Genomic DNA, 144,179 nt, shown 5'->3' on the forward strand with positions numbered 1-144,179 from the left:
AGACAAGCGGTGAAAAAAAAGGAAAGAAAAACTCATTACCTTGGCACTAAGACTTAACGCTGCTTCCTTGAACTGGCTTTGATCTCCAGCTAATGTGGATATATGGGAGAACTGATGCTTTTACTGTGATGAAAGCTAACATTTAACTGCTCAGGTTAAATTAGCAGAGAAAAGGCATCAGGCATGTTTGCGTTTTGGGGATATCGGGGGGTGGAGGAGGGTTGCGTTACAAATTTCTGCACCAGTTATGAAAAATATCAACTGCGTTTGGATGGTACGGAAACTATTTCAGCAGCAAATACAGATGAATACCTCTAAGGCCTTTTAATTTCTGTCTTTTTTATCACCTGTGTTTACAAATAAAAACACATGACACTCCACATATTGTCCTCTTTTACATGTATATAAAATCATACTTATTCTACTGTGCTGTCTATCAGTTTCTGTCCCTTGCATGGCTTTGTATTGTTGAACTGGTTCATTGTTTAGTTCATTTTATGCCATGACAAGTTAAAACTAATTCAACAAAATTTTTTTACAACAATAATCACTATTTTTGGTTATAAGAAATGTTAAACATTGGTACTATGATATTTCATTTGTCAGTGTCAGTAAAATTTCATATTGCAGATAGATAGATAGATAGATAGATAGATAGATAGATAGATAGATAAGTCCAAACTGTATGAGGATGAGCAGAAGGAACAATAAAGACAATAAAGTTGAACCTAATTCAATATAATTTTACTACTATAATCACAAAATTTGACTATTAGAAATGTTTAATCATTGATACTATCATATTTCATACGTCATTATCAGTAGAATGACCTATTTTTATGGAGATTTGTGGTACAAAATAGAGGAAATTTATGACAGACTAGAGGATATTTATGTTTAAGATAGATAGATAGATAGATAGATAGATAGATAGATAGATAGATAGATAGATAGATAGATAGATAGATAGATAGATAGATAGATAGATAGATAGATTATTTTGCAATCTTAGCTGCGTTGATTGCACAAAACAGAAAAATCTAATAATTATAAGAACTAATCAAAGACAGACTAAACACATTTCAGGCGACAGGGTAATTTACTATAATTTTGTATTTCAAAAATACAAAAATGTCAACTGTTTTCACTTAAAATAACTATAATAAGGACTGATATTTTGATATAAATACAACAAAGTCACAGTCCCATCAAAATGTTATCATGACACATTCACACTATAATTGGTTAAGCTGACACACGTCTGGTGACATTTTTGGAATATTATGCACACAGTTTAGGGTTTTAGTGGCTTGTGATGATGCCTGCTGTGTGTAATATTGAGCTGAGAGCTGCTGTGGCTGTGATTCCTGTTATAACCAGAGGTAGGAGGACACTGGTGCGTGGTGTCCGCCCCTCTCTGAGAAGTAAAGAGTTAACGGAGCGGTGGGTTTGCCTATTCTCCTGCTGTGAGTGACGCGATCATCTCTCTTATCCCTCAACTTTGCCTGTTGCCAGACCAGGCAGCCGAGGTGGACGCTGGCTATCACCGCTGACATTCTCACCGCGATCAATCCACCAGAAAAAAAAACAAAAAAAAAACCAAAAGAAACAAATCCACGTTTCCCCTTCTAACCTTATTTATTCCATCCTGCCGCCGACTTTTCACCGCAGGCTGCGATTCCGTAACGATGATTCTGAGTTTTTCCTTCCATCGGACTCCCCGATGTTGTGCAGTCTACTACACGAAAGCGTGAATCTTTTTTTTTTTTTTTTTTTTTTTTGAGTGAAGAGGTGGATCTTCCCGGATACGGCGAGGGGGTTCCTTATATGAAATAATCAAAAAGAAAGAAGACATCCACGGAAATCCCCACAAATACAAAATGCCAAGGAGGAAACAAGAAGCGCCCAAACGCGCTGCAGGTACGTAACTAGAATGTGCGTAAAAATAAGCGTTACCGTGTCCAAGCTGCGGATGTTACATTTGTTTGTAAAGCTCCACTTTACAGTCACCGCATTTCCGTTTCCACTTAAGTGTTTTTTTTTCGCTCTCTTGGCTACTCTTCTCCTAGAAAATGTTACCTTTTGTCTTTTTTAAAGCGGGTTTGTGTACAGGGCTCGTGTGTTTCTGCGTTTCCACGCTGTAGCAGCCATCGGGATGAGTTCAACTTCCCTATTGTTCCAAACTCCCTCCCGATCCCAACTGCCAGCCGAATTCGATCTGTTAGAGTAAAAGCCTTTTTGGAAAAATAAGCAGTGTTTTCTTGGTGGTGAGTGCCCGAGGCGTGCCATGAGTGGAGCAGAAGGGCTTTGTGCGCATTTGATCCGAGCGCATAACTTCTTTGCACAAGCGAGAGAGAGAGAGAGAGAGAGAGAGCTCTACCTCCGAGTTTTTCTTTCTTTCTTTTCTTGGGATAAGATAAACAGTTTTGGAGTAGACAATGGGGTTCCGTGGGCTGGAAGGAGCCATAATCGACAGTTGCCATGTCTGATTTGACGGTTGATTGATTGGCTGTCATGCGGCTTTGATCTGATCCTTCCCGATTTGCATCAGAAAATCACTTCCCACCATGTGTTGCAGGCCCCTGACGTCACGTTTAAACCACTTTGAAAGGCCCTGTGTACTTTTTTTTTTTTTGCTCACACACGCATACACACACTTTCTATCACTCTGATGGTCAAGTGACTCACGAAAAAAGTGAAAGAAAAAAGTATGGAGGGGGACAAAGTGGTTTCACAGTGAGACATCACACACACAAACAGACACTTCCAGCAGAGAACATCACACTCCCATGTGCACATGCTCACTTGTTCACTTTGAACACACACACACACACACACACACAGTGGCACTCATACAGTGGGGTGGAGGAGGCGGGAGGAGTGGGTTAGGGGTTGTAAAAGGAGCCGTGTGCTATGTAATGGAGGGGAGGAATGGGTTTGCTCTGTCAGACCGGGCCGTCACAACGGCTTTGTTTCATGTTTGATTTAATTGTCTCTCCCCTGACAGGCCCATTCATCAATGGCTTTAATGGTCAATCAGAGACAGGCTGAGTGAGTGCTCCCATTCTGTTTAGCCATAAGCTGGCCTGGGCTTTTATTTCATCAAAATGCCCCAGCCTAATGTACATGCTCACTGGCTCAGAGTGGCCGCGGGGAGCACATAAAGAATGACTGAAAGCTTTCTGATTTCAGATCAGTGAGAAGGATGTTTTTTTTCTTTCTTTCTTTCTCCTCCTCATCTCCTCCTCTACTCTCTCCTCCCTGCTACACTGCCTGCTCCTCTGTTGACGAAAGGGAATAAAAGGCTGTAATGTAGATCGTTTTGTGTTTTTAGAAAACAACTTTTTCTCCCTGAAAACCACGCTTCTTTGTTCATTCATTCATCTATTCATTTCTTCATTTTTTTCATGCTCCCCTTCCACCCCTGTCAGTCAGCCCGTGCAGCTGCAAGTTATAAAGTTGTCAACTGTTCAGTGGCACACAAAGGGTGATGATGAATTGATTGCAGCACAGAGCATGGTGATAGAGAGAGCAAAGAAAAGGATGACAGATGATGGGCCTTGATTAGGGACTTAGGGGGAGAGTCAGCCCACTGCAACCTTGAGACTTGCATGAAAAATCTACCCCCCCACTACACACACACACACACACACACACATACACAACACTTACCCACCCTGCTTTGCTCTCTCATTGTCTCTCCAACACTCTCTCTCAGCTTCTCCCTCTCTTTCTTTCCTGTCTGAGAGGGTTTCTCTCTCCTCAGTAGAAAACTTGTTTTGCCTGCTTCATTAGCGTTGGTCCAATTAGCCGTGAGGCTGATGGAGTCCTGACAGGCCCTGTGATTGGAGATGACAAGCTCGGGGTGCCCGGCCCAATGAGGTTTGCCACCACTTTGATGTAATCAACTTGATATTACACAGAGCCGCTCGCCTTTGGTTGTGCTGTAACTCAATTTTCTGCTGCAGGTGACAAATGGGCCTGCGTACCTGGGTCAGGTCTGAGTGCTCTTAACAACCAAGGGCAGCTGGCCACGTAAACAGCCGAAGCAAACATGAGCTAGAGAGGGAGAGGGAGACTTTCCCGGCTCTGGACCTCCCTCCTGTGTGGCTAGCCATTTGCTTTGCCACGAGCTTTGGACCCGAAGCGGTTGAAATGGCTTCAGAAAGTTGAAGCACTCCGTCGACTTAACAGGAAGTCAACGTCAGCTTAGCAACATGCAGGCAAAGACGTGGCTATTTCCTTGGAATCTCTAAGCTGTTCAGTATGTCTGCAGAAAGGATGCAGTGTATTTACAGTATTTAGAGTGTAGCATGTGTCAGTGTCACCACGGAGAAATCCACCCTGGCTTCTTCTCCGTCAAAAACTGGGGCCATTTGCGTAAGAGTGAGTATGAGAGAGAGTCGGATATAGAAGGAGAAGGGAGGGGAGTTAGTCTGATTTGGACACGACTCCACAGCAACAGTTTCTTCTTTCTGCAGGGTCAGGATTATAGCTGCCAGACTGGCAGCCATCACTCATGTCTGTCTGTGAGTGTGTGTGTGTGTGTTTGTGTGTGTGTGTGCGTACACTCAAATCAGTGAACATGCACTTTCAGATTTTTTGTGTTTGATGTGTTTGTGGTTTGGCTCGTGATACCAATGAAAGGAATGGTAACTGTAGACCACCTGCTGAGGTCAGGCCATAATTCTCTGAACCCTGCAGGCCTAAAGCTTCTTCTTCTCCTCCCATCTCTCTGTCTTTTGCACATCACCTATGTAGCCTGTGCCAATTTTGGAAACTCAAGACATAGACAAACATGGAGTGTTGACTCCAGTAAAGACACAAGCATTTACAGCACACATTGCAGACACATGCACACGTGTTGTGACTGGGTTGTAAAAGCGTCAAGTCGAATGAAGTAAGCTGCTTTTATATCTGTCTGCCTTCCTGTTGTTTATGTGTGAAAAGCATGCCCTTACGGAAGCAGCAGGAGAGCTCACAATTGTTCGGCCGACATACGCACTGACAGCACCAGCGAGCTTTAACAACAATACGCCTCCACCGGCGTTGTTTGCAGGTGCGAGCGAGGTAAATGTTTTGGCCTTGCAGGCCTCGTTGCTAATGAAAGTCCTGTGGCTGGATTCCGGCGAGGTTGAGTCACGTCTGTGATCTATGTGTCTGATAAGTGCATACCTAATGAGGCTGTGAGCACCAGTGGAAGGAGGAGGAGGACGGCTGACAGAGTGTTTCCCACAGGTATTGACAGACGCCTTTTTGTTTTTGCCATAGGCCTTGACTCCATAAATCCTGCCTGTGTAATGATAACAGTGCCACCCTGCCAGCAAGTGACTGAAAGAGAGAGTGTAAGAGAAGAGAGAAAGAGGGCAGGGGGGGAGGAAGAGGAGGAGGTCCTGGTGGTGGGGAAGATGAGGAGAAGAAGAGCGGGGGCGGTGTAATGGGCTTTCTCTCCTTTTTAACACACACTTGGCAGATGTCAAGCCATAGGGTTGGGCTCTAGGAGAGAAAAAGGAGTGTAAGTGCTGTAGTAGTGTCACAAATAGAAAACCGTTAGCCATCCACTCTTCCCTTTCAGCTTTCAGTGTGCTTTCAGCCGAGGTTTTTCAGACAAGACTGCTGTCTGGGCACTGAGTCGGAGGCTTTGTAAAAATAGTCCCACTGCTGTTGTGATAGATGCAGCTGCATTGTGGCGACAATTGGGACAGGCTGGATCCCTCCAACCCCACAAACCCTCCCGCCACCCCCTCCCAGAGGTAGACAGCGTTAGAGCCTGGTGGGATGTGTGCTCTTTTTCGGGGAAACTGAGCCGCTCCGTTCTTCAGGGGTCCTGAAACCCAATCCAGGAGGAGAATAGCCTGGCCATGCCAGAGAGCCGATTTCCTTTTCAACAGAGTCATTTATCACTGACCCACCCTTCGCTTCTGACACGGTGACATGTGTCATTTATCAAACAGGCTTTACCAGACACACAGAGGAGGGAGGTGGAGAGGGGGCAGAGAGGAAGAGAAAGAGAGAGTGAAAGAGGGGAAAACAAGACACAGAGTGGACTGAGAGAAACAAAGAGGAGAGGAATGGAGAATGAGGTGTAGAATGGGTTCGCGAGAGACACACAAACAGTCGCCTGTATGTGTGTGTGTGTGTGTGTGTGTGAGAGAGTTTTTCCAGGGAAGAGTGAGTTTTCCTGAAACCCTTGAGGAGAAGCGTTTGGGAGGGGAGATTTTTGCGAGATGACAGGGAGGATTGAGTTACACTGAGTTGTGTTTTGATGAGTGACAGAATGTTCTTCCATGACACGTCTCTGGATGTCTGAATGAAAGGGAGAAATATGCTTTGTGAGTACACAAGTCCGACAAGTGTGTTAGTGTTGTTTACTCATAATATATGCACAAGGAGCACGCGCAGAGGCAATGTGGAGGTGTGTGTGTGTGTGTGTGTGCGTACTCGCGGCCATATGGCGTCAATGTTTAATGCTGTATGAGTGTGTGTGTGTGTGTATGTGTGTGTGTGTGCTGCTCCCTGATGAACAGGGCTGACAGGTATCACTCATGCAGCAGCCTGGCCTTTAAATGAACCCGAGCTGCTCTGCTCTCCCGTGGCCCTAACAGGCTCTCTCCAAGATGGATGCTTCTTTAAAAATCAGATTAATGATGGATACCAGGCTTATAGTGCCATTTATCATGAAGAATATTATTTAGGCCGGCCGTGTATGGCTGTAACTGGAGAGCCAGGACGAGAAGAAGCAGGGTGGAAAGCCTTAGACAGACACTCACTGTGTGATGGATGGCTGAGCGCTCTCTCTGAGTGTTACGAGACACCAGTGCCGCAGCAGTAAGCCATAATCAGATAGCCCAGGGATGTTTATCCCGCAACTACACTACCCAGATTGCCTTGCCTGGAGGGTTGCTTTATGAAAGGTATAGTCCGTCATTATTATCATCTTTTAAAAGTTAGCACAATCCTGAAAAAAAAAACAACTCCAGACACTGAAGGGCACGTGGAAGCTTTTATGGAGTTTATTGCAATTATGCTTTATAAAATGATCCATTGGATTCACTATGACTGACTGTAATGGTTACCGCAAAGTTTCCATTTTGTTTTGCCCAGAAGAGTCCCCAGACCAGCGTCATTCCCCAACATTCATGAATAAAAGTGCAGTGAGAGGTCAAGGCAAGGCCAGCTCTGCTGCTGTTACAGAAAAGTGAGGAGAAAAAAAACTGTTGTTTTGTTTTTTTTGTCGTCTTCATGTTCCCTACCTCCTCCTCCCTCCTACACACTACTGTGATTTATGGTGGCCATCCATCTTCAAGCTGCGTCCATCACCTCCTCGTTGCTAGGCGATCATGGCAGCAGCTGTGTGTTGAGAGAGGGGTTTGGTCGTCCCACTCCCCAGGCCCGGTTTTATTCCCCTCGCCCTGTACCCTAAATTTCGATTTTAAACACGCTCCCGTTTTAGTTCCAGCAGTAAAACTGAAACTTCATCCCAGAGCCCAACGCTCAGTCTAGTCAGAACTTTAACCCCAGCATCACCTCTTACTTTGCAAATTAAAATCTGCAATTGAATTTTCAAGTGTAGCTCTGTATGATTTTTATTATTATTTACACTTCAGCTTTAATGTCAGATTTACAGTAATGCAGGTCCCAAAACTTAAAGAAAAAACAGCATTTCACTTCTGATTTTCTGTCATATTTGCCAGTCATGTCAATATTTTACATAATTTCCTCAGCCTGCTTGTCAAAACTAGATACCTGTAAGTCCTGCTGTGTCACTCCCATGATATCACTTATGCAGCTTTATAACTCATTTCATACAGCAAAGAAAACAGGAACTGATAGAACAATAGAAGCACTCTGTTTACTGTGTAAAGAAACAAAAACATCTCACTTGTTATCTAAGGTATACAAAATTGTTTGACTTTGTTTCTACTGTGCTTGCTGCAGGTTTATTCCATGCAGACAAGTTTAACAAGCAGTTCAGGTATTCTACATGTCCAGGTAGTTTAGATTACTGGGTTAAAATTGACACGTTTATCACCACTGTTGGCTTCAGGCATCAAGCTCAGGCGTAAATCTGTGCTGTCTCGCTCCAAAACTGCAGGCTAGCAAAATGTTATAAGGCTTTAGCAATATATTTTAAAAAAAGACTCCAAAATGTCAAAAAGTCAGACTTACAGTACTCCTACTTTTGGACCTGTATTATCTACAATATCCTCAGCTTAGTTTTAAAAGTCAAGAGATTTCAGCCTCCTGCGTTACTGTTTTGTGCCCCATTCACACAGCCCAGTGACCTTTTAACAACATTGTGATATGAGGCCTAAACAGTTGAAAGAATGGGGGAATAAGCAGCAGTTCTGCTTCATGGAGCTTTTCTTGAGTGCTGCTCAAGTATTGCGTATATAAAGAGTGATGGAAAGAATGAGGCAGAGACGTAGGATAGTTGAAAGAAGTTTGACTGACTACGTATCATCAGACGAGACAGGCTTGATGTGCACGTCGGCCCGGAACACCGCCTTCCTGCCGAGCCTCAATCCTTGTTACTGCCCTTGGTTTTGCACCTGTGGAAGTAGTTTGTGTTGATTTTTTTCTTTTTGTTTGTTTTCATTTTGTTTATCGCTTATTGTGGCTGTTTCACACTGAGACGTTATGAGTTCAGTCGGCTCGTTCTCCTCTGTGTTAGAGTAAGTAATAGGAAGCCTTTATGTGTTTGCGACTCATCTCGCGTCAGATAAACCTGATGAATTTTCAGGTTTCGAAGGTCTGTATGTGCAGCTGGCAGCTTTGAGGTCCAGTCATAACACAGCAGCAACCAGCTGAGGGTTGAATCTATTCACTTTCTTTCTCTCTCTCTTCTCTTACTATGTGCATTGACAAGGTTCAGCCCTAAGCTTTGCCTGGGGCCAGAATGATCTCTCTGTTTTTCCCATCTCCCATATCACACATCCTGCACTACAATCGGCGGACACAATGTATTCACAGTGCCATCAGGGGGTAGAGAACACACACAAATAAAAACTGACAAAGACATCCATGATCGCCTGTAACGCGATAGCCTGTGTAAGCACAACGTTATGCATTAAAAAACCTAGAAAGTGAGCTGCGCTCAGGTCATGTCTAGAAAAGAAAAAAAAGCGACTTATGTCAGGACTTGTTAATTTTTCAAATGGCCACAGATCACCTGTTACATTTTTTCTCGTGGGACTTTCAGCCAGCTTGTCGGGATCAAAGGGAAAAGAGGGAGAGAACTAAGTTTGATTGAGTGTGTTACTTTGACAAATGTGTACAAGAGAAAGGCATTTTAGGTATGGTACTGATCTGCCGCTATTTTGACAGAATGGGGCTGTTTTGGACTAAATTATTCTAATCTATTTAAAGAGTTTTAGACTGCTGGGAAACTTGAAAGAGAGTAAAAGGCGGTGGTTTTTTGTGTGGTATTTGTTTTTTTTTTATTGAGACTGAGGTGACTTCCTGTCCTGTAGTGTTCTGGAGCTGTTTCCTGTCAGTAAGAGCCCCCCGCTGAGGGGGCCGTGTTGGTTTAAGGGCGTCAAGGTCCAGTTAAAATACTGTACACATGTCAAGACACACACGTCATGTTGTGATACAGTTTAACTCTCTCCTCTCAGAGTCCTGCTGTCTGATCCTCTGAATATCCCAACCAACATGGGATCAAAGGTCTTGGAGGCTGCTGTTAACATCCGTTTCTATTATCTTCAATTAAGTAATAATCTTGTCTATTGAAGAAATCGCATTATCGTCCATGGTTGCAGAATTCCTGCTTTGATTTTCTTGCTGCTTTTGAACAACGCCATTTTCCTTTATAGTAAGCTATAAGAGAACACGTTTGTGGATGTCCTAATTGTGTCATTGTGCGCTGTGCATGTGCTTTATGTATAAAGAGGTAATCAAGATATAAAACCCATACTAGTAATGCTTCTACAACAGCATTCATTTCTGTTTTAGTTTCTTAAAAATCCCTTTAAGATGTTAATGAAGCATTCTCTTTTCTATCTGCATAATATAATTTATTGTGCATGCTGTATTTATATTACAGATTATTTCATGTAAGAGGTGTATGCACTTGAAACTGATCTTTCTCTCACCGTGTTTTTCCACAATAATTTCAGGAAAATCACCTGAGATACGGTGCAATTTTTTTTCTCTACAATACACAGACATCTGTTGTCCATGCAGCACCTTTTTAGAGCAAAAAAAATAATAATAAAACACAGATGAAATATTGTACTGATGTTGACCACACAAAGGACTCCCCTTTTTAAAATCACGATGCCTCTGGCAAGGTTGCGTTTTTGACCAAGCAGTCATTTGAGTATGTGGTTCAGACACAGGTAGGATTTTTAATGACACATCCTGTTTACCCTGCTTCTGTTGGGTGTGATCTGGCTCGCAGACTGTTTCCCCAGCTGTGGAGGCCAAATCAGGAATATTCCCTTTGGTCATCAAGGGGCCCAATTTGAAAGAAAAAGGGGGACTGGATTTAGTTGTAGCTTGATGAGGAGATGTTGGTGTTTTTGCGAATTTATATATGCAAATGTGTATGCAGATTGAGTTTCTTTTTTTTTCAGCGGTAATTGCATACAGTAGAAGATTTCTTCTTCGGGAAACGTGCAGGATTCTCGGTTTAAAACGAAGCATCAGTGCTTTCAGCAGGAGAAATAACACATAGGACAGAGGGAAGGAGACGGAGACAGTGAAAGCCTCTGCTTCAGAAGCAGCCACAGTCCCTTCCTGCTTAATCACCCCCTGTCCCTGCCCTCTCTGTTGTTCCTGATCGTCAGAGCAGCACTGCAGTATTTCTATCAGATGATCTCTCCCTCCTCGTCTGCGGCCCTTATGTTTATGAAAATGATACTCCACAGGAATGCCTCCTGCATGCCAAGATGTCACTGTCTTTCCTCATCGCTCGCATCTACGTGCGTGTACGAATGTATTTGTGTGCGGGGAGGGTGTCATAACTGACTGACTAGCTTTATTTATATTTATAATTGTGTGGGGGTGTATTTGAGGTTGTGTACATTGAGGTGATATGTGTGTGTGTGTGTTTTTTGCATGTGAGACTTATATTCTCCACAGCTTGTGTGTTTTGTGTGAATTTGTTATTGCTATTTCTGTGTGAGCTGTGACTGAGATGTTGATTGTGTGAAAGTGCATCTCCTACCCTCCTTATCCAAGCTCCCCGCCCCTTCTTCTTCCCAAAAGGAATCATTCATGGAACCTAATGATTCTTGTCTTTCCTCCACATGGCATCAGCTCAGTTTATCATTACAAGAACACACACACTCGCCTTTTTTCCCCCCTCGTTCTCACACCCACACACTAGGAAAATTCATACATTGGCCCTACACCATATGTTTAGATATTAGTTAAGACTGCATCCAAGAGTACTGTTGTATTCATAATATTCATAATTTATTCTAAGGGAGCCTCTATACTCCCATCACCTTTTATTAGCTTGATAAATCACCTCTGTTGTCAGTCAAGGCAGGGAGAATAATTGGATGTGGTTGTCGCCCTGTGTGATGGATTATCAGTCATTGGGGATTAAATTAACAGATAGTGCTCAGACATAATGGTTTTTGTTTTGCATTTTAAATTGCCTGGGAGCACGGTTTGACTCTATAGGTTGTTATAGACGGACTATTGGACTTTTCTCCCCCTTTCTGTGCCATCTAAATGAGGAATATTTTCTTTTGGAGGAAGCAAAAGGTGACCTGAGAACTTGGTCAAGTGGTGCGCCATTTTCCCCTGATGCAAGCTGAGCATGGAAGTCAAGTAACAAACACGTTAGCTACCTCGTTCTGTCTGAGATTTTCTCTTTTAAATCCGAATCTGCTACAAATGTCACACAAAAAAGAAGCAGAAAGAGAAAGGAAAGTGAAAGGAAAGAGGGTGAAGGAAGTCACTTGGTAGCAGTGAGATATCTCCCTCGTATGTTTGCCCGAGCGTGAGCGATTTACCTCCTCGCCCCCTTCTCCTTCCTCCCAGACCCTCCCTCCCCTCCACATCCACATTATCATAATTGTGTCCAGAACATGAGGGGCCGGGGAAGTGATCATGTCATTTTATTTACACCCTGCTTGGCCCTTTTTACAAACGACATGCCACTGACTGCCAAGCGGACTGGGGCCCGACGACATCTTTTGATCAGGGCTGTCGGGGCCTATCAGTGGAGAATGGCAGGTAATGGATACCCAGTGACAAACCAAATCTCCGGGAGGACGGAGAGTGGGCCGCACCTGCCAGGTCTCCATTAGGCTGGCCTCTCAGTGGGGCTGCCTGCTGACTGTGCCCCCAGGGCCCAAATCAGACCAGCGCCAGCCGCATGGCTGCTTAGAGATTGGCTGTTAGCACTGGAAATGAGAGTTATTTCAGCTATGACATTTTTGTTTAGACTGGATGTGTGTGCGGGGGGCGGTGGAGGGGGGATGAAGGATTTAGTCACAGCATGTGTGTGTGTGTATGTGTGTGTGTGTGTGTGTGTGTGTGTGCGCCTGTTTGTGTCCGCTCACACAATCCTGACTGTGTGAGCGCTCAAACCATTAAAGCCTATACCTACAGGTTCTTCCTGTGGCATTTGTCTTAGTTTACAATATTGTCCAAATGGCCTCAGACCTGTCCACAGGCCATCCACTATTTTCAGAGATTATTTGTTTTTCCTTAAGTTGAGCGGTTTCGTGAGTGAGGTGGTCAGGAAATGAGGGGAGCAGGGGCCTGGTGACACGACGGAAGAAGGGGGTGAGTTGGTGGGTGAGTTGGCGTTTGGTGGGTGAACTCGTCGCCACAGGAGACACAGGCGTTTGTGTGTGTTGGCATGTGGGAGGGGGGAAGGTTAGTGGTGCACGCACACACAAATACATGTGCACACCCACACTTATCATCTCCCTCCATGAGAGCAGTGGGCGCCAACATGCAAAGTGACAGGCCACTTATGTATTGCCATCATGTTGGCGATCCTCGCTCTCACCTCGTCCTCTTTATCCCGCTCTTCTCTTCATCTCATTTTATTCTTCCCTTTATTTTGTTCATTATTTTCTCCTTTTCAGTTTTTTATGATGTATTATGTTTGACATTTAAGACCTGTTTGGACTGAGATCTGCTTTTAAGATTACAGTTTGAACCAGCAGTATTGACTGCCTCCTACATATTAAGAAACTAATGAACTCACTTCAGTCCAGATGACACCGTGGGATGTCTATTCAACATATCAAAATGTCATCAATGGAATTCTGACATCCCTTTCTTGAAATTCGTCAAGATCTGCTCTTTGCCTGTGTGTGTGCGAGTGTGTCAGTATGTATGTGTGTGTAATCAGAGAAGAGGCAGATGAAGAGGCGTCAGACATATTAACTGACAGATGGAGGTTGATCCAACTCATTTATTACCCCAGAGGAGAATGCCACAGTGAGATTGGGCTTCATTAATTTCAGATTTAGTTTTCATTTCAAGCTGTTGCGCCCTGAGATAAATAAAATGGTGCATTATGTTTTTGCCAAGATATTTCTTTTTTGTTTTCCTCCAATAGAAGGAGTGAAAAGAGGGGAGGCATAAGTTCCGTGTGGCTGGGGTAGTATATAAATACAGGCTCGCCTAGAGGAAAATAACACCTCAACGGTTGATGAGGTGAAATGGGATGACTGTAATTTCTCAGCTCAGCTTTAAAGGCTCCCACACAGATGGCTCATTTATCCCTGGGAGTCCTCGGGCACACATAGCAGGGAAACTTTTTCTCCAGTTATTCTAACATAGCGTGTTCACTCCCTGCAATTTAACTCATCTATTTCCTTCTCTCTTTGTCTCCATTCTCCTTGCAGCCTATTCTCCCGAGGAGCTGACAGAGCGAGCTGTGGAGGATGAGGAAGCAGAAGCAGACGACCTGCCCTCAGCCCCGCAGGATGACCTTCCCATGAAAGATGAGTTTGTGGAGCAAAGTGTAGGGACTGCCAAGGAGCAGGCATGTGACCAGGAATCAGCTGAGGCCACAGAGCTCTCGGGACAAGAGATGGACAGTGAGTCACACGTGAGTGAGACCAGTGATCGCCTCTCAGACTTCGAGAGTCCCTCCAGAAAAGTTGAGGGAAACTTGGTCACAGCATCTCTGAATGCTGGCACTAAGACACCTCCTATAGCCATGGACACCTTAGAGCAAATGAAGGCTATCTACTCCAGCTTCCTGACCAGCCCCTTGTGGTCACCACTGAATTTTAATTCCACACCGCCGCCAACACAGTCTTCAGCTTCTACAGAGAAGCCAACTCGCAGCAACAGCACTAGTAGCAGCAGTAGCTGCAGCAGTGGTAGCTATGACTGGCACCAATCTGCAGTGGCAAAGACACTACAACAACATCCTCCTCAGAGCCGTCACCCTCCTCAGTCTGAGCCCAGCCTCTTTAGTACAGTCCAACTCCACAGGCAAAACCCAAAGCTGTTTGGCTCAATCTTCACTGGGGCCAGTAAATTCCGCTGTAAGGGCTGCAGCGCTGCTTATGACACTCTGGTGGAGCTGACTGTTCACATGAATGATACAGGCCACTACCGTGATGACAACCAGGACAAGGCAGGCAGTGGCGCAAAGCGCTGGTCTAAACCACGAAAGCGGTCCCTGTTGGAGATGGAGGGGAAGGAAGATGCCCAGAAGGTTTTAAAGTGCATGTATTGCGGCCACTCTTTTGAATCCCTTCAGGACCTCAGTGTCCACATGATCAAGACCAAACACTACCAGAAAGTGCCTCTGAAGGAGCCCATGGCCCCTGTGGCAGCCAAAATCTTGTCTTCAAAGAAAAGGGGACTTGTGGGGTTGGACCTCACTGCCACACCACGCTCTAGAGAAGGAACCCCCAAAACTAAGCACTCGCAGCCAGACCTGAGCGAACCGTCACAGAAATCTTCCTCTGGCCCCTACACTACCCCTAATAACCGCTACGGCCACCAGAATGGTGCGAGCTACGCCTGGCAGTTTGAATCCAACAAATTCCAGATCCTTAAGTGTATGGAGTGTGGGAGTTCCCATAATACACTTCAAGAGCTGAGGACCCACATGATGGTGACAGGACACTTCCTGAGGGTGACCAGCTCTGTGGCAAAGAGAATTAAAACACTTCCAGAGGCCACTTCCCCAAATCCTGGGAGAGTTACCACACCTACTGAACAGAGGGTCCAGTCTGTACCACTCGCACCCTCCACCTTCTCTCCTTCACCTCTTCAAACTACCATAACTCCCCCTGCCACCTCTCCTCCTCTCAAGGAGATCAAGAAAGAGGAGATTGAGGAGGAGTGCACTAAGGAAGAGGCTGAACATGAGAAGCAGGTTGCAGTTACTGTTGGTAAGGAGGAGGATGCTGAGAGGGAGGAAAAATACGACATTTCAAAGTATAGCTATCTTACTGAAGAAGACCTGAAGGAGAGCCCTAAAGGGGGATTTGATATTCTCAAATCACTGGAAAACACTGTGACATCAGCCATCAATAAGGCGCAGAGTGGGAATCCAAGCTGGGGGGGCTACCCCAGCATCCATGCAGCGTATCAGTTCCCCAGTGCCCTCAAGCTCCAACAGGGCAGCATGGAAAAGAACTCACAGATGAAGTTCTTGTTCAATGGCGCTGACGGATCACTGTCCTCCCTCGCCAAGAACCAGCCCCTCATTTCCCCACCACTTAGTCAGTCCTCCCCCTTTCCCAGCAACAACTTCCAGGCAATGGAGGATCTAGTGAAAAAAGTGACTGAGAAAGTAGCAAAAGTAGAGCAAAGGGTTAAGCAGTTGTCTCCAAAGAGGGAGAACCAACTCTCCCCCTGCAGTAGCGATGCTGGAGAATCACACAACGGAGGAGAGGCTGACTCACCTCGGGAATGGAGGGAAGTTACTCCAGCCAATAGCGACAGGGGAAGCCATAGCGACAGAACATCCCCAGCTACAGAACCCAAGAGAGAATCAGCAGTCAAATCCCCACTTGCCTCCACGCTGAGATGCAGCACTGCTATTATCACTGGTCATACTCCTCCTGAGCAGCCCTTTGTCAACCCTCTAAGTGCTCTTCAGTCAGTAATGAACATTCATTTGGGGAAAGCAGCCAAGCCCTCTTTGCCAAACCAAGATCCCCTGAGCCTGCTCTCTAGGCTCAGCCAGAGCATGGCTGAGAAGGCCGCTGTGGCCACTCCACCGTCACAGACCAAAAAGACAGAAAGTGTAGTCAATAATAGTTTTTGCCAGCCCAGTGATGACCAGCCTATGGACCTCACAAAAGGGAAAAGTGACAGAGGAGGCTCTGTAGGCTCAGCCCCTCTCACACCCTCATCCACAGCCTCCTCCATCTCCCCCATCTCTGTTGTTACTCCTGCTAAACTAACTGTAGTCTCCCCCTACACGTCCACCAGTCCTCTACACGAAAACGCATTGTCTGATATATCAGACATGCTGAGAAACCTGACGCAGTCCCACCACGTCACAAAACCTCCTACACGGTCCCGGGTTACAGATAAAACTGAAGTTGTGGGCTCCACCCATGATGATGATGACGCATCCCTGCACGGTCACAAACGCAAAGGCCGCCACTCCAACTGGAACCCACAGCACCTCCTTCTTCTGCAGGCTCAGTTTGCCTCGAGCCTGAGGCAGACGTCGGAGGGGAAGTATATCATTAACGACCTCAGCCCACAGGAACGAATGCACGTATCACGTTTCACAGGTCTCTCCATGACCACCATCAGCCACTGGCTGGCTAACGTCAAGTATCAGCTAAGGAGAACGGGCAGGACCAAGTTCCTCAAGAACCTGGACTCTGGTCAGCCGATATTCTTCTGTAGCGACTGTGCCTCACAGATCCGAACCCCGGCAGCTTACGTATGCCACCTGGAAGCCCACCTGGGGTTCAGAGTCAGGGACCTAGCAAAGCTGTCCCCCAAACAGACTGTCAGGGAGTCCCACTCTCTCACTGAGAAACTGGTGCCCCTGGAGTCCTTCCTTTCTCCACAATCACAAGATGACTGCAGTAGTAACGGGGCAGTATACCGCTGCCAGCTCTGTGTCCGTAAGTTTGCCACTAAGCACGCCATCAAGCTTCACCTCAGCAAGAGCCATGGGAAGTCTCCAGAGGACCATCTGCTCTATGTGTGTGAACTAGAGAAACATTAATTTACTCGTAGCAGAAGACATACTGGAAAACATGTGTAGAATGACTGTTAAACAAAAAATTTAAACAGAATATCTGAAATGTGTCGTAATGCACAAAGATGCCATGAACTACTATTAAAATGTCAGCACAAGGTGTTTACATCTATTCGGCCTATACACATTTCTGATTTCTCTGTATTTCAAAAGACATTTATTTCACATCAGAATATACTGTAGGTCAAAGATATTCAGCTCCCTCAGTTCATGTGAGACGACTGAGAACAGATTATTTCATGTTCACGGTGAAACTTTTTGACTAGAAGGTCAGCTATTAACTTGAAATGTATTAACTTTATTGTATTTATTTTGTATTTTTGTGAGTTTGGTTTTGATTTGCTGGTAGACTGCATGTTTTACTGTTACATTTGTACAGTCCTGTCCTGTCCAGATTTTAAAAATGCCCTTTTAAACTGGTCATTTTTTAACATCTTAAAACAGCCAAATGCCTGGGAACGCTCCTGAAAAGAATCTGCCAAACAGCAGAAGTTCATTGCTTGTTTTTATAGTTTTCTCTGTACAGCCTATTGATTTTCTTGCTGATTGTAAACGCTGCCTTGTTCTTTATCATTGAGTAAGGGGCACTTAAAATCCAGGTCTGTGTAAAAATGTATATAGAGTGTGTAAGCTTACAATTTGCTGTTTAAATTATGCATACTTGTTATATTTCCTAATTTAAGAGGACTATGACTATCCACTGGTGCAGAGCCTTTGAAGAAGATTAAAAGGACACTGTTTTGCACAATAGTTTTATAAATGTTATTTGATAAAAAAAAAAAACAATACAGATATGTTAATGCCTTGTGCTTCTATGATTAAATTGAATTAACTGCTGCATAAAAAACATTGTTTTCTTTCATATTTACAAATCCGATATATTTGTAGATCAAGGTGCATTTTGAATTTAAAAAGCAACATTTCAACAAAGCAGTTTTATTTATGAAGAGAGATAAGACATTTTTGTCCGAAATGTAATTTTTAAAGTAATTTTCATCTGGATTGTTAGAATATTGCAGTACAAAAAAAAAAACACAAGTCACTCCCCCCAACTGTTGTGCCACAATGTTATGACTAAGCATTTACAAATCAGCTGACAGATTGCTTCCAAGGCTACATCTGCAGATACACTAAGCAGAACTTTAAAAACCCTTAACATTTTCCCGTGCAGTTGTCTTCACAAGCACATTTTGTCAAGTATTGTGAGTGATTTCTGTGCCGTCGCGTTGTTGTGGGGCGGACTCGAGAGGTGCGAGTGGTGCCACTGCCTGCGAGGCGTCTGGCAGGTGGTGTGTGCTGCATGTAAACCACCAGATGTTTCTGAAACGAGCCACTGGAGGAGGAGGAGGCAGGCGGGCTACAACAGCAGGCAGAGTGGGCTGATTACCACGGGGGCTTGGATGCCATCAGGAGCCCTGGGCACAGACAGCAGATCTGGCACACACCTGGACTCCAAGACTGTCCCTTGGAAAAAATAAAGCGGATCCTATATACGCGCGCTGAGACAAGCTGACAGTGGTGCAGAATGCACAGACAGGTGCTATTCCCTCAAAGCAGGCTTTTGGATCTAACAATATTACTGGCAGGTGTTGATGCTATCAGAGTAGTCACAATTCAGGCTCAGTGCCATGTAATGAGAAAGTTTTTTTTTTTTTTTTAATGTTTGTCAGTATGCGTGTGAAGGCGCACCCACACACATGCAAACACACACTTTGTTCTCCGATTTTTCAACCATCTACCTTAGTCTTATTTGAAGATGCCTGGGGACATCGTGTTCTTTCTGTTTGATGTTCCCAGGCTTTGCTTGTCATGACTGACTGACTGAGTGACTTGGGGCCGGGGAAGTTATCTGGTTACTATGGTGACGGCCATTTGCCCAGCCTCTAACCCTGCTCGCTCACTCAACAGAGGACAGCTCGAGTGCAGCACACCCATTTACTCTCTTAAATCTCATCATCTCGCTTCAGTTCCTCCCACCCGGGAACAGATTAATTAACACACACACACTGTGTCCTGACCCCGTCTTCTCACACAAACTCATTACCGCCTCAGACTTGCTCCCGGCCCTCCGACGTTTAGGATACATTTGTGAAACGTTGTGGGAGAACCCAGTGATGACTCACATCTGACAAGCAGAATAAAGCCCTTAACAAAGGATGATAATTGAAAGATGGGATTCAGGCCGGTAGCGATTGATAATGCAAATGAAAAAGGCTGAGCGGCCTTATTGAATATCTTGTGAGTTTCCAGAGCTTACAGAGTCCTTGCAGATATAAAATTATCTCTCACACATGATCAATTATTTTTTTCAACACTGTATGTGTTGATAATGCTTTAGGCTTAGTGATGGACTTGGGGTGAGGATGGTTGGGGGCGTTAATGAGATAGTTGACACTTTGGGGGTTAATGAGGGGCTGGAGGGAGAAGGCTAAATGATTGGACTTCTGCTCGAATGGGCATTATAGCTGCTGCTGCTGGAGAGCAATGTAGAAGCTGCAGATCTGCTGTAGCCAATTATTTAGTATGAAAAACACAAACCTCCTCTCGATTGTATTTTTCTGCGATAATAAAGAGGAGATTAGATGTGTTATCCATTGTTCTTTTGTCTTGACTATCCTTGAGGGTTGGGTAGTTATAGACGCCGATGCGCCTCAATGCTCCTAAAACAAAGTCAGCAGTGAAGGGGGAAGAAAGGAGGCGGACAGGACAGGGATAGGATAGGAGGACAATGAGTCCCCCCACTCCACCACTCCACAGATCTCCCATCAGCTCTTGTCATCCCTCTAATGAATATCAGTTAAATTGCTCTGTGGATCTGAGGAGTTTGGATGTCAATGTGATTTGTGTGAGTGTGGCGGATGGAGGGGCCCAGACTAATGAAAGGCGAGCCTAGCCTGACAGAGTGATGAGCATCAAGCCCATCAGACCAATCACACAAGAGTGGCTGACAGCGCCAACAGACAGACAGCTGAGGAGGAGAGACTATGTATTTAGGAAAACAAAATGGCTGCCAAAATAGTGGTGTATGTCCTTAGAGCACAATGATATATATCACTCCTGTCTCCGTGTATTTGCACAGTTGTGTAAATACGGCGCTGATACAGTCCACTAAGTTACGCACGACTATGTGTTTCTGAAAATCCATAAATTGTGATTTCAGCGAAGATTTATAGAAGACGGCCCTGTCCTGTGGTTTAATGCTTCGCGTTAATCAGGGAAAGTCTTAAAATATCAACAGGTTAAGAGGATAAAAAAAATGAGTTAACTGCTATTAAAAAGGAGCGACAAATCAAATGTTTCTCTACGTGTCTCGGGCCTGACATCACATTTGATAAACAGCCATGTTGTTGGGCAACAAATAAGCTCTGCATCTACCAAAATCCTGACATGCCAAGACGGAAAACAATGTAAGAAGCGTGACCAATTGGCCTCGATAGCAAAAGGTGACATGATGTCTTCTGACAGCAGTGCAGGAATCATGGGTGGAGCCAAGTTAGCTTCACCTTGGACCTCTGACCCATCACATGCCTACATGACAACCACTATAAAGAACCACTGACCTTTTTGGTGTCAAAGAAATAAAAAAATATCATAAAGTAAGCAAAGGTTCATAAAGGGGCAAGAGTTAGAGACAGTGAAAACACAGACTTCAGGAGAAAGAGACTAAAAAGGTGAGTTTAAGGTGATTTGATTTCCGAATGTGCCTCCTATAGTGGGTGCAGGTTTTCATGCTGCTGTGTTGCAGTGCTCTCTGCCGCTGCCTGAGATAGCTGTCAGAGGTATTTTGGTGTGATATCTGACAGATTTGCTAAAGACACTCGTCTCAGGGCAGTACTCTATATATCGTTAGTTTAATGCACAATGACATGACCAATTATAGCGAGCTCCATGCTCAAATAGCATGTCAAAACCTGTGTATCAATCCATTAGATCCTGTCTCCCATCACATTAAGTGGTACCTTTAGCTATCTGTTCGGCACGTAAAGAAAAATGCTGACAGAATGGAAAATCTGCAAGTGCTGTTCACAGAACTGATGTCTTTTGGAGAAGAAACCCCCCTCTCTCTCTCTTTTCTCTCTCTTCTTTCCTCTGCTTCTTTGTCTTTCCGTCTCTCTCCCTTTTCGCTGCTCTCTCTCTCTCTTGCTCATCCAAGCCACGGAGCGCAAAATGCATAAACAATACATCTAGATAATGGCCGGCATTGTTTACTTAGCTCTGAAAATGTATTTGTGCAAAACTCTAAAATGCATTTAGGGGGAATCAGTCACTCCGTGTAAAGCTTTGTTGACATTGGGGTGCTCTCAAAAGCAGGGGAAGTGTCATAACAACATCATATATCACTGTATCAATTGGAATAAGAGGATATTGTGGATATAATGTGCATCGCTTGTAACACACCAGTGGATTCCACCAGTGGCCGCTCTGCCTCTCCCAGTATTCCTGCATCAACCTGCTTTGTTGGCCACGACGGTGGGTGGGAGGAGGTATGTGATTTAGTGCAGTTGGTCCTAACGACCTCTCTGTCCTTGTGACGAGGACACACAGCCTCAGGGCTCTGGCATGGAGGATGTGCCTTGGACCGCCTGGCACCTCGCCTGGCACCACGCGTGGCAACACGTCCACACTCTGCCACCCTTCTGATGGATTGGCCTGTCTCTGGTGCCACCTTCATGAAATCACTTTTTGATTTGTTGTCATGTTTTTCTCCTTTTTTTCCCCCACTACTTGGGTTTTTCACGGGTAAGAACACCCTCTGGTCAGGTATTACAAGAGTGATTAAATTAACCTTCAATAAATCAGCATAATAGAGCATTACCTGCGAGTGTGCGTGCGTGCCTGCTGCCTGATGATGTGAAGGTGTGCGATCGAGAGGTCAACATCGAATGTCCGTCCACGACTCCTATATGAAACACAAGTTGCCCCGTGGCTGAAACTGCTCTTTCCAATGTGCCATTTCACAGGAAACACATCAATAAGGCGCGATTACAAGGCTGACAAAATTAATCTCGACTGTCATTTCACAGAGCTCGGGTTTGAGAGTGCTCTGATCAAGTTACATTAGTGGGAAGCAACCGAATGATTTGGAGTGGAATCAAAATCCGTTTGACTTCCCTTCTGTTTGGCAAAGGCAAAGAACCATTTCTTATCAAACACAAATGACATTTATGAGTGCATTTTAACCTACGTTCCTGAATTTAATACATATAATGCTGTAACTATGGAGCTTTGTTGCATCAACAGCTAGTGTAGGAAGTAACTACTGAAGCAGAGACTCAGTAGTATGACTTCTACAGTGTGAAGTTACACAGGCCTGTAATGCAAAGCAGCCAATGGAAGAACAATTGGAATCTCTGAAATATGTCAAAGTAACCACACTGTAAAAATACTGCATTACAGGGATAAGTCTGATATTCAAAATAATACTTATCTAATCACATTCCAACTCTGCCTTTTGCTGTTATAAGTTGTTTATTTTTCATAATACAATTAATATCTCAGGATTATTGATTAGATAGATTTCACTGTCCTAATTCACAGATAAAAGTACGGAACTGATTTTATTAAGGAGGTGATGCAACAGTTCTCAAGCCAATTCCACAGACTTTGTTTCGTGCAAAAAGGAGAATTTTTAAGCCTCAGTACTCAGCTGCGTGTTGCATCTAAGCCACACAAAAATCTGTAACAGAAAGTCCGACAACATTTTCAACACAGAGCTTACTGTTTCTCATCATAAGACTCATCCCTGACAGTGAAAAAGCTAAACCTCAGACAACTCATTCTTTCCATCTGTGCCGTCTTCGGTGTCCTTCACATGCAAATCTTGACAGCTCTGTCCAAAGGAGGAAGGCAAACTCAGGACATCTGCTTCTCTGCTTCACGGAGACATGGCAGAGATTTTGACACAGGGTGTCAGGATAATCTGACAAGACAAGCTTCATGTTTTATCGAAGCGTTCAAAAACTGTGCCGCCGTCGCTCTGGCTCGTGTCTTCCGTACATCATTCTGTCTTCTTCCTTGACTGTTACGCGTTGCGTAGGTGGCATTGAAATGGAATGTCCTGTAAAACAGATGAAAGAGGGGAGAAAAGAGAGGGAAAGAGAGGGAGAGAGAGAGAAAAGAGGAGTCAGACCCATGACCTCTTCGGCCGCGCGATGTGTCTGGAGCTGGCAGGGGACGCAATTGAGAGTGACACTCCTGGTTGGAGCTGCCAAACTGCCACTTCCTGTCCTCTTTATTCACACATAGCAGGAGTTTAAGCTGGACGTTTGAAGAGCACAGAACAGACATGTGTCTCCTTGTACAGCCATTGCTTCTGACTGTCATTATTGTGGTTCACGACGACTCCATCAAAACCACGGCCCGACAGCCATCTACCAAACAAGGATGGAAAAATAGGGAAAATGGTAGGAAAGCAGTTTGCAGGGTCAAGATGTGAGATTGCATGGGTTTTTTTCTTCTTTTAATTGACTGAAATATGAAACTTTCTTTGTCATCATTGTTCCCTTTGTTCAAGCCTTTACGCCTCCTGTGCTGTATCATTGGATTTGGGAATCCTCGGTGGCTCGGCGCGATCAAATTGCTGTAGAATTGGAGAAATTGGTCTCATAATTTTGATGTTTTGTGTTGAATAACCCTTTAACTTTGTTAGCATCAAGTTTGTCACTCTTCTTCTCCTGCTCTCTCCTTTAATGGCTTTGTTTTTCTCCTTTCTAGTATCACTAATAATGCTCGCGCCTGAGATGGGTCACTTTCACCAATACAAATAAGATTCAAAGTCATGTGTCCAGCTGCAGGTTTTCATTGAATTCTGTCCCCTTAGGTCAAGTTTGTTTTATTTCTCTGATATTCTTTCCTGCCTTTGTCTTACCACTGTATCCATCTCCTGTTTCTGCTCTTTTCTCTTTTTGCTTTTTCTCTCTGCACACACACACTCTCTCTCTCTCGCTCGCATACACACACACATTATCCTTGGGCTATTACCAGGATAAGTCAATTTGATCCATCCAAGGCAGTGGATGTCATTTTATTCATATATTTTCAAGCCTAGTGACTTTATTAAAGGCTACTGCTTCAATCTATCCTGAATGGATGAATGCACCCACTGATGAAACACAGGAAAAATGAGGCCCACACAGCCTGAAATGACCACAGCCAATCAGCCTGTCATTTTCAAACATGTTCTCAAATTCTGTGTTTTATATGCAATCGAAAACAGCTTGGTGATTTTGAAGCTTTTGGCACAATGTTTTCTATTCATCTGTGAGTGAAGAGACAGAGAACTGCCTGCCCGCCTTCCAATGACAAGAGAATGGCTGTTGAGACTTTCGGCTTGGGGGAAAAAATGAGATGTTACAGTCAGTGTAGGCATAGAACGGAGAAAGTTGGAGATGAGACAAAAATGTGTCTATTCATGCCAACTGGTGTCCTGACCCTCCTCCAGGCTGCCATTGCCTTCTGTCAGGAGAGAGAATTAAAGGGCCATTCACCAGACGCGTAGGCTTCCACGTCTTTTCGTCCAGGCCTCATAACTTCAATCTTGCCGTGCTTTAGCTCCTTTTAGGTCAGCTCTGATATCCTAGTAGGTGCTGAAAGAGGAACCCTCCCATTAAGGCCCGCTGAGGATAAAGTCGGTCCTGTCTCTTTAAGGTGAATATGGAGATGCCGGAGTCCACACAGCCAACTAGTCTTCCAGAGTAGAAGGTCATGCAGAGTTCAGAGCGAGAACGCTGAGTGATGGCTGTAGAGGGACTCTGGTGTCTGCTGCTGCACCTCAAAGACTAGGGTTCAGTGGCTGTGAAGAGGCCAGGTCAAGTTGGGAACAGACCAAGACTGAGCTTAAGTCACAGTGTATTGAGCCTGCCATTAAGTGGATCAACATCTCATGGAAAGTTTCCTCTGTCTTTGCTGCGACATCAGCCTGAAAAAACTCTTCTCGCTTCTCACGCTTCTCAGCTGTGAAAATGTGACCAAAGGTGAAGTCCTGGAAGTTGCTGAACAACAAGAGCCAACCAGTTTGAACCTAGTCAAGGTGATGATGTAAATTAAACTCACTACAATTACTGCAATACTTTATTTCTACTTTGTCATCTCATGTCTTTCTGACCAGAACATTGCATTCAGCAACTCTGCTGCAGAAATTTGGAAAACATGAATTTAGACAAAATCACAAGGAGCAGAAGCATCCTACAGTTTTCCAAAAAAGCCCTCAGTGCAACAGAAATCTTTCTCTACAGCTCAACAAAAACACAGAAAATAGTCTATTTGAAATCCCTGTACCTGCTGTAGTGAACTGCATCATGAGGTCTTCTTTATTTCATGAAACTAACCATTTATGCTATGAAGGGCTTTTTGTGAGAAATCTCATTTGCAACAAGGGTATCACTTAACATGTGAATCATAGCCATACACGTGCATTACCGCTAGATCTTCATGGAGGAGGTCAGAGCCGTGAAGGGATTTCCATGAACAGATCATCAGAGTAACAGTGAGAAGAGTGAAACCATGTATAATATCTGCCCAGTGCAGCCATGTGAAACTGATTGGATGCTAGCAGTCAGCTGGTGGTCAAACAGAAAATGTATAATGAGCATGAATGAGGAAGCTGACACCACTGGGCTAATGTGAGTGGAACGCAAAGGTCTGTTTCCTGATCGACTCTTTGGGTAACTTTCTCTCTCTTGCTGTATTCAAGCTTATAAGTCTGTGAGGCTGTGACTAATTTCAATTCAAGACATCAAGATCATTTTTTTAAGTAAAATTATCAATGTTAGAGAATAGTTTACATAAAATGGTACATAAGTCAAAGTAGAAGAGGTGTAATCCGCAAAAAGTACTTTAATTTTTTAATTTTAACAAAACAAAAGCACTCACTAGGCACAAAAATTTCCTCTTTCAGTGTATTATTGTAATGTAACCTAGTATTATTTCATTATCTGATTGCTAATACTGATGCATAACTGTCTAAGCAACAACTGAGACCATTGTAAGGGCTATTTCTGTGCCTTTATTTGATAGTGTTCAAGAAAGGAGACAGAAAATATGGGGGGCAAGAGTACGGGAGCATAGTCTCTAGGCAGGAATTAAACCAGCAACTCTTTGCTCAGGTCATTTTGCCATCAGGTCATTCCTGTTGAAAAATCTAGTCCAGGGGCAACAGGTTGAGCAGGCCACCCATGAACTGGGGCTATAGTCCCTGATGCAGTGGCCTGGGTTCGATTCCAGCTCATGGCCCTTTACTGCAGGTCTTCCCCCCATTCTTCTCCCTGCTTTCCTGTCTGCCTCTCTACTTACCTATAAAAAAAATTACTTTAAAAAGAAAAATCTAGTCCAGTGGTTCCCAACACAGAGATTAGGCCCCAAGATAAACCGATGGGTCAGAAAATACTAAATATGAGAGGAAAGGAAGAAAAAGCTAAGTTTTGATGTACAGTTTTTCACTTTTTTCTAGTCTTTCATCATTTTGTAAAACATTTAATAACTTTGAGAATCATCTTAGAAGATTTGATCTTTGGTGTAAATGTTACATGAAATGTGAGGAGAGACCTGAACTAGATACTGGCCAAAAACTCACAAGATCCGATGCAGTACTTGAGTAAATATACATAATTTCAAGCACTGATATGAGAGGAGAAGCAGTAAACATGAGAGGAATAACAATTGGGTGCGAGTTTTTGAATAGCTGAGATACACAAGCACTACATGCACCAACTTGGGTGGAAAACTAAAACCTCAGACTTAGACCATTTTGTGACATCAGGGATTTTCTGGGAACTTTTCATGAGAAAATGTCAGAATTTTCCATTACAATGACAGAAATAAATATTTAAAACTGTGATAGGATGCACTATTAGCAGATTAGAGCCAAAGCATTAAAAGATAGTGAGCCGGGGAAACTCAGAACTATCCACAGAACACGAACACCTGAACAAGAAGTTGGCACCGAGGGAGATTTTTCCATCCACAAGGTGACCCAAATCACATCAAGCTTTGACAACATCCCATGGTCTCTCCTCCATGGTTTCAGTTTGACTTAACCACACCGAGCAATAAACCAGAAGCTCCCGCAGCTGTAGAGAAGAGAGATACGTGCGAGTGCATGTGTGTGACAGTTACAGAATCTAAATTCATCCCCTATTGCCTCCGAAAAAGCCTCCTGCATCCCTCCACCCTCCTCAACTATCAGAGCTGTATCGTTTTGCAAACCTCTGCGGTGATGTTGTCAGGCTTCTTTCTGTGAAGTGGCCCCAGCCATAAAACAACAGTGACGTGAGTGATTGATCCAGCAATGAGGATGGCAATACTCCTCTGCATCAATATGAAGGCAGCCTGCGGGACTGGAGCCCTTTCAGACAGCTCTCTGTTTCTCCTCAGAGGAAAAATCCATACACAATTGATGGCAGTTCAAAGAGAGGCTTTATTGTGGGATATCAAATAAAACATCAGAGAACACAGAGAACGAGAGGGAGAGAGAGAATGAAAGAGTGCATGTGAGTGAGTGAGAGAGTACGGGAGTGAAAGAGGGGGGGAGACAGAAAGAGCGATCTGCATTTTGCTTTATCTCCTTTTTGCACCTGAATGGTAATGAACTGGCTTAGATGAAAACCGAGAGACTTCATCGTTTCCAGAGGACTTTCAAACAGCATGTGGATGTCAACAGTATCTATGGCACAATTACACTATATGATCCTACACAAAAGCGGTATGCAGATACAGCGTCCAGGTGAATGCGCACGAATGAAGACAACCTAGATAGGCCGCTAAAGGTGTTAAGTATTTATAGGGTTATTTCAGGGTATAACAGAGAAGTCTAAGTAAGAGGGAGAGATATCAGTAGTTTCCTGTCTGTTCTCTGCAGGCTGGCCTCCAGCAAAACCCTGTTATGATTTCATCAGCACTGCTTCTAATCCACTTACTTAATGAAATACATAATTAACACAGCTTAATTGTGGTAGAGACAGCTTTGACTGAAATCATTTCCTGTGGCCACTGTTGCTGTAATTGAATGTGTTCTTCACACCCGATTGAGACCTTTGGATTGAAGCAGAAAAGGGGTTTGTTGGTTTTCCTTTAATTAGTTCTTTTGTTTGGTGAAATAAGAGTCCTTTTAGTTTCATTTTTGTAGTCGCCGTCTGATTGTATATTTGCCGCATAGACGTACAGCAACAAGACTTTTTAATAAGATTTTAGTGAATATTTAAGTTATCTGACGTAAAATTGCACCAGTTAATCAAAGGTGGAACAGTTTGTCCTCAATTGTTTAAAAAAATGCAGATTGGATTCTGACAAGAATTAACAAAATTATTGTGTTAATTCCTGCAGGTACGGCATGTTTTTATTATGCTAAACAGCCCAGACGAGATGCCAAAGTTATGAGTCAAAACAAGGTAATATATTTAATCATAATTGGCTTGGCTTCATTCATAGGACACTTTCTTTCCATTCTCAGCCTTTCTCTCTCGCTCTCGCCGTCTTCTCTCTCTCTCTGTTGCTCTTTGGTCGTGACTGATCGATGTGTCAGGTATGATGGGGCATCATGGTGTTCGAGCGGGTTTTGCAGCTCAGTCATGTGACCGCAGCAGATGGCACAACTGAGTATTAGAGTGGGTTCACCTGCTGTTTGCTCTCCTGCTTCCTGCTTTACTGCTATCAAATACCACCAAGGGAGAGCGAAGGAGGGAGGGAGGGATGAGGGAGGGAGGGGAAGCCAGAGAGGGTGTGCAGGTTTCAGTGAAAAGAAAGAGACGACAAATGGATAAGGAGAGATGAAAACAAGGAGATGAGATGAAGAGATCCTGAGTCAGGATGACGGAGGTACATGTGATTATGCACACAAAACTGAATGCTCTGTATTCATACAGTTATGTTTTTCTTATAATTTCCCTTCTGTGTTGCCTTCCCTCTCCCTCTCTATCAGTCATAAGGCTCAAATCATGAGCTCATAATGATGGGATGTGGTCTAGGATCCATTTAACACCCGTTCCAGGCCAGCGGATGAGTACAGATAGAGGGACTTAGGAGACACACAAAGTAACTATGACTGATTGCTGAGCCTGATGACTCCAAGGGACATCCTCTATGTAATTCTCTTAGTGTAGCATAATATCATTTATCCCACAAATAGACATATGACCCTGCAGTACCCGTGTCACTCAGAGTTCAAGACTCTGGGAGTGCAATCGAAGGACAGGACACACACTCGTAATTACACACAATCCGGTTAGCGCGCACACATAAACATACGTTGTGCATTTCACACGCATGCTCTGCACTAATGCTGGTGAATAAACACAAGCACGCATGACAGCGATAAGGAAACATCATTCACACGTACACACATGCTCATTACATATGCATAACCAGCATACAGCGTCGAGGGCATTGCTGACTAATAGAAGCACTCTATGTGGCCTGCAAACATAAGCGCGTTATCAGTGATGAATTCCACCACACCTACCCACCTTGACAGCAGTCCAACCGACAGCCTCCTCGGCTGCTATCTGCCCTCTACAGCCCTGCTCCTGGGCTGTTTGGGAATGAGTGGCAGGTGTGTGTAAATGCTGGTGCCGATATGTTACAGGCACCAATCTGCAGTCCCCAGGGATTCTACTGGGAGTTCAGCCTGAGTATCACACCGCGGAGAAAACAATTTCTGCTGCCAATACTCCCGCGCAGATGAGAAATGTTTTAATATTTGCTGCTGCTTTATGGCTGCCGCTGTGACAGTGATGGAGAAAATGTCAGCTTTTTCCACCCTTAAATGCCACTCTTTGTCTCAGTCTGTTTCTTTTCATTGATCTCTGCCTCTGCCTCGGAATCAATAAAGTCCACCAAACAGTCGCTTGTCTGAGAATGCATTGCCGTTTCCCCCCTTCTCAAACCTTTCAGCATTACAGAATTTCGCACTTTACTTTCTTTGCCTAATTAGTTATCCGATACTAGCCTGGCTTGTAAGAGGCAATGTGTACAAAAAGGAGAAATTGCATTGTAGCTCTACAGCTGATTTAGTTGTCAGTCACTGTATACCACCAGAAAATAGAGACAGTGAGGTTTGGGGGGAAATTTCACTTAACTTTCGTTGAGTTGTTGTGTGGTTTGTCTAACTGCAGTAACATTTACACCAATAATAGCAGCACACACACACACACACACACACTGAAGACAACAATACTTTGCTTCTTCTTCTCCTCCAGCTCCTCCAGGGCTCAGCAGAGGTTTTGTCGATAGTAACTGACCCAAACTTGCACCCTGACGGGGTGAAGGGTAATTCAGTCAGTGCTGTCACTCAGCTGCAGTCCCTCTTCTTCTCCCCCTCTGGTGCTGCCGCAAAGAGGAAGAACAAAAGAGAAAGAGCAGTAACAGTTTAAGGCTCCACCAAGATGGTGAATGTTCCCCATCGACCAGGGGCCCTTAGGACTAAACGGTCACTGGGGCCGGTGTCAATCCTGATCAGAGATCTGTGACGCCAGGTAAATCGACTCGGGAAGTGATTTAAAGAGACAGTTTTTTGTTTTGTTTTTTTCCACTCGCACATATATTTCCATCAGATGACTGAAAGGTTATGATTAAAATGTGAGCAACAATAGGTCTATTTAGCCGAATCGTTGATTCTGGGGTCATTCGGGGGACGTCACGGAGAGTGATGATATAATATAACGCATCACTTCCCTTACATGTCGACAGGGCAGACAATTAAAGGTTTGTTCTTACAAGAAATGTCTTCCATTCCTGAGGGCTGGAGGAGGAGGAAGAGGAGGGGACATGAAACTGATCCCTTCTGAGACTTACTGGACAATGTATTGTTTCTAGACACATATCCAAACATACACACACACACACACACACACGTACAGTGATCAGACTGTATAATGGCATACATGCTCATTAAAGGTAACAATAGATATACAGTAAATCTTGCAAATCATGCTACGTGAACAAAGGAAACAGACGTACAATACCTGGAAGGAGCGAACTCCGTGCACGCTGCAGGCAATCACAGGTTAATGTTTAAAGCAAACACACTGAAAGGGGTTTACAGCTCGCTTTAACAATTCGCATGTTTTCCCTGTGGTCCACTACAGTTCAATCAATATTTACAACATGAGCAGCTGTCTCCCAAATCCTGTTTCTGACCTTTTATGTTATTCTGACTGTCAGTGTACAAGCAAACAAGTTATTCACCTGCTGTGAAAAGAAGAGCAAAGAGCTTTTAAAAACAATAAATGGCTGACTTGTTTGAGGGACCTCGAAAAGTTGTAGTGAGCTCTTAGATGCAGTGACATGTGTTTTAACCCTTTAAAGGAAGTTATGGGAAAGACACTTAATCTCTTTCCCTGTCTTTAAACACAAAGGCTCAACAGGAAGAAGGTTAGTTTAGTGCAAGGGTTGGAAACAGGCTAAAACCACAATTATCTCATCTAATTCTCAACAAGAGAACATATTGTCTTTCTCAAGTTATCCAATTATACCTTCAGTACTTTACCTGTAGACACTATATTGCTGTTCTGTCATCCATAGAATTGGATTATTCTTACATATGAGTGTTTTTTTTTTCCAGAAAATTACTACAAAGGACTAAAAGAGTCTCATGTATTATGAACACATCAGACTCTTTGCGCAGGGTTGTGTGTTAATGTTAATGCAGATTTTTCTAGCTAGAAAAAAGCAGCAGCAAACGTTCTAGATGCAATTCAGAAAATTAGGCTTTATTTTTAAGAGCATGAACTTTTGGACTCACCACACACTGCAAAAACAATTTTAAATTGTAAAAAGTATAAAACAAAACCAGTAAAATTTCAGCAAAAACCGAAAAATTTAACAGGAGTTATTCATCTCATAAAAATGTAATTAAGTACAGTAATAAAATGCATTTAATATGATCACTTTAAATTAGATAATGTGCATTTTTATTTACACATGTAACAGATGATACACAAAGTACTAAGATTGTATTTTGAGATATTATATGCCAATGAACACACATTTATTCAACATTCTTACTGTGAAATCTTCTGCAATTATACAAACTCGCTCACTTCACAAACAAATCAATGTTATTCTAAAGCCAATTTTTACCTTCTGTCAATTGTCACTAATTTTATCTAATATTAAAAATATATTTGAAATATTAAAATTTAATGTGACAGTTTTCAATAAATCTATCTGTTCATTAAATAAAAATAAAATATTTGTAAAAATGTGATGATACATTTGCAAAGGCATTTAACAGACAAATGAAATTTTCTTTAAAAAATGAAATAAAATTATAATTCTGCAGTTACAGGTTTTGTTCTTATTTGATATCAGAAATATAATTTTTTGGGTCATTCTCATTTTTATGTGGTTCAAAAATACTTAAAAATTCCCTAAAATTACAGATTTTTTTTACAGAGTATCCATACACCTTGATGGTCCTCAAACTCACTACGATGACCAAATTACAGAAGCAACTTGGAATTTGTGCTTTAAATAATACATCACCACAAATCCCTATTTCACAGAACATTTCTGAAAGTAATTTTAAAAAGGCAACATTTTCTGTGAACTGTGTAATGTATCATTATTTCAACATCAACATGAGTAATTTAAAATGCAAATTAGATTCTCGTGTTTCTGATCATTCATAAATATCAATGTTTCTTATGATTGAGAAGATTAAGATATCACATTCTAATCCTAACGTCACTGGTGTTCTCTGTTGTGACTCAACAATCTAAAGAAAGTGTAAATTTCCATGACACACACACGCAAACACCCACCCACAGAGACAAGTCCTCGAGAAGCATGAGTAAGAGAAACTGATGTGTGTACACGGAGGTCTTCAGAAGGCTTCAGCTAAGGTGCTGCAGCTTGTCAAAACAGCCCAGTGTCAGGTGACAAAGCATCACGCCGCCTCAGACAGAAATGTCCCAGTAACGTCCCGGCCAATGAACCACGGGCCACAGCTTTGTCCCTCCTCCCTCACAGCTGAGTCCAAACAGCAGCCTGCCGCTGTCACTGTTAATGTGTCTCCACATAAACACTTGCCTTAATCTCATCAGCGCTTCACTTTCATGTGACCCGTTATCATTATCACTTTGTTTCTGCTCGCTTTGGGTTCGGATTTTTGATGTGCTCTGGTCAACGTTAATGAGAGCAGCTGACACTACTTGGGTTCTAATTTTCGAGCTGACAAATCATCTTCTGATGGAAGACCACATTTTCTTGGTGTATTGATATGAATAGTCAATTTAAAGGATAATTCCAGTTTAATACGGCTTATTTTGATCGTCATTTTATTGTCTGTCTTATTTTGGCTGGTCGGACCCTAATTTCTTGAGTAATGATATTTTACTCAGCAGCCACACCATCATGTCCACACAACCTGATATTTTATAGCAGGGGTCACCAACCTTTTTGAACCTGAGAGCAACTTCAAGGGTACTGAGTAGTAAAAGGGCACCTTGTTTGATACAAACTTAATAATAATAATGAAAATAATATGTAAAAAGACTGTCTGATCACATTTATGTTAATTATTCCTTACAATAATTATTAACAACGATTTCCACAACAACAATGATAGGAAACACACACACACACACACACACACATATATGGAAATCTGTTCCAATATTTAAAAGTCAGAGGTATCCCATCTCTGAAACTTTGGTAAATATCTTTCTTGGCAGTTTTGTATGAATCAGCATATTTGCAGCATTTTGTTCAAAATCACACCAGTTACATTTCTGTGCAAATTATCACTTGTAACATTTTTAGGAAATCATTAACTGTCATCAAATCATGCTTCATTTGTGCAAACCACTACCTTTGTAACATTATTGAACAATTCATGAACTCTGTCACGTTTGTACAAATTATCAGTTATGTAAAAAAAAAAATCAACTCTTTCACATTTTGAAATGAATCCTATCACATTAGTACTAATCACCAGCATTTTTCACCAGCATTGCAACATTTTTAACAGATCATAACAACAAATCATTACATGTTTTCAACAAATTATTTTTCACATTTTTGTGTAATGGCACGGTGTTTTGAATGACAACATATGTTAACTCTTTCTTTGTCTGTAAATGTGTGTTAGTGGGAAGCCTGGCATTGCAGAGCTTATCATGTCTTACCTTTACCTTGCAGCTCACAGTTCAGATGGTTCAGTTTCCCAGTGATGTCTGTTAAAAATGCAAGGGCAAGAATCCACTCAGTGTCCTCAAGCAGCAAGGTGTCTTCCCCTTTGGACTGCATGAACTCTTTGATTTCGGCCAACAGTGACAAAAAACGCTGCAAAACTGTTCCCCTGCTGATCCATGGGGTTTCTGTGTGTAGTAACAGGTCACCATGTTAAGCTGACAGCTCCTCCAGCAGCACCTTCAATGTCCTGGTTGTTTGGCTTTGGAGCCATTTATGATCTTCACGACACGAGTCATCACATGATCAAATCCGGCCACTTTTGTACATACATATGTCCTGCTGGTGAATGATGCAGTGGTAATGTAGGAATGTTGGGAAGTCTGGATCACCTCTGCATCGTACAGTGAAGCCTGCATACCGACCCGTCATGGAGGAGCCCCCTCCGTCGTCAGTAAAACAAGCCTTTCTGATGGTACATTTTTCTCCATGAAGAAACTTTTCGCAGCGATGTCAAAGCTGCCTTTAAGTCCAGGGTGTTCCTGTCCGTAGTCCGCATACAGTCTATGTGCGCTAACAGGTGGCTAGTTAGCATGGAAGCTTTGTAGCGGCTAAAGTAGCATCTCTCCACATTGTGCCGCTTTGCGGACGCAATAGTCGCCCCGCAAATAGGACACATACATTTATCTTTCACTGTCGTGAAAAAGAACTCTTCCTCCCAGTCTTCGTGAAAATAGTGTTTTCTCTTTCACTTCGCTGTCATGTTTTAGGGGTAAAAACCACATCTACCTTCCCAAAGTGTCTGCGCCCGGAAGCTTCAGCAGAGTCACGTGGTGGTTTGACATGCGCAGTGAACTTTGACTCGGACAAGGTCGAAGTTCATTTATACCGAAGACTTTTTTTTTTTAAAATTATAATAAATATTGTAATTTAAATATGTATTAATGTAAGTATTTTTGATTTAAAAAGAACAGCAACTATAATTTTTTATAAGGAATTTCATTGTGACTAGTGTTATTTTTAGAACAGGTGTGGTGGGCAACTCACATGGTCTCTGCAGGCACCGTGTTGACTACCCCTGGAATAGAGTATAACAGAATAGAATAGCAATACTTTTTTTGATATCCGTGGGGAAAATTTTGTCAAAATTCTGTAAAATTCAGCTTTTTCACTTCAATTTAACCTTTTTCTCATTTAGGCTTACTTTCATGAAAATAACTAGAGACTGTGTGGCCCTCTTTTCATGTCAACAACACATCTGTGAAGTTTCGTGACTGCATCTTGTAATGCTGTCATGTTGACGGAATTTGTCCAGACAGACAGACAGACATATAAACACCTGCCAAAGTACTCTGCATCTCTCCATCTCTGTTGTAGTTCTCACTACACTAGGTGTCTCCAGGAACATCTGTTGTACATTTTGCTTTAATGATACTGACACATGAAAATAATACCAGCTACACAAGCATGACTAATAATTAGACTGTTTCTACACCAGATAAAGACATTTCATATAAGGTGTTACAACTACATTAGAAATTAAAATGAAAGTAGGACAGATGCTTAAGGTCAAGGTTATCAACTGACCTCAATGCTAGTGGGTCTGACTACCCATCTTCAAACATAATCTTTGTTTTGGTGTCAGCGACACTTTTTCTGGCTGCATCTTGCACAGTTGTGGTGCCGTTGTGTTTTGTAAATCTGTTCACAGACAAACTGCCTCTGTGATGGTATTTACAACAGTAGGTGTCTCCAGCACCACATTTTGCCATCATAACACACACACAGACAGACTCAAAGGGTGAATACACAACCAGTGACACTGTAGACTAGTAAAAATTCAGCAGTTTGATTTTGCATTTAACTGTATTTACATCTTTTGTGAGGCTCATTTGGTTATTTTGTCATATCTTCACTAGGTCCTTTTGAATTAACTTAAAGATGAATTAATGGAATATTCTTCTTTTTTTTTTTTTAAGAGATGGTGCACTTCTTGGGATGTTTGTTTGGGATATTTGTAGCTCATAAAATTAGCAACTCTACCAATCGCCAGAAGGAAATGTAGTGTAATATTTTTGGGTATGATGTGCTAAAAGTAAAAGATGATATAATTATGGCACATGCTCTTGAACTGAAGACCGGAGTTAAAACATACGTACAAAATACATAGTGATGAAGGTTCTAGTAATGACTGATGTTTTGATGGTATGGTGTGTGTCTGTGGAGGACACACACACAGACACACAGCTGGAAGATCACAAAGTCAAACATGCAATGTTGGTGTGAAGACAAGCCACATGCTTTGCAGAAAATGATATGTGGAATACTCAAAACATATTGGTGTAAGCTTAAAGCAACATAACTTTTGAAAGAGGTGTATCAGAAATACAGCAATACTTAAAGGTATAATATGCATGAAATCTGTCTCAAAATAATAGTGCAAAGTCTGAACATGTCTGGTCATGTTCTCTGTAAAACATGACCTAATGATAACCTAATGCTTCTGTAAAGTGTGACCTAATGGTGAAATATGATAACCTGATGTCATGATCTGACCAATAGATTTAGAAAAGTAGAACGGTGTTAAAACTGTAAGTCCTATCATACGCCCTATAGGTGTGGGAAAATGACCAACTTTCACAGCATATAAGACAAAGCACAGCTCAGTATCTCTGGTTTTTCTTGTGGTGATAATCACTGCTAAGAATTGCTCCTGGATTTTTGTCAAAAATAAAATCCTGCTGCCTCCGAATGCTGACTTCTCCTGGTGATTTTTTGAAGATTTTTAACATCTGAACACGGTTAAGTCATAGACTCTGGCCTTTGATTTGTGACTTAGATTACACTTCATCAGAAACAAGGCAGAGTTGCACGTTTTTAAGTTAATTTAGTTCAATATTAATAGGTTCAAGGGCTTGTTTGTCTCTCTATGTAGCCCTGTGATAGACTTGTGACCTGTCCACAGTGTCCCCTGCCTTCACCCTGAGTCAGCTGGGATAGACTCCAGCCCCCCGCGACCCTAATGAGGACTAAACGGTGTATAGATAATGGATAGATGGATGGTTTAATAGGTTCAGTTGCGCTATTTGTTGTTTAATATACATTCTGACCATAACGTGTCAAGAAACAATCAAGCAATCTGACATGTTTTAAAGAAACCTGACAGGCTACTAAAACGTATTGAAACCATTTGAATTGCAAACTTTCCAACCAAACTGTCCACTGCAAACATTCATCTCAAAAATGAGGTCTAGATAACATTCCTAAACTGTAACGTTGTTTACAAGTTGAGATTTTCACATTTCTTGCCCTGTCTGATCGTCACCTTTCTTGCAATGTTCCCATAGCTTTATAATTACTGCCCTGAATACAAACGTGGTTTAATTGTGTTGAATGTCCACCTAAACATGAACTGTCCAATGCATTAGAATATGACTACATATGATCCAGATCCTTGACTTGTGACAGTCTCGGATATTTTCACTGACTTTTACAGCAATATTTTTCCTTTCATTTTCGCAGCTATGACAAAAGAAAACAATAGCTAACTACAGTTGAGTCTGATTGAGCAAACAAATCACCTTTTTTTCCAAAAGATGATTTGTTTGACTCAATAGCATTTGGATGCTGGTATTGTACAACATGTTTCTCTCTGCCACATATCTCATAGTATTCTGTCTAATCCTCTTTTCCACAGTCGAGTCTGAAAAAGGCCTTTCACTCTGTGGCCTAAGGGACATGAATAATGTTGATACAGAGGCTGTTTCATAAACTCCTAACACAGTAATCACACTCTGACAGATGTAGGCCCGCTACATAGAGTCTCACACACACACACATACACACACACACACACACACACACACACACACACACACACACACACACACACACACACACACACACACACACACACACACACACAGATACAACACACAGGATTTAACCCCGTCTTTCTTTTGTCCCGGTGACTCACTGCTCATATCAGCATAATGACCACAGACTGATCCAGCCCACAGGGTCTGAGGGTTGAAGCAAACGCAGGATTCTGAATAAACAATGAATGACGTGTGAGGAGGGGCTGCTAGTGGTCGTAAACGAGTGTGCATTTCACAATATAAAGGGACACTCATAGTCTGCAGACACTGACCATGCGGCTCTGATGTGAAAAACAGGCCTGCTGTTGATTACGAGAGGATTGTTCACCCGACACATGTCTTTTCAGTTCTTGTCGGACCTTCACACAACCACCCCTAAAAAAAAAAAAGACATTTTCTGTTATTTCTGCGTCGGATTATAAAGTGAATGACATTTGACCAAGCACAGAACAATAGCTCGCAATCTAACCTTTTGTCCCTTTGCTAAGTGGCAGCATCCTGGTATAGATTCTGTGACGATGAAGCATGAATAGTAATTGTTTACCTGCAGTTGGTACAATGTCAACAGACTAATCCATCACATGGACACTGTCAACTTATTTATAGACAAGGGGAATAAATCAGGCGAGTGGATGAAAGTTGAAAAGACAAACACAAGGACACAAATGGGAACCCCGTAGATAATCCTTTAAACATTTTTAATCAAAATGTCAGCAACAGGAAGATGAATGAAGCATCCATCCATCTGTAATTAAACTTGTGCATCATCATAATGTAGATATAATGTGATAAACAGCCCAACTGTGATATACTGATGCTAATAGTGCGGTGAATCACTTGAACTTCATCATCACTTGGAGTTTGCTTTGTAATACTGAAGGTAAATGATTTGAGCTATATTGCTATTATGGGTTTACATTGTAAAACTTGGTGCTGAGTGATATGAACTACTGTATATCTTCACTGGGGCATAATTCAGTGTTGTGGGGTGAAATATCTTAATTATTACAGAATGAACTTTCTGAGGAAGCAGAAGGAAAAAGCTCCCATAAACAGCAATCCAAATTTATCTTGAGTTCTTTGGAAGGATGTGAATGACGTTTTAAAAATGTCGATGTTGAAATATCAGGTTTCTCTTTTTGTTTTTAATGACAGTAATCGTTCTGTGTAATCTGACCAGCGACAGCCAACACTTCAGTGGAAGATTGTCATAAAAACCTTCCCAGGATTTAGCAGAAATGATAATCTTTTGGAAAATCTGTTTGCAATGTGTTTATCTTGTGATCCCTCCTTCAACAAAATCCCTTTCACAGACGACTCTCCATGACTTACTGCAAAAAACAAAAATCCCCTCATTTGTTTATACACAAGAGATAAGGAAGCGCTGTCTGTACTTATGAGGAAATTGAGCATGCATCAATATTTTCCACATGAGCCTCATTTTGAGATTTCAGAGGAATGTTCTGTGTCACTCTTTTTTTTTTGTTTCTCCCACACACTTTGGGATGTGCTGTCAGGAGGTGTTCTCTCTCCAGTGTCTTTTTCATCAATTTCAGGGGGGAGAGGAGATGGCAGAACACCTTCAGACAGTCAGACATAGAGTATGATGGCTGGAGAAGAAATCCAAAGAGACAGGAACAAAACAAAACAAGGAAGAGAAAAAACACACACACACACACACACACACTTAATCTCTGCCAAGTATGTTTCCTTCACTGCCAGATAGCGCAGATTTAAGCTGATGGGACCCGATTCTATCTGCTCCAAAAAACTCCTGATACAATGCTAACTTTCAATGTCATTGGATTTGTCTGTGTGTTAGGAGGAGGGCGGGGTAAAGGGTGGTGGTGGAGGAGGGGGGCTGAGATTACAGTGAATGTCACCCTACCTCCTCTCTCAATCATCCACTTTCAATCCATCGCCGTCCCGGGGTTTGTGAGACAGCTTGGCGATGATGCCAGTAAAATGGGATCAATAGCATAGGGAAAAACGGACCAGACAATCTCTTACCCCCTTGAACTTCTGTACCCGTGATTGATTTGTCCCCTGCCACAGCAGAGGAGACATTAGAGACAAGAAACATGTGTGTGACCCGCACATATGTGTGCGCTCCATGCACCTGTGTGTTGAAAGCATGATTTTTTGTATAAGTGTAGTGTCTGCTGGTGTGTGTGTGTGTGTGTGTGTGTGTGTGTGTGTGTGTGTGTGTGTGTGTGTGTGTGTGTGTGTGTGTGTGTGTGTGTGTGTGTGCCCGGAGATTGATGATCTGAAGCGCACACACACATCATCAGCAAGGCATTTGCGAGGTGTGTGAGTCAGGAGCTGTCATCCCCCTCAGTCTCCCCAAGCAGAGGCCTCGGCTGCTGATTTATAGTAAATCATTAAAATCTGCTTATTATTGCAGCAGCTCATCACCCTCCCTCCCATCTCCCTCCCCTCCCCTCCCCTCCCTCCCTCAGTCCCCATACCCCCACCCCCCCGCAAAAAAAAAAAAAAACTTGCCACACCACTGCAGAGACACACTGAGATAAAGACTATATACATAGAGTGACGGTCAGCAGGTTCTGGCACATTAAATCCATTTCTGACGCGCGTTTGAAAATAAATATCCCAGATGTCTTGTTTCATAAACATCGGCTGAAGAAGCCAATGAAAGAATCTGGCTGTGTTCCTGTACAACAGCTGGAGCCGAGTGGACGGATCTATCCACATTTAAAAAAAAAAGAAAAAAAGGGAGGAAAAAAAAAGAAGAAACTTTCTTATGGGTGCTCTCATGCTCACATGTGCATAAACACACACACACACACACATCTGCACACCTCTACTGTCTTCTGTCTTTGAAACTGAAAATGTGATGTGACTTGAACAATGACAGGTGTGTTTGTCAAGGATGTGGCTGTCACTTCAAATCAATGGATGGGAGCATCTTCCCAGGGAGACTTTCCACTTCTTAGGGTTTGAATGGCTACACTGCGCTTCATCGCCACTTGGAGAACAGTAAGTTGTCAAAGTGGCATTCATGGGGAGGCCTGCTTAGGTGTCGTCAAATCAAAGAGAAGAAGATCCAAAAGAGCTTTTATTTCATCAGTAAATTGTGTATAGGTTCCAGCGTCCATTATATACTGACTCATGTAGTGAAAAAGAAAATCATTATCCGGGCGTCTATCCATCTGAAGATCGTTAGCATGAACGGAGCTGAGAATCACTGTTTTAGAGACGTACTATTTGAGCGAGTTGTGTAGGGCAGCGAATAAAATGATGATAATCATTTCCACTGAATACCTCAAGTGAGAATCACAGCTTGTCTATTGTCGCTTTGCGGTGCGTGGTTTGTCAAATGCGTTTCAATTACAGCCTTTAACTTGAGGCAGTATCACATCCACATGAAGTGATTTTAATGGAGTTTGGTGCAATTGTTTGTTATGCGAGACAGGCCTTTTTCAGCAGAAAGTGAAGCGACGGAGAGGAGGAGAGAGGAGCCTTGAACCTCGAATGAACTTTGGGTGATAACGTGACGCGAGCCGCTGAGCAGGGGAGTAGCCGACACCGGTATTTAACCGAACATGTGTCTAGTATGATATGATATGAGGGAGGCTACTCTATTGCATGTATGTCCAGAACTGAAAACATGGATGCCGGCTTCTGATTTGCCAGATATACTATTCTGGGGCCTGATTGCTGTCTCTAACACCCCCAATCAGTCTGTCCTGTCCCACTTTTCTCCTCCAACTCCCCCTCCTTTCCCTCCCTGTCTTTTCCCCCCCTCCCTCCCCGACACATACAGTATAACAGCCTCCTTTCCATTCTGTCTCTAAAGCTCCTGGATCCTCAGAGCACAGGTGCAGGACTGCAGGGCTACAGCCCACAGGCCCTGGATGCTGAAACAGGAGAGGCGTGCCGGCACACATGCAGAATTACAACGCCTCCATTTCTCACACTGACATAATCCCCATGTTTTATTTGTCCCCTTGTAATTCTTTTTATATCTTGGGCTTATGTTCTTTGGCATCCATTCAATCCCAGCCTCGGGACACAGGGCTCTACCAGGCCCATATGTGTGCCTTGCTCCACTTAACGCATATTAGTTCCTTTGTAACTGTGACTAAACTGGCACGTCTCAGCTGGGAGATGTGCCGGCTTTGACTGACAGCCCATGTCTGGATCCTGTACTTTGAGTCTCATGCAGACTTGTCAAACACGGGCTCTGTCAAAGCATCCCTCACTCTGCTGTCAAGCACAGAAACCATGGAGAACTGCAGGAAGGTTGGCGGCTCTGACCACGTCTCCGAATTACCTTACACTCTATGTATGTGTGTGTGAAGTGGAGAATGAATATTATCTCACACTTCGCTGTGTTAGTCTCACCAGAACTAAGTCTCGGAAGCATGTTCCTGGCATGTTCCTTCTTTCCCTCAGTAGAAAAAAAAAATACTAGGGGAAAAACTAAGTGAAACATTTTTCATGCTTGCATTTTGGCAAGATTGCCTGAGAGAGAGAGGGAGAGGGGAAAAAAAGCCAGACTTGTATACCACGATCAGATCAGTCACTAAAATTACATCGAGAAAGCTTTTCCAATAACAGCTTGATATTAGGACTTCAGCGTGGTGTTGATGTATGTTATCGGCGGAGAAAATCTGTTAAGTCTGTGCCATGTGATGCCAACAGTCTTAAATATTGTTTTCACAACTGTGCAAGCTAATTACCTTTAATTTTTCATCTGTGCTCCAAGGGTTGTAAGAGACTGTGATTAGTGATTCATTACTTCTCATTACCTGGCCTGTCAAACTGTTTCCTTTACTTATTCAAGCTGATTAGCTGTACATGGCCCGCCTCTCTCAATGAAGCTGAGAAAGAGACCTCAAACATGATCTGCAGATAAGCAACGGAAAATAGTGGTAATGATGGGATGGATAATAATGAGGAGATGAGCAAGAAGTCGAGGTAAAAAAGGAAGAAAAAGAGATGTTGGTGATCATTTTTATACAGGGAAAAGAAGTAAAAGAAAATAATAATTAGAAAGACTGGTCGGATATGTTTAGCCAAATTTAGCATGTCTCAAAAGTTAACTTTCACATCAACATGTCGCTTGACAATTAAAAAAGACAGGATTCTGATCTCAGGTCGTTAGATAAGCCCCATGTAGACAGTTTGAGAGATGGCATGTCTGCCTTTTCTCCAGAGAAGGGTTATTTATAGGTGTCAGAGAATGAGGATTGATTTACTGCAGGTAAACAGGATGTCATTCTCAGCAAAAGGTCAAGGTGAGCCAAAGCTTAGGTGGATAAAATACAAGAATTTGGCATCTCTGTATTTCACTTGTCTGTCAAGCGAAGGGAAATGCGTGGTGGAGTTTGGTAGCATGCAAACTGCCTTTTGAGATAAAGTGATCAGCCCTTGAGTTCAAATGTAAAATAGTGCTGGTAACGACGACAAAAACACGGCTGTGCACTCGAAAGATGAGCACAAAAAGCCCGAGTGTGACATTGACTATGGTAGCGAGACGTTAACTAAAACGTTCATCATCATTAAGAGTAATTTACAAACTTCCCCGGCATTAATTAAAGGGCCCTGCTTTAAGGGAACTGTGCTTAATTAGAGGGTTTGACAGGATGAGACTTAAGGGATGATCCATATCCACAGGGCTGCTGGTGGCTTGTGCGACTTACAGAATTTCCAGAAAGCTGTGTTTTTCACTCACAATCGTCACAAAACTCGGTGCCCTTGGTCAACTTAAAAGATGGTCTGGTCTGGCCTGATCTGGCCTGGCACGGCTCTGAAAAAGTATTGACAGGTATGACAGGACTCCGATTAGCCAGTCAGCTGGAGGCCCAGACCTTGTCACCTGTCAGGTAGAGAGATGAAGGGTGAATGAGCAGAGGAGGAGGAGGAGGAGGAAGACGGTGGAAATTTAAGGCAAAACTAGAGGGAAAAAGCAGCTGTGTTGGTGGCGCTGGGCGCTGACTGAAATGCAAGAGGCGGCTATAAAAACCACATGTATATCAGGCGTGAATCACCTGCAGAAGTGTTTGTGAAGCACTCCATTACAAAAAGCAGAGGGTTTGAGGATGACAAATGTGTACCAAAAGAATCTGTGATTGGATCAGGGATTAAGGGGCTGCCGTGTCTCTGATGGGAAACAGGCAGGAGACAGACGGACAGAGACTGGAAGAAAGAGGAGTAGATGGAAGGGAAAGAAGGGTGGAAGGAGGACAGTAAACAAATGTTAGACTGCCCAGGCAGGGAGACAGAGTGGCAGAGTGGGTGGGCTTTGACAGACACATCTCACACAGGCTGACAGCTCCGTCAATAGCCCCAGGATGGCCGCCCTGATTGACAGCTAGCAGGTGGCGCATGAATGGAGTTGTCAGGCCGACTGTCAGTCAAAGTCACATCGCTGTGGCTACAAGGCCCCGGCTGAACAGGCACACAGCTGCCCAAGGTGATCTCTGGGTGTACAGGCACAGTATTGGCACGGGAGGCTGAGGCAGCTCAGATCATGCTAAAATTACCATACGTGGCAGCGGCAGCATACAATAGCTGTGCTGATTGGGTCTTTGCTCCACTAGTGGGCATATCTGGTATATACACACATGGGTGGTTCCACTCAATGTAAAAAAAAAGAAAAATCATTTGAATGTACTATCAATGAATCTCTGCAGTTTTTCCATTTCCTTGGTTCCCCTTAATTGAGCATTGTTCCAGCACGAGGGCATGAAGCATAGGAGTTAATGGGCAATAATTATATGTGAGAGAGGCTTTCTCCCTGGAGTGGAATCCAGAACAAATGGAAGCTCCGATGTGCAACATTCTACTTCATTACATCTGCTGCGATTAAAGCCCGAACATCTGGCACCATATCCTGACAGATAGACAAGACTTCTGGACTGGAAGGGAAATCGAGCGATATTTACAAAAATGTAACACAGGGTATTTACTGGATGAAAGAACAAGTGCTTTGGGCAGGCACGGTACATTCTCCCTATCAGACAAGTGTTGGACTGATAGATGCATGTAAACACAAGTAAATCGTTTGGACACTTTTGACAAAATGAACAGCACTAAGTATCTCTGCTACACTTTCACATCACAATGGACTTTATTATTATAGGCAGCTTCTTTTTGCTACAGATAAATACGTACTGTGGCTCTTCAAGTAAACACTGGAATGTACATCAAGGTTGGTTGTTAACTCTTTTTTTTTCTTTTTTGAACAATCTCAATCATCCTAACCCCTTCGAGGTGATGCTAAAACAATAATCATAACTGTCTGTATGTGCTGTTGCCATGACAGCATCAAGTCCCACACAGCGATGTCATGCCGATCTGGTCTCTCCCTGGCGCACCGTTGTCTCCCGTGATACTCAGAGACAATCTGGAGGGCATCTGGGGCGTGTGCGAGCGTCGGAGGCGGCGGTCCGGGTAGAGGCTGTTGTCGAAGGGCTTGCGGTGGACACAGAGGACGTGGGTCTTCAGGTTGCCCTTCTGGGAGGCGCTGTAGGGGCAATATCTGCACTGGAACGGCTTCCGACCTGGAAAAAAAAACAAAGGAACATGGAGAAAACGGGCTAAATAATGATACTGTTGTAGGAAGTAACTGAATCTCTACAATGTGAAACAACAGCAGGGTAAAGTCGTCTTTTAAAAGCAACTCAATCACAATGCCACTGGGTGATGTTTGAGATTGTAGCTCTCAAAGTTTGCCCCGGCTGACCACTGCATACTCAGCCAATCAAATTAACTGCTCTGGCTCTGGATAAAACCACACTGACTGCATAACACAGAACAGGGTGGCAGTGATTTCTGTGAAAAGTGCATGTTTTAATTTCTGGATATTAAATATAATTCTTGGCAGGTCATTTTCAGGTAGACCAGATGTTGCCAGGTGGGATGTTAAATTTTGACTTTGCACCTCTGAAGTGTCAGAAGGAAGAAAATAACACGCAAACATTCAGACTTCACAAGTTTGAATGGGGTTCAAAGAAGGTTCCCTGTTAGTTGTTGTGTGCTAAAGGAAAAATGAAGCAAAGTACATTGATTTGGCATCTTAATCATCATTCGCACTTTAGCGCACGACCAAAACACTATGACACTTCTGGGGCTGACAGGTTTTTATAAAAAGGCCGGCAAGTTCTTGCTCATTATAACACATTTCCTGCTCTCTACACAAATACACACGCACACACACACACACACACACATGGAGATAAATAAACATGCGCACAAGTGTTGAGTTGAGGAATGACAGGCGTCTGCAGCTGGGAGGCAAGGCATGCCAAAACTTCCTGTCTGTCCACCTCTTTAGTGCCCACTACATAGTTCCACCACAAATAATGTGAACTTAGATGACACAGTACACCGTGTACCCCAAAGATACAAACAACAAAGCATACCGTTAATGGCTTCCAGAAGTTTATCTGACCTCAATAAAAATCTGTGTGACACTAAAGCCTGAAGGTGTTGCTGAGATCAAAACAAAAACTCCGTCGGATGACTCATTTACTTTTCTACCTAGACAGCCATGTGTCCTTGTTCACTGCTGTGCTATTTTTGAGATGTTACCTCATATAATGACTTTCTCTTTTCCCCTCTGTCTAACACTTCAATGTGTTTTTCTGTGATTCATGGTTACAGTAAACCATTATGTGCTGATGTCATTTGACATCACTTCCCAAAAACTGAGGGCTGTCTCAGCCTTTTCACCCCACCCTCGCCTCTTCCTCTCTATCATGCTCCTCATCAGAGCTGAGACAGCTGTACGCAGCTGAACACTCGCTTTCGCATCTACATAAAAAAGGTGTTTTTGGAGGGAAAAGTGGGAAAACTCACAGAAGGTGTGAGCAATAAAAGGTAATGCTCCATCTGTTGGTGTATAATAACCTGATGGCCGTAAAGGACACACACACACACACACACACACACATTCACACACCAGTCAGAGAGAGGATAAGGCCTGACACATCTGAATATCATCAGGATGGCACAGAGTGGTTTGTGTGTTTGTGTGAGAGAAAGAAAGAGAGAGAGAGAGAGAGAGAAAGAGAGAGAGAGAGAGAGAGAGAGAGAGAGAGAGAGAGAGAGAGAGAGAGAGAGAGAGAGAGAGAGAGAGAGAGAGAGAGAGTAGTATATGAAGGGAGGGAGTGGGAGCTGTCTGGAAGTAACAATAGTAAAAGAAAAGCTTTGTAAAAATCCAGGTACCGAGCAGCTTGCAGTGTGTGCTAAACTCCACCTGTCTCACTTCAACTTCCCTTTGCTTCAATCAAGAAAAACTAGAAAAACAGGAAATGAGCTGGATACCAAAAAAAAATTAGCAATGCTGATTCTGTGCCTTTATTAAATAGACCCACAGGAAATGCGGGGAAAGAGAGCATGGGAATGAAGCGCAGTGACGGTGGAGGCAGCTGGGAATTGAACCGGGGACTTGCTGTCCGGGGAATTTGCGCCATTTCTCATTTGGACATTTCCTAAATTCACTCAGCTCTTTCTTGTATAGATCACTTTCATGCCACTTTCTCAAATTTCACACGTCCGCTGTAACTCAATAAACTGTAGGGGTTTTCTTCTGTCTTGTTAAAATCTTGTAAATGCACTCAGACAATGAGAACAATTCCGTAGCCTATTACACTTTCATAAAGTCGGTTAATAATACGCCAAAAGGTCTCGCGTCTACATTAGTCGCTTGTTGCCCTGCTTGTCTCCCCCTCCTGCCTCTGCCTCTATCGCCTTTTCTTTCTGTCCCTTCCTGTCTTCCTGAGTCTGCTGTTCTTTCTTTCCTCCCACCAGAGGAGAGGGGAGGTCCAAGAGAGGGCAACCTCCAAATAAGTTCCATTAATCACAGACCAGAGTCTAATGTAACTAATATTTTACAATTAGAGGAGACAGCAGTGGGCTCGGAGCCATCCATCTCTTCACCGCATGATCCTCCATTCACAGGCTGCTCTCAAGCCACAGCTTCAGACCAGACGCTCACACACACATACATGTGCTCCTACACATGTAGACATGCACAAACGCAAGAAGAGACTCAACAGGAAATGAGAGAGGTGGGATTGTGTGGTGTTGAGAGAAAGAGTGAAGGTCTGCCAAGAGTTAAAAAAAAACAAAAACAACAGAATGAATGATTATTGACTTTGACTTTCTATGACGCTGACATTGAAACCAAAGGATAATTCCAGTTTATTAGAGTTTTTGGAGTTCCTGGCCATCATTTCCATCATTTATGATAGCATTGTACTCATCAAAGCGATTTCTTGAGAACTGCCGACAATCACACACAGTCAGACAGGAAGAGAAACACGAGCAGTCAGACTTCAGACAGAGAGTAAACAACTGCAAGGTCAAAAGATGAACCAGGAAGTTGGTCGATAAATTGTGATGCACGTTTACAATGGCCACTGTGTGCAATAACTAATGGGGGTAAAAAAAAGTTACCAAACTCTAACACTGAGGTTTGGTTAAAAGTTGATCACTTGACCGCCTCCTCAAATTTGTTTTTGAATTCTTTGTAAAACCATAACTTGTCATTTTTACACTTTGATTTTTAGATGTTGAACAAAGAGGACACAGAACATGTCAGTAAGTGAGCTGAAGAGATGCTGGTACTTGGATATTCTTATCTGAAAAGAGCCGCACAAGGTGTTGTCTTGTTTCCAGTCTTTATGCTAAGCTAACTAACCTGTAGTTTAATTTAAAGAGATTTTAGCAAGTAGAAAGCATTTTCCATCAATTTCTTATTGAAGTAAAGTTTGTTCGCCTTTAGTGGTTCTGGAACTTCTGTATTTTTTGTTGCTGACACAAAACAAGTGTCCATAGCATGAAGTAATAACAACTGCAAACTAAGTTGGCTTTAGCTGTACAGTCATAATTATAGTCTCATTTTTTCTACATTTCCCTAAGTCAGAAAATAATTACATTAAATCTTGCAGTTTTATTAATGCAATATTTCCGTATGGCTCATTTAGACATTTTAAAATGCAAAAACATTGATCTCACACCACTATATAGATAATCTATTTTATATTGTATCCACATCTCTATATTAAAGTGTTCATATCACTCTGTCCATACTGTTTATACCGTAACATACTGTATATACTAGACTTCACTGCCGCTTTTGCACTTCTGGTTAGATGCTAAACTGCATTTCGTCTTTGTACTTGTACTCTGTACAGTGACAATAAAGTTGAATCTGCTCTCCTATGTTTAAAAAGCCTTACGTTTAAGGGAAAGAATTATATTTTTTACAAGAAACTCAGCAGTGTCTTGGTGGTTATATTAAAGCTCATATATGACACATGGGACAAAAATCAAAACAAAAGTGTCAGAGGATATCCCGCCTTGCCATTGCGCTTATTTGGGTGAGATGTACACATGTATATGTTTGCACCTGCATGCATGAATTCCCGTGTGTGTGTGTGTGTGTGTGTGTGTGTCTGTGTGTGTGCGGTGAGAGCGTGTTGTGTGTCCCAGGCTGAGATAATGACCATGATGACAGTGGCGGGGCCGACGGGGGCCAGAGGAGCTGAATGGTGACGGATGACACAGGGCTGAGCTCTGATGGCACACAGACAGTGAGTGATGACTGCACATCCTTCCCAGTGCTCCACCCTTCATTATCTCTATGGGGAGAAGCGCGGCACAAAGGCAGGCCACGCTGCCCTCTCGCTGCCCTCCAACGACATCTGCTCATAGAGACAGCCGCACTACCGCTCCTCTTTCACCTCGCTGTCGCTCCATCTATCTCCATCTATGGTGATCTTTCTCGCTCCTTTTCTCTCTCCTTTTTCTCTCGCTCCCTGTCACCCTTCTCCGCGGAGGGTACACAGAGGTCAGACAATGAGATAATGACTCACCCCTTTCAACCTTTCAAATCAGGGCCCTTTTCTCTCCCTCTGTCCTCCGTGTTCTTTCATTCTTAATCCTTTCTTTATCGATCTTCTCATATTCACTTGTTCTCATGCGTCTGAGGGGAGCCTGATCTGATGTCACTGAGGAGACAGCAGATCTTTTGGTTAACCTGGTTAATGTTGGAGTGTGATGCAACTTCGACCTGGTTAAAGTTGCATCACACTCCAAACCTCAGGGCATCCATTGTGTAACATTCTCAAAAATAGTTGTCCTAATTGCAGATATGAAATATGACTGCATGTCACAGTACCTGGTGGGGGGGATATTTTTGAAGCGCCTCAGCTGTTAGGGTGGTAAATGTTGCCATCTAGTGGTTCAGACTGCACAGTGCAGAGGTTGGAGAGTGTTTAAAACACAAGGGAGGGCTCAGCGAGACTAATGAGCATGCAGACAGGTTCAACCAGAGGTCACCATCTGGCCAATTACCACTGCTGGCACATTGGAGCCGACCTGAACTGTCATCACAAACACATCACTCCATGTCCAAACTGCCCAGCAATATGTCACCATGCCACTCGACGTGCCATACAGTATGGAGAGGATGGGGGCAACAGGAGACAGCCCCATGACAAAGCCACCTGGTCAGCACTGCAGACAGGACAGACTGCCGGGCCACCTGCTTAGCTTCGGTTTTAGAGGACACTCAATGGACTCTCAATGTCAGCTACCCATCTCAGGGCCCAGTTTGACTGACAGGTGTTTATTGTGTCTTTGACATCTACTTCCTAAGGGAGGGCAAAAAACATGGAAGATCAATGTGCAGCGAACAAAAAGGCAAGCAAGGATTCTTGAAATAACTCCATTGATCATCTACTAAAAAAACGCCGACAACCGCTGCAGAGTGATGCGCTGTAAATAAGGAAAAGAAATGGTGCTAATGTTGTCAATTAGAAAATGAAAACATGCCTCACATACAAGTCGAAATTTGCCAGCTTACCTAAATCCTATCTAATTTTTTTTAATTCAATCGGCATTATGCACAATAAAAGCAAGAAAGAAACATGAACAGTGTGACGGCTATGACAGGAGGTGAAGGGGAGGGGTGCTTTTCGGCATATTATAATAACCATCTGTACAATCAAATAGAAAACTACATCTTGCTGTTAGAATCATAAAGAAAGGGAACAGATGTTAATCCCTAATGGAGTTGACAGGCACTTTCCTGTCTTTCACATGAACATATTGAGTTTCTGAATAAGAGGGGGATCAGAGGGAAGGTGTATCATGTTGCACTCATAATACATGCATATCAAAGACCCCAGCTGTTGGATTCCCTCTCCTGAGAGACAGCATTATTAAATCTGCACTCAGCAAGCATATCACACCAGCACAAGAGCTTAAGCCTCTCCATCAGTGGGCTCCATTGGCTTGGCGATTTGTAACCTATCACACAAGGAGATTATATCATCCTTTAAAGTGTTGGGGTAATCAGTGCCACACACCTGTGCCTTCTTTAGCCCCTTATTTGAGATCTGAGATAAAACTCTGGCAAGAAAAAAAAGAGAAAAACTCGAGTGCTATAAGTATAAGGGAAGTGTGTTGTTCATAATTGCCATGATTCAGTCACACACTCACAGTCAGACTTCACACTTCCGCTGTCAGGTGATGAGGGATAAGAAAGTGTCAGAAACTTTTTTTGGATTCCTATAACAGAATTCTCATCACTTACAGTGCCACGAGTTGGTACTAAATCTAAAGTTTGAACGCAAGTCAGCCACTTATCTTGTGATCTACTTACAGACGCTTTGTACCATCTGAATCTAAATATGTGAGGCCCAACTGGCATTTGTCCACTAGGTGGCAATGTATACCTTCAAATCTGGAGACCGCGTTGGCTACATCTTGATAACACTGACAGCTGCATTCAGTGTATATGATGTATAAGCTTACGCTCACCTGATGCAACATCTTTCTCCATGTTCCCCCCACCGTTCAGACTGGCTTTGTGGGAGCCGGCAGGTGTGCTGCTCAGGTTCCCCTGGGATCTGAGGAAGGAAAGCAGGCCGCCCTGGTGCTGGAGTGGATCGGCCTGTCCAGGAGTCAAGCTCTCCAGAGAAGAGATGGGGGATTCGGCCACAGCCCGGCCCCACTGTCCTGGTTTGTCTTGTTTCTTCTCGCCAGAACCCTCAAAATCAGCCTTTTCCAGCTCCTTTGACTCGAGGATATTATTTTTCAGCATCTTCCAGTTGGCAGCATTGTCATTTTTGTCCTCCCCCCCTTCCTCGGATTTCTCAAATTCACCTTCACCATCGTGACCTGTGGAGCCTGCATTCTGTGCGTTCATCTCTTCTTTTGTTCCCTGCACCAAAAGGTCACACTGATACGCGGGTTTCACACTGAGTTCAGCGGTGGCATTAGAGTAACTCTGTAGCCGGCGGGTAAGGGAGGACGAGAGTCCATTACTAAAAACGCCAGACATCTGTACCAGTACAGCAGGAGACATGGCTGAATGAGACGGAACAGACTCTGGCCTGACCGACAAATCCAAAGGCTCATACTGGGATTTCCTGGCTTGACCAGATAAAGAGTCGTCTCCATCTGCATCTTTGTCAGCGAGGTCAGGCTGCTTGTTGATGTGCAAGGCATTTTCACTGTGGCTCTCCAGACCGAGGTACTGGCCTGCAGCTGGGCTCCAGTCTTCCCTGGATCTGGGTCTGAGTTTGGGGTTGGGGTTGGGGCTGGAGCTGGAGCTGCTGCTGCTGGGCTGCAGCGGAGAAGAAAGATCCCTGTTGTTCTGCCAGTGGGGGAAGTGGTAGCGATCCAGATGGAAGCCGAGGGAGGCTGTCTGTGCAGCGGTGTAGTCGCTGGAGAGTGGACACCTGTAGACTTTCTCACCTAGCACACACAATAACAGCAAAAACACAACACAAACCGAATCAAATTAAGAAACCACGTGTATATGAGGCATACTGAACATTTTGTTCTGGGAAAAGTATGAACCAACAACAGTTGTCTAAACATGAAAAATGTTGCAATCCCACACCAGGCTGAGTTGAATGATTTAAGTGCTGCCCTGCAGTAAATCAAGCTTGTAATCAGCTTTCAGCTCCAGTGATCCATCATTTTACAGTATGGACGCCACCACCATGTGCAATAAATACACCCAAAGATGTTAACACCAAACAAGATTCTTCCAGAAATAATAAACAGTGAAATTGTAAAGCAACCAGAACAAGGCAGATGTTGCAGACAAGAACCTCATTCCATCAAAACCAGTAAGTGGGTTTCCCAGTCAAAAATAACGAAGTCCAACATGTGAGCAGTTCTGATTAACCACACCATGTACTGTAGCTGAGTTTATTTGTGCTTCACACTTGAAAAATGGTATGTTGGGAACATAATTCATAAAGTACAAAGTGTATTATTGTGGAGACTGACAAAGGGTAATTTTTCTCCCTTTAGCCGATGAAAAATATCCATCTGGATACAAGATTTGATCCCGCACACCATAACTTTTAATTAAAGGTAATTTAAATGTCTTCTTCCCTCTGTTTACCTACAGTTTAATCCTTATAGCATATCACAGAACACCCTCCAGGGTTAAACACACTCCCTGTGACCATTTTGAGTTAGTGATTGTCTGAGACCTCAGCCTTGCACTGTCTTTAAACAGCCCAGCTGTCTCGCTGCCATTCCAATTACAGTAAAAGTCATCCGACGCCATTAAGCCACAAATATTGGCAGTTTATTGCCCAACACTCTCCTGGCATTTGAAGGTCAGGTCATACATTATACTGTGTCTTTTAGGGATGCGTCTGGGATAGGGAGATAAACCCACCACCATTAATTTAATTCTATGCATATTGATGCCTTATTGTTCTTCTTTAATGGACTAATATCTGAGTTACAACAGTGATTCATCCCCGCCACAGAAATATCAATTTCATACACCTCAAGATCTGACCCTGAGGTAATTCTCTGAGGTAAATCTAAATCTAATGATCTGTAGTAGGTGCTTTACTTTGTTTCCAACTTTAATAGAAAAACCACCATTGTGAGCTGAATGGTAGTAAAAGGCGGGCTGTTTTTTACTATTACAATTTACAAAACCGTAAAATAACACCCACGTATTAATTAAATAGAGCTCTACCTAATGAAATTGAAAAGTCACAGCTGAAATGGAAAATTCATGCCCTTGAACTAAAGTGAGAATCCCCTGTTTTGGCTGTGTATGTATTTGTGTGTGTGTGTGTGTGTGTGTGTGTGTGTACAGTATGTTTGATTTAATATCTGCGTACATTACATGTGCGTGGTGACGTGCGTGGGTGTGCAAGAGCGGGAAAGAGACTTCAACGGTGCCACACCCTTGTCTCCAGTAACAGACAAAAAAATCCAAACAGCTTAATGGAACTCTTTCAGACACACTATACATCTCAATTATTCTGTGGCTTAAATTACGATGACATTACCGGCCGGCTCCAAACGCAGAAAACACATATATCTGACCTCATCTTTCAGCGTGGACCTTCCTAAACCCATTTGCCAGCCTTACATGAGAGCGGTAAAAACAACACAAAGACTGAAGACTCTGCCTTTTTTCCCCTTCCTTTGGATGGGTGCCATCTTTGTGATTGCCTGGTTCATGCTAACTTAATCAGTTTAAGATTTACTTACAGTGCCGAGGCTCACATTATGTGAGGGGAGTAATTTTAGAGCTTAGATTTATCAACCAAAACTCCAATTACTGCATCATTACAAACCCCAGCCTCTCTCACCTAACACAGAGCATCTAATGAAGTGATGCGTATGAGTTATCCGCCCTTACTGGATGTGCAAGGCGGAGGAAAAAGGTAAATAAATAAATATGTGCCTCAAGTGAGCCGTGTATGGAAAAAGGCATGCAGCTGGGCTTGGACAAGTGATTCATTTCATATGGAAATAGGCTTTAAGATTTACAACCATATATCACCGTCAATGCAATCACAGACTCACATACTATATGCTTACATAGGCATTTGGCAGTTACATTGTAGCTATCCAACTCTATATACAGTGGAGCTTTGGCTCTTTCTAGATATGTAATCAAGCACCTGAAATGCAAAGCAGAAATACATAGTGGCTGGTTTGGTTTAAGATGAAACAGAGTGAGAGTGAGAGTCACACACAAGACTGGTGAGAAAAACAGGGGCACCAGATGTTCTTTGATGTTTATAATAGCATATATTATTAATATTAATTAGACCACATAGTCAATGACGCATTTGGGACGTTTCCAAGTCAATTAAGCCAAATGGCATTCAGGAGACGGTGGAACAATATTTCAAGGCAGGTGTTCAGAACTCCCTGGGTAAATCTTTTTATCTGCATGCTAGGAAAACAAGCATTTTGAGCTTAATTTGAGCCTCATATCTGCAATAATAATTAAAAAGAGGATTAAAAGACAGAAGTGAGAGGAAGATGGAAAAGCCAACAGGTAATCAGTTTAGACAAACCAGTCAGACTGACTGTGATCTCTGAATAAGAGCTGAATTTGTTAAGCCAGGACCGAGTTAGATAAGGACCTATTTAGTTAAAAGATGCTTTTACTGTCAGCAATCACAAAGAATAGACTGATGTAACTGGAACAGGCAAATGGAAAGTGATATTCTGTACAGCAGCCTGCTTTATCTGTGTTTCTGGGTAAACCACTTCTCATGTTACCATTCACAGTTTTACAGACGCTTATCACTTCAGGCTCTCTCGGCTGTAAAGCTTACAGTAAAAGTAGCATAAAAGCAGGGAATAAGGGACAAAGCACATGTGGGGACAGCATCATTACATGGTGTCTGCTCATTGACCTTGAGGTTAAGAGTACTGAATGGGACTAATTAATAACTGTCAGAGCATTTTATGTTTGTTAGGCATGTTTTTATTCAGATCTGGGATCTAACTGGCCCAATGTAGGTCAGAGGCCTGCAGCATGTACCCTTTATGAGTTTATCATTTTAAGAGGAGGCGTTATTCTTAATCTCAAATTATAATTAAACTCACAGTGCATTTTCAAATCTGTCCTGATTAGATATTGAGAGAAGTAATTCATAACACGCTTCCTATTGAAATCAAAGTGGGATTTCTAATTTAAGTTGCTGGGTATTTGTAGTTAAAAATCTAAATCTAGCACTGTATCTGGATGTATCAAGCAAAGAATCTGTCTCTCACTCTGACACCCATGACTGTACTATATTTGCTATCCATATTGAGAACATCAATAACTTCATGACCACCATAGGCTGACTATGAATAATGCAGCCAGTAATTCTGGACTAATCAATGTTCCTCAAGCTGAACATCTGGCAGTGGTAATTCTTCCTCAGCATCTCCGCTCTCCTGAATTAGAAAACACTCACTCTCTCCCCTCTCTTCCTCCATGTCCAACCATCGAGACAGACAGACTTGATCAGTTACAACCCCCCACCTCCGAAAAAACTTATCCCTGTTATTAAACCCTCATCAAGTGGTGCGTGTTCTCCATATGTGTAGGATTTACCTATCTGTCCCGCAGCAGACCTGTGCGTTGAGCCAGGGCCAGCAGCGTGTGATTGTGTTAATTAATCTGTCATTGTGAGCGCAGGGAGCAGCTGCAGAGGTCTCTGGGATATATTGTCAGAGCTAAACAATGCGGTGCTAAGCCCCCAGAGTGAGTCTACCATTACACAGGCCTAAGAACAGAGAGGAGAGGAGGAGAGGGGGAGAGAGAGAGCCTGCCGGATCCATCATTGACTAAAGCAATGACGCCTGACCTTTACAATGAATTAGTTTCCATGCTTAATATTGACTGAAATTAGAGTCTGATACTGAATGTGCCATCCCAGAACTGTGCACACTCAAATCCTCAGCTAGCCAACTATCATAAATGTTTCTGGAAGTGACACCGTATGGTCTTGGAGATAGGGGAGAAGAGGGAAACTACAAACAACAGAGCTTGAATATGTTTCTTAAAGAGCAACCAGAGAGGGATTTGGCCAAAAACTGCCAGCATTTACATGTAAATATGCAGATACCAGTATGTGTGTACAATATGGAAACAAAACATCTAATGAGATTAGACCTGATCCATTTATCTCTGCTATACGGCCATCATTTAAGAGGATACTGGATCAAATCCCACAAGAGCGCATCCGACTTAGATGTACATAACAGTAGTACTCAAACACTGAGGGAAAATAACCAAAGTCAGAAGCTTTGCAGAAGCCAAATAAAGTTTGGATTTATATTTTCTTCTCTTCTCTTAACAACGCTGTTATAGCAGTAATTTAGGCTCATGATAACATGTTAGCAGGATGCCATGACAAGAAAGGCATTTACCCATAGAGCCGAATCATCCAAATCACCAGGTGGAACAGAAGACTATCAATAAAAATACCAGGTGGTAGATCAAATCATAAAAATCACTGGGTGGTATATATCAAATCATTAAAAACACCAGATGGCATGCATTAACATCTTGTGCCCCCGTAGGCAAGGGGTGGGGATGTGACGGATATAAAATAGAGGGTACTAATTATCCCTACAATTCAACATGATGCCATTATCTTTAAAAGGAAGACAAAGTCCTTGTGGATGATAATATCTGTGGTGGTGTTGCTGACCCTGCGCTTCATGTCCACCTACTCTAAGTGGGGAAAAAGATAATGGCACAGCTGTCACTTAGATATTGTAATTTCTGAAAAAAGAAAACATATATAAAACGTCATGAGATGCTTTAATTTCACATATCCTGATTTTTACTTCCTAGAATTAAAAAAATAAACTGAATGGTGACAGCAGGGTTTAATTTCTGTCATCAGGTTAACAGTTTGGAAAGTTACACTTTAGAAAGAGACTCCCACAGAGCTGCAAAAACATTATTCAGATCAGTACTCCTCATTGAGTTGGAGTGCCCCCAAAACAATATTTTAAGATTCAGAAAATCAGCTTTTCTTCACTGAATTACCTGTAGCTGGTGAAGAAGATTGTGGTCGGGGATCTAGGGCGCTGCCAGCGTGGGAGTTCCCCGTCTCTGTGATGATATCCGTTGGCCCGTGATGACTCATGCTGCCCGGGCTCCCGGGTCGGCTGATGGCCTTGGTGTCTGGGTCGACGAGACACAGTTTCCCATCATCTACAGGGAGGCATTGCTCAGGCAGGTAGGAGGAGCACTGCTGGTCTTTAGGACTGAACATCTGCTGTTCAATAGGCAGCCCTGGTGTTACGATCTGCCAACCTGCATAGCTGCTGTTGTTGTTGAGAGCTTCTCGGTTAGAGATGAATTTCTGCAGATATTCCATGCTCGCGGAGCCCAGCGGAGGGTGGAGAGGGTTTAAGCCCAACAAAGATGAGCTCTCTGCATCCGTCAGAGGGCCTGGACCTGAGGAAATCATCCTCCCTAACATCTCTCTGACCTTCATGTCGACACCTGCTGTGGCCATCATCTGGTTATAATCTGGCTGCTCGGCTCTGTCAGCCGTGAGGAACCTGTTGTGAATGCGGGAGATGTACTGGGAGTAGAGGTTGCTGTGGTGGTCCTGTGTCAGGTTACTCAGGTTGACAGAGGAGTCGCGCTCAGCGGGGTGGCTACTCTTAGCAGCTAGCTTATTGAGGTGGACCTTCATGTGGTTCTTGAGAAACCAGGGCTCCTTGAAGCGGCGGCCACAGATTTGACAGCAGTGCTCAAAAGAGTCCTTGTGTTTCCTCATGTGGCCCTTCAGGAACCAGGCCTGGCTGAAAGTTTGGCCGCACACCTCGCAGGGGAATTCACCAGCGGGCTTTCCTTTGTCGCTAGCCCCCATCGCAGGCTTCTGTCCTGAGCCTGAATCTGCAGTTATGTGTGTCATTTCAACGTGGCCAATGAGCTCCTCTTCTTGTGAAGCGGCAAACTCACACAAAGTACACTTGTAGGGTTTGTGCAGGATCCTGATGTGGCGCTCGAGCTCCTGTTGCTTCCTGAACTTTCCCTTACAGAATGAGCAGCGGAAGCCGGTGGTTTGAGGCTGGATGGGGTCATCGTGGATGGAGGTGGCCTTAGGAGAGGTGGATGCATGTGGCTGGCTCTCTGGTGCACCAGAGTTGCTTAAGAACAGCGGTTGTGTCGAGACTGTCTGCGGCAGGGCCTTCTGAAGCTGATTTATATTAGATGTTTGAGGTTGTTGTTGGCTAACATGACCAGCTCGCATCTGCCTGTCTCTTAGTATCGCCCTTTCCTCCAGCTCGTGAAGCAACCTGTTTTCCTCCCTGATCCTCCCACGGCCTTTTCCCAGAATACCTTGCTTGTGTGTGCGCAGGTGTATCTTCAGGTTGCCCTTCTGTGCGGCCCTGTGGTCGCAGTACGGGCACTTGAAAGGCTTTTCGCCAGTGTGAGTGCGCATGTGAAGGGAAAGGATGCTGTTGAAGCGGAAACGCTTTCCACACAGCGGGCAGGGATACTTCCGGTTCTTGCGGTTGTCATCCTGGCCAGAATTTGCAGGGGAGACAATGCTTTGATTGGTGACTCTCAGGAACTGGGAAAGCTCCACTCTTCCGTTCATGCTGCTGAGAATCCTTGCATCCATGATTTGATTGGCCAGAAGCGCCATCTGGCTCCTAATTGGGTGGGTGGACGGGGTAATGAAGCTGTCCTTTCAGGAAGTGGGTGACGTTACAGTATGGTGGTCACGAGCGTCTATCTGGGACAATCCGAAGGTTAGCGGTGAAATGAAGTCTGAGTGTTTGCACTTATTCAGCTGAAACAGGATGTGGATTCATGCTGTTCGGATGAAATGCCTCTTTGCTGTTTCTCAGACCTACAGAGAGAACAAAAGGAAACATTAAATGAGTTCAAATTTTGCCACAACAAATGTATTACTCAAAAAGTTTAATTTCCACAAAGAACAACATGAAGAGAAACACAAGCCACATGTGAGTAAAATGTCAGTATGGTTATGTGCTGTCAATTTAGTGTGTAAATCTGTACTTCTGCAACTGCTGTATAATGCCAGAGATGCACCACAAATAGGTCAGGAAATAGAGCAAAGTAGGTTCTGACTTTCTTCATCCTGTGTTAAGTATACCTGTGGTTTTAGATTATTGTTGGAGACAGTGAAAATGCTGATTATGTCTAACCACAAAGGCTTCCTCAACAAATATCTCATCTTTACTAAAGGGTAAGCTAAACATCTTTGTCTCGATCTCATTTTTAGTGACACACAACACTGAGGCAGCACAAACATCAAAGACTGCCTGCTTCCCCTTGCTTTAAAGAAAAGATTAAAGTAAATAGTTAAGCCCTTTCAGCAGGTCTACTGCATATTTGAATAAAACTTTTAGCAAGATAATTATGTCACAGGAGTACTAAGGAAAATAAACAACTTAATGATGGATGCAAAAATTTCAAACTAGAGTTAAAGGAAGAATATCCAAATGGAAAACCCTCACCCCCTCACCCCCTCACCCCCTCCCGGCTCCCATTTTTATTCAACTGTAGCAGCAAAACAAAGCTTCAAATTCACATCGCGCTACAATGGTAGAGGTCACATAGGCGAGCCCTGCGCAGCTCCAGTGCAGCACCAAAGGGCACAGAACAAAGCCTGCACTGTCCACACTGAATTAACACAGGCTTACATCATCCTGGACTGCATCCTCAGTCAGTCACGAAAATGATGTACACAAAACCGCACAGATAAAGAGTTGGCAGGCCGGGAGCGATGGTTCGTGTGAGCGGCATGTCTCCTCTAAGCTAGATCAGAAATCAATGTAGCCATATGGTACTGACCTAATCGCATCTGACAGGAAAAGGTCTGAAAATTATATTATGATATGGTGGATCCATTTTATATTTCTTTACCTGGAGAGCAGGAGACATTCCCTCCCACTTCCCACCCACTTTCAAGGATTACGGTCATTTGAACTATTACTGCATTTGCCTCTATTAATGTCATTACAGTACTGTAGCCTTGAATGTGTAACATTATACAGTGTATACAGCCTGAATTCAGTCGACAATGATTGATCAACTTCAAATGGTTTTGCATCTGCAGCGTATTCTGAAACTACTTTGACTACTGTGTAACCCTGTGGGCATTGTTTTTAATAAGCAATGAGCTTGTGCACTTTCTTATCTTGCACTTACATCAAACTAGCTGAAAAAGAACTCAACAAACAACTCATTCAGAATAAGCTGCGCCTTGCTGGCCTAATGGCACAAAACCAGCCAGACCTTGTTGTCGTGGCCCCTCTCTCTTCCCGCATTTCCTGTGGGTCTCAGTTAACTAAAGCACCCCCCCCCACACACACACAACTATCCAAAATCAAGACACTAGATTTAATGTAACTAAAGTCTTCCCAAATGAAACGTATGACCATGAGTCCGAGCCACCTGCTGCTGCTGCTATAGTCTACAGCAACCTCAGTCAGTCATGAAAATGTTGCACATAAAACCACACAGATAAAGAGCTGCCTGCAGCCATGGCTGGTGTGAGCAGCGTGTCTGCGTCCAGCCGAGATCAATGTAAGGATATGGGCCTGACCTAATCATATCTGACAGGGAGAAGGTGAGCGAACGATATTAGCATACACTAGATCCACTTCATATTTGCCAAAGTGGTATTCCTCTGATTAACTAAGCATAGCAAGGAGGGACAGAAGCTGTGTCTGTGTGTGTGTGGACTAGTTTTCGGAGGAATCGGTGGAGATTTGGAGGAGCGGGGCCATCAGGTGTTTTCTCTGTCAGAGTGGATTAGGCTCTTTTGGGGTAGATTGAGAGAGTGCTAGATTGTTATGAAGCATCCTGTCACAGTAGCACCTCTTTAGGTGTGGCCGCACATAGATGAACAAGGAGCAGGTGTGATTTAGCACAGGCAATAAAAGAGAAACGAAAACGTGATACAAGCATACACATTTAAACCAGTCATGGGAGCTGTGCATTCAGGATGATTCTTGATCTGACAATCTCAAACATTGTTTATTTTCATTACTGTCAGGGAAAAGGATTCTATAAAACATTTAATCTACAAAAGAGTGGAAATCTGATCTTTTTACTTTGTAGTATATTGTCAGCTAGGATGGATGGAGTGCATTGTAAATGCATAAAGAGGTGACTCCAGAATGAAACACATGAATGAAATTTATAGATCAGAGGTTCATATTTCATTTTTCTTTTTAACAGCAGTTAAAAACCATTAATAATTTATGTGGATTGTTGAGCTCGAAACTACTTTGAATGCACCACAAACAGCTACATAAGTCTTCAACCGACAGCTACAGTAAACCCTCAAATGCAATTTAAAATGAAAATTATCTATAAGGACGCAGAGGTGAAAAATGTAGCAGGCATTGTAATAACATAAGGTATCTAATGATAATCTGATTGCTGGCATAACTGATTACACAGTCTTACATTTCTTTTTTCTTTTGCTTTGCTATAAGTGTCACTATCCAATCAAATGACTTGACAAAACCATGAAATAATCCGGTGTACAAATGAAGAAATGACTGATTATGAGAGTTCTGTTTTTTCAGGGCAGATACTGATAATTAATCAAGGAGGCCGATATTTAAAATCAATATACATTTGCAGGAAAAATGACAACACTGGTGTCTAAATTTTGAGTAACTTTACTCATGTGTCTGTATTTAAGTTTAATATATGTTAAATTACATTCATCCTTCGTTATTATTAGACTACTGCTGGACGTATTACCAGTCAGGTAATGCTGTGGATGAGACATTGCTCTGAACCACAGAGAGGCAGGGACAGATAGAAGCGGCTGCATCAGTGTCAAAGTAACACATTTTTAAACTAATTTATCTCATCAGGAATTGGTTAAAAAAAATACAGATACAGAGTATCGGATCCCATAATCCACCAATCTGATGCCAAACTGATTATTAAACTAGTATTTGTCTGTGTTTTTACTTGAGTTTTGTACTGTGTTATTTTGTGTAAAAGTGTTCACACTGCACTATTGTTTAGGCTCATGAATCTGTGGTGTCTGCTGATGGAGGCTGAGCATATTTGTAGGCATGACAGAATAATAAAGACTTCACACGTTCGTCATTCATACAGTTAGAGATGTGATAATAGCACATACTGATGAAAAACACATCTAACGATAGAGTTTAATACATACGCTCATGCACACAAACAAAGATACTGTTTGATGTTTAACATACAATGTTTGCTGACATCTTGGATTCTTTGCAAAGTGCTTCTGCCCACTTCAAAATCACACATAACAAGTGACGATGACTATCAAAATTCCTGGAATTCTCTGAATTCCCGGCTTGCAGAAGACAACTGTTTTATTCATTATTACAGAGCAGGCTTATGTGCAGACAGTAACAGCCCAGTGCCATGCTTTATGCCCCCTGTATCTCTACTCACCCACGCGCCCACCCGGCAAATCAGCCAGCCAGCCATCCTGTGCACTGCCCTGTCAGGGGATGAAGAGCCTGTACAAGCAAGAGGGCAGTGGTAACACAGCTGCCCACCATGACCCGTACAAAAGATAGCACCCATATACTTTCTGACAACCAGATTAATGAAACCCTATAGGAGCTCCTCTGTAGGCCCCCCAAAAGCCTGACGGAGACAGAATAGTCTAACCAGCACCATTCATTACTGCGGGAGTACAGAGCACAGAAAGAGCACACACAGCACTGACAAACTAGCTCCTTGTGAGTAATAGCTAAAGAACTCATAAAGGAATACATACACATTTGTTGTGGATGCAGTAAATCTATGCCACTCCTTTTTCCAACTATCAAAAATCTGGCTTGTGCCCTCTACAAAAATAAATCTGACATCCGTGTGGCACGGTGGTGACGTGCAGTTATTCGGGAGTCAGCTATTTCACATGTTCGGTGAAAGAAGGCTTTCGATTAATGTTGTTTGTCTCAGTCAGTAATGCCGATTAGTGGCCTTGAGTGGAAGGGAAAATAAGTTCCTCCGGCGACATGCTAAAAGCTACAGGGTATGGAGAGTGCAAGTCAGACTGGAAACAGCAGGTTTGCTTGGAGGCAGCCAGCTGTGTTTGTTACCTGTATGAGCTGAAGAAAGAAGCTCGCTCATACATGTCAATACGCATAATTCCCTGTATGAGTATTTCAAATGGCAAACAGTACGCAAATCTCATTTTTGAGTGAAGGCAAAGATGTGGAAATGGCATCAAGCATGGCACAGGTGCACTGCAGGAAACGTGCAGCATCCTAACCACATTAGAGTGTCTTATATTTAAACTTTACATTCATAAGGAATACAACAGCAAAATAAATTCTTCCTCGTCGTACACATGCAAAGACACCCACTCTTACATGCTGTCACACACACACACACACACACACACACACACACACACACACACACACACACACTCAGGCACGTGCATATAGAATGTATTTTAAATCACTAATGTGTAAACAGTTGCTCTTGTTTGCACAGACCACCTGTTCTTTCTGGACACAAACAAAGCTTTGGCGTACGACGGGGTGTGTTAACAGTGTGGGGTGCGTAGGGGATGCCTTGCACAAGAGAAGCCTATCCACATGGTGTAGGCTGCATCAGATGGTTGGGCCCTGCGTGACGGCAGCCAGCTCCAACATAACTCACACAGATCTCAAAGAATAGAGCTTCTTTCAGTCTGCAACATACTGACATGCTTTGCTTTCTTGACAAGTACAACTTTTCCCCCCGGTGAAAGCGACGCCGGATTGCCAATGCAAACTCTAGATGGTTTAAGTTTAACAGCATTCCTGACTGGGAGAAGGATCATTTTGTTCGCATTTGTCTTTCACGTCAGCCAATATTTGCAAAAGTAAAAGAAAATGGAAGTGGGGGGAAAAAAACTAGATGTGCCTACTTTCGGTTGCGAAAGCACTTGAAGGCACTAAAACAAAAGTCATTAAACGAGTCATCACAAAATCACAGCAGGAGTCTGGTAATGCCACTTACAGTATCTCATTAAGCTATGGCATCCACAGGAAAAAACTGACAAACAAAGAGCATAATCCAAGGCACATTAACTGGGCTGATAATTCAATGAACTCTCATTTGGCAGCCATCTTGCCCTTGTGATGGTCTTTTTTCAGCCGCAGCAGCAGAGCAAAGACCCCTCATGAAGTTCCTCTCCCTCTCTATCAATCTATCTATCTCACACACATACTGTATGTTCCTCCTCTCTCTCTCTCTCTCACTTTCACTCTCTCTCACGCTCTCTAAAACAACAAAACATCCACCATTAGACAACGGGGTACCAGCGTAATTAGAAAATGACTTCCTTTGCAATCCTAGCTAAGTAGTTTACACACTGTAATTACAGGGACAAAATCATCTTTTCATCATTTCACTGATTGAGCTCATCAACCCAGTGGGATCCCAGGACTGTGCTCAGGCAACATCTGGGCTAAGAGAATTAGCCCTTAGTTTAGCAGGCCTTACGCAGTGGCAAGCAACGCAGCATGTACACCGGACATGGCCGTGGTGCACGTCTCTAGCTGAGAATGCCTTTTTTTTCTTTCTTTTTATGTGTCACATTGGGTGTTAGATCAGGAGCCTCATCAAACTGTCGTCAGAACGTTCAAAATGTACTTAATTTAAAACAATAGCCGACAGATCAGGAGGTGAGCACAGATAATGGGACTATCTCAATTCCCACACTTCCAAAAAAACAAAAAATGCAATATCATAGTTTTCCTCCCCTTCAGTACACTCCTGTATTTGTGAAGCGAAGCATTGAAGATCGACCTTGGTACACAACAACGTGTCTTTTCATGGGGAGCTCTGTTTACTCTAATTCTCTGTGTGCCCTGAGCCTTGACTTTCTAACAAACACATGTGGTCCTGGAGTTGAAGGTGAAGTGCTTTGCGTTCGTCTCTGTCCTGTGGAAAGGGCTCTGCCTCTGTGTGTTGGCAACAGAGGCAAGTGTTTAATGTGGCAGCTGTTAGCCTCGTGGATTTTCACTAATCACTCTCTCCTGATTACTCTGATGAGTGTATGATGCTCTTAAATAATCAACCCGCAATGAAAAAAAAAAAAAAGAAAAATAATTATCATCATCTCCCTAAGTAGTGCAGCTGCACCCGCCTGCAATAATTACAACTAGAACAGGGCGCCTTCTCTCGTCACTTACAACCACTTATTATTAGAGATAACGCTAATTGGTGCAGTGGTGGGCGACAATTCTTCATGGGGTTCATCATAAAAAGCCAAACCTTGAAAGTTATGGCACATTAGAGGTCTTAAAGCCAAGGTACGGTATTAAACAATGCATGCTGAGACACGTCGATAATCTGAGCCAGGGGAGTAGTAGACGTCCTATCAGTAGCCCCTTGGTTGCCTCGCCGCCTGGCCCTCGCTCCACCCTTCCCCCACTCCTGGTATCAGCCTGGCAGACACAATTAACATTTTCATAAAAACAATTCCCTGCCTCCAATAGTCCAATGTAATTTGTTTTCCATCTCTGTTCATTAATCATTGTTTAAATCGGTGAGCCATCCCCTCCACTCTGCCATCTGCACTCAGCTGTGTTACAGATATGACACCTTCCCCCTTAATGGGAGCTGACAGCCAAGAGAGGAGGCCTGTGGAAAATAGCTTCCTGCATGTGCACTTCCACCTCACATACTGCCAGCAGGTGAGAGAGGGTTTTTTAATGGCTTCTGATTAATCTCAAAGGCAAACAACATTACACTACAACATTATACAGCATTCAACACTGCGAAAAGCAGAGCACGCTCTCGCTTATGTACAGCACAGCAGTATAGAAAATGTGCAACAGTGGCGACAATAAGTAGACCAAAACTCATGCAGACATGCTTTATAACAATGGCAGTGCATTCCACATTTTGTCGAAGTTGTCGACTGTTTTTTTTTCCCTCCTCTAGTTAAATTAGTGCAGTGTTCCTACAATATGCTATTGTTTTCCTGGAATTGGGAGCAAGGTTATTAATTATTCACTGTTGTGTTCTCATATGAGGGGGCTATGCTTTTCACTGTATTGCCTCATAGCTCAAATACTTAAGGCCATGGTACTCGGGCAAATTTCATGAGGCAACATCACAGAGATATTATTATCACAAGGCAGACACTTAGGAGATTAAAAGTTTCCTGAAGAGTTTGAGTGATTGGAAATGTTCCGATTCTTACCCCGATATGATTTTAAAAGTTCCAGGATTTCTGCACATAAGGAAACACAAATGAAATAACTTTTGCCTTGTTTTTTTCCCCCCTTTTCAAGTGATTTTTAAGCCTAAGTCTAAATAGCTTAGGCATTTTTGGTGGGGAGAAAATCCTACTCAGTGTGGTGGTAAGAGGGTGCCAAAAAGTTCATCTGGCCTGTTGATTTCAGCGTGGATTACAGATATTCAAATCATGTGCCTCATGTTCAAACAAGTGCTTCTATCAGGGGAGAAAGTTGCCAAGCAGAGCTTTGTCATGTAAGCTGCACGAATTTACTGCAGCATAATGAGAGAACGGCTGTGGCGCTACATTTAAAACAGTTTCATCCAGCCGCCCTCCCTCTCGCTAATTTCTTCTCAGTTAGGATGACAATAATTCCAGATGCCCCTCCGGTGTCATTTTAGAATTATCCAGGTGTCACCTGAACGTACACTGGCTCAGTCTTTTTACATCAGGAACTGTGTCACAGCGTATACATGACCATGCATGCTTCACACAAACGTCCCCAAAATCTTTTTTTTTTTTTTTTGTTTTTTTTTGGGAGGGTGTTCCTAACAAGGACAGCAGCAGCAGCAGTAAATGATGTGTATATTCAAAGCTGAATATTTCATGTTGATTGATCGTACTGACTGCCACCCACCTGCTCCTCCTCCTGTCCCACCGGAGCTGGCATGAGGAGAATTCAGTAATTGAGAAGAGCAGAGCATGGTCTCTCTTTGCTCACATATGACAGATGGGGCATCATCGCTTCAAAGGAGAGCATTTGGAAACAGGAGGATGGGAGGGGGCAGAGGGTGAGGGTGGCTTTCAAAGTAGCTGTGCCACTCTGTACAGGTGACAGCTAAGAAAAAAAAAGGTTACATTATCTGAAGGAGGGCTGTAATAGCTGCAACTTTAAAAAAACATTTGCTTTTAACCCACATCAGGCAAACTGGACACCTTGCATCATTATTTCCAGTCACCTCCACACAACTTCATCAGCCCAGATAATCCCATTTTTTCCATTATTTTGATTTTCTTGAATTGTAATTAAGGTGAAATGCATATGATAATATAATACAGAGCCGTAATTAATATACCATGGAACATAATCACAAATCATATGCAGAAAAAGCACCCCATGAAATGCACACATTTGCTGTTTTTCTGCATCCTCTTGGAAATCTCTCGCCTAATTTTTACGCAAAAGTGCACTCCCTTCGTCACCTTTCAACCCACGCCATTACTTACTTCGTGAACCAAATAAAAAAGGAAAGCCAACAGTGGCGTCTCTGGGAAACGCGTGTCCATCAGAATTTCGACTCGTCACAAACTTTTCGCAAATAACTTGAGCAAAATCTCAGAGAGCCGCAGTGATTTCTCTTACCTGGCCGGTGCGAGGAGGCGCGGAGGACGCGGTGTGACAGCTGGAGTTCAGTGGAGAGTGATGTTGAACTGGATGACTGACTGCTGACTGACGGACTGTACGCTTCACACGCTTTATCATAAACGCCCAGCACACACAGTAGGACCCAGATTTCCGCTTGAACTGCCGTTTCCTCCGCTCTGACAGAAGAAGAAGAAAAACAAGAAACCCTCTGAGCGTCTTCTGGAGCCAGACGAAGCCAGCAGCGCGCTTTGCTCTGTAGTATTTCCAGTTGAAGAAAGAGGTAATGAAATCTTATAAAAAATTACTCGGGATACTTCGACATGTCCCGAAGCCGTATGTCTCCCTCATCTGGCCGCTGGTATGTAAGTGTAGCAGACTGGCACCGTGCGTAAAATGTGCACCGCCGTCTCCAAGACGCAGACTTCATCAATCAGTTTCTTTTTTTCTGACATGGATGTATTTGGATGCATTATACGGTATAACGCTTGTCACGTTTGTTGAGGGGATTCCCTGTGAGAGTGGCACTTTAATGTTTGGAAAGTTTTGTGAAAGCGTGAAGGATTGTATTTGTTAGATTTTTTTAAAAAATGGTACAGGCTGATTCTGAACGTTTGTATGGAAATTTATGGCTTTATGTGTCAGAATACAGGAGGCGAAAATATTATACCTCAGTGATTTAGCATTTTAGTTAGTCAGTGGCTCCATTAAGGAAGCTTAATTGGATGCTTGCACCATCTATCACACAACCATCCACCTGACCTTCACCGTGGATTATTATTCCAAAAAAAAGCTATGAAGATAAGCCATCTTCCTGCAGATACGTGAATGCCTTCCAAACACGTTCCTCTCAGAAAAAAATAAAAATAAACAATTAGAGCGATGTAAATAAAGCAAAACCTATACAAGAAAGCACAGCAACAGGTCTGCAATGTGAATGTCCTGTTTGCTATCATTTTTATTTACATTTTTAGGTTAAAGCACCTGTTTTTGGGAAAGGTGTCCACTTTTTGTCATATATTTCAAGTAAGTATTAAGGATGCAACTAGTATTTGTTTCATCATTTATTAATCTGTATAGGAATAATCAATTATTTCTTTAGATAGATAGATAGATAGATAGATAGATAGATAGATAGATAGATAGATAGATAGATAGATAGATAGATAGATAGATAGATAGATAGATAGATAGATAGATAGATAGATAGATAGATAGTAATAGGAAAATAATCATCGCAGAGCCCTAGAAGAAATCTTTGAATTTGTTGCTATGAAAGCTGAAACGATAATAAAATAATTTACTAATGTAGGAGAAATAAAGGCAGAAATCCTGACATTTTAACAGCTGGAGCCTGATAACAGATATTCTGACAGATAACTTCAAACCATTAACAGTTAATTTTTACAGTAGTCAGATTTTCTAATTAATTGGCTGGTTCTGCTTTTATAGTGATTATTAATCAATAATTATGATTATTTAACATGCTGTTAAATAAATGCTATCCAAACATCTAAGTGACTTTTTAAAAAAAAAAAAAAATCTTCAGTTAGGCTTTAGATTTTTACCAAAGTTAAAAAAAAACAGATGGCAAAAATCAAAAGTGATATTTGAGTTGAATTTGAGGACAGAAACGACGCTTCAGAAATCATATCACGAAGCTGCTTCTGAACACCTGTTTCTTTCCCACCTGAGGTTCATTAGTGGAGAAAGTGAGGAACAGAGACCAGTTGCTCTTATCGGCCCTGGGTGTAAACGATGTAGCTACAAGACACTTGGATCTTTAATTTCAAATGTTCAAATAGAAGCGAGGCAGATATACTGGCTGCTGTTTAATCCATTTCCTCTGTCATTTGGAGCTAAATGCAACTCTTCCTCTCAGCCTCTCGGGCCCGAGCACCTGTCTGGACAACAATACCTGCTCGAGTCCTTCATCACACAACCCCTTAAAATCCCTCTTAATCCCTGAAATGTAGATCTGGAGCGTGTGTGTGTGTGTGTGTGTGTGTGTGTGTGTGTGTGTGTGTGTGTGTGTGTGTGTGTGTGTGTGTGTGTTCCAGCTCATTACATAGTTTGCATGCTAGATTTCTTGGTAATGTACTTCTGCTATGTTCCAGCATATACCTTCACAGCTTAACCTACATAAGTCCATTGATCTGTGTCTCACCAACACAACGCTAGCATGTTAAGCGTTGCCTAATCTGTCTCATGCTACCTGGATTTTCATATTGGAGAAATAATCCTGATGAAAGGGCGGGGGGGTAGAGTCACCTCAGGACCCATTAGAAAGCTTCTTATCAGAGACCTGCACTCCCACCATTTAACTAAAAGGGGAGTGATAGTTCTTTAACTCACATTGTAAGTCATAGCTTTAATTAAACCTGCTTTTGGAAGCAGATGAAGTACAGCAGCGTGCATCTGCTGCCCTGTTAATATAATAATAATAATCAGAATAACAGAAACAATACTGTTAAGTCCACCATGATGGTATTTTTATGCCCATTAAACAGACAATGGCTTTAAGTACAGTCTTTGGAAGTTATTCTCTATAGGCAATTTTAAACGTTCACAGAAAACAACACGATGTCAAGAAAAGTTGGATCCTCTATGGGAATGAATGAATGTTTTGTTTGTTTAGATTCAAACAAAATCATCACAACAATTAGAATAATGCCAGTCCTATTTATTGCACATATTAGTATAGCTATACCACATGGAGTTAAGACCTGTCCACCTATTGCACTCTGTCAGGAAAAGTAACTACAAACATTCACATGAATAGCAAAATTTACTAGAGTATTTCCGTATCTTTGTTGGTATCACTATACATGACAATTAGCATGATCGATCTATGCAAATGCCACAAGTCAGTTTTATCTTATTTGGCAGAAATCTTTGTATTTTCCTGTTACTTCTGAGCATCTGATGAACAAAAATGTTGATGATTCTTGATTAAGTGAAACTCCAATTAACAAAACGGGTTAAATTGCATTTGAAATGGCAATTGATTTGCTATTGTTGTTCTTATTTCTTTCTGCCTTTGCAGCTGGCTTTAACCTCTGTGGCAGGTGCCAAAAACTCTTTTATGCAGGACAAACCCTGACTGCCTTTATTTAACAACTATAGCCGCATTTCAGATCAAGACTTTAGATTAAAAATGCTTATAGAATACAACAATTTATATAGTTTAAATAAGTTTTCAACCATTTACAAAGAACCGTTCTCTGTAAATTTTAAAACAGCATCACACATATGGAGTTATGCAACGGTTTTACATTCTACGCTGTTCCTAAGCTCATTGACTGCAACCATGAACTGCAGATTGAGATCTCTAAATAAGATTTTCGTTTGGTCTGTAGCAGGGAAGTTTTGGTGTTGCGCCAGAAACACCCTTGATTTGTCTGGCTTCTTTCTCTTCCATTAAGGCTGCAGTTTGACTGAGCTCTTACAAACCAGAGAAAGCGTTCTGTGCTCAATTGGCTTCCAACTTTGATGAAACGTTATTGCTCCCTTAGAAATTTTGGCTGCAATTTGGGCTGGTGCTTTACTTAGCTCTTCAAATTTTAATGCACAACAGGAAATTCACGAGGAGTAACAATAATTCATGAAAGTTCATATTAGCTCAGTCAGTGTCTGGTAATAGCCGATTAAAGACCAAACTATTTACACTAAGTATCAGGAGCAAAAAGAAATGTTTTACTGCCGCCCATTATTACTATGCAGTGTGTATTGCCAATTGGAGGAAAAATTTCAGTTTGTTTTCAAAGATACTGAGAAAAACAATAAAACTTCGCCAACACAATATAAATAAAATTGACATCTATCTCTTTGGGGGAAGTTTAAGATCATATTTTGTTTCACGGGACATGGAAGGAATCAAGAGTAGTAGTCAAAAATCGTTTATTTTCCTTTCAGTTTCTATCAGTATTCTTTTGTTGTCTTTACATAAAGCTTGTCACAAAGGGATACGTACATTCGTTAGGCAGGTCAAGAGAAGACAGCATGAGAGCTAGTGGCCACCTGATTGTGTTAAATTATAAATTTGTGACAAAGAAATAAAATTAGGGAACTCGTTCAACGGGGCAAAGCCTACAGTCCTGCCTAATCTGGCAAAAACACGGATCAGGTGAAAAGCAGCAGACAGGTAACCTTACGACAGACAGCAAACCTGTTCAAACAAGCCCAACAAAAAGATGAGCAACTGTTAAGTGCTTTTTGTACTGTAGGACTAAATAAGCAAAAGAGATTGCGTTAAACAGCGACCGGAGCATGTTAAAAAGCAGCGTTACACTCAAGGCTGATTTGTTGCTACTGTACTATTTCTCATATTTACTGACAGAAACCCTGTAAGAGTAGAAGTGTGAGCGGATGAAGGTGAAATTGAGTGTTTGCTTTTTACTCAGTTCATCAGTTGTAGAAAACAAACAAAGGCTTGAGAGAAGAAGTTAACATGAAGGATATTTGCTCAGAAACAGTCACTTCTGCTGCAGCCTGGCAGCTTTGAACTTCGATACTCTTTTTGGGAGCTGCTGGGGTGGAGAGACATCGGGAGCCACCTCCTCCTGCTTCCTCTCCAGGATGGTCGGCAGAGCTGGTGGAGAGATGGTGAGGTGGGGGACCGCTGAAGGCATCGGGTCCTTTTCTATCACTGTACCTGAAAAAGCCTGGAGAAGAGAGAAATGAAAGTACAGAAGCTGGTGTTGGGATTCGATCACTTTTACATCAACTGTAACAAAAAAGACTTTCTACTATTCTCATGCTCTGTTTTCTTGTTCATATTTGTGCTGGTGGAAGACATGATGAACCACGTCCAGACTACATTTTTGTTTTCATATTCACCTAGAGCAGGGGTGTCAAACATGTGGCCCACGGGCCAAAATCGGCCCTCTAGAGGGTCCAATCCGACCCTCAAAGTGTAAAAATTACAGAGAAGACATTAACTGCAGATTGTAAATTAGTAAAACTATAAATTTAAAATAATTTCTAGACCATGACAAGTTGTTTTGATCATAAAGTAAAATACTACATTGTTCATTGTTCTTTTGTCATCTTGTGACTCATTTTTGTAATATTTTGCCTTGTTTTTGTTGGTTTTTTTTGTCTGACTTTTCACCTCATGTTGTTATTTTGTTTCTTGTTTTGCATTTCCTTTTTGTCTCGCTTGTGTTTTTTGTCAATTTTTTGTCGCTCCGTAACTTTTTTGACAAATTTTTGTCTCTTTTTGTTTTGTTTCGTGTCATTTGTCTAATTTTTTTGCCTTTTTGTTTCTTGCTTTTGTCATTTTGTGTCTCATTTTTGTCATTTTGCATCTCATTTTTGTAATATTTTGTCTTGTTTTTGTTTTTTGTTTTTTTAATCTGACTTGTCATTTTAATCATAAATTAAAATATTATATCATTCGGCCCAGATAGCTGTTACTAAATGTTTTTCACCTTTGTAGATATTCTCATCTGGAAGTTGTAATGTGTAAATGTTAAACTGAGGCTTAATATTATTGAAATTGCATTGCAAGAAACTTCAGGTTGTTCATAATGTTTTGTAAAAAGATAATCCCTTAAATTTGAACATTTTCAGCATATATTTTTTGCACTAAAACAAAGAGTTCGAGTTGTGGTTATTTATGGGTTCTTATGGTGTCTGGATTACTTGAACACCTCTGACTTCGAGTTCTTCACACTGAAATGACAATAAAGGTTGAGTACGCCATTCCAATGCAATGCACTTTTTGTCAAATTGAGTAAATTTCTCTCCACAGTCTGCTAGCTTTCTGTTCTGTGTGCGTTCTGCAACAAAATCTGTCGTTTGTACACAATCCAGACTCTGAAAATGGAAACCAAAGCGGCTCAGGCTGATCCACACAACACAACTCCAGTGTGTCTTGTGCACGTTGGAGCTTGTGCACGTTTGTTTTTGTGGCACATTTGGCACATGCTAAGTAAATATGCTAACTCGCTAAATATCAACAATCTTTCTCCACAATCCCAGACTCCATCGTTAAGAATTACAGACTAATTCTTCAGGCAACAAGTCAAAGAACTAAAAGAAAATCATGTTGTCTTTTTTACCTCATATCTGCTGGGGAGCTGCAGCGGCACCGTCGTCGGACTGTCTTCCTCCGTGATGCCGTCGCTGGTGTCGCTGTGCTCGTCGTGGCTGAAGCTGCGTCCGATCATCCGGCGCTCTTCGAAGTCTGCCGCGCTGCTCTCGCTCGTGTCGCTGCACACGCTGTTCTCTCGACTGCGCGATTTCAGGATGGACTTCCTGGGGATGGGTTCCCCGTTCTTCACGTCCACAAATAACCTTCACAAAAACAGCAGTCCACTTTCAGCAACCAGAGAGGAACATGGGAACAGAGCTCAAGCCAGAATCTGTTCATTTAAAGAATCATTTCACATCCAAATTGAGTTCACATAAAAATCATGATGTCAGATTGAATAAATTTGGTTTACTTTGTAGTTTTTACCTGTAAATGTCTGCTGGTGTTGTGATTTTGTGTAGCTCGTGATGACAGTGTCCGTTATTGTGTCCATTTTTCTTTTTCCTTTTTGAGTGTTCTTTCTGCTCTTTTCTTTCGCTGAACTTCAACGTGGTGTTTTTTCCTGTATTTATCCTCACCTAAAGCAAAAGAAAGGCCCAGTTAAAGGGTGAACAGAAAGCTGCCAAAACAGAAGCAGGCTGCACAATTAAAAAGAAAAGGACAAAAGCTCCAATATCTTTAGCATCCAATCGGTGAAATGTTCCGAGTTATTTATCGCTCTGACCTTCTTGGGTTCGACTGTGTGAGAGAAGAAGATGGTGGGCAAACAATTATCCTCCTCTTCTTCGTCATCCTTTTTCCTGTCTGTGCTGAGCGGTGCTTTGCTGTCAGAAATGGAGCTCCAGCTCGGCTTCAAACTCAGGCCGTTTACTGGAGGTGCCGCCTCGGCCTCCTTCTCCTCCTCTGAGGAAGACGATGATGTGTCTTCACCGTTCATGTCTGCGTTATCAGACAATCTGAAGAGAAACATTTCCAGGAGATATCTTCATTTTTCCTGAGGTTAGAAGATGTAACTTTATTGAGGCTAGCATGAGTTTGTCAACGTACCTGTCCTGCTCGTCTTGCAGCTCCTCCAGTTTCTCCAGTTCATCCAAACGAGCCCACAGCTCCTCTTCAGTCATGACACCTTTTCTACTCCCTCCATCTCCCCTCTCACCTTCATCCTCCTCATCCTCCTCTTTCAGATCCCACACCACGTCCAGCTTGGGCTTAGAATTTGGTTTGTGAGCTATTCTTTGCTTTCCTGTTAAAGCACACAGCATAGAAGAGAAAAAGAAATCTGTCATGGCTCAATTCAATCTGATTTTGGTTCAGCAATAAGTGAAGCAATGGCCATAAACCATGATGTACGAGTGAAATGAGGTCAGAAAAAAGACTGACAAAGATACCTTTGGTGAGAGCAGAGTCGTTGTTTCCGACCTCCTCTCTGATGTCAACATAGTCCCCTTTACTCTAAAGAACAAGAACACTTAACTCAATACATTTGTCCCCGTTTATGTGTTACACAATACCTCATGTGTGAAACAGTTTGGAGCAATGCAACATACGGCTGAGATGGTTTCCAAATCCTTCGCAAACCCGACTCTGGCTTCAAAGTTTTTCATCGTCTTGGACAGATCGTCTAATTCATTCTTCACATCTGCAGAAAACATATTAAAATGTGCATTCAGGGAGACGGGGAAAAAAATTGGCTGCAGGCAAATAAGAGATTTCAATAAAACATTTAACATAAGAATGACGACCAGCTGCTGAAGAGTTAAAATCCTAAACAAGTTGCGGAGGGGGAGAGAAAAAAAAAGGGAAGATGAAAAATGATGACACAAACAGTTCATAATATCTTCTGCCCTGAATACTACTCCGGATCATTAAATCTTCACAACAATTAAGCCCTTTCACTAATAGCAGCAGAGGGCCCTTGTTTCCATGGCGATCGGGAGCCCCTCCAGTCAGTGCATCAACTGGAAGTGAGGAAAGGTCAAACACAGAAGGCCTGACAACTCAGCCGCTGTCTGACACATTTCAGCTAGCTCTGTTTGTATTACAGCACTTAGCTCTGTAATAGCAGGGTGGGCAGGGTCAGGAGACGGGGGAGGAGGGGGGCGGCGGATGGGCTGTGGCAGCACATTTCTGCTTCACTAAACATTCTAATAATGTTCACATCAGAGATCGTTACTTGGGCCCATTTGACTTGATATGAGATTTTTCAGACCTAGAATGAGCAGCGGGGTTAACACACAGGGAAGTACAGCAACACACAGGGAAGTACAGCAACACACAGGGAAGTACAGCAACACACAACCCACGTTGCATTGAACAAACCTGCTGGATCTGACCGCAGGACAGGAATGTGTTGTTGGCATGGATTGTTATCACAGGATTTACAACCAGAGGCAGTGACAGTGGTGCCCTGAAATGTATGAATGCCAGTGCAGCGCAGCGGCAGATATGCTTTGCAGCTTGCAACGCCATGTAACCACATGTGAAAAAACCCACATGCATGAGTCAAAAACCTGCGCCACAAAAAGCATTACAGTATCCGCTTAGCATAAACAGAAATAAACGGTTTGTCCCAAACTCCTGCTGTGAGTCGGTTTAAATCAAGTTTTGTCACTTCAGTGCTCAGAGAAGCAAACCAGACACGATACACCGACGCCCTCTGCTGGCCGAACAGCAGCGTTCAGGGTCTGCATTAACCCTCGTGTCGTCCTTGGGGTCATAATTGACCCGTTTTAAAGTTTGAAAATGTGGGAAAAAAATATATTTTCACAGTGAAACTTCTGATGTCCACATTTTCAACATTTTTGGGAAATCTTTGAACATTTTTTGGCGGAAACAAAGAAATGATAAAAATGTTTCTTAAGAACATTCACAAAAAAATCAACCAAAATCCAGCGATTTTTTTGTGAATGTTCTTAAAGAAAATATTAGAAGTTTTACTGATATATATGGAATCACTTTAGATATTTTTAGGATTTTTTGGGAAGAGTTTTACTCACTTTTTGAAAATATTTACAAGAATTTTCTTGCCAAATTTGGGGAATTTTTTTGAAAATAAAACTTTTAAGGGAAACTTTTAAGGAATTATTGGAATTTTCTTCCTGAAGGTTTTGCAAATTTTCAGAAATTTGGGGAATTTTTTTTGCTGGATTTTTGAATTTTTTTCAGACAAGGAAACAATATTTTATGGTGCCTGTAAATGAAGACAACAGGAGGGTTAAAATCACCGACTGATGGAAGCAATCAAAAACACTCACATTTCATCCTGTGATCCACGATCTTCTGAGCTTGCTTAGCAGAGCACTTAGCGAACCAGTTGTCACCCAGCAGCACCGTGATCTCGTTGGTGTGCACCAGCTTCCCAGGCATGAAGGCCAACGGGCCAAATGGCACCTGTTCATAGCACAGAGGATGGAGAAAAAACAGGAGAGCAGACCGACAGAGAAACACGTCACATGAAGCAGGTGGTGGAATGTGGACGTGAAAGTAGGACAAAAAGAAGAAATAAAACTATTAGTGACGTGAGTAAAATATACAAATAAAAAATATACACTATGGTTCAAAAGTTTGGGGTCACTTAGACATGTCCTCATTTTTGAAAGAAAAGCAGTTTTTTTCAATGAAGATAACATTAAATGAATGATAAATCCAGTGCAGACATTGTTAATGTGGTAAATGACTATTCTAGCTGGAAATTTTTAGTGGAATATCTCCATAGGTGTACAGAGAAACATTTCCAGCAACCATCACTCCTGTGTTCTAATGCTACATTGTGTTAGCTAATGCCGTTGAAAGGCTAACTGATGATTAGAAAACCCTTGTAGAATTATGTTAGCACATGAATAGAAGTGGGAGTTTTCATGGAAAACATGAAATTGCCTGGGTGACCCCAAACTTTTGAATGGTAGTGTGTGTGTATATATATATATATATATATATATATATATATATATATATATATATATATATATATATATATATATATATATATATATATATACACACACACACACACACACATATATATATATATATATATATATATATATATATATATATATATATATATATGTGTGTGTGTGTGTATGTGTGTGTGTATATACAGAGTCAGCCAAAATAATATATATAGTATAAGTACTTTTATACATATAGATACCTCTTTTGAAGTTTGATCAAATTACAATAACTCTGTGTCCTGTTGTATGATGTTTTCCCAACAGATGGCATTACCCTCATGAATGCAGCATCAACAATTGACGTCTACAACACAACGTAAATGTCTGGTCGTCAACGACCACCACTTTGAGCACCTCTTGTAATTGTACAGGCCAAAGGTAACGTGTATTAATCTTGTCTGAATAAAATTGGTATTGAAATATTTATGCAAGTTTTTCTTTTCCTGATGTGTGTAAACATTATTTTGGCTGACTCTGTATGTGTATGTGTGTGTGTGTGTGTGTGTGTGTGTGTGTGTGTGTGTGTGTGTGTGTGTGTGTGTTTAAGGACAGCTTCTAGCAAGTTAAGACTATTTTGTTCTTGTGTATTTTAAACAATATGAGCGCTCACCATGATGTCATAGGACAGCTGATCAGGCAGAGTTTGGAGGCGATCAGTAAGAGCTTCATAGTCACCTGAAACCTTCCTCCTGCAAACAGATTCAGCAACTATTCAAATAAATGTTTACTTCCACTTGAAGCCACAGCTCTTCTGTCCATTTTGGTTTATCTGACTTATTTGGGGACAAATCAAAATGGGAACAATAGGAGACATGCAGCGGCTGTGACGGTTTCCCTTTTACAGATTTGGTGTAACCCAAGTGGCCTCAAGATGTCGCTGTTGTTCATTATATATATTTGCAGCTGACCACTAAGAGAAAATCATTATAACAGAGTAGCTAAAAAAAATCTTAAAAACTACAATGAATTTTTCCATGATGAGAAAGAAAACTAATATATGTACAGTTAATCTACAAGTTAAGATACTCCTTATCTCTTTTATCAAAAAAATTAAACAAAACAAACAAAAAAAGCCAATCCCTCAGTGAAAATCACAGCAGTGCTTTATCAATGTAATCAATTTATCAATGTGTCTACTAGCAAAGCTTAATGTCAGCTTCGTCCTTAACACAAAACACTCCAGCTGGCTTCACTTCCACAGCAGCCAAAAAAGTTTCATACTGAGTAATAAATCTCTGACTGGACAGCCTCAGTTGGAAGAATATTCTCCCCTTTACACACTCCTGGTGCACCCTAATGTTCCAAACAGACTATTTTAACGGCCACTTTAAAATCCAATTACTAAACCGCTACAGCAGCACAGAGAATACTACTTTCATGTAAGCATTGTCATGGATACAGTACTTTAATAAGATTTGTTTTGCATAAAAGCAAATGTTTCAAAATCAAGTCTGCTCTGAAAAAGGGTTATCTAACTTTTTGAGGTGGCTTTTCTTGTAAATCCAGACTGAAACGAATTATAAAACGAGTGCAGAGCTCAGAGACAAAAGGGGAAATACTGGACTTTTGGCCTCATAATGCCAGAATCCACAAACCAGCAAAAACTCTTTTATGGTGTTTTGATACTCGATTTTAATTGAAAAAAAAAAAAAATCAACACTGGTTTCTTGCATTTGTACTTTGTTCACACACACACTGGTATTCTTTAAAACACGACTTTTTATATGCTTTTTTTGCCTTTTATCCACATGTAAGAGCAGTTTTAGGCATCTGATCTTTCTGTAAAACTTCATTTGAAGCGCTGACTTCTAGACAGTAGGCCTGAACGATTCTAATTAAAATCACATTTTAAACAATGCAGTTAAGCAAATCACAAAGGCTGCATGTCAGGATAGACGTTATCCTGCACATCTAGTGCTGCGTCAGTGGGTTTACAAATTCATGCCAACCTACCGGTGTGAGACTCACACTTTTGATGTTACCTTATGTGACAACATGTTTGAAATATTTAACGCAATGAATATTCAACTGAAGCTTGACTTTTAAAAATCAAATCAGAGCTCCAAGTCAAATCATAATCGCAGCGTCTGTCAGTGTGAACTACACTATTAATTAATTGATATTAAATACTTTCCCAAAATTGTTCGACCTTAGCAGACAGGGAAACACTTTGGTCAATATATAATCAAGGGACTTTTCCATAATTCCATAATTATTTATTATGGAAACAATCACTTATTAATAAAAAAATGACGGGATATCACTAAAATGTCAATTAAATAACCATCTGAATTTAATACCAACCACCTTCTAATTAACTAAACAATAATAAAATGAGCTCATTCAAAAACAGTTTGGATTGTGGTCTTTTTATTAACTTGAGATAATCATGAAAGATATTTCTTTTTTGGCAATATATCAAATTTTACATGGAAAATAATTGTATCTGTGTCCAAGAAATCACTTTCAACTAAGTTCCCCATTACAAAAACACCTCTCAAGGAAGTGTGTTAATTCCAGATCACATGACCTGCTCCACATGATGTCATTTCCTCCTGAAGAAAAGACTGGACAGACTCCAAAGCTTTCTGAGTTATTTAATATAAAGTAGTGTGTGAGTCAACTGTCAAAAGGTTTACTACAATATCTTTAGAAATAACTTTTAATTTTACTTAATTGTATATATAATATTTAGAAGAATCTTTCTCTAAAAATGCCGTGTGGTGTTTGGTTAGAATAAAAGAAATGTTGATTTTAGGCCTGAAAACAGCAAAAATGTCAACTATGTTACAAAAAGTCCTGCAATTATATATCGACCCACTTAGACTTTTGGAAAAAAAATAAAGCAGACATCTATGTTCATTTCCTGATTGGGTTTTATCAGACTCATAGTGTGACCAACCCTCTGGTTCCTGTTACTATCCCAGTGTACATAAATGCTCACATGGTAGGTGTTTTCAGGTGCCTGAAGACATATTGTTTGGATATATTCACCCACAGAGGTGTTATCAGACATTGTACCAAATGAGACCACTGTGTGGATTAAAGGTGGGTGGAAATGACATAAAAGGACTGGCTTAATGTACAAAAAAAGAACAGTAAAGGTGTAATTCATGAGGAAGATGCCAATGACAGTCTCTGTGCCCAAACAGTGTTTATAGAAGCTCTAATCAGCAGGAAGTGAATCACCTGTATGGGTCTAACATGGCAGGCTGTAATTAAACACACACTCCTGACTGCTTTGCTGAACGCTAAGATCACAGTTTTTACTTCATCACTTAAAGAAAAGAGTTTTATTGCCATTTAACTGACAAATAACTGCAGTAATTTCCACATCATACAGAATAAAGCTGTAACTTTGGCTGTGTGTACAAGTTTCTCCTCCCTTCACATGACATCAGAGCTCATCTTCCACCTACCACAGCCACTCCCAGCTGTGTAATCAATACTAAAAATACTGTCCACACCCCACCGCTAGCAATCAATGAAAACACACCTACAGCCTCAGAGTAAGTAAAGCACCACTGCAGTCATGGTCCACTCACAGGTGTTTCCACTTAATCTGCCTGATTAGAGCTCTACCATATCTAAGTATCTGTACACAAAACGGCTACGTGTCAATCCCTTTAAAGGCATCCACATTTCCATCAACCGTGGCTTTGCCTCTCTGCTGAAGCCGTAAAAAGAGAAGCAAGGAAATGATGTGAGGAGAAATAAATGAGATGCATTTTCCTTTCAGCTGTTGTGTTTGCAGCTTTTGCAGTTTTATTTGCAAAGAAAAAGGCACACTGTTACTTTAGCCAGTGCAGCAGAAGAAGCGACGTCCTCAAACACAACCAAAGTCAGTGAGGAATATCTCTACATGTTTCCATTTAAATAAACACTTTGAGAAGCATTTGCACGTTCAATAAAGAGATGGGACCACTTATTAAATCAGATCTACAGTTACCACAGATCCAAGAATTTAGTGAATCAAAATACACATAAAAATCTAAATTAGCTTTTGATTCTGCACCTGAATCTGTTATTTGTACAAAAACTATGGTGATGTAGCATCAGTAAAGTCCAATCAGCTGTAGCATGTGATCAGTAACTGCTTTTAAACAAAGAGTTTCTCATCATACATGATTACGAAGGAAGGTTTCATATCAGAAATAAATGGTTTGGAAGTGCCTTTAAGATGAACAGAACAATTTCTGGCTCAAGCCAGGATTACAAAGTGAGGAAGGATCATGTAAGAGGACTGGGATGTTCCTCACTGTGTTTGACTGACATCTCCCTCCGTCTCCTTCTGTCTAGTAAAACTACCATCTTAATCAATTTAATTCTGATACGTCACAGCAGGGAAAACACAAGTGAAAACAAAATGAACTAATTAACTTAATCATGGCTGTATTATCTTTAGCTGCTTCCATTTCCTGCTATTTCACTCACTGTCACTGTTTCCTTTTAAATATTTTCAGGCTGATGATGTTAATAGTAGCACCTGTTTGTTTTGTTTTGTTTATATTTTCTTTTACCAACAATAAAGTGGCAAAACACCTTCCTGGAACGAGCCATAGGGCTACATTAAGTCTGAGCAGATGATAATGAAGTGGAACAGAATATAGCTGTACTGTATTAGAAAAAACTGACATTGCGATATTTTGGTTTTTGGTATCGCTCTATGAAAAAAAAAACAAAAACTGAAATTTTCACCAGATGACTTCAATAAGTCTATGTGGAAAGAATGAATCATTCTGGAATAACTGGGGTGATTTTGTAAGAACGTATACTTGTATTTAAAATTAAAAAAAAAATCAAAAACACTGGAAAAAGGCATCCAAATGTGTTCAGATCTGGCTTTTGTACTTCTTATACAGAGCTTTGTGTATCCAACAACCCTTAAATCTAAATAACTTCCATCACACAGGCTTTCGGGTAGATGAGTCATGGAAAACAAGAATTGTCCAACTTTTCTTTGAGTATTAAGCCAATAAAAAAAATTCCAACATAATGTATGTGAGTTAATTTTTCTTATTTTACATTTCACTTTTGGCAACATGACTATTGCGTATGCATACGGCACACTGGTGTTGAAACATTAACGCTGGAAGCAGCCTTTAGCCCATTCAACAGTTAAACAGAATAAGTGAATACCAGTGAGGGTGAGCAGAGCCTTTAAAGACACTGAAATATTTAGCTTACATGGATTCACCTTGACAAGCAAGAGCTAACAAAAAACTTAAAATCCTGACCCACTTTTATGACCCTTTCTGAGCAAAACAGGACAAAAAAAATCTGATGTCTCAACCCAGCCAAGTAAATTATAAAACAGTAATACTGAACTTTTGAACTACTTCGAAAGACAATAGGGTTATCACTAAAATGTCAACTAAATAACCATCTGAATTTAATAATAAACATATTCTAATTAGCTAAACAATAATAAAATGAGCTGATTCAGAAACAGCTTGGATTGTGTTCTTTTTATTAACTTGAGATAATCATGACAGATATTTCTGTTTTGGCAATATATCAAATTTTACATGGAAAATAACAAATTGTATCTGTGTCCGAGAAATCACTTTCAACTAAGTTCCCCATTACAAAGACACCTCTCAAGGAAGTGTGTTAATTCCAGATCACATGACCTGCTCCACATGATGTCATTTCCTCCTGAAGAAAACACTGGCCAGACTCCAAGGCTTTCTGAGTTATTTAATATAAAGTAGTCAACAGGTTTACTACAGTATCTTTATAAATAACTTTACATTCCAATTTTACGCAACTGTATATATAATATTTAGAAGAATTTTTCTCTAAAAATGCCATGTGGTGTTCGGTTAGATGTTGATTTTAGGCCTGAAACCAACAAAAATGTCAACTATGATACCTGTCAACTATGTTACAAAAAGTCCTGCAATTATATACTGACCCACTACATGATTTCACAATCTCTGCCTGTATTGGCTGCTGTTCTGCACAAATGCAAACATTTTTTAAGAACACACACTTTGTGCGACAGTTGAGAGGACTTTTCATGCTTACCAGTGCTGCATCCGACTTTCACAGTCTTTCACCACCTGTTTTAGGACAAATAATTTCAAGATGAATCGAGCAGAAAATCTACACAACTTTTACACTCTTGTGTCCAGAACATAACACAACAAATGATCAGTGCTGCTATCAGACTGACTCTGAATTCAGAAGTATCTCAGATAAACACACAAATAATAAACATTCCTACACAGTTACAGGGAAATTCACATTTATACCCGACTGATTCAGGGAAGCAGAAGAGGATGGCAGCTGTGAAAACGACATCCAAATGGTCAGGACATCTGCACAAACATCCTTTTACTGCAGTTTCCTGCAGTTTGACTGAAGCCCAACCACAAAAACATGAAGCTCCAGTGTCATTTCAATCTCACATCTTTGGATTATTGGACAGTAAAAGTCAAGTCAGTGTAATTCACGTAGAACATTTAAAGCACATGAGCCAAAGTAGCTTCCAATAGAGGAATGATACTGGCTTAAATGCTAAGATTAAGACCCTAAATTGTGATTTATTGTAGAAATAAACTTGGGGAAGAAGTGATTACGTGTTAAACTCCTGATCATAAATGGTGAATATTCATCTGTATGGGGTTGAAGATTAACAGATTACACCAGCTAGATAATGTACTGCTCATAAAAGACATCCAAAGACTGGTTTTAAAAGTGTGGAGTGGATTAATTCCTGCAAAAGCAGGAAAGAAACGAAACTAACTTTAACTCCCTCCTCCTCCTCCTCCTCCTCGTAGTGCTGCGTTTAAATAACGTGCAAATAGAGGAAGCTTCTAGAAAACTGAGCCAAAGCACCAAAATATCAGCTCGCACATATGATTTATGATACAATTCAGTGCTCATACGTTCTTATAAATATCATTCCATGTTTTAAAAAGCCTTTCAGCACACCCACTCGTGGCTCAGAGACACACCGCGTGGTCTGCAGCTCTGCTAACGTTCCTCACTAGCCTGCAAAGAAGAAGACAAACTGTTTGGTGACAACCGCTAAAATTACCTTTTCGTGTTGCTCTCGGAGCCTGACTACTCCGCCTAGATGCTCCACGTTCGTTTGACCTTTTTCAGCCATTTGCCGAGGGAAGAGCACAACGTGGAATCGGGTGGGTGTTTGTCAGTGACCCCAAAACAAAAAGCTTCAGGGGTTGTTGTGAGTCCTAAAGAAGTGTTTATGAAGGCAGCAGCCGCTTCCCCTCGGCGCCGTTCTGCTCGTATTCATCAATGGGGCAGTAATAGTTATCCGCACTCTCGGAAGTAAAAGCATCTCACACTCTCATTTCAGGGTTTCTGCATGGTTTTCCAGAAATATCCGCCGCGGTTAATATCCAGAGATTAGCAGATATTTTCCTCGTCACTCTCGCTGTGCCGTCCACCTCGGTCTCGTCGTCAAGACAACGGTGACGGCAGCAGGACGTCCGGTTAGGGTGTTCAAAATAAAAGACGTCGGTTGCATATCACAATCAGCTTTAATGTACGTACACAAAATACAAGAAATGTGGTTTCGGCTCTTGGTGTCACCCTAGGAATATGGAAAGAGAATAATAGTAAAAAAGAAATTATATAAAGAAGAACAGGGAAAAAATAATGATATTAAAAATGAATATATATACAGATATTTACAAGCTATTATATTATGTCTTATAACAGTAATAAAAAATCATAACATTAAGATTCTTAGTGAACAACAGTGAACCACTGTGTAAATTTATTGCATTACAATTTAACCCATCTGTGACACTTTTGATCCACTTTAAACTTCTCCTTTAAGTCACATCTATCTAGTTTAAACAAAAATTGGTAATGGTTTGACTGTAATTTTTTTAAAAAAAATTATTTCACAGATTTTCCACGTTTTGTTAAATTACAGATAACTAAGTATCCATCTATATGTTAACTGTAACACAATGGTCCAAAATTATACATATGTTGACATCTAAAGTCTGTTAAATCTGATAAAATCACAGAAAGTATTAATCTAGATATTGACTGTAAGAGCAAAAAACAAACAAAAAAGCTAATAACTGTAAATAATGTCCACATCAAAAAATGTATTTTACAAATGTAATATATTCTTTTAAGAGTGCAAAAAAACCCTATTTTGACTGTATTTGAGTCAGCCAGAAATACAATTATTTTTACAGGCATTTGTCATTATTTGACATATTTATATTCAGCATTTAACATGGTCAAGAAGTTTTTGCACAAACGTATTAATGTAAATGCCGACTGTAAACTCAGAAACAAACAAAAAAAAAAACAATCCAAAAAAATCTCTAAAAAAGCATCTCTATATTTCATGATTCCTTCTTTTTTTTTAAATTTCTTTTGCAGGTTGCTAAATTCACAATAACTTGTACAGTTATCAAACAAAGGTAGTGGAATAAAAACGTGAATATGATGGAAACATCCAAGTAAAATGCACATCAAAACTGTACTTTAAAAATGTGTCGCTTTAAAAAAAAAAACGCAGCTTCTTTTTTTTTGTTCTCGTTTCTAATTTATTTTGAAGACTAAACGTGGTAGTTTCCTTTTTTAAACCGCTAAATGTCGCGAGCTTGACACAGCTGCGCCACTGTTTCTCCCGGTGTACTCTGGGTAAATGTGGATGTAAACAGTCGACATAATGTATAAAACCGAGCTCCACCGTCCAACACTCAGCAGCTCAGCGACAAATGCAACCATTCCTCACACATTTGGCTGTTAGAAAAGCAGAAATGACCTTAATCCTCCCCACGTTGATCTGCGTGTTTCTACAGGATTTTGCACATTTGCAGCTCATAATCAAAAAACATTCATATAAAAGAGCATTTATGTGTCAGAGGGGGAGAATTAGTTCAAACCACACAGCTGCAGTGAACTAATTTGGTTTTTAAAAGTCGTATAATAGATCCAGGTACCAACCCCCTCGGTGTCTGACGCTCATTGGCTGCTCATGCTGCTTTCAAGTGCTATCGGAAATATTAGCAGCAGCGACTCTACACACTCAGGCGAATACAAGTAACACAGTCATTGAAAATTGAATGCAAAATTATATGCAACACTAAATACATATTGTCCAATATAGAATCTTTAATTTAATTATGAATGTAAAAATTAAAAAAATATTATTTTGTAAGTAAAGAATCCTTTTTGACCAATTTGAGAAGAATTTAGGGGCAAATATTAATTAAAATGTTTTGTAACTTTGCATAATCACTGTGCATGTAGACATGCCTTGTCACTGAAAAGTACTGTGCAAATAAATGCACCTTACCTCATCAGGTGGAGATGCTATTAATATTTTACTACTAATAATAATAATAATAACAAATAATAATAACAGCAACAACAACAACCTGGTAAAATAAAGACTAAAAACAAGCAAACAAAAAAACACCACCACAACCAACTACAACAGCAACAGCAACAGCAACAACAACAATAATAATAATGATAGAAATACTAAAAAGTATCTCCTTACAATATCCTTCATTTATAAAAAAAAAATCTTACAAGGAAATGTATCGTTCATAAGCCATTTTCGATGGTACTAAATAAATTAATAATTTTTCTGACTGATTTTTTTCCCCACTGTGCATAGGTTGATACAATGTTAGAGATTTGTGATAATCCTTATTATCCTCCCTATTTTCTATCTATATCTATCTATCTATCTATCTATCTATCTATCTATCTATCTATCTATCTATCTATCTATATATATATATATATATAGTTTAGTTTTATTTTATTACTTTTTTCTCATCATATATATATATATATATATATATATATATATATATATATATATATATATATATATATATATATATATATATATATATAAAATTTATTTATTTATTGGGTCTTATAGGGTTAACATGAACAATCTCTTTATTTATCCAAGTAACATGTTGCTGGTTGCTGCTCGTATTACAATAACCTCATCTGTAATTCAACTTTGTAGAAATCTATTACATCCCCAAACTGTTGAAATAAAAGCAGATAAACTATAACATCATATTTAAATTAACTGAGTGTCATATGATCGACAGAGAATCGCACTGATCAAAAAACTGTCAGTAAAGATGAAAAAATAAAAATCACTTCTTGCTATTAGTCAGCAGCTCAAAGAGAATCCGAGGCTTTCTGATTTCAGATTTAAAAGGTAAAAACCCTTTCAACCAGAACAATGTTGGTTTTCATCTGTGCTTCTCTTTTTATTGTTTTACCACAAAAAGCAGAGTTCTGGATTAGTCGGGTGTCCTTGAATGCAGCATCTTCTTTTTCCCATCAGACACTGCGGTCAGAGTCAGACAGCAGACAGAAATCATGAGAAGCTGCAGGTTAAAGTCCTGATAACGTTATAGAAAGAAGCTCAGTAAATATTAATGAGGATCTAATAACACAACAGTAAGGTAAGTAAATAATAATTATTGTGGTTATTTCACAGATAATGAGGTGATAATATTTAGTAGAAAGAAGAACCAGTGTGTCATGTTAGCTGCTGATGCTTTCTGATGCAACCAACTGTGATCTCAGTAGATGATCACCTTTATATTTTTAAACTGTGTGGCACAATATTCTGTATATTTAACATATTCTGTCCTCTGTATGTTACACTGCTTTGTGTGAGTGATTTTTTTGTAAATAGCCAACACTACTGTACTGCAGTTTCTGCCATGTGTAACACTTTACCTGTAGCTGTATGTAAGTATAGGAAGAAACAAGGCAGAAAACTGTCTTTAAGAAAAAACTAAAAACCCAGATCTTCACAGAATGCCTTTGCACTTTGACAGACTGCAAAAAAAAATTAAAATAAAATAAAATCCTATTACCTCCGCACTGCCTATAGGCACCAAGGTCCTATTATCACATTTGAACTTGTTTTATGGCTCTCATCCAGGTTGGTTTTCTGTATATAATCTGTATATTTAACATATTCTGTCCTCTGTATGTTAAACTGCTTTGTGTGAGTGATTTTTTTCTAACACTACTGTACTGAGAACTGCAGTTTTTCTGCCACGTGTAACACTGAACCTGTGATCCACAGCATGTGCCATCGGATCGATGATGTTATGAAGCTGTGCTGTGAGTTATCGGCCAACCAGCAAATCCAGACCACAGTGAAGGGCTCTGGGAAGGGAGCAGCAGCAGCCGGAGGACTGGCATTCGCTGGAGGGCTGGTCGGAGGTCCTCTTGGTATTGCAGTGGGTGAGTGGAAAAAAGAAAATGCAACAAATTCATTTTAATTTGGAGAAACTGGTAAACCTGTCACCGCAGGTCAAGCATTAAACAAATGGGACAACAGGGAGTGTAGGTGATTAATATCATTATTTATTGTTCACAATACTAAGATCATCTCTGCCTCTCTTCAAATCCAGACTCAAAACTCATCTGTTCAACATTATTCTCTCTGCCTCTTTCTTTATGTATGTTTTTTTTTTTTTTAAATCTCTATGTATGTTTTTTTTTTATCTCTTTGTATGGTTTTTATCTGTTCTGTTGTATTTGTTTTTCCTGTAAAGTGACCTTGGGTGTCAAGAAAGGCGCTTACAAATAAAATGTATTATTATTATTATTGTTATTATTATTATTATTATTATTATTTTTTTTTTTTTATTATTATCCCTTATTAATCCCACGAGGGGAAATTCTGATTTTCACATCTTTCCCCAATTGGGGGAGTCAGAGCGACGGGTCAGCCGTGGTACAGCGCCCCAGGAGCAGGAAGGGTTAAGGGCCTTGCTCAAGGGCCCAACAGTGGCCGCATCGGGGCTTGAACCTCTGACCTTCTGATCAGTAGTCCAGAGACTTAACCGTTGCGCCCCCACTGCCTATTATAAAATCACATTCCCATTTATCTGAACGGGGTCTCATCTTGTACCATTGAGACTGATTACACATGAGCCCGATGAACCAAAGGTGAAAATCAGTGCACTCTAAAACATCTCTGCATATCAAATATCACTGCATTCAATTCACGCGTGCCTTCAACCATCACACTGAAGTCAGGTCTCAAAGCTACCGGGATCAAGGCTGATTATTATCTTCATAAGGAAGTGAGTAAAACAAGCAAAATAGAAAGAGTTAGTCTGCTCTCACACGATGCACCCAGGTCTGTTCATCTATGGGCCCTACAAGACCGAGTAGACGAACTAAAGCAAACAAAACCGACAAACAAAAACCAAAAAAGGACAGCAGGAGACACTGCAACCACGATGGACAGTCACTGCAAAGCACAAACAATAAAAATGTATTGATGAAATGAATGATTAAAGATGCCCAAAGCAGAATGAAACACCCTTTAATAAACGTCCTTTAAAACCGCAGACCTGCTATGCCGGCATCTCGCATTCAGCAGGAAATCCCTCGCCCCTTAAAAATGTGTGGTCAGACTGCAACATCCAAAATAACTATTAAAAAAGGCTTAACACCTTAAGTTCTGTAGATAAACTAACAGGCATCTTACCATAAATCACCAGTGAAAGTAAAAGTTATATAGAGGGAAAAAAAACAGTGTTACCTTCTGTTATTGCATAATAATAATAATTATAATAAAACACAGCGATGAAAAACGCAAAATAAATGACAGAAACATAAAAAGGATACAGGAATGACTTCGCCTTTGTATTTATAAAAAGAAGAAAGTGGGCAATTTTCTTGATGCTGTTGAGGAAGTGTCTGTTGCCGGCATCAGTGAGTAGCAACATGCTATCAACACTTAAGAATGAATTATGAGGAAATTATCTTTTAATTAAACACAACTAAAATACAAATAAACAAAGGTATTTGCACTGGATTTTTATTCTAAATTTTAACACTAAAATATTCAATTTTGCTGCAGATATTTGTCAATTCTCAGAATCGGCCGTGAAAAAAAACTAACCATTCGATCTTTAATATTGATTAGTGTACTGGGTGTATTCTGGACTGATCAATACTGTTGCTTCATTTGTGTTGAACCCCTGTAGGTGGCGCTGTCGGAGGCCTGCTGGGCTGCTGGCTGACCAGTGGACAGTTCAAACCGCTGCCTCAGATCATCATGGAGCTGAGCCCTCAGCAGCAGCAGAAGCTGTACGACGACCTCATGGCCGTCCTGGGAAACATCCAGTGGACAGATGTGGCCCAGCTGACAGCTCTAGTGATGGGAAACGCCGCCCTGAAGCAGCAGCTCACGGCCGCTCTTCTCGGCTACATCACGAAGGAGCTGCAGGCGGAGGTGCACTATGTGGACTAATGGAAAACTACTGGACAGAATAGTCCAGCTTGTATCAGGGTTTTTGCAGATGTAGCCTTCTATCTACACTGCTCAAGGACAAAACCATAGTTACAACGTCCTGCTGGTTTGAGGGACTGATGGTTTTGATGAGATAGGGAGGATAATGAACACCTGCTAGTCCTCAACCCACCCCTGCTCTTTTCCTTTGTCCTCCTTTAAAAGTTTGGTGCACTTTCTTAATCTTGTCACTTGCCTTCTGCAGACCTGCTTGACCTTTCTTGTTAGAAAGAAACCACTAATGGACAAACTGTTGAAGACAATCTTTATTATTTCAGAAGTCAGCACACATACATATTTAATTTCCAACACATGGATTAGAGCCTGTTTAAACACTGGACTCAGAGGATGACATGCCCAGGAGGACAGAGTCTATGACAAGAAGGTGGATGGTTTTTGTTTTTAAATGAAGCTAAAGATCATTAAATGTGCAACCAGATTTTTAAAAAGTGTGTAGACACTATTACTGGTAACAGGTACAGATCAGCACAATAATGGTGTCTATTAAAGCAGTAACTTATTAAGGGAAGTGCAATTATCAGTTGAAGGAATTATTTATTAATTGTGATCATCAGTCTGGCTTTTAAAGTTGTAGTTAATTGAAGGCCGGATTGAGTTCTGCAGCGTTACAGTGGCACAGTTTTCATCTTGTTCTGCTGCGGTCATATTTACATAGGATTATGGTTATTGTGTAACATTTTGTTTTGATATAAATTAACAGAATATTCAGTATTGTATTATGAATTTACCAGCATCTGTATACAGAATATTGGACTCTCAATAAAAACAGAACAAATGTGGACTTCACTGATTGAGTTTACATTGTATGCTTTTTTTGTTTTGGAATTAATGCATGTGAGATTGGTCTGTTAGCAAATTTAGGGGGTACTAGCATAACCCAGAATTCAAGCTTCAGGTTTACGGTTTACATACCATCTATGTTACCTTTTTATGGTCCCGAACAATCAAGAATTGTGCCTCTAGATATCTCTATAAATCCTACTCAAAAGGTATTTTGCGTATCATGTTAAACTGACATTTTAAAGGCACTTGCAATAACACGATAACAAATCTCTCCGCTATATCTGCAATGAGGCATCAGTTTGTCCTGAGGCACAGTCTAATAAAGCTAAAATGTGTACAATTTTCGAAACTCTTCATATTTCTTTTAAAAACAAACCTTTATTCATGTGAACAAATAGTTTTGGTGCTTGAAATGGGTTTACTGAAATCTTGCATTCACAAAACTCCAAAATGAAATTTTGGTAGGATTGTATTTTGAGTTAAAGTGTTGACTGTCACCGTACGTATGCTTAGTAGGAGACAGATGAATATAAAATGCATTACAGTGTTTTTTACCATCAATGTATTTATTGTATAATAAAACACAGAAAAAAACTCTATTTGCTGCTATTTTATGTCACCGTTGAAATAGTAGGGAGGTTAAGTGACTTTTGACTTCAAGTCATGATGCAAAGGTCCCCTTTGGCATGGAAGTACCTTAGGGCCATGGAAATAAATTTATCCTAAGACACAAGTGAGATCACATTTACCATACTTTAGAGGCCCATATCTTTGCTTCTGTTATAACTATAATGACAAGCTTGGTGTCAAAGTGTACATTTTTTGGGTGAAGGAATCCAATAAAATAAGTTCCAAGACTAAAAAAAGAGTAACATTCTCCTTACCATGACAATTTAAGGTAAAATATGCATTTTAAAAAAGCATGCCAAAAACACAGTCAATTTAAAAAAATAACAACTTAAAGTGCTGAATATGTATAGTATGGATGCAGAGAAACTGAGTAGTGAGACAAGTTTAGAACTACAGTGATGGAAAAAACTATTAGACCACCCTTGTTTCCTTCAATTTCTTCTTCATTTCAATGTCTGGTACCGCTAAAGGTATCTCGTAGGAGATTCTGATTGGTCGGCAGTGACAGACTCAGGAGGATGTGCAGGAACAAGTCCAGGTGTCCGTTTGGACTCTGTAAGGCCTCGTCCACAGCTCTCCGGTAGACAACTACTGAATAACTTTGGAACAGTTCAGTCCAATGGGATGTTGTTTGTTCTTCTTCCAGCAGGTTGATTCCAGAGTTGATGAAGGTCTGATGGTCATGAAGAGCAGCCAGAAACTCCTGAATGCTCAGATGGACGAAGCAGAACAACTTGTCCTGGTACAACCCTCTCTCCTCATCCGTGTGAACACTCCTGTCACTCCGTCACACAGTCAGGAGGCATCTGATTGGCTGCTGCAGGTCGTGTGGTTATCCAGAGGTTAGCAGAGGGAAGCAGCTTCCCCCTGATCAGTTTTCTCACCAGCACATCTACTGAGGTGGACTCTAACATCAGTCAAGATCTCATTGTTGTGGAAGTCCAGAGGAAGGCGACACTCATCCAGACCATGAAAGATCAACACAACCTGGAAGTCTTCAAACCTGCAGATTCCTGCTGCTTTGGTTTCACTGAAGAAGTGATGAACAAGTTCCACCAAGCTGAACTTTCTCTCTTTCAGCACATTCAGCTCTCTGAAAGTCAATGGAAACATAAAGTGGATGTCCTGGTTGCTTTTGTCTTCAGCCCAGTCCAGATTCAGCTTCTGTGTTAACACTGTTTTCCTGATGCCAGCCACTCCCTTTGTCATCACTGTTCTGACTGGTCCATCTCTTCCAGGTGAGCCTTTAAGGATGTCTTCTGGTCTGATGCTTGCTTCTGCTCTGTCTTTAGTTCAGACACAAACACCAACATTATTCTGAACTGCCGCTGGTTGTCAGGTTTGTTTCCTCCTTCAGCTTCACACATGAATAAAGTTGCAGACATCTGGAACAAAAGTTCAACATGTAGGGAGGAGTTTTACTGTTTTTGTCTCCTTTTCTTTTGCATTTTGACTTTACTGCAGCTGGTATGAATATATGTTCTCTGCAGCCCTGCCTCAGTCCAAAGCTCAGCTCACTGTTTGCTCTGTAATATTCACATCTTTAAAAAACTCTCCTCGTAGCTGCTGTTATGCTGACATCTGCTGGACAAACACAACAACTACACTGTACATAAAGAAGCAGTTGTCTTCAGAAACAGGATTTTAAATGAGTTACTCCGTCAACCTGCTGCACATTCATTAGAAAGACGTGTTTGTTACTGGATTTGTTTCACTGTTGAAGTTGGCAGAAAAGCATATTAATAGAGATCGACTGATATGGGTTTTTCAGGACCGATACCGATACGGATTATTAGTAGTTAGAGGAGGCCGACGACCGATATTTGGAGCCGATATTCATTTGCAGTACAAGTGTAAAAATTGGCGTAAAAAATTTTGAAAAATGCAGACACTGAACTTCGTTTAAATGCCTTAAGCATGTTTATTTAATCAAACAAATAGAAAATAGCTCCAGAAGTGCATGGTATCCATTGTACCACAGCTAATGTATAAGAGCTCATTTTTCGCATCTGTTGTACCACAGCTAATGTGTGAGCTCATTTTTTGCATCTATTGTACCACAGCTAAGGTAAAACAGCTAATTTTTTACCGTTACGTATTTGAGCTAATGTATTGCATCTATTGTACTACAGCTGATTTTTTACAGTTATGTATTTGAGCTAATGTATTGCATCTTTTGTACCACAGCTAATTTTTTACAATAATGTATTAGAGCTAATGTAATCCATCTGTTGTACTACAGCTAATTTTTTTTCACTTATGCATTTGAGCTAATGTATTGCATCTATTGTACTACAGCTAATTTTTTTACAGTTATGTATTAGAGCTAGGGCTGGACCCCAATATCCGGATATTTATTTTGAGATCAGAATATTCGGATTCCACAACCCCTCCACGCCCCGTCGGACGATGTCACACAAACGGGTCTTCAGTTGTCCAACTTGTTAACCCTTCGGACGTTAGGATATGAATCGATCGGTCTCTAAGCCGGCAATTTAACCAAAAAAAACAAACAAAAAAACAAAAAAAAACAAAGTGCAGGCCTGATTCGTTGCCCGGGATTCCACAAAGCAAACTCGACAGTCCTTCACTCAATAATGAGCAAAACAAAAACAATAAGCGTGATACCTTTGTCCAGCGAACTGTCAATGTCCAGGGATTCCTACCAGTCCTTTCGCCTCAGTCCCTACGCAGATGGATGGACGACACATACCAAATCCCAGCGGAGCTCTCCTCTTATTTTCCCACGTTGCCAGAGGAACTCTGAGCTTTTCCGGTCACTCAGAGCGCTATCTGGTATCCCTCTCACCGTCTCCAGGTCGGAAACAATCCAGGATAGGCTACGTGGCTAGCTGCGTTAGCTAACTGAAGCCACAGTCCGGCTGTAATACGAATTAGCTTAGCCACTCAGTTAGCTAATGAATGAATGGATAAGCAACAAAACTTAACTTAACTTAGCAAAATGAGCATAAAGCTCCAGCAGAAGCGCTTGCTGTCGGGAAACGTGTATGTGTCTTAACCATAGACAGTCTATGGTCTTATCCCTGCCGTCCGCGGTCTTTATTTATTTTCTGCATGTACGTCACTTCCCTATTCACAGGTCAAAGGTCACAGGTCAAAGAACAAACAGGATTACAATTTTTAACCATGAAATAAAATATTCACAATTAAACATTTTGACCGTGAACTTAACAATTTTAATCACAATGAAATGTATGGATTTTAACAACTGTTTATTAAACTATTTATTGTAGGCTATTTGTTAATTATTTATTCAAATGCACTGTTTACCCCTAATTTTATCAAACCTTATTCCAACACCATTACACTACAATGTATGGAATTTTTTAACCTGGCTAAACCTGGCTGCAGTCTACATGCACAGCTTTCAACATGGTTTTTATTGAGAACTTCAACCTGTTATGGGACGGTCCCTCACTTTTTTTAAAGCGATGGAATTCACCCCAGCAAGCACGGTAGCCAAACGCTTTCCTCAAATATCCAGTATGTGGTCCGGTGTGGAACGCACCATACATACATCAAGAATTCATTCTTCTTCTTATTATTATTATTATTGTTATTATTATTGTTCTAAAAATGTCCTAAGAAAGTTCTGCAAACAAAATTCTAGTGTTATTTTCAGCTGTATGTTTTTGTTGTTGCTGTTGTTTTTAGTTCTCAGAATGTTCTTTTTAAGAGCTGGTTAAAGTTCTCTAAAGACATTCTTAAAATGTTCTCTAAACATTCTTAGAATATTTAGGAAAAATATTGTACCTTTGTTAATATGTCACATTACAGGAAAAACACTTTCTGTCTCCTGAGGCCTGGACAACACCTGGAAAACATTTATTAAATGTTGGTTCGAGAACCTTTTGGAATCATGTCACATAATCTGACAGCATCCATCAAATATCCTCTGAATGCTAAAACCCTCTTTCTTCGCTCACTTTTAATCTTATCAGAAGATTGTCTGAAATGATAAATATCCTTAAAACGTACTTGGAACATGAAATAAAAATCTTTTCCTGACAACATTATCAGAGCTTGTAGGTAGTGTTTGCTAATGTTTTGGGAACATCCTCTGCTTGCTGGGATAGCCCATGTGATATTTGCCATAAACAGAATTTCTTTAGGGTATTTAAAATATAAAACTCACATGTAAATTAATGTAATTACAGTCCAAACAAGGATACCAGACATACCAAAAAACACACCCTAAACATACACACATAGACATATCCTACTTGCCTTTAACAACCATAAATGTTACGTCTAAATGCACCATAAACTACAAAAATGTGCAATGTTAATGTTTCACAAAGACACAGTTTCACTATTATGCACAGACATGAAGTCATGTGAATTTGCACGTTTTGATTGTTTGGTTGTTTGGTCGAAAAAGAAACTGCTTTTGGCACAACACGTGTTACAGATATAAATCTCTACACTAGACTGGTCGGAAGTGGACTGGATTACATCAGAGAGGTTTAAAAGTCTTTGAAACGCATGCTGTGATGTGTGAAACTTTTATTGTATTCATATATATAAAAAATCGTTTCAGCTTAATTTTCGTTGAGATTTTACAGGTTTTTTTTTTTAAACTTATTTATTGCATGTAGACCAATGTTCCCTGTAATTTTTCCTGAGTCTGAGCAAACACACAAACTCCCTGAGCGTTCCTTGGACCACTGTGAGCAACATCAGACGTGTGCACTGTGGTCACACCAGCATCACATCCATTCAAGTTACATGGTTTATTAAAAGAATCAAATTACAGCATTTACATTTCTGTTAAAACACTTTGTCAACAGGAGCCAGTTGAAGGCTGCAGTGATTTTAGTGACACTACAATGTATAAGAGTGAAGTTATTGAATATTTGTCTCTCTTTACTGTTGCAGAGGTTTTGCAAATTGCAGACGGACCCTGTTCACTCCATAGACACCAATGTTATTCCTGTAGCTTGAAAGACAGCTACTTTTGATAAAACTGGGCTTGTAGCACATTGTCTGCCTTGCAACAATGGGAAAGAGGCACCGTTTATGTTTTGACAACCTGTATCTAACGAGTTATTGATGCTGGAAGTCTGAATCTGTGAATATCTTTCCAACTTTACTGAACTTGGGGCCACTACCACCTAAGGAGTGATATATTTAATTTTGAAAAAAGCATTTAGCCATACTTAAAGCTTTAAGTGCTTTATTAACACGGAACTAAAAATTTTGTATTGTTTTATTATCACAGGTTCTGTCTGAAAAGAGGTGGCATCAGTTTAAACAGTGAAATCAAACTAACAAAATGTAATGACCAACCAGTGAGCAATACTGGATTCTGCAAAAACATAAACAACTTTTTTTAAAATCTAAATCTTATCTTAACACAGTTAATGTATTAACCTATTTTTGTGTGTATGCACGTATTTATTGATTTATTTAGTACTGTTAACATATCAGAGTTCTGAGTGAGTTTTTCTTAAGATAGGCAAAGGCCATTTATTGATTACATATAGGCTATTAAATGTTTATCAAAAACTAAAAAGCATTTAAAAAAAAAAAAAACTACTTAGGCATTTATTGAGTCACTAAAATACTGTAGAGTACAGACCACATCAGCATGATTATAAGCATCCTCTGGTAAATGAACAACCAGATACTGATGTCTCTCACCATATGGACTTCAGGAGATGACTGGGGGATGATAAACTGTGACCTACTGGTTGGGTTCTCTCTGTTCTCATGTTTCTTACATGTTTGTCCCCTGACAGCCGGGTCATAATGTTTTTTGAGCAACACACCATACTATGACGTTTTTACAATGATGGTTCTACTATGGAACCAGTTTGACATGTTCAGGTGTTCTTTGTGAGAAAACTCAGAGATTTCAGGTATCAGAAGGTGGTTTTCAACTTTCTTTGTTAACTTTCTGCTTCAGCTTTAAACTAAATTTCCTTCACTAACCCAGCCCTCTGGACTTCCAGTAAGCTGTGTTCCTATTGGCTGTCCAGGTGGCTGTGTTCCTATTGGCTGTCCAGGTGGCTGCTTGGTGTTATTAGGAACACCTGAGCAGCTCAGTGTCTTCCTGCTTTATTTAGCTGCAGACAAACATTTCCTCTGCTTCTCTCCACTGAACTGGGTTTGGCTCTGTTGCTTTAGGTTGTTCTTTAGGCGTTGGCTTGCAACTTCCAGCAGTAAAATCGTCTTTAATGTGTTTCTTGGTGTGTTTTAGGGCTTTGTACTGGATAGTTGTCTTGGTAAAGGTGGTTCTTTAGCCACAGTTAGCACATGGTGCTAATGTGTGCAGTGATTAGTGGATTTGGTACAGTTGTGTCTTTATCTTGGCTGTAGTGAGTCTTCAGAGGTTTCTGGTCAGACACATTCTGTATTCTTGTTTGTGAACCAAGGTTGGTTGTCCAGAAGGTAAGAGTTCCTGTCCTGATTCTCTGTTCTCAGAGGTTCTCTGGTAGGCTGCAGGAGACTTTAGCATTTGGGTTGTACTAGTTTGGTTTTTGTATGGTTTCATTTGGACGACTATCTTGAGGCCCCTCCATGTGGTTTAGTGAGGTTTTCTGGAACAGTTCTACAAAGCAACCTGCAGCAGAAGAGACTTTGAGAGTTTTTAGGAAGTTCTGGAGACCAGACTTTAGAGCAGCAGAAACATTTGTCAGCAGTTTGAGCAGGAGAAGGTGATCTTCAGAGTAGAAATGAGACAGAAACCTTCTTGACCCGTGTGGTGAGGTCCTGTACCAAGAGTTTGAGCAGGTTGTGAAGAGTCTGTAGTTCTTTGGTCTGAAAGCACAAGAAGAGTCGACTCATTAAAGGAGAAAACAGGAGATATTGGTTCTTCTGTCGCTCTGCAGTTTCCTTAGACTGAATATCAAGTTTATATTTTAAATGATTTCCCATGTGAGCCCAAGAAAACTTAAATAAAATCCCTCCATCCCCTGGACACAACATATTTTATTACCATGTTAAATCTTTTTTTTTTTTTTATGTTTTTGAGTTTTAATCATAGTTTTAGCAGTTTTTTCTCTTTGCTTGTTTAGTTTTGTCGTCTGTGTAAAAGGTGCTAAACAAATAAAGTTGAATTGATAAACTGAATAACTAACTCATGAATACAATAGAACTTTTAAAAAGTTTTATTATTAAAAAGATTTAAGAAATTTAAGATGTAATTTTGTAATTAAATATTTAATTTTTTAATTAAATGTTTTGTCTGTTTAATGGAGTTAAACATTAAATACAATTAAATTATTTATACATATACCACCTTTTAATGTTTAGTTTTCTTTTTAAATGCTTCATTGTATTTTCTGTTTAATTCCTATTTGAAGTTTTATTGTCTTTAAGGTGTAATTTTCTAATTAAACATTTAATTTTTTAATTAAATGTTTTGTCTGTTTAATGAAGTTAAACATTAAATACAATTAAATTATTTATACATATACCACCTTTTAATGTTTATTTTTCTTTTTAAATGCTTCATTGTATTTTCTGTTTAATTCCTATTTGAAGTTTTATTGTCTTTAAGGTGTAATTTTCTAATTAAACATTTAATTTTTTAATTAAATGTTTTGTCTGTTTAATGGAGTTAAACATTAAATACAATTAAATTATTTATACATATACCACCTTTTAATGTTTAGTTTTCTTTTTAAATGCTTCATTGTATTTTCTGTTTAGTTCCTATTTGAAGTTTTATTGTCTTTAAGGTGTAATTTTCTAATTAAACATTTAATTTTTTAATTAAATGTTTTGTCTGTTTAATGAAGTTAAACATTAAATACAATTAAATTATTTATACATATACCACCTTTTAATGTTTATTTTTCTTTTTAAATGCTTCATTGTATTTTCTGTTTAATTCCTATTTGAAGTTTTATTGTCTTTAAGGTGTAATTTTCTAATTAAACATTTAATTTTTTAATTAAATGTTTTGTCTGTTTAATGAAGTTAAACATTAAATACAATTAAATTATTTATACATATACCACCTTTTAATGTTTATTTTTCTTTTTAAATGCTTCATTGTATTTTCTGTTTAATTCCTATTTGAAGTTTTATTGTCTTTAAGGTGTAATTTTCTAATTAAACATTTAATTTTTTAATTAAATGTTTTGTCTGTTTAATGAAGTTAAACATTAAATACAATTAAATTATTTATACATATACCACCTTTTAATGTTTATTTTTCTTTTTAAATGCTTCATTGTATTTTCTGTTTAATTCCTATTTGAAGTTTTATTGTCTTTAAGGTGTAATTTTCTAATTAAACATTTAATTTTTTAATTAAATGTTTTGTCTGTTTAAAGGTTTAATGATCCAATTAAATGTTTTGCGTTTTTTAAAATGTTTAACGTTCTTCTTGTTGAATTGTATTGTTTAAATGTTTAATTGTGGAAAATATTTTAGCTGTAATTTTGAATATTTGTATTTTAAAAATTCTGTTTAATTTCATAACGACATGTATTGTATGTTGTTGAATTATCTCATTCGATATTTTGTCTGTTTAATAGAGTTAAACATTAAATTACATTAAATTATATTAAACAGACAAAATATCGAATGAGATAATTCAACAACATACAATACATGTCGTTATGAAATTAAACAGAATTTTTAAAATACAAATATTCAAAATTACAGCTAAAATATTTTCCACAATTAAACATTTAAACAATACAATTCAACAAGAAGAACGTTAAACATTTTAAAAAACGCAAAACATTTAATTGGATCATTAAACCTTTAAAAAGACAAAACATGGGTGCCTGTATAGCTCAATGGGTTAAGCAGATGATGCATGTACGGGGATTGATGCAGTAGCCCGGGTTCGAGTCCCGCTCATGGCCCTTTGCTGCATGTTCCCCCCACTCTTCTTCCCCCTGTTTGTTTCTCACTACGCCTGTCCAATAAAAAGCTGAAAAAGGCCACAAAGAAAATGACAAAAAATTTAATTAAAAATTTAAATGTTTAATTAGAAATTTACATCTTAAAGACAATAAAACTTCAAATAGGAATTACACAGAAAATACAATGAAGCATTTAAAAAGAAAATTAAACATTAAAAGGTGGTAAAACATTTAAAAAGAAAAACCTTAAAGATTTAATCAAAACATTAAATATTGGGAAAGAAAAAGAAACTCAAACAAGCCGATAAAACATTTGAAAAAACAATTAAACATTAAAAAGACAAAACATTTGGAAATCAAATCAGACAATAGAAAAGAATAAAAGGTGAGAAAAGAGCAAAACTAAACATTTAACAAGAATCAAACTAAAGACGAAACATTTCAAAAGACACCAGTTAGACTTTAGAAGATCAAATTAAACAGAAGAGACAATAAAACGATCAAAAAGACCAAAAACAGATAAAGTCTTAAAGCGTTTTCTAGTCTGAAATGAAAACATCAAGTTGTTTCTTCAAACATTTCCTCTTTCTATGTTCTTGGTTTGATTGTGGATAGATTTACTAAGAACTCATTTCAGAAAACTGCTTTCCAGATAAAGTCTACTAGTAGTTGAAGGCATTTATCAAACTAATGTTACCTTCTGATCTCCACAAACTTTACTGTTCAGTGAAGAGAATCAAAGTTTGTTGAGGATTTCTAAAAAACCCACAGGTGAAGGTCTGAGAAGAACCCAGATGGATGGTCTAAATGTGAAATCAAGACTCATGGTCACAAGTTTTAAGGCTTCTGTTAACCAGAAAGTTCAAACTAACAGAGACGTACTGAGAAACTTTTAAGATTTCAGTCCTCAGACTGTGTGAAGGTTCAAACTAACAGAGAACTACTCAGGAACTTAGAAGATATCAGTACTTGGGCTGTCTGAAAGTTCAATCTAAAAGAGAACTACTGTGGGACTTAGAAAATTTCAGCCCTCAGACTGTGTGAAAGCTCAGGTCCTGAGGACTCGGGAGGTGTGGAGGCTTTGAAAGTCTTGGAACTGAGGGTTCAACCCTCCAGCACAAAGGCTGAAGTCCAACCTCCTGAGAAAAATGGTCGAGTCGAGACTCAAGTCAAAAAAAACTTGAAAATGGCAAAAAAATAGATGATAAATGCGCAAAAAAAACAAGAATTAGTATCTGAACGAGTAGCTCAGTGGGTAAGAAGACAGATTACCAAGTGGAAGGTCGCAGGTTCAAGACCGACCACTGGCCTTTTTCCTTGTCAGGATTTTGATAAAATTTAAGAAGGGTCTGGTCTTGAACCAGCGACCTGCAGCTCCACAGGCAAATCCTTAACTCACTGAACTACAGATCAGATGAAAAGAAGTAATTTCGTCGTCCCTTTGGCATCACAGTTAATAAAGTGACCACATGGGTGGAGCCAAGGCAGAGTCTGGGTGGAGTCAGGGTAGAGAGTAGGCGGGGAGGTGGGTGGCGGCCTCCCCCCTCTACAGACCTGACCGTGAACACCGTCGACACCCACCTGAGGGAGACGCTGCCTAAAGGCTGGAAGAATATACTTTCTGCACGATCGAGCCGCGAGGAATTCAGCTGCACGGAAATCCGTGTGTGCATTTATACTCCGTGCGGCATCTGCTCCCAAACTGCAGGGGGCAGTGTATCGCAAACACATGTCTACCTGGTCTACGCTAGTAATAAACTAGTGAAGAAGAAGTTTGCGTCCAAACTGCAGGGGGCAGTGTATCGCAAACACATGTCTACCTGGTCTACTCTGGTACTAAACTAGAGAAGAAGAAGTTTGCCATTGTTTACACCACTTACAACACGGCATTTTACCGAATGAAAGCATTTCAGCAGTTAGTTTTAATTTCACACTATGAATAGTTCATAACCCGGTTACCACGGTGATCTCTGTGTGATGAATCGTTTAAGTGCACGTATTTCTAGACTTCAGCTACGAGTAGGTCCTGGCCCTCCACCATGTTTTTCCGCGCGGCTCTGTCCGCGTTGGTTAGAAAAATGTGGAGGTGCGCGGAGCGGAAATTTTCCGCACAGAAAGGCCGCTCGAGGGGGCGTGGGTGCGAAAATGATGTAATTTTTCTGCACGGAGCCACACGGACCTCGTGGATGCGGTAAGCATAAAACAAGCTTAAGATCTCAAGGCTGCTTGGTCATGGTCTTTCTGGCACGTACTCTTCCAAGATGAGCCGGGAAGTTTAACACTGATGGAATAACACCAGGTCTAAGCCGACAAACTTCCAATTCCTCCTCAACCCATAGTCTCTGGGAAACCTACATGGAGTAAGAAAAGTAGACAGAGAAGTAATTAAGTCTGTACACAACATATTAAAAATAAATCATGCTAATAAATTAAGTACAAAGAACCAAATTCGCCAATATACTGGAGACCAGAGCTATTTAATTTGATAAGTATAACCTTGTTTAGTAACATTTCAATTATTTGAGAGCAGTCCTAAAGAACTGCCTGTAATCCCAATCATAAAATGGGTTTGGAGGAAGAACATAGATGGTAATCTGGATATACATGAGTTAGGCTTTATAACTACTATTGGTAGTATTGGTGGTAGTAATAGCAATGTGACTACTTACTACTGCTGCTGATACTGGCACAGCTACTACAACTTGTAATACTATTACAAATGCTGATACTACTTCTACGACTCTAACAGCTGTTCATACTACTACTGCTGCTTGTACTGTTAGTATTACTACTACCGCTTGTACAACTATACTACAGCTACTATTAATCGTGTGGTATTTGGTTGTCAAGCTGCTAGCTCGCCCGTTTTGCTAGTGGCTAACTAGTTAGCTCTCATAGACTGGAAGCTCTCAACAAGATTTCATAATAAAAAAAGAGCCAAAAACTATTCTTACCTATGAAAAGTCATTCCAAGTTTCCTTGTCTCAATCGTACGACGTAGTGTGTAATTGTATGCAGCACAGTGAGCCGGCATACTTGTTTCCGTTTTCACGCCGTCTACATCAACGGAATGTACTGAAACTTTGCCCCCACTAGCTTAGCCTCGCTGTAGCACGCAGCTCAAAGGGGGCGTGTCCTATCTACTCATTCATATCTATGAGAACAATGGTGGCTGCACATAAGGACGCCTGACCTTGATTAGCGGCGTAAATACCATTATATACAGTCTATGGTAAATACATATGTGAATCGCATCATTGGCTGCAGCAGCCAGTCACCGGTCACTCACTGACTCACACTGAAAAATAGCACAGAATGAATTGCTACGTGTTTATTTTATTTACAATTTAGGTTGGATTTTTTTTGTGCACAGCGCAGATTTTCTGTGCGCGGAGACCGTGTCAGCAGTGCGTAATTGCGCACGCGCGCAGCTTAGAGGGAACAGTGATGTAGACCACATAAAATGTAGTCCAGATAAAAAACAAAGCAAAACAAAAAAACTATTTTAAAAAACCCCACTTTGTTGTTGTTGTTGTTTTTTTTAATCTATTTGTCAAATTAGTCTAGGCTATGTCAAAGAGGCTAAATAGTCTTTCAAATCAGTCGATGTTGTGAAATCTTCACTTGTGAAAATGCAACAACAACAATAATAATAGTTTTATGTCTAAGAGTTATAAAATAACGTTTTAAAATATGCACTGTTGACTGCTTTTGTTGCATATTGAACACATTAACCAAGTCCAGTTCCAAAACCACAATAAATGTGGGCCAGACTAGAGGCCTAAACACATTTTATGATTTGTGAAATATTTATTCTGTTTGTGAAAAAAAAAAAAAAAAAAAAACAATAGATTATCAACTGTGGTTGTAGGCCTGGACCTGATCTAATGCGGTCTATATACAAAAACAAAAACTTTTTTGGAAGATAGTTTTAGAAAACTGTGTTGCCTCTTTGTCCTTATTTTGAGCAGGAGACTCCGTCAGTATTATTCAAGTTTCCATTAACTTTTCCCTGAACTCCTGAATCAGGAGCTAATTGCTTTAAACATTTTGTTAAGAGTTTGCATGCACATGTATTGCTATTTTGTTTTCAAAATGCTTGTTTTGTAATAAAGCGCAGATGTTACCACTAGATGTCCCTACTGGGCAGTTAATCATCTACTACATGAGTAAGCAGTGAACCATTGGAGTTTGAATCCAGCATAGAAGTTCAGAGTCACTGCATTCCACAGCTCCTGTGCACGAGAGTCAAGTTACTCACATTTATATAGTCCAATTAAAATAGCTTTTGAGCAAAGGTGCTTTCCAGTGCAAAACTAAGACTCATGTTATGAATTTACCTAAGAAGCTTAAATATTATCAATAAGACCTCACAGTGTAAATTATGATGTGAATTTACCTAAGTAATTTAAATATTATGCTCAAAACCCTAATTAAATTGCAAGATCAAGAATTGACAGTATAATTAGTAACAATGCGTTGGACGATTCTTAACCCAATTTTAGTAATTTAAGCAATCTCCTTGGGTGTTTTCTTTGCTTGATGCAGGCCAATAATTTCATGCTGCCGAGACAGATTAACATCCTTTCCATGCCCACAGGATATGTCTTCCAATATGGTTGTTTAAGAAATGAGAAGCTCCTCACTGCATCAGCTCGGGTTAAATAAGTTGTTGCAGCTGAAACATATTCATCACTGCAGTAATTATTCAATGTAAGGCTTCTAATTACTTGCTTAGTTCAGTCCAGGTGGCAACTTCTTTTTTGGACAGGCTATGTACATGCATAGTGGAAATGACAAGGATGAATATGTGTGATGACAGCTACATGAACAGAACAGCTAAGGTGGGGCTTATAGGATAAATTAGGGAAGCGGTGGAACTACAATGATCAATACAAAACAGCAGATCAATAATAAGAAATAAAAAATCAAGAGTGAACTTTACAGACTAAATTAAAAGTAACAGGAAAAAAGGTAAGTTGAATTTTGACTTGAATTGCAAATGGTGGGACAAGATTTAATGTGGAACAGGAGACTTTTTGAGAGTTTAGCTGCGATAACCCCCCCAAAAAAACCAACAAAAAAAACTTGTTGCCATTGATTTTGAATGGAGGAATGCAAGAGGTAACACATTGGTAATGTAATGAGGAGTTAAACCATTTAGGGGTTTATGCACAAATAGTAAGATCTTTAAACTTCCTCGCGTGACAGCAGAGCAAATAAAGACATTCATTATTTTGTTACATTGGAATAAAAGGGGGGAGGGTAAAGAGGGTAAAACTCCCAAACAATCCAGAAAAAAATCCATCTTCATTTTCTTAAATCTTCCCTTAAGTGCCTTCATTTCATGGAAGACTGCAGGCAGGATATGCACTCCTTCCTTAACACCTGGGGATTCCCGTGTCAAAACACTGAAAACACACCTTCAAAGCAGGTGGAGTCAAAACAGCGGCATGTGACCAGGTGCAGCTTTTAAAGACGTGTGCTCTGATAAGAAGACACATATATACAACAGCGTGCTTTGGAGACAGGTTATTCAGCTGGGCACAAATCGAATGTGACTGATTGTCATCATGACGCTCAATGGGACACTGAATGGACATCAGGTAGGCAAACTCAGCCTAGTTATAGACATTCATTAATTCAATTGAAAAAGCTTCTTTGGATGAAAACTTTCAGATGGGAAATAGCAGCCATGTATTTCTGAAGACATGTTTGCTTTCTATTTTTCAGATTGATGTTCTCTCTAATGTGTACATTGCGTTTCTTATACCCAGGTAATGATCTTCTTTATACTTTTCTTTATTAGGTCAGATATGATCATAACCATCCATACCAGCTATATTCTGTCAGTTTGCCAGTTGTTGAAAGTCGGTTTGTCAAACCAGCATGACGACATATGGCAAGAAGGATACTTATACGTTCCTTCTGAATGCTTCTAGTGATTTCATACAGAGACAGTCATTGTCTGAGGTTCATAAGGGGAATTTATAGCTCACTTCATGCAGGTGTAACTACAGGAAAACTTGAAACTTCCTTGAGTGTTTGGTCACTCATGCTCTATTTTTTAAACTTCTAATTATAAAGATAGCAGAAGAATGAGAGAGAGGACAAAAAGGAGCGGGAAAAAAACGTGACAAGAAAAGCCATATACTTTGCACCACTTGTATGTTTCTCTGGTGCCTGAGCAGAGTTATGATTTAGCGTGAGCTGCACTTTTTACAGTCATTACGCAAGTGTCACATGCGAGATAAGCCAGATGAAGATACTCTCCATCATAATAAACTACTACTGGCTCAGTGTTGATGCTAATTTACACTCAGTTCAACTCATTTTCCTCTTTTATTTCAAAGTTTATACACATGGTCACGACTTTTGACTACAACTAACACATATATAGCTGATAATATTTTGCTGTTATTTCAAATCTCATATATTTCTGATTTCCTGCAGTTTAATCGGGAGCTTTTCCGTTCTGGCGGTTTCCATATTTAGATGGAGGCGTCTAAAAGAACAGGTGAGTCAGCTTGTGTGTATTAGGGAATGTTTTTGACATTGGTCAACGCTTAATTCCGCATGTAAGTGTTAGGTAACAGGATGGTTCAATGGCACTGTTTGGCTTTTGTTTTCTGTTGCACAGCACAGTTTACAACAAAGGAACATTCCTCACGTTTATCTGTGCTCGCAGGTACATCTCCTCGTGCAGCTGGCATTGGCAGACCTCCTGGCTGCTCTGATCCTGATGTGCACCAGCATCATGAACAAAGTCACCAATGACAGGAGGGTTGAAATCTGCCAATACAGCTTGCCTCTGTCACTGGTAAGGAAATGTTACCATTGTTAGCTCTTGCTCCTGCCAATAAATCATTAATAGCATTTTGAGTGGACCAAAGTTTAACCTCAAGTGGATCAAGGAGAAGAAAAGAGGCTGTGATAAAAGCCTCCACTTAGGTTTTGGTATTTTCCAGCTGACATGTTCTCAGTTTTGAGATATGAAAATCACATTACTGTGTGTGATCACATAAAAGCAGGGTTTTCTACCCTGCACATGCTAGTCCATTTTGACAGTAAAATGAGTCAAAATCATGTGGTCCCTATATTGCATCTCTAAAACTAAGTGGATAGCGCTTTTACTTTGTCATCTCTTTGGTTATGTAAATTAATATATATTTATACAAGTTATGTAAATTTAATACATTTTAAAGTATTAAAAATGCTTCAGTCTGTTGTGAACTGGGTCAGCTTCACACTAAAGTTCTTATTTTACAGTGATAAGTGTGAAAGGCAGCGTGGATGTTGATTTAACATAAAGTAAACAAAATAGAAAAGAACAAAAACAGTGTTGCCCAATTTCTTTCACTTCTGTTTGAGAATTTCTTTCAAAATGCAGATATGGAAAATACTAAGCCTTTCAAAAGCTGGAAATGAAGTCACTGTGAACTTGAGATTAATCATTTCCCTTGTTTTATGACATTGTTTTGGTACCTTCTAGATTAAGAATCTTCGGGTTGCAGTAGACCTTGTAATGAAGTTATTTTTAGAAATAACCGAATCAATCAAATTGTAAAGGACAGATGAGAATTACTATAACGGTGTAATACTGGAGAATCATTTATAAGTTAACCCTGTATCACATATGTATGGCGACAGATATTCACATTCAGCCAAGTGTAAATAAGCCTAAATACTGTAGATATAGGGCGGTTTTTGCTGATTCATTCAGTTGTGATGATTTAATCAACTGAAGACTTGATATGTTCTACTAAGTCTAAGAAAGTTGGAATGTATAGAAACAGTGATGTCAGTGATAAACTGTTAGAATGTGTTTGTGGTTTATTGACAAAAGACATAAGCCAAATAATAAAAATGTCCTCATAAAAACCCAATAAAAATTGTCCCCATAAAGATAAAGAACAAATGTCTGGACATGATCTCAACGCCTCACTTGGTCACTCACCCTAAATTAATCTTTTTTAGATGAAACCATTTTTAGAACTAATGAGCAGGTCAAGGACTTTATTTTGTTGTTGAGCCAGTCTTTTTGCTTTTGCAGCAGTTGATGATATTTAACTGACTCCTATGACATCTAATATAAGTTTGCAAATAACAGCACCTAGAAAAAAATGACTTTTTTATGTACTCAGTTCATCTTGATGCCACATATGGTCACATTTTGCATCCTTTTGTGTGTGTCTTTGTGTCTTTTTCCAGACGTTTTACTTCATCTCATTTCTTCTGGCGGTCGTTTACGCGTGGAAGTCAAAGAATGCAATCCAAGGATGGAGAGATCGTGCTGCAGATGATGAGGCTGTCCAGGTGAGAAGCAGCTGCATTTGCACATCAGAATTTGTCTAGAAACTGTAAAGATTCAGTGATATTAAGTCACTCCTTATCTGTCTTTGTTTGCAGAGTCGTTGCAGGCTAAAAATAGTAGCTTTCCCTGTATATGTTATTGTGTGGTGAGTCTGTCAACTTCTTACTTTTAAGTATCGTGCCTTTAATTAACCCACAGAATTCAGGATGCCGTCCGTGATGGGCACAGTTTGAGTCTGCCTCTCTGTCTGCCCATTATTGCAGGTTGATCCCAATTGCAATGTACTTAGCATATGTGCTCACTAATTTCATAACAACTGCCATGGTGGTTCCAGTCGACGACGGATCACTGACCGCCTCAATCAAAGATGAGAGCACATACTGCACCAGGTGAGCACAGAACCACTTTCAAAGAAGTTGCAGCCTTAAAACAGCTCTGCTCCCTTGTGTTTCTGACCTTTTTGATTTCTCTTTGGCACAGCTGTATTTTGTTCTTGCACGTCTGGAAGGATTCCTGCTCAAGCCCTGTGAGTATAAAGATCTATTGTGACACTCTTTCATACATTTGCTTTCATCTCATCTTCTGTCACGTGTGTTCATCTCAATTTGCAATGTTTCTTTTTCCCCAAATTTGTGTTTTTTGTTATGTTTTTTCAATTACTGCAGTTATTGGCACTGCTGCATTTAGTATCATCTATGCATGTCATTGCATTTTAGCGCTATTCAAAGAAATGCAACACAACTTACAATGAATAGGCAACGCGCTTTTGTGCTAACACAATACCTTTTTTCTTCTCAGGAGAGATTCCATGATGATTTTATCAAAGCTTTTCTTTTCATCGTGGTGATACTTGTGATGGTGCTTTGCGCTGTGAGTTATAAACAATCACATTATTGTATGAGGAAGTTAGACAATTTCCATTTACAATTTGGTAGCAATGGAGCTGTAATTTTACATTGCTCTATAAAGACATTGATTGCATATTTTCACGTGTGTAGGCAGACTGTAATATTTTATTTTGTTTCAGGTCATTTACTATAAGGTTGGTAAATGGTATAGAAGACATGAGCAGGTGGAGCTTTATGCCCCGGAAGGAGATGGCCGTTCAACACGGAGATTCAAAAGAATGTTTTCTACAGCGAGGAATATGGTGATGGTCATCTTAATCTGTTGGACACCAGGTATACACACACACACACACACACACACACACACACACACACACACACACACACACACAAATGCACATGTAAAACTAATTTATTCACCAGGTTTAGATGAACATGAGATTGATGTCTTGTGTTTCTTCCTCTTATAGTTCTTGTCCTCATTGTGATGTCTATCCTGATGACCTGGACAAGCATTGAACAACACAGCTTTTTTGGCCTTTACATACTACAGGTAGGTTTCACAAGAGCATTGCCTGATTTTAGCGGAGAAAACAAAAATTTAATCTGATGCCTGTGTTGAAGGTTAAACTATCACAATTGCTTTTTCAGGCTGCCTGCGTGTCCATACAAGGATTTCTGAACAGTATGGTTTACGCCTGGAGACGGCCAAACTTCACAGACGCCGTTCTTGGGGAGACCACACCCCTCTTGACACATAATCAGCTCGCCTTCTTTGAAGAGTCACTGAGGGCCTCATCTTGACTGGTGACCATGAGCACTTTAAGGGATGGTGTTGTGTCACAACATACTGATCTCAGGAAGACTGACTCCCTGCCTGCACACTTTATGACTTTATGACAGTTGAGACTGAAACAGAAAATGTCCTCATTTGTGGATTGAAAATGAAAAGAAAGAAAAAAAATGAAGAAACACAACAAAGACTTTCTGAACAAACAACTGAGTATTTATATTGCACCTGCTGATTTTGTCATGTATTAAACAAAGTTACCTTAGCATATCGTAGCAAATATAGTGTCCAAAAGACCTCGGGATAAATTGTAGAATTTTGTTTTATTTATACATTTGCTGTTAATGTACTGTTTTATTAAAGATTTTAATTATGTCATAAAAAATGTAAGACTTTTGGATGTCTGTCTATTTTATTATATTTTATCACATTTTTTTTGTTTGTTTGTTTTTAACGTAAGGTGCTTTAAAACCATTCATTTTATTAGCGACTTGATATTCCAGCATCACTCAAAATATGTCATAACCTGCTAGGCTTGCGTTCTTTGCAGTCACTTTTATGTCATCTCAGAGGCACATTTCCCCAACAATACAGAGTTCAGTCTGGAGTCTACAGGTGTTGGAGCACTGAGGAATGCTGAGGTGGTGCATGCAACAAAGAGAACACAATGTCTCTTAGGTCATGCCTTTGTGCTACCACAACTGTTAACGTATCATAAAAAAATCGCTTCTGTTTGAACAACTGAGGTCACATACAAGGCATACCTGATATAAGGCTGTTCATACTGACATAAAGTCATGAGAAAGTTTACATACACTTGTAAAAACCCGTGCATATCAGGGCAGTCTTGAGTTTCCACTGATTCCTACAACTTTTAATTTTCCATGATGGAATGATTAGAACATGTACATCTTTGTCACAATAAACAATCATGCATTTTGGTTCTTTTATAGATTTATTACAGGTCTAATATAAATATGATAAACTCTACTGGGTCAAAAATATACATACAGCAACTTTAATGGTCAATTTTGGTGATGTGGAAAGCTGTGTTAATTTTTAAAAAATCTTATTTTTACTTTCTTGAGTGATTACAATTGAATACAGCTGTTGATTATTCTGAGCCAATTGAAATAGAACTCATTAGACTCAGCCACAAACACTAAAATGACAAAGTCTAAGGAACTGAGTACAGATCTGTAGCACCAATCACTGACTTGAACAAGTCAGGAACATCCTTGGAACCATTTTGCTTGTAATTATGCAGACAGTGCATGGTACAGTTGTGTCACTGCCACGAACAGAAAGAAAATGCAAGCTATCACGCGTTGCTGAAAGACAGCTGGTTAAGAGTCGACCAAGAATACCCAAAAAGCAGGTCTGGTATGAATTAAAAGTTGCTGGAACATTGGTGTCAAGTGTCCACAGGGTTTTACATCACTATGAGCTGAAAGACTGCCGTGCACAAGGGAAGCCCTTCCTCTAGAGGTGGTACCTTAAAGCTAAACTGAAGTTTGCTGCTGATCACATCGACAATGAAAAAGGCTTTCTGAAATCTGGATTTTGTGGACCGTGCTAAAGAAACAAGTCTATGTCAGAAAGCCAACAAATTTAGTTGAACTGAATCAATTCTGTCAAGAGCATTGGTCAAAGATACAACCAGAAGCTTGTGAATGGCTGCCAAAGCCCCTGATTGAGGTGAAGGTGGGCAAAGGATGTTTAACCAAATAATTAGAATTGCTGTATGTAGTTTTATGACCCAACAGGTTTTGTCTTGTTTCCAGAAGGCCTGTAATAAATCTATGAAAGAACCAAAACAAATGATTGCTTTTTGTGACAAAGATGCAACAGTATCTTAAATTTCAAGATCATCTTTAAGTCTGTCCGTTGGTCTGAGGTAAACTGTCAGTGGTTGACCGACTGCAAACCAAACTGTCGCTGCGTGTGTAAATGATCACCACAGTGCAGTTGGTTAAAATTCAACTTGATAATCAGTTATGGCCATGTGCTTTACTTTTTCTAAAAGCAAGACTGTCACGTGCAGGAAACGTGTGCATACCAGCACAGAGATGTTAAACAGTCACTTCAGAACTTTTTACTTTCATTTTTATGTAGAGTTAGCGTTTTGTGGAGTTCTCTTTTGCAGCTGTTACAGCTTGAGGTCTTTGTGGGTAAGTCTGTAGAAGCTTTGCACACCTCGATTGGGTTCTGACAGATCCTTTCAGATCAGATAGGGAGTGTCTGTAAATTACCAGTTTGCCTGGAACATTCAAAGACAGTCTGAGTTTCACCCTGAAGCCATAGCAGCATTGTCTTGGCTGCCTGTTATGTCATGTTGGAATGGTGAACCATCGGCCTAAATCACTCTGTCTTCAGTGACTTCTGTATATGGTTGCATTCATTCTTCTCTCACTTCTAACCATTTGTCCAATCCTTGCTACTGAGAAGCACCACAATGGCATGATGCTGCCCCCACCATGCTTCACCAACAAGATGGTATTAGCCAAATGATGAGCAGTGCCTGGTGTTTGTCAGCCATAGTGACTTCAGTTTTTCTCTCATCAGCTCAAAGAATATTTTCCCTCATAGTTTAAGAGTTCTTCAAATGCAATCTTGTCCCTGCACTCATGGGAACTCTGAAAGCTTTAGAAATGTTTTCATTACCCTTGAAAGATTAAAAAATTCACTCTTGCTGCCCTGAGTTCTCAATTTTAACATAGTTAATCTAAACTGGAATGCAGGTACCGAGGGGTTATACACTTTTGAGCCATTCAACATTTAGGTGGTATTGCACAGGGGTGTGCTAATGTCTGTTGTACCCAGTAAATACAGTTGAGGAAAAATGTAACAAATACAATGGATGCTAACCTCAGCTATTATCACAGATCTAAACTGCCATCATTCAACTGAGATAAAAAACCTTACAGCCTGTGCCTTGTCCTATATTTTTCATTTCCTTGTGTTTCATTACCATGCTTAGCCCGATAAAAGCAATAACAACGCGCTACAGTATTTCATGAATCATAGTCCCTCTAATACAAGGCCAGCTTACAGAGGGAGCACAGTCCACATCACTATGACAGACCCATTTGCACCATTTATCATATTTTCATTATACTGGTCATGTGTCGAATATAGCCGGTCAACGCAAACACACTATTACTGCACTGTGTATTCTAGAGCAAATCAAACAATTCTTAAAGGTCAAATACCAAGTGCATGGTGGGACTCACTGGCATAAACAGCACTCAAACACCAGCACCAAGAGTGTCTGTTCTCTGGTTTGTCTGTGCTCTATAGTTGACTCCATTAATTACCTGCCTGGTGAGTTTTCTGAATATGATGAATGTAGCGCACGGATTTGCTGACTAAACCGCGAGGCTTTCTAAATGTGGTATGTGCTCCAGCTGCAAGGTTATGTAAGTAGTCTGATCGTGCTTGTGTGGGAATTCCAGAAACACTTTGGTGTTTCCGGTGGACACTGTGCACATTGAAACAAACAATTTTTAATAACCTAACCCTCTCAGCTAAGTAAGTCAGCATACAGATAACCAATTAGTACAATTTGTGTCAGCAGTCAAAACAAGACCAAAAGTTTCTAGTGTTTGATCAGAGCAGGTGGGTTGATAGACTTTTATAATTGTAATGGTTATATAAGTTCAATTTACAGTGCCACATTTTCATTAGGTAATAGCTTTGCCAGGTAATTTCCAACCAGTAAATCAGTGTGACACACCTATAAGCAGAATCCATATCAACACATGACTTCTTTCTAAAGAGTTAAAACTAAATCAAAGGCAAGATGAGACTTTTCCTTAACCAGTGGTGCAGAAATTAGCTATTTATTTTTAATGCATGTAATAGTGAAACCAACAAATCTGTATTTTTTTTTTAATTGACTTCTTCTTGAAGCATGTTTTTTGAAATCTCAACTCTTCAAAACATACATCAACAAAATCTATTTCCTTGACATTAAAATGTATTTAACAAAATACATCAATAACGAGAAACAATACACAGTATGATCATCTGTCTTCACTTTTACACATTTATCACAACTATAAACTCTCCTCACCCTGCTGGCTGTTTCAGAGTCTGAGCAGATTTTGCAATGCTTGAGTATCTTGAGTTCCTTTCAGTTTCGGGAGCACTTGGTGCTCCTTGACAGACCCTACGTTTTCCAAACTTACTGAGAAGACGACAAATGGAAAAAGTGTCGAGTGAAAGTGATCTCCTTTCATTTGACTCTTTCCTGTAAATCTGCACAGGTCCGCGCCAAATTTGCTGCAGTATTTATGCCACCTCGCCTTTTCTTTTCAGAAGTCCATGGACAAGGATCTTTGCTGAGCCATTTCATAGTTGCCTCTTCGGTTTCCTGCTCTTCGCACGTACACGTCATACCTTCCATCCTCCTCCTCATCTTCGTCCTCTTCCATAACTCTATCCTGCCGCCCCAGTGATCTCTCCCCAATACCATGAGCGCTCTGAATTCGGCCTGGTTTCATACTGGGCCAGCTCTTCTTTCGCAGACTGCTGTTCAAGTCCCTGAAGGGAGGTAAAGCGCTCTGGAAGTCCCCTCTGAAAGGGGGAAGCTCCATGGATCCCCTGCCCAGACCATGCGCACTTTGAGTGCCTTTGATGGAGTTGATGGAGGCCTGAGAGCCACAGTGGTGTTCATGAATGCAACGTGATCCGGATGAAGATCTCCTGAGGGCCTGTAGCGACTGGAGTTCCTCTGATAACTCCCCAAGGTCCCCAGACATCTCCTAATAAAGATAATATTCTTATATGTGTCATTTCAAAACAAAACAAGCATGCACAGATAGCAATGTTTCAAAGAAATAACATTAACCTTATCTCTGAGGGTAAAGAGTTCATAGTGCGGCGGATCAAACACCTCCTGGAAGTCCGCACGGGGGAACAGGTTGTTTTTACGTACCAGCACCTTCAAAAAATGATTCTATGTAAATTAGCAACTGGGACACCAATTTCCTGTGGCCTGATATTTCATCATTTGATATCAGCTTATCTTAATTACCTTTTTACGTGGCTGTTTGACTTGCACCAGAATGGAAACAACGAGGAGCAACAGCACCACTCCCGTGGACACACAGATTATTGTCCCATGAGTCTTTGTGATGTGCTGAAAGACACCTTTGCTCTTTTTCTCTGGACAATGGTGATGAAGAGAGTGACAAGGAGAGGTAAAATATGAGGGACTTTCAGAGGTACCCAGAGTACATCAGTCATTTACTCATTACCGCCCCTGTAAGGACGGTGTGTATCTTCGGTTGCCAGGAATAATTCAGGGCCTTCATTAAAAGCCGAGGCACTGATAGACAGTCATCCCAACATCTGAGGTGCTTAAGTTTCACTTATCAGCCGAATAGCCTCGAAGGTCTTTTACTTGGAAAAGTGTCAAAGATGATGAGATTGTGATTTTCCTGCCAAGAGGAAATTCTGGACCAATATTTACTGCTTTTAGTATCAGGGCAAAAAATGAAAAAGAAGACCTGCTGAGACCTTTGTCAGTGTCTCGGTACAAATATTTAGCAGAATTATTGCCACAGATCCTCAAGGAGGCTCAATGTGACACAGCAGAGGCAGACAAGACATGCATTACGTTACACAGCACGACACAACTCATTGTAATACAGCGGAGCACAGCGAATCGCACAAAGTGTTTCTGCCAAAGTGCTTTGGCAGAACTGGGGTACCTTTGCAGTTGCTTTCATCCCAAGGAAAGACACAGTTTTGTATGCCGTTGCACACTAGAGAGGTGTTGATGCACATGTTACTGTGGCAAAAGAACGCATTGCTTGAACAGGGAGCTAAAACACAAAGACAGGTGTTTCAGTATGTGATGTATGCAGAGAAGCTGACAAAGCAACCAGGGTAAGTAGGAGGATTTGTACATCTTTTGCTTAACATCGTATTTAAATATTATAGTACATTATAAATCTGAACCGCAACCAATACAACCAACTCTCATAAGCTGCAGTGACTGATAGCAGCCACATGAGTGTGCTATAACAAAATCTGTCTGGAATCATAAATCTTAAGCCACATACTGTCACAGCTGCAGAAACTAAACACAAGCGACATCAGTAAAAATGCAAAGCGACGCGGGTTAAGAATAATCTGGAGGAGAAACTCACGGTCAGCGAAAGAAGTGAACAGCATCCGGAAACGGCTGAGACGGCTCGTCTCATCTGCCCACATCCTCACTACTCCCACACCAGTGTCCAGCATAATGTCATTAGCTACTGTGCTACAGAACTTGGCCTGCAAGAAACCACATACCATTTTCTTTGACAGTTGTGGATGTGTAGTCTCACTGAAGGCAAGGTCTGTAGATCAGTTGCTACATATTTGGGATTCAAATATGACATTAGAAAGTTGCATGTATGACAAGGAAAGATAAGAGATAAATCTTATGTAGCAGAGGGAGACAGAAGCTCAGAACTGGGAACATAATGCACAGCAACAGCATGCAAAGGGACTAATTTTACCGTCTGACGTGACATATATTATATATATTACACAGTATGTTACCTTTAGGTCCTCGATGGCATTGCTGCCATCATAAACAGCCACAAAGTTCTTCTTGCATTCATTTGAGTTTTCCATCTGGTATTCCAAGAATCGCAGGTAAATCTAGAAAAAGTAATGAGGAGGGATATATTGTTCATTATGTTCATACTTCAGTGCGTTTTCATTGCTCAGTGAAGACAAATCCCAGTTTTAGATGGACTGTATATGTTCACATTATACAGGCAATTGTTGGTGTACTATAGTGAACGTTTGATAACAAAAGGAACAAAGCAGATTTACCTAGGATTTTTGTGATATGAAATTGAAATCCACATGCTTTGTCTTCATGATTATGAAAAGAATATTGAACAAATATATCACAGCGGATGTGAAATGGGTAAAGAGAATGAGGGATGCAGAATGAGCTGCAGGCTGGAGACTCATCTTTCAGACCACTGTACTGTTTGTCATTTTGTTCCCAATGAATCATGTCCCCTCTCCTCAACTTAACTTTGTAGAGAGGTGATTTCAAATTTTTCCTTAACTCTTACCACCTAAGTTTTTTTCCTTTCATAAGCATCCACTAAAACGGACAAGGTATGAAATGAAGCCGCTTGTGCCACTGTGCTTTAAATAAGTGGTAAAAATGTAAATTTAACATGACATACCCTGTTCTTTGCTGGTGCTCGTATGGTCCAGATGCAGTCCACCGCCTGGTCTGGCCTCACTTTATAGTCCTCCTCCACCTGACTGGACCGAATCAACCCATCAGCCCCAGACAGCTCAAACTGACAGTCTGACTCACAGACAGTGACAAAAGACAATAACAAAGAGGCCAAGAGAGTGGAAACAATACAAGAGAGAGAAAAAAGGACATCAGCTGGTGGTTGTGGGCAGAAACTGTTATGACTTTGCTTCACATATTCATTCAAAGATGTACACACAAGGCTGCACTACCTGGAATGGGGTTTAAAAGTCCTCCCACATGAAGATGAAATTCAGGATCTTTGGGGAAACCACAAAAAAACAGAGTGACATATCACGGTAACAGGGACATCATCAATCAGAGTGGAGATATTTGATTGGTTAATAACAGCAAAGACATATGATTGAACTTGATAACCAGGATGGTATAGTGGGAACACTTCCAAACAGCTCACAGCATCTTATTCACCTGCAGTGAAGCTGTACTGGACCTGGAATCCGGTTCCCTCCAGCTCCTCATCGCTGAAGAAGCGGATCCACATGAAGCGTCCGCTGGAGAGGACCAGTCCGGGACTGGCCGTGCCGCAGAAGCGGTTGATGAGCGGAGAGAAACTGAAGGGACCATCCCGAACCTCGATGTGGTCGAAACGACACTCGAATGACGCCTCGATGAGGAAGGTCTCGTCAAAAAGCAGCTCTATCCTCTGGCGAGGCAGGGCTGTGGAGAGACTGGCAGTGTCACTTCTGCTGCCACAGAGGGGATTCAGAAGACTACCAGAGAATAAGCAACGCTGTGAATAAGGACATTTTCTCCTTTGTGTATAACTACTGTAGATCAGGCCGTTCTAACTGAAAAGACACTGATGCAATAAATGAAAACACACGACAATAGAGTCAAAAACAACCACTTAATAGACTGAATATTGTCCTGGCTTTGTTACCCAAAAACCACAAATAAAAATCCAAACATCATGTGTTTCTGTTACTTTCCTATGAATCTTTACTCCGGAGAAGGAAACCGAGCAGGGAAGGCTGGCCAAAGTTCCCACAAGGGACCCTACTGTCCCCCTGTATTCATTTTTTGGTGGTAACTGTGGCTCAGATGGTAAAAGGAGTGCCCTCTAATCATACGCTCACAGGTTTGATCCCAGCTTCCTCCTATAAATGTATTGAACTGTATAAGTTGCAGCTGTTGCAATGCAATCACACCTGCAATGTCTCCAGGAATTGCACATACTAGTTGTCAAGAATTTGCTTCAGGATTAATAAAGCTTTTAAAGAATAAGTAACAAAATCTGGCTTTCAAACTGGGTAAAATATAGAAGAAACAAATAAAGTAACAAAACTAAGTATTTAATCACAAATTTATGATAAACAGCATTGGACTGGACAAATGAGGGACCTCAGCAACACTCAGCATCACTGATCCAGTTCACTGCAAAACACTGGACCAAAAAATTGGACTTTTTTCCACATAGATGAAATAAACAGTCACAGGTGCCTGCTGTTGTTTACCTTCCAGCACGTAGAGGCACTCCTTGTTTGGAGGGTACGTATTCGGATAGTTTGGGGAGCTGAAGGTGCCACCATCTGTGTTTCGTACCCAGTTTCCACAGTGACGAGAATGTGGTGGTTTTGGAGAAGGTTTAACTCCTTTTGACGCTGCACCTCCATCTGGTATGATACAGCCAAGAGGCACATGACAGACTGTTAATGATGCAAAAAAAAACCAACACTTCACAGAATTGTGAATGGATCAGAATATGATGTCCTTTTATGAAATGAGTGCAGTAGAGACAGAAATCTCACCTTTGATCTTTTGTGCCAACGCAAATCCCTCCTCAATAAACAGGAGAAATATCCACACTGTAAGAAGCCAGCAGTATGTGAGGAAGGATACAAGCAAGAAGTACAGCAAAGAAAAAGAGGCTTAGCTGGATGTTTGTCTGCTCTTTCCACCTCAGTGCACTCAGCAGAATCACTGAATGTATCTAACAGGCCAAAGGGTGCAGAGTTGAAAGTTCAGCTGCGACAGAATAAGGACATAACTGCTTCTACCATCTGCTTCCTTAACTCTTTCGCCTATTTTCTCCTCTCCGTTTTTGCAAGGGTGTATGGTGGAACTGCTGGCGATCTGCTGTCTGCTACGATGTTCTGCAAGGACGTCTAATGGTAACTAAAAAAAAAAGTCATGTGTCACAAAATCAGATCTTGACATTTGTACCTATTACATAAAATGTGACCCAAATAGAGCATTTAGCCGGAGGCTGCTGAAATCTGTTTTGACTTTTCACCAAAGTGGCATGTTGCTGTGAATGTCCAAAGAGAAATACAAACGACGTTTGTACAGCGTGTACAAGGCTGTGATGGCTCGTGACCTGGGAGAAGACCAGTTCAAACTTTTAACGTCCAGTCTTTATTAACACGGTGCCTGAAAGCCCAAGACTTGATTTTCTTTTATCATTTATTGGTCGTTTCTGCCTTTTTTTTGTGTTTATATTGACCTTTATATGCTATTTTATATGTCATTGATGACAGAATCTGATCGAAAACGGAATAGTTTTCAATGAAATGGTGGTAAAACTGAAGAAATTAAGCTGCACTGGCAGTTTTCAGCGACTGCACATGACTGCTTTGATAATAAATGGCAGAATTAAGGTTCTCTTTTCAATACTAAATTTCCATAGAGGCCATATTCAGTGTGTGTGTGTGTGTGTGTGTGTGTGTGTGTGTGTGTGTGTGTGTGTGTGTGTGTGTGTGTGTGTGTGTGTGTGTGTGTGTGTGTGTGTGTGTGTGTGTGTGTGTTTGTGTGTGTGGAGGAGAGACTGAAGCAGCAGCAGCCCAAATCCTCCTCCTGTCCAGGCACTGAGCCACCACATGCTGATGCAAAAGAAAAAAAAAATCATGGAAAACTGATTTCTCGCTTCAGGATTTAAAAAAAGAAAAAAAAAATCTCTTTCTTGCTAAATTTCTCTGTACTTTTACAGCCATAAAAGGAAAATGCACATAAAAGGAGCTGTCACTTCAGCACTACGAAATCTTGCACCAGAACAAAAAAAACTTTCAAATCAAAGAGATCACTTTTTCTGCCTTTAATAAAATGCCTCAAGGAAGCAGATATTAGAAACTCCTGCACCCCTTTGGGCTTTTGTTATTCACTTGCAGATTGCAGTCTGGGAATATGGGGAGTTCCACAGCTGCAATAACACGCAAGAAGTGTGCCAAGAGAAGGAAATCTCGAAAAAATAAGGTTTGCAAAGACTATAAACCTCATCCCCTCTTTGTCTTCCTCAGAAAACGCACAATTCCCCCTAAATATCGTTCAGAAATGGACGCTCTCACTCACCTGCGCGCATCTTTAGAGCTGCACTCCTCGTTTTCTGAGCTTTGATTTCCAACTTCAACCAACTGTGCGTCCCTTCACATCCCCGTTTATAAGTCGGTGGTTGGGATTAGCGCGTGTTACTGATTTACAAAATCCAACTTTCACCTTTTCATCCTGATCTCACTGGTCAAGAGGAGACGGGCTTCTGGTGCAAAAAGGCGCGGATGAACTTCAGATTCATCCTCAGCCTCCTCTTCTGGAGCGGTTTCTTTTTTGCGGGGCAGCAGCAGATGCTCGTCCTCCAGAGCTCAGTGCGCATCAGACTCTCCAATAAACAGATGATCTGTCTGCGGCTGCTCGCGGTTTTAAGATTGAGCTCAGTTGGCGCGTGATGAGGGGAAGGAGGCGATTGCGCATGTCCGTTATCATATATGAGCTATGAGTGATATGATAATCCTCATGCAGCTTGTTTGACACAGTGAAGGAAATGTCCTGGGAATTCCCACATCTTCAAATTAAATTAGCTGATTCAGAACAAGAGTCCAGGAGATAATGCCTGTGCCAAAAACTCCCTGGGCATAGGTCTGTCTACATTTCTGTGCTTGCAGAGCAGAGAGCGGGGACACAATCCCTGTACACTTTTCTTATTTTTCTCCTCCAAGGACACTCATCACCTGCAGCCTAAAAAAATCTGGCTTCAGCTGGAGACACGTGGAAATCAAAGCCAAGTGTTAGTGGGATGAAGATTTTTTTCCCTTTGATGTGTTGCCTTTTAATAACCAAAAAAAAAAAAAAAAAAGCTGTCATCATGTCCACTGGCAGATTTGTGCCTTTTCTAGATGACTGTAAATGCTTTAAATCAGGCGCTCTGCCTTCAAAGATGGACAGTGGAACCAGACTCCTGGCAGCCACTCTGCCTCTCTGACAGACACCTGGCTGCAGATGAGCGACATGTTCTCAAATCTTCCCATCCTTTGCCTTTCACACTTGCACGGTGCATGCATAATACAAACTGCACTGGCAAAATATTTGAGAACAGTAAGCTGAGAAGTATTCAACTTTTGATTTGTTAAGGGAAGATTGTAAGTTACAAAGTACCGATGTGAGTAAAAGAATATGAGTATTCTCAAACAAATATAGAGTACCTGAAGAAATAAAGGCTATAAAGCAGAACGGCCCCCGTGAGTGTTTTATTATTGTATGTTTTATCACAGCATTAAAATTACTGATGTATAAACATTCATGCTGCAATAGCTGGTAGGGGAAACTTTACATACTGTTAGGCAGTTTAGGTTTGAGTTTTCAATGCAACTACTGTCATCAGATGAACAAAGTACAATGTTCACCTCTAAAATGCAGTACAGCAAGTAAAACACAGCCACATACATACCTATGTTTTTTGTGCTCTGGGTATTGTTGTATTTTATTCTATTTTCTGTTCCATTTCTATTTTTACACAGTGTACTCGATGAATGCTGTATGCTATTGCATGGTGAGATCCCTTGGAAATGCAATTTTGTCCTGCCTGCACTAAGCCTGTATGCCTGGCAAAATGACAATAAAGTGCAATTTGATTTGATTTGTTTTGATTTGAAGTAATGCCATATTCCATCGCCGCTTTTTAGTCACAGACACAAATGGTACAGAGGTTTTTTTTTTTTAAAGTGACTACTATGAACAGATTAATTTTTTTTGAAGAAAGCACAATGTTTCCCTCTAAAATGTTGGCAAGTGAAAGTATAAGGTAGATAAAAATAGAAATAAAGCGCAGCCACATAACTACCTAATTTAGGTACACTACTTAAGTAATATTGTATTCTATCACTGCTTTCTAGTCATCGATACAAGTGCTACATGTAGTGGGATTATACCTTCTTCTCAATGTGTCTAATTAATGTTGACAGTATCTACCGTATCATTTGTGTTGTGTTTTCTGCTGATAGTGAGCTTATTTACTCCCTCGCTGAGCTGAACTTTCTGTTTGTCACAAAAACAAACCAAAGTCAGACAAAAAATAAAAAAATAAAATAAAAATCAGCAGGCACCCAACTTCACAGTCAGCCCACATATCACAAAGCAACACACACCAAACCCCGAGGGCATATTTTCAAAACCTCCGTGGCCATCATTATTCAGTAAGGTGGGACCAGGTTTCCGCAGCAACAACCTCGGGGCGAATTAATTCACCAGGAGACAGACAGAATACACGCACGGTCGTAAAGTTGCATCATTTGTGTTTAAAAATGACTCGCTTCCCTTGCGACTGATCGTAAAGCGAGGGGGGGTGTTGTCTCAGAGATGCACGAACCTTTTATTTTCAGGAGTGGTTTTTGGGAGTGCAGCAGCTCCATCTCATCATGAGCTGTGTGACACTTGAGCTGCAGCGAGAAAAGTGTCTGTTCATCACTGAGCAGCTATAAATCTCACGACCAGCTGGCTACTCTCACTGTTTGTCACTCACCCAGTTAAAAACATGCAAACTTACACACACATGCACCTTTACAGCACATCAAGAGCATTCAAATCTGCATCTGTTGCCATAGCAACCGGGCGTCTTGCCTTGCTTCTTCTGAGGTAATCAGAGGCCTAGAAAGCAGAGGTTTTAGGGTTTTTTTGACAGAGACGGGGATCAAAGTGGAACAAAAAGTCTGCTGCTGCTACAGCCGGAGGGAAAAGCTTTGTGTTTTCATAACCCAAAGCCAGTGGAAGCACTGCGTCGTCTTTTAATCCCCTGTGAGTTACTGTAATCTTAGGAAAGATTTTGTAATATTAAGGTGTCCTTGAGGTTTCTAATTTGCTCCGACATTACTGTGGTGCCGTAACTTTTCTGATCTTTAACAGCGTTTGTGCTACATAACATCAGTCCTCGGCGTGATGCAAATGCGTGGGTTCTCTCTCTGCTATTAGGCAATCAAAAGCTGATGAAAAAGGTTTTTCTGTGATATGAATCCAAAGTTCGGAAAGAGGCTGATTTGCCTAATTGTACATGTACTGAAGAGGAATAAGTTTGCTGTGCTATTCTCTGTAGATTTTCTACTTAGTGAAATTTAGTTTAATTTCTTTTGGCCAAACAATCACATCTTGATCTCCATCGATCTCAATCAAAAGCTCCAGAACAGAACCATGTGGTGAAGTCTTTGCTAACTTCTGCCTTCAAGAACAACAATGGCATTTCAGCTTCAAGCATTTAAGCGTAAATGGAGATGAAGCATTCAAAATGCTCAAAAATTGCACATTCAAACCAAATTTCATCTGCTGAGGAAGATCACATAATGTGTCAAAAGCTCCAGAACAGCTTGGGATGAGAAGATTGTTGTGCCAATTTTTAATCTCAATCTTGACTGATGAATACATGTAAACATCCCCATTCTTAAATGCATTTATTGTAGAGTCAATGGCACTCGTATGCCACATAGCAAGTAAAACTTATCTCACTGCCACTTTTCAAACTGTTCTCATCATATTTAGCTCTCTGAAGCGTTAACACCTTTAACAGCTGTAGATTAGACTCATGAATTACATCTAAGAAAATAAGTCAACTGTAAACGTTAGACTAATCGGACATCTTTTTTGTGTTGTCGCATCCTCCTTTGCAAACAGATGCAAAACCACCAAAAGGAGAGCAGAGACGGTAAAATCGAACTAAAAGAGAACAATGAATCCTAAACTGTTCATTTGCATGACTGGGATTGTAATTAGCATTTTGATTGGAGTCTTAATCAGGCAAGTGATTGCGCTTATTAAAGTGTCCTTAAGGAGGAAATTTACATCTTCAATTTGGCAGCGTCTACGACTGAGCGAGCCAAGCGATACCGCTTAGTGAAATCAACTTCTACTCCCCCATTCTGTCGTCTTTTCATTAGTGTGGAAAGACACACGCCTGTACTGTCTGAGTGCACGTTCATCTGAGAATAAGTTTGTTAATCTGAAAAGAACAACAAGCTTTCAAGGAATGGATCATTCTTCAAGATCAAGGATTACATAGCAGGGCAGTTCAACAACATGTAACAACAGAGTTAAGCTTTCTTTCAGTCTCTTTGATCATTTTCATCACATTAGTCTCACAATAACACATTGTCTGAACTCGCTTTGAATCTGTGTCGCTGTCTGTTGATCTGCTCGTGACAGCAAAACAGCTACACTGATGAATGTAGAGAAAGAAAAAAAAACAGCACTTTTATCAGCTTCCAAGGAAAAGTCATTAAGATACCACCACGGCCTGTGATTGGCAGGAAATCCCTGTGGATTTGGCCTATTACAGCTGATGAGGAAGCACAGTAGCCTTCGAGACTTGACTTTAACAGGGTGGAACAGATTACTGAATCCCACTGACTCCTCATTTATCAACGCATTGATTTTCCTTCTTTTTTTTTGTCCTCAGACACACTTTAGCTCGAGAGATTTTATTGCCTTCGGGCATCAGATGTTACAGTTGTAGATTATGTCAGAACTAATCACCCTCATGCACTATATTAAATCCTAGACTGAGCCGAGGACACCGACAGGGTTCATCTGGTGTAGCAAGAAAGGTCTTTTATCAGTGTAATTTAATTCTTACTGGTCTCTTTCCTTATGGTGCCTAAAGTCTGTTTGCAAAAAAACATTTCAAAATTTACTTAAAATGTAATCAACCCCATCGTTGACTCCTTACATAATAGGCAGCTTAAAATTTAAAGCCTGTCTGTTACGGGAGACCCAATCAGAGAGGGTAAACACACATGTTCTATTTCTGGACAGATTCCGACATATATGACCTGACGTAGCAGGAAGACCTGAAACTAAACTCCCTTTTAAAGCTCATGTAACAACAGATTAGAAGAAGGAAGGAAGAAAGAAAATTAAACTGACCCTCTTTACAAAAATGTCAGGCGATCGCTACAGCCGTGAAAACATCCCAAAGCAAAATCCATTGTAAGATTTGTCTGCCTGCTAAAGATTTGAGATTACTTCCTCCTCACTGTTTCTCTTTAATCCCAAGTGTCTTTACATTGTTAGTCTCCCTTCTTCTCTGCTTCACAGAATCTCTAATCTGTTTATGCTTCATATCAAGCTCCCATATGGTGTTGCAGCCTTTCTATACTTATGCACACTCACTTGTTGTTTTGTTGTGTGTGACGATATCTTCTAAGACTCAATAAGTCATTTGAAAACAACCACACGCGGAGACTTTTTCTCAGAAAACTCTCAAATAGTTGCAAATCTTCAGTGTCTTGCAACAGTTTTGCGTGCAGTCAGTTGCGTTTGTGTGTTTGTGTACAAGCCAAATGTTGTCAAAATGCAAAAAGCTAAGATATCTCAGATTAAAGTCTGAGTTATGTGATGAATTCTAAACAGCTGTGCAGCACAAGAACAAACGAGTGCACAAAAGCACGAAAAATTCAGGTTGAAATGATGTGTTTTTGAACATGGTTTAATAAAAATTGGTTTCAATGCGTTTGGCAGCAATCAAAGCAGAGAGGAAGCTAAAAGAACTCTGAAAGGTAAAAAAAAAAGATTTCCTCTTTTTTCCTTTGGTGTCAGATGTTGTGTGTCTAATTTAGACGTGAAAATATTTGAAGAGGTTTGTGTGTTGCTACATGAGAGAGAACAAAGAAGACACATCTGCACCAACAAGATTCTGGGCGCCATAATGAGACAGTATTCTGTCTCGGCCAACAGCCTTTCAGTGGAGTATCTTCATTCAATTTAAACTTTCCACTCTTCCTAAATGTTGCTCTCTCACGCCATATGGCCAATCAAAGCGAGGGTTTCTGGGACAGATGGCCAATGGCTGTGACCCTTACTCAGAGCAGGGTTAAGCTCAGGAAGACGGCTATAAGATTAGTCTGCTTCGTACCAATTAGGGTCCCTCCGAGCAAGAATAGCATATGAAGGCTGCGGCAAGCAAGAGCAGATATGGATTAGATTAAAATGATCACTGAACTCACTGTGAACACTCTGATTCATCTGAAAAAATCTGCAGCTTTAGAAATAAAATGTCAGCAGATCAATGTGCGAGCGTGAAAAAGGGAGGCTCGTTACATCAAAAAAAACATTAAAAATTCTGACATCAGCATCAACGTGGTGCTGAACAAAACCAAGACGTGCTTCTTTCATGTCTGCAGCAGACATTTTAACCCACAAATTCAGCATGCAAGAAAAGCAGTGACAAGATTTACTCCATTAGCAAACAGAAATCTTCTTAGCACAGCCTGATCTGTGGATGTGGCAGCAAGCCTGGAAGAGGATGAGTCCAATCCTTCTATAGGTTCCACAAAGATTTTTTAATGTTCAGATCATTTTTTTGTCATGAATTCAATACAGCAGTAATAGTAGTAAGTTTAGAACAATGATGAGTTGTAAATATTACCTAATATTTTCATTTTTGGTTTCAGCAACAAACCATAAATAATGTTATTTTTGCATTTTTAAATGGATGGAGTGGATCCAGCTTTGCAGGCAAAGTGTCTGGTGTTGTCACAGTGGTGTGTGTGTTACTGGAAAAGTACATTTTTCGCCAGTAATTTGTCATCAGTGCTTGGTGAAATTTTTAGTTTGCCAGCAGTGTTACATAAAAAAAAGATGCAAGCTACAGGACACACTCAATATGTGTGAGTGATACACTTATTTTGATATCTATCTGCAGTAAATAATGATATTAAACAAAGTGTGGTGGAAAATTTTGCTGGTTTTTGTTTTTTTTACCAGTTCAGGCCTCTGATTATTTGTTGTTCCTAAAATGCACTGAATTTTAAGGAAAATGACACTGTGCCTGCAACATGCTCTTTGCCTTTAACTTTTTTTTTCACCCTTTTTCTCCCCTTTTTAATTTAGTCAAATATACAAAGCTGGTCTTTGCAATCAGCGGCATAAGCACTTGTAGGAAGGGGCTTTAGGGACGTAATTAAAAGGCCAGAGTGAAGCGAAAACAGCTTTGGGTACAAAGTGACAGAAAGTGAGAGTCTGATACAACATGTTTTCAACATCAGAGATTGAAAGAGGACGATAAAAGGACAGAGAGAGAAAACACTGAAAAGAAAATGTGTCATGCAACTCGCCTCGGACAGATTATCTACTGCTGGCCGGTGACAACAAGACTCACAGGGCTAAAAGCCATCAGTGCTGCACTATATGTCCACACATACCCAGAATGCATTTCAGCAGTTAAGAAAAGGCCTCAGACTGCTTTGATTATCTCAATGTATCTTGAAAAATATAATGTTAAAAAATCATAAAGCGGCAACGATGATGAAACAGCTTTTTATAGTTAATATTTTACATTTATTGTTTCTTTATAGTACTTAAATGAGACACAAAATGCCAATAAAAATAGATGAAGAGGAAGCAAAAATGACCAAAGTACTTCAGAAGTAATGTCCAATGTAGAGACAACAGAAACTCCAGAGAAAAAAACATGAATTTGTATGATCAGACTTCCAACACAGTTTTAATTGCACAGCACACCAATTGTGACCCCGATTAGCTCCAACAACCTACAGCATGTGTGTCTGTGTAACATGAGTTTATGTAAGTGTACTGGAAGATGGAAGAGACAGAGAGACATTCAGAAATCATAGCTGGAAAAAAATGCATTTATAGAATAGAATAGAATAGAATAGAATAGAATAGAATGCTTTTAATTGTCATTATACACACACAATGTACAACAAAATAAAAGATGACTCTGTGGTGTCAAGTGCAAATTAGACCAAATAGATAAAAAAGTATAAATATATATACAAAAGGAGCCGATAAGACAGTGAGAAGAACAAGCATGACAACAACAAATGGCAGAGATATACTGCACTGCTGACAATTGACTGAAAACAGCTGTTATGTGTTCAGTACCTGTATCGCACTTGGGTGAAACGTGATGGTGAATCATTTTCATTTTTATCCATACCACATACGCATATAGTTGTTTCAGTATCAACTATGGTTTATTATGATCAGTAGCCCAGAAGTATGTGAGTACAACAATTTGGGCATAAAATCTGTGATTAAATTTGCAGACCTACTGAGACCAAACATTTCTTTGAGCCTACCAAACCACAAAATCAACTCTTTTTTTTAAAAAATTATCAACATTGTTTTAATTACAGACACGTGGGATTAACAAAATAAAAGCAGCAGAAAACATTTCCTCAACTTGTCGGTTCACTATTTTTCATTTTATAGTGCAGCCTAACTTCACAGAGGAAACACTGCATTTTTTATTCAACTCTTGACTGCTTTAGTTAGTTATTTTGCAACTTTACTTATATACATGACAGACTGAACGATCAAACAGCAACCAATATAAAATCTGCTTAAAGAGCAGATATTCCGGTAAAATGACAAAAATATTTTAAAAATCTACAACATCATTATATGTGTTCATCATGGACCATATAGAGAGGCATTAATGCAAAGTAATGAAGCAAACACTTATTAAGTCATAGATGAGGGAAAAACTAAGGAAAAAAGATAACCACATAAATACAAATGCTGGCAGGTTATTTAAAAGCTGTATTCATGCAGAAAAAGTGGAAATCAACACATTTTTAAAGTTGTTATTTGTTATTATTAATTAAGATTCTTTGAAAAGGCAACAGGATGAAAGCAGTATGACACATCTGAGTCCCAACAATATCATGTAGACGACTTTGCACTGCACACAACGTAGCAATGCCTCGGAATTAATAAAGACTTGCTGTATCGTATTGAACTGTATGATGATATGATATAATATCTCACCAGAAAAACACAGGTGAACTTTAATTAAGAAGCCAAAAGTTGGTGCGTAGCAGAGCGTAGAGTAGTTCATGAAAATCAGGGTCACGGACATTTTTAAAAAATGTAAGCGTTTTGCTGCAGGGGGCCGATGTGCTGGGAGCATAGTAGTAATGAATAATAAAAATTACGTACAAAATAAACCTATTTTTCCTCAACAGAAAATGACCACAAGTACCACAGTAAATTTTAAAACATATCACCGCAAAACAGGTGTGTCAATATATAATTGAGGGACTTTTGAAGTCCATGGGATATATCTTGCATATATTTTTATTGAAAGTAAAAAAACTAATGTTATTTATGCTCATTATGATCTTTACAAATTCCATACTCATTTATTAAGGAAAAAATCACTTATTAATTAAAAAAAATGACTGCATATCATTAAAATGTCAGCTAAATAACAAGAAACAACCACCTTCTAATTAGCTAAACAATAATAAAATGAGCTTATTCAAAATTTGTTTTGATTGTGTTCTTTTTCTGCACAACGTTCAGTCAGAACTGCTTTAATTTAAAAAACAATAAAAACTGTTGTTAGTGGATCATGTGTTGGAGGTAGACCTTGTGGTGTTCAGCAGCTTGTTGTCGTTATTCTAGAGTTTGTCCGCTAAGTGGCGCTAAAGACACCAGCGTGACCACGTGACTCCACCGGCAGCACGATGCAAACCGGTCCTTTGTTTCACGTAAATGTGAAGTTATAAACACGACGCAGGTCCATAAATGACGTGAAATTGTGCGTGTAAGAGCCAACATGTCCGAGAAACGTAGGGCGCTTCCTGCGTGGATGGAGAGGAAACAGGAGAAAGTCAAAGAGCCGCTGAAAAGCAGCAGGAAGCGAAAAACTGCGAGGTGAAAAACGGAAGAAACAACACAGACTGCCGCTGTCCTGCTTCACTTAGAGAACTCTTTGGTTTGCTAATGCGCTCTGGTGTGTTTCCAGATCTGCTTTCTACTGTATGAACGAGGAGGAGCTGGTGGAAGCAGCTGTTTCGTGTCTTTCCTGCGGGGACCGTGAGGATGCGGCGCTGCGGACTCACCAACAGGTGGCGCTGCTTCTCTGTTTTTATCTGCCAATGTTTTCATGCTGGAAAAGAAAATGAAAGCATGCCGTTCATGATGTCTGTGACGGACTTTAAGTGCACTCCAAATAGTGATTTTAGTACAGAAAAGCAATTATCCTTATGTCTCTGCATAATATTACGAGTCAATATATAATTGAGGGACTTATATATCAGATATATCTTGCTAAAATTTTTTCCAAAGTAAAAAAAAACAACTGTATTTTATGTTCATGATAATCATGTCTTTACAAATTCCATGATTATTTATTATAGAAACAATCACATTAATAAAAAAACTGAATATCACTAAAATGTTAACTAAATAACCGTTGCAATTTAATAACAACCACCTTCTAATTAGCTAAACAATAATAAAATGAGCTTTTTCAAAAATTGTTTTGATTGTGTTCTTTTTATTTAGTTGAAATAATCATGACTGATATGTATTTTTTGGCAATATATCAAATTTTATATAGAAAATAACAAATTGTATCTGTGTTCAAGAAATCACTTTGAACTAAGTTACCCATTACAAGAACTCCCTGTGTTGATTCCAGATCACATGACCTGCTCCATATGATGTCATTTCCTCCTGAAGAAAAGACTGGCCAGACTCCAAGGCTTTCTGAGTTATTTAAAGTAGTGTGTGAGTCAAGTGTGGATTTATCGCATGGCAACAGGTTTACTACAATATCCTTATGAATAACTTTCAATTTCAATTTTAGTCAACTGTATATATAATATTTAGGAGAATCTTTCTGTAAAAATGACATGTAGTGTTTGGTTATAGTGACCATGTTGATTTTAGGCCTGAAAACAGCAAAAATGTCAACCATATCTGTCAGTTATGTTACAAAAAGTCCCACAATTATATATTGACTCTCTGTGTTCTACATGAACCATTTTAATCTTCTTAAACCAGTTATAATAGCTTTAAAGGACCAGTTCAACTCATATAATGTCATTTTCTACTTGACAAAAATGACTACATCAACAACATTGTGACTGAAATGTTATTAATGCATCAAAATGACTTGATTGCATTCATGAGAGTCTAACGTTAGAGATATAACCTGTAGGATGAATTCTTTATTGTCTATATGAAACAAATCCATTCATCATGTCAGTCTTTACATGGATATCAGTCACACCAAACATACAGAGATAACACTATAAATTCTGCTTATCATCTAGGGCTGCAACTAACGATCATTTTCATTGTCAACTAGTCATTTGATTAGTTTCCAGTTTAATTCATTAGTCTTTTGTTTGTAAAATCTCAGAAAAACGTTGATTACTGTTTTTCAAAACTCAGAATAACGTTCTCAAATGTCTAGTTTTGTCCACAGCCCAAAGATATTCCATTTGCTATCACAAAAATTCACATTAAATATGCTGGAGTCTTTTTTCCCTTACGAATTACACAAACCAATTTATAGATTGTCAAAATAGTTGGCAATTCATTTAAGAGCGTACAACTGATCAATTAATAGTTGCAGCTCTGTGTATTTGCATGCTAAGACTGTTTGATCTACAGAAAGCAGCTATAGATATTTAGAAATTATAAACTATAGCATTGTGTATAATACGTCTTAAATGTAAGACCTGATTATGCTGTAAACTGTGAAAACACTAAAGTTTCACAGAAGACACACTTTGCTATTTCCACAGAAATAGAATTATGTATATTTGAAAATTGCACCTGCTTGATTCAGATAAAAGCAGTTGTATACTTAAATAAAACTGCACAAAACAGTTTTTACATGAAAGACAGTCACTTTTTGGCACAACACTGGAAATACCCACAACAGATGATTAGATTAGCATTATTTATGATATCTTGTAAATAGGAAGAATTAATTTTACCATATAAACTGCTACAGGAAATGTTTTTGACAACTGCATGACCATTATTTGTTAAATGTGGATTATCTGAGCATCAGGAAGACGAACCCCCAATAATTAGGTTCTATTAAATCCGATTTTCTATATTGTTTTTAAATTTTTTATTTCATTTGTGTTTTTATTGTCAAATTATCCTTATATGCTTCCGAAAATGAAGTACTTAGGATTTCCTTTTGTTATACTTAATTTCACAAAAGTTCATAATAGTTCTTGCCTCATAAAAAATTCTTTAAATAATAATAATAATTTTAAAAAATGATGTATCTAATATTCTGTACTAGTCAAAAATAAAAATTCAGCTCGTAATGTTGTATTGAATTCTATTCGTTCCTTTTTACATAATGAGATAAGTAGTTGTTCCAACACTCAACTTCTCCACAACAGAAGGGACGTCATAAAACACTGAATTGATAATGGGCAGATAATGGGCTAGAAACTAGAAGTCAGTAACAAGGCACACATCTGTGATGCACACAGTCAGTGAGGCTGTTTATACTGCTTGCTGAATGTTGTCCCACTCTTCCTGAAGGGATTTTTGGACAGCAGGGTTGCATCCATCGAGAGCATCACGTGGTGGATTATCTGTCGTAGACAAATGCTGGAGTTGTTGACATTCTGACATACCAGAATCCTGCAGCAGGTTCCCGTCTTTATCTTGTCATCTGTTGCATCGTGTCATCTGGACAAAGCTGCATTTTAAGGCGGCTTTTTATAGTCACTAGTCAGAGGTCAACCAGTCTGTTTGCAATCTGATCATTGTCGCTTTAAAAAATAATGAAATAATGAAATAAAATAATAAATTTAATAATGTCAAACTCCTAAATCATGTCAGTCTTGGGGATGTAAAAGGCAGGTTGTTCTCCTAACTGTTGTCTAAAATGTATCTGATCCTCTGCTTACACTTAGGTTGAACAAAAGCCAGTGGACACCATAAAGAAGAAAAGGAAACCTGTTATTTCACACATGACAGCAAAGCGTGGTAACTTAGAAGAGGAGTCCTCAGACGGCGGCGATGACCTGGACATGACGTATGTTTCAGAAACAGACCTGGACATCACAGAGGTGGAGACGGTACCATACACCACGAGTCCACATCATGCTGGATCTGAGGGTCAGAGGTCAGAACCGGTTCAGGATCACGTTGATCTGGAGGCGGAGAAAAGAAAGGAGCAGCCTCAGGAGGACGATGCCTTACGTCTGGTCCGGGAAATTTTCTTCACCTGATGATTGACTTTATGAATGTGTGCAGTTAGTGTGTTGCACTAAATAAAAAAAACTCTTTGACAATGACGTCGCTGGGATGTAAAATATGGCAAAGATCCACAGGGAGAGGACATGAAGAGTGACACCAGTAATTCACCAACACTTTTGCATTAAAACAAGGTTTAAATGCTTGTTAATTCCATCCATCTAATTATCTATACACCGCTTCATCCTCATTAGAGTCGGACAGGTCGCCAGTTTATCATAGGACTGCATATAGAGACAAACAATCACACTTGCATTCACACCTACAGACAATTTAGAATCATCAGTTAACCTCAGCATGTTTTTAGCCAGAGTACCTGGAGAAAACCCATGCCTGCACAAAGAGAACATGCAAACTCCATGAAGAAAGATCTCAGGCCAGGACGCAAAGCAGAGATCTTCTAGCTGCAAGGCAACAGCGCTAACCACCACTCCACTGTGCAGCCCAATTAATTCATCTAATGACTTCTATAATCTCATTTTGGTGAAACTTTACCATCTTACATTTATAAAGCCTCCAGTTTTAATGGAGTTATTACCTCCTAGCAGCAGTTTCTGTTTGATTCAACATGAAATTATGACAACAAGATATTTCATAATGTTCCTGAAAACTTTAGTGAAACTGAACAATTTGTTTTTGTTGCAATAAGTCAAGGTTACAGCAGTTTGGATCATTGTAAAGTACAAATCACAACAACTGTTTGGTGTTAGAGAAATAAGTTTCCACCACAGTACCTGTTGACTGCATCGTAGCTCTGTGGCAACTTTGCATGGTGAAAACAGATGTAGAAATGCTTTACTGGTATCAGATTAAAGACATTCATATTGAACTTACAGTTATACTTGCTGTTTAAATAAATGATGAAACAGCAGCTGTTACGACACATATTTTTCACATATATAGAAAATGCATGTAAAAGATAAAAGAAATGCAGCAAAAACAAGTTGAGTAATGTGGACACAAATTTGAAAGGATAATTGAAACTGAAAATACATTGTTTCAAATTCCTCAATTAAAAAAAAGTAACATATAATTAATAAAACTTCAGACAAGTGCAATAAAAATGAAACGGTTTACACCAGACCCGGAGGCCTTCCAGGCTTGTACTCAGGAAACATATCTCCAATATATTTTATTGGATTCAACCATTAATTAGCTTTAAATTCAATTCTATACTTAACTGGAATCCAGTGCAGGGATTTATGAATCTGTGATTTTTGTTCTTGGTGTTTGTCAGAATTGTAGCAGCAGCATTGTGAATGAGTTACAGATGTCTAATGATCTAAGTGGGTAGGCCAGTCAAAAGTGCATGGCAGTATTCTAATATACAGATAATAAAAGCATGAAGTTGAAAAACAAAGAGCATCAACCGAAAACCTGCCACTGACGATATTTATACTGCAAACTCAGTGGAATCTTTACGTAAAGAAAAATACCAGCAGTTTTTCAGTCACTGGAAATCAATCTATACATATTGTAATAACTCATTTCCTTTCTGGGTCCTGTGGTTTTGCTGAAGCAGGGACGTTCAGCTCCCAGTCAGATAACTTCCTCCCTGACACGTAGCTCAGTGCAGATGTGACCACCAGCTCCACCTGGACGCCCACACAGCCATAGAACAGAACAGTCATGTCCTTCAAACTGAAATAGGACTGATAGAACACCACAAAGAGAAAAATACCAGCCAGGGTGAGGAGGCTGGATGCCACCTGGAGGACCAAGCTGCACCAGACTGCTGCTCTGTCTTTGGAATAGGCTGCGAACAGCATGGCCAGCAGGGAGAAGGCAACAAGCACCACTGGAACATAAAAACACACAGCAACCAGTCTTTGGAGGGTGTTCATGCCAGAAACAGATCCACTGAAATTGATCCTGCTCCACCCGATGCAGGACTGTTGACCATGTTGGAGGGTTTGACAGAAGAACAAAGGGCCGATGAGGACTTCATCAGAGCTTACAAAGACACCAGAGAAGAACTGGAGGCAGGTCAACATCTGCAGGAGGATGAGCAGCAGAAGAATAGAGATCCAACAAGTTCTCCATTTGGGACTCCTGACAGAGAGAAAACAGCCATAATGGAAACCCCCTCAGAGCCCATAGAGCTATAGCTTTAACATCCATGTAGGCAAAAGTCAATACAAACAGCCAAATATACAGAAAATAAAAGAGTATTTAAGCTACAAAGTAGTGTATAAATCGAATATTTCTGCTCAACTTACTTCGTCATCATCTGTGAGCTTCCAAAATCAGCCTTGAGAAGTGAAGTGTGTCAAGTTGTCTGCGAAGCAGACTGAACATAAAGAAATGCGTCACAGGTTTTATGTTCAACCAAGATCAGCTGATCTTTCCTGCCCTGATACGTTCAAACTTATGGACTGAAATCCTCCAGCTTTATGCAAAGTGCTGTTGCCGATTTCCCAAGATCCAGTGGTGGTTATTTTGAGACATTATTTATTTGGGATTATTTTGAAATCAAGCTTCGTGTTCGCTTAAATAGTTTATTTGAAAAAAAAAAAAAAAAAACCAAACAAAAGTAAAAGTGGCACAAACGACTTGCAGTTTCGTTTTAACGTCTTGTAAACAGGAAATGAATCATCCTCATCTTGTGATATAAAACACGAGAGAACAGTTGTTGCTTTTGCTATTTTTGGTTTTCTAAGTGTAATATTACTGCGCCCTGTTAATAATTATCAAAGTGGCACCTGGAAAACAAGACTGACCTGCTTCACTCTTTGCAGCCTTCTTATAAAAATGCATCAGTCTTAAAGGAAAACAGTAAGATTCAGTTATAAAGCGCCATAATTAGTTTCTGAATATAGAGGAAAGAGTCAGTTTCTCCTCATTCACGCTTTGGACAAGTGTAAATTAAGAGCAGTCCTGGAAATAAACAAACCGTCACAACCTGCACCTACAAATACTGGCCAGCAGATGTCGCACTAAGTCCATTTTTTATTATATCCAAACAGAACTTGATTTTTCAATTTAATTTAAAAATGATGTGTGCTTTTTACAAATAAAATTTTTAGCCCTGCAATATATGTTACATTACGGCATGACTCACTTAAAAGTGGCCCAGATTATTAGGCCTCATTGGTATGTTTTTATTTTGTTGTTGTTGTTTTATCCATGTTTGTTGCTGTATTTTAATTTTTAACAGGAGTTATTGTGGCACTGTGCAAAAATGTGCATCTGAAAAGACAGCTGACACCTAAATATAAGAAATAATTTAAATAATAATTTAAATAATAATAATAATAATGGATCATGCCAAAATTGAAAATAAAGGAACTAATGAAAAAATGAAAGGCAAAATAAACAATGATAAGTGTGCTTTTTACAAATTAAATCAAACTTTTTAACTCTGCAATGTAATTATGGCATCACTCACTTACTCAGAAGTGGCCCAGATTATTAGGCCTTATTATTATTATTATTATTTTTTTTTTTTTAACTTTGTGGTTATTTTGTCTGTTTTTGTTGCTTTATTTAAATTTTTAACAAGAGTTATTGTGGCACTGTGCAAAAATGTGCATCTGAAAACAAACCTGACACCTGAATAAAATAAACTATTTTAATACTACTACTAATACTAATCATGTATCATATTAAAATGGAAAATAAAGCATCTATGGAAAACAAGGCAAAATAAACAATGATTAGCGTGCTTTTTACAAATCAAATCAAACTTTTTAGCTCTGCAATGTAATTATGTTATCACTCACTTAAAAGTGGCTTAGATTATTAGACCATAATAGTTATTTTTTGCTTAGTCGTCTGTTTTATCTGTTTTGCTGCTTTAACTTTAAACATAACATTTTTATTGTGAATCTGAAAGTAAAGCTGACATCTCAACAAAATAAATAATTGAAATAACAATACTAAAAATATCAAAAAAATAACGATAAATAATATTAAAATTGAAAAAAGCAAATAATAAAAAAAAATAAAATATCAAAATGCTAATGAGAGCTGGGCCACATGTGGGTGTGAGGCTATAATTAAGTGGGTTGGTTCAGATGTTTGATTTTAAAAATCGTATTTTTCAGTTTTAAAACCCATAAAATCATTTTTTCCCCCCAAACACTACAACTAAACTTGATGCCGTGCGACTTGTTTTCTTGCATCCTCTTCAGTAAATTTTAATCCACTAAACAAACATCGCAGTGTACACGAGACCTCTGGTGCGCGCATAAATCGCGGACGCGCAGCAGCCTGTGCAGGACGCTGCTGGAGCGCGCTTTAATAGACAGTTTGACGTGCGGACTCCTCCAAGCTGAGAGTGCGAGCTCTTCTGCCACTTAATCTGCTTTAACTGCTCCACAAAAAAAACACAGATTCTAAAGGTTTGTTGAGCGTTTGTTACTTTTGCTTATTTTTAACTGCATATTACAACCGGAGCTGTTCTATTTTTTTCCACTTCTGTACACTTTGGATAGTTTTAACAGTTTGTTCAGGGACGACAGGGAGGCGGGGTCGTCTGCGAGAGTTTCTTTGTTCGCTTTGTTTTCACTGGCAATTAATCGCTATTATCTCACTGCTATTGTTTGCATTGATGATTATCAGTAGATGTTTCCTGTCATTATGTTAATTAGCCTGTTAAAATTGTATTTAAACTGCATGCGGGTACGTGGATCCGTGGTTCTGAGAGACGCAGCTGGAACAAGGTGTGGTTCTTTAACAGAATAATTAAAAAGTAGAAATAAAGCCCGACTACAAACTGTAATTTGTCTTACAGGGAGGCTTTACAGTGATTAGGTTATAAACGTTTTCTGTGCGCGCGTTTAAACTTGCCCAGGACATGTTTCTCGAGGATTTAATTTCCTGTCTAATGCAGTGTAAAAGTCAAGCGACAATTAATCGAACAAGTGATTTAAATTGTCCTCAGGCACTGCATAAATATTCAGCACTCTGACATGCTCCTCTCTCCAAACTACAGCACATGCTGTACATGCAGCATGGGAAGGCAGAACATAATGTACCAATACACATAAAGTGGAATACTGTTGCTCCACCAGTTAAATATATCCTGACAACTTAAAGAATATTTCTGTCTCTATTTTTGGTTGCTTTTGTCAGCCTGAGCAACTGCACAATGATGAATTTATTTGTTAAATCCAATTTAACACACAACAACAGAATATTGTTTTAAATAATAGGCCAAAAAAGTTTTACATTTACTTTTACAGCCACTCAAATGCTACTTTTTGGCATCTAATTATTTAAAATAATTTTATTCTCCTTTATTCCCCTTTTCTCCAGGTTCACCATGGGAAACAGGTTCAGCAGAAGGAGAGATGCCCCAGCGACCACTGAAGCTGTGGCCGCCGAACAGAAGGCTGCAGAGGAGCCAGCATCTGCTCAGCCAGCAGAAGAATCTGCAATAACACAGACTCAGGAGGCCATAGAGAACCTGGATGTGGTGGTGGGGGAGCAGGTGACACTGAAGGCACGTTTACCCACTGAAGAATGTGCATCAGAGTGTAAGGAGGTAGAAGCTCCTGCTGCACCAGTGTGTGATCCAGAACCAGAGCCTGCCGTAAAGGAAACCCCAGCTCCAGTCCAGCCTGAACCTCTGGTCACAGATAGTGAACCAACACCTCCAGAGCCAGAGCCCGTTGTTGAAGCTCCACCTGCCCCAGAACCAGTCCCAGAACCAGCCCCAGAGCCAGTCCCAGAGCCAGAATCTGCCCCAGTTCCAGAACCTGACCCAGTTCCAGAGCCTGAACCAGTTCCAGAGCCTGAACCAGTTGCAGAGGTAGACCCGGTTCCAGAGGGAGACCCGGTTCCAGAGGCAGTCATCGAGGCGGAACCTGAGACCATCCCAGAACCAGAACCAACCCCAGCTGAGCCCATGGAGCAGCAGACAGACCTGCTCTCCCAAGAGTCTCTCCCAGAGCCAGGGCTTCCTTCACGCCCTCTGATCGACTTTGCTGTCCCTGATGTCACCCCCATCCCCGTCAGTCCAGACGAGCCGGCGGACGTCCCAGCAGGTGAGCAAAGCCAAGACAGCGCCGAGGCTGCCGAGAATTCCACACTGGAGCCAGAGCAGCCTGCAGAAACGTCAGAAGCTCTGGAAAAGCTGGTGGAGGTGGAGGCGCCAGAGTGTTTGGAGAAGCTTGGGAGTGACGTCAACGAGGAAAGCGTTTGTGAAATCCTAAAGAACTTAGAGCTGAAAGGAAATGACCTTGTCAATGACCTCATTCCAAGTGATGTCAAGATCCCCGACGACACTCCCATCATAGACGTGAGCACATCCACCGAGCTGATGTGAATCCATCAGAGAGGATTCATTAAAGAAGTCAATAGATGTTTTTCTGTGAAACCCTTTTAACCCTTTACATGAATTCTAAATGGATCAAAAAACTATTTTTTTGTCACTTTACGTACACTAATTAAGGCAAACAGCTATTTCCTTTTTACAGTGAGACAAAGGTACCAAAAGAGCTGTGGAACAAAATGAACTGAGAATTAAACGACATATTTTTCTGTTTCTGATACACTCATACAGCCAGGTTGGGGGGTAAAGGGGCTCCAGGGGCTACAAGTAGTTACGTGTATTGTTAGACGTCAGAGATCTTCCTCTATGCAAATCTGTCAAGCAAAACTTTGAATCTATCTCTCGGAGGGAGGTGAAGAAAGATGTCTCAGTGCTATATAAGACAACAAAAAGTAGCGCACTGAGTACCAAGTGAGAAGCAAAATCTTTTGAGAATCTGTGAATGTGCAGCATTGATAGGTTAATGAAGGACAACAGATGAGGGACAAAAATGCAACCAAAGGTGAAGTTAGTATATGCATTCCACTGAACAGCAGGATACAAGTGTCCGATAAACATTTATGCCTTAATATTGTCGTGTTTGGACTTTGCAATAATCCTCTAAAAGGAGTGTTTGTCACCTTGTGGTATTTTAAAAGCAACTAGGGGATTTTTTAAAAATTTGAGTTGTGGCTTGCTTGTGAAAATAAAAATGGTATTCCACATGTGTTACGACTATGCTCCGTTTGTTTTTATCCAGAAGAATATACAATAAGAGAGAGTATTGCTTCTATACGTTGAAGATCCTGGGAATAGATAGAGATGAGTTGATAGTGGCTGTAGATTCCCATAATTTAAAAAGTAAGTGCCCAATATAGAGCTGTTAAATGGACATAATGGAGCGTTTGCTATTAGAGAGCATGTTAAAAAGCACACTAGTACATGTATGGAACATAGTGTACAAATGGTAATCAAATTCTAGCCCGCACAGCCCAGATCATGTAAGAGAGACAGTGCCTTCTCACAGTCTCGTGAGAGAGAGGACGCAAGGGGAGGGAGCAGAAGGGGGGGAGACCAGGCCACATTCTTTCCAGAGGAAGGAGGTTTTCGGGGGGCCTGGGTCAAAAGTCTTCAGTGTGACTGCGTTTCAGTCCATGAGAAATCCACTCCTCACATGCCTCTCCCACCACACTCCCCCTGCCCTGAATGCACTGCTGTCCCAACATCTTGACCAAGTAGTCAGCGAACTGGTATAAGTCGTTTAAAAGCAAGATGTCTGTGTAGTTTCTCATTCATCCAGCTCATGGTTATCCAAAGTTGTTTAGTTCAGAGAACTGAAGAAGCCTCTTGGATGAGAGGTGAAACGTCTTCAAGGAACCTTCTTAAAGTCCAGTTGGATTGATTTAAACAACTTGGGAAGTCGTTTAAAAATTAAAAATAATTATTAGTTTTGCTAATTTCACAGGAAAACTGCCTAATGAAGGAACGACTTCAGCACCATTTCTCTAAAGATGTGCAAAGTGGAGCTGCTCCATTTCACAGAGACGATCTCAAAGCATGATTATCTCTTGTCCAATTCCATAATCGTAGCAAGTCCAGCTCCCAAATAAACATTTTGTCTTGTCAAGACACACCTAACTCTAGCAGCCTACGCCTCAGGACATGGCAAATGGGTAAATCCCATGGTTTCGGCAACACACTGATGAGTCCCCACAGAGTGGGAGAGGCACTCTGTAGACAGTGATCTCAGTCAAGCTCAGCCTCAGTAAAGGATACAGTTTGCAGACTGAGCTGCTTCTTAATGCACACCGAGAATAGATAAGCAGCATGATTTGTGCTAGTTATGATTCCTGTCATACCAGAGGCTTTCGGCTCAATAAACAAAAGTGCGGGACTCGAGTCCCCTCTCTCTTTGTTGATTTCCTGTTTCTCTACAGACTGGGATGGCCAATGCACAAAAACAAAACAGAACTTGGTATTTGCTTCTATAACACTGTATGTCAGGGAAGTAACACATCTATGTCCACACGTATATTTTATATAAGTGGAAGTATAAAAAATGCATTTTTTTCTTTGCAATATTCTTCTTTTTTGCCTAGAACATCTTCTTGTTACAATATTTTCAAAAAAGGCAGTAAGTTAACTTTATTGTATGTTCTGGCTCCCAACTGCTGAAACGGATATCACTTTTCATGAATTTCGGGTCAAACAACATATGGCCATACATTTTAATTTTTTTACTGGTCTAGATTTCCTGACATTTCCACTATTTAGTTTAATCCAAACTGGCACACAGCAAACCTGAACCGGCC

General features: G+C 40.4%; 8 protein-coding genes across 8 annotated transcripts; 5 read left to right on the forward strand and 3 right to left on the reverse strand.

Annotated features, from left to right (window-relative positions):
• The first annotated feature begins 1,476 nt into the window (after positions 1 to 1,476).
• On the forward strand, positions 1,477 to 18,017 carry tshz3a (teashirt zinc finger homeobox 3a). The gene is made up of 2 exons (XM_023299976.3): positions 1,477 to 1,920; positions 13,824 to 18,017. Exons 1-2 carry the CDS (start codon positions 1,881 to 1,883, stop codon positions 17,135 to 17,137), a joined length of 3,354 nt encoding a protein of 1,117 aa, XP_023155744.2. The 5' UTR covers positions 1,477 to 1,880; the 3' UTR covers positions 17,138 to 18,017.
• Positions 18,018 to 45,244: 27,227 nt separating this feature from the next.
• Positions 45,245 to 68,875, reverse strand: LOC111576848 (zinc finger protein 536-like). Its single transcript, XM_055009177.1, has 6 exons — positions 68,868 to 68,875; positions 68,551 to 68,729; positions 67,825 to 67,850; positions 57,989 to 59,648; positions 51,973 to 52,911; positions 45,245 to 45,701 (listed from the first exon to the last, which is right to left on the reverse strand). The coding sequence occupies exons 1-6, from the start codon at positions 68,873 to 68,875 to the stop codon at positions 45,466 to 45,468; spliced, it is 3,048 nt and encodes a 1,015-aa protein (XP_054865152.1). The 3' UTR covers positions 45,245 to 45,465.
• Positions 68,876 to 72,433: 3,558 nt separating this feature from the next.
• Positions 72,434 to 85,986, reverse strand: uri1 (URI1 prefoldin like chaperone). The gene is made up of 11 exons (XM_023282807.3): positions 85,586 to 85,986; positions 84,571 to 84,605; positions 79,151 to 79,229; positions 77,842 to 77,977; positions 76,135 to 76,226; positions 75,976 to 76,039; positions 75,635 to 75,830; positions 75,312 to 75,543; positions 75,014 to 75,165; positions 74,616 to 74,850; positions 72,434 to 73,214 (listed from the first exon to the last, which is right to left on the reverse strand). Exons 1-11 carry the CDS (start codon positions 85,655 to 85,657, stop codon positions 73,026 to 73,028), a joined length of 1,482 nt encoding a protein of 493 aa, XP_023138575.2. The 5' UTR covers positions 85,658 to 85,986; the 3' UTR covers positions 72,434 to 73,025.
• A 2,859-nt stretch (positions 85,987 to 88,845) lies between these two features.
• Positions 88,846 to 92,650, forward strand: LOC111576867 (protein C19orf12 homolog). The gene is made up of 3 exons (XM_023282817.3): positions 88,846 to 88,982; positions 89,618 to 89,778; positions 91,539 to 92,650. The coding sequence occupies exons 2-3, from the start codon at positions 89,619 to 89,621 to the stop codon at positions 91,802 to 91,804; spliced, it is 426 nt and encodes a 141-aa protein (XP_023138585.1). The 5' UTR covers positions 88,846 to 88,982; position 89,618; the 3' UTR covers positions 91,805 to 92,650.
• Positions 92,651 to 107,607: 14,957 nt separating this feature from the next.
• si:dkey-30c15.2 (uncharacterized protein LOC558938 homolog) lies at positions 107,608 to 112,475 on the forward strand. The gene is made up of 12 exons (XM_023264766.3): positions 107,608 to 107,729; positions 107,857 to 107,900; positions 108,577 to 108,640; positions 108,812 to 108,943; positions 110,335 to 110,439; positions 110,533 to 110,582; positions 110,701 to 110,826; positions 110,918 to 110,963; positions 111,236 to 111,307; positions 111,465 to 111,618; positions 111,756 to 111,838; positions 111,937 to 112,475. The coding sequence occupies exons 1-12, from the start codon at positions 107,697 to 107,699 to the stop codon at positions 112,087 to 112,089; spliced, it is 1,062 nt and encodes a 353-aa protein (XP_023120534.2). The 5' UTR covers positions 107,608 to 107,696; the 3' UTR covers positions 112,090 to 112,475.
• Positions 112,476 to 115,884: 3,409 nt separating this feature from the next.
• Positions 115,885 to 122,991, reverse strand: neto2b (neuropilin (NRP) and tolloid (TLL)-like 2b). The gene is made up of 12 exons (XM_023264753.3): positions 122,661 to 122,991; positions 121,124 to 121,180; positions 120,830 to 120,988; positions 119,784 to 120,032; positions 119,567 to 119,614; positions 119,278 to 119,405; positions 118,631 to 118,732; positions 118,234 to 118,360; positions 117,793 to 117,906; positions 117,114 to 117,244; positions 116,928 to 117,020; positions 115,885 to 116,841 (listed from the first exon to the last, which is right to left on the reverse strand). Exons 1-12 carry the CDS (start codon positions 122,668 to 122,670, stop codon positions 116,392 to 116,394), a joined length of 1,668 nt encoding a protein of 555 aa, XP_023120521.2. The 5' UTR covers positions 122,671 to 122,991; the 3' UTR covers positions 115,885 to 116,391.
• A 9,039-nt stretch (positions 122,992 to 132,030) lies between these two features.
• si:ch211-127m7.2 (uncharacterized) lies at positions 132,031 to 136,445 on the forward strand. The gene is made up of 3 exons (XM_035945714.2): positions 132,031 to 132,245; positions 132,337 to 132,439; positions 135,269 to 136,445. Exons 1-3 carry the CDS (start codon positions 132,148 to 132,150, stop codon positions 135,584 to 135,586), a joined length of 519 nt encoding a protein of 172 aa, XP_035801607.2. The 5' UTR covers positions 132,031 to 132,147; the 3' UTR covers positions 135,587 to 136,445.
• A 3,361-nt stretch (positions 136,446 to 139,806) lies between these two features.
• LOC111564888 (protein TsetseEP-like) lies at positions 139,807 to 142,595 on the forward strand. Its single transcript, XM_023264748.3, has 2 exons — positions 139,807 to 139,954; positions 140,871 to 142,595. Exon 2 carries the CDS (start codon positions 140,878 to 140,880, stop codon positions 141,880 to 141,882), a length of 1,005 nt encoding a protein of 334 aa, XP_023120516.2. The 5' UTR covers positions 139,807 to 139,954; positions 140,871 to 140,877; the 3' UTR covers positions 141,883 to 142,595.
• Positions 142,596 to 144,179: the final 1,584 nt, after the last annotated feature.

The sequence above is a fragment of the Amphiprion ocellaris genome, chromosome 3 (assembly GCF_022539595.1).
Source record: "Amphiprion ocellaris isolate individual 3 ecotype Okinawa chromosome 3, ASM2253959v1, whole genome shotgun sequence".
Lineage (NCBI taxonomy): Eukaryota > Metazoa > Chordata > Actinopteri > Pomacentridae > Amphiprion > Amphiprion ocellaris.

Excerpts from the sequence above, each read along its gene's own strand:
- si:dkey-30c15.2 (XM_023264766.3), top strand. The coding sequence starts at position 107,697 with ATGACGCTCAATGGGACACTGAATGGACATCAG. Across the intron at positions 110,440-110,532 it reads CAGATGATGAGGCTGTCCAG|AGTCGTTGCAGGCTAAAAAT; the intron begins GTGAGAAGCAGC and ends CTTTGTTTGCAG. Across the intron at positions 111,839-111,936 it reads TTGGCCTTTACATACTACAG|GCTGCCTGCGTGTCCATACA; the intron begins GTAGGTTTCACA and ends TTGCTTTTTCAG.
- LOC111564888 (XM_023264748.3), top strand. The coding sequence starts at position 140,878 with ATGGGAAACAGGTTCAGCAGAAGGAGAGATGCCCCAGCGACCACTGAA.
- LOC111576848 (XM_055009177.1), bottom strand. Across the intron at positions 59,649-67,824 it reads TGGGACAGGAGGAGGAGCAG|GACAGCTTCATTACCCCGTC; the intron begins GTGGGTGGCAGT and ends ACTTCCTGAAAG. Across the intron at positions 52,912-57,988 it reads ATCTTCTTCACCAGCTACAG|GTGAGAAAGTCTACAGGTGT; the intron begins GTAATTCAGTGA and ends TGTGTGTGCTAG.
- neto2b (XM_023264753.3), bottom strand. Across the intron at positions 118,361-118,630 it reads ATGCCATCGAGGACCTAAAG|GCCAAGTTCTGTAGCACAGT; the intron begins GTAACATACTGT and ends GGTTTCTTGCAG. Across the intron at positions 117,245-117,792 it reads GGATGAAAGCAACTGCAAAG|AGAAAAAGAGCAAAGGTGTC; the intron begins GTACCCCAGTTC and ends ACCATTGTCCAG.
- si:ch211-127m7.2 (XM_035945714.2), top strand. The coding sequence starts at position 132,148 with ATGTCCGAGAAACGTAGGGCGCTTCCTGCGTGGATGGAGAGGAAACAG. Across the intron at positions 132,246-132,336 it reads AGGAAGCGAAAAACTGCGAG|ATCTGCTTTCTACTGTATGA; the intron begins GTGAAAAACGGA and ends GTGTGTTTCCAG. Across the intron at positions 132,440-135,268 it reads CGCTGCGGACTCACCAACAG|GTTGAACAAAAGCCAGTGGA; the intron begins GTGGCGCTGCTT and ends GCTTACACTTAG.
- uri1 (XM_023282807.3), bottom strand. The coding sequence starts at position 85,657 with ATGGCTGAAAAAGGTCAAACGAACGTGGAGCATCTAGGCGGAGTAGTC. Across the intron at positions 75,166-75,311 it reads ACACAGTCGAACCCAAGAAG|GTGAGGATAAATACAGGAAA; the intron begins GTCAGAGCGATA and ends CTTTTGCTTTAG. Across the intron at positions 73,215-74,615 it reads AGCTCCCCAGCAGATATGAG|GCTTTTTCAGGTACAGTGAT; the intron begins GTAAAAAAGACA and ends TCTCTTCTCCAG.
- tshz3a (XM_023299976.3), top strand. The coding sequence starts at position 1,881 with ATGCCAAGGAGGAAACAAGAAGCGCCCAAACGCGCTGCAG. Across the intron at positions 1,921-13,823 it reads AGCGCCCAAACGCGCTGCAG|CCTATTCTCCCGAGGAGCTG; the intron begins GTACGTAACTAG and ends TTCTCCTTGCAG.
- LOC111576867 (XM_023282817.3), top strand. The coding sequence starts at position 89,619 with ATGTGCCATCGGATCGATGATGTTATGAAGCTGTGCTGTGAGTTATCG. Across the intron at positions 89,779-91,538 it reads TCCTCTTGGTATTGCAGTGG|GTGGCGCTGTCGGAGGCCTG; the intron begins GTGAGTGGAAAA and ends GAACCCCTGTAG.